Source organism: Lepisma saccharinum, chromosome 15 (assembly GCF_977018435.1).
Source record: "Lepisma saccharinum chromosome 15, izLepSacc3.1, whole genome shotgun sequence".
Taxonomy (NCBI): domain Eukaryota; kingdom Metazoa; phylum Arthropoda; class Insecta; order Zygentoma; family Lepismatidae; genus Lepisma; species Lepisma saccharinum.
In genome coordinates, this window is record NC_139243.1 from 42,348,937 (window position 1) to 42,493,115 (window position 144,179).

Genomic DNA, 144,179 nt, shown 5'->3' on the forward strand with positions numbered 1-144,179 from the left:
ACATGTTCACTTGCTGCAAGGGCTGGACCCTCTAATGTGTTGTCTGTAATGTCATTTTAAGTGTTCCACATATTCTTATTGAGCGTGCAGATTTTTCTTTCCTCAGGCAGACTTTTAATCTTCCCAGCTGTGTGCCATCCCTGTTGGGAGATTACAGTGTTTTAACAAATGTATTTAGTTATTTAAAAAAGAACTGGCCTCTTCCAATGTCTGTGAGAAAGTTTGTAGTTTATTCTAACTTTTAATGTGTGATGTTTGTCTTGTGCAGGTCCCTTTACAGCCTTGCGCTATTAACTTTTCTCAAGCGTCCCAAGTTTTAAACTTAAAAATAAAAGTATTACATATTTTCCAGTTTCCATTGAAGGAGCAAATTGACCATATGTGCTGATGCACCCACCAATTTTAAATTAATATCAATCAATCAAGGTACAGTTCCCCATGCATATACCACAATGCCATTAAGGTACATTTAGGGTATGGGGAAGTAGGGCCCCACATATTCTCGATTTCTGATATTTTGGAGGTGATGTCATCAGTACCATGCTCTGGCCACCTTCACCCAGGGTTGCCCCATGTACCCATTGATTTGAGACTGGGCAGGGACAAGGCCAGCACTTCTGACATTACATCACCGAGCCCGGGTCTCCTGCATGGCAGTTAGATGCCCTACTGACTAGACTACCGTGGGAAACAAGGCTCGGATTCTTCCAATAATTCTCTAAGTTACATTATTTACATTCCTCTAACTTGAGCCCCACGGCAGAACTGCTCAGTGGAAGCTGAGCATTGGCAGAACTGCCTCGGGATGCTTTTTCTCAAGGAGGCCACTGGACCCCGAAGATAGGTCTCCCTTCTGCTATCCAGTTCAAAAACACGCTCTCCCTGTCCTCTGTCAGAGGCCATATTTATACTTTCTCCCCCGTCGCATGGGGGAGGGCTGAAAGTTCAAACCTTATTGGCTCTTTTAAACTACACAGAACCATGGAAGAAACCCAAGCATACAAAATCATACACAATCACAAAAAAGAAACAAAAAAAAATATCATCTTCGAGAAATTCGTGATATTTATCATACAAAAAGACCAACTTACCTAACCTACCTAACTTTTGTACGTCAAATTTTAATTGTTTTCTTTCATCTGGACACTGATTGAATAACAGCCATTTATTGGCCACACCTGAAATGAGAAATGTCACCAATACACCTCAAATTTTCGGGGGAAAAAAAAATAGTATGTCATAATTTACCCTATAAATCGTCTGCAATGCATAAATTGATCAAAAATTGATCATTCTTTTCATTTCGATAAATACCCACAGACACCATCGATACACATCGAATATTCTTCCAAAGAACTTCATAGCTGTCCTTTATCGAAGTTTGTTTTTACCTCAAATCTTTTTTACACTGTAGTAACTTTCTCCCCACATTGAACACTCATGTAGATAATTATTTTCTCGTTTAATGTTTAAAAAATATCCACATAGACATAGTTAATATCCAGTGCAACATTCATGTCTCTCTCTTTTTGAACAAAAGTTACGTATGTTCCAAGTCTTGGCTGCAGGACTTCTCGGACACCCTGTATCATGTACAGGCCACAGGCCTTTTCACAATGCAGGATAAGGACTACTAAAAATTATGAATGGTAGGAAAATATACTAACTAACTAACTCCCTAGCCTTCTTAAACCCGAAGGTTCATGGCTGCAGCAACACAGGCTTTCCATCTTTCCCTATCTTGAGCAAGTTCTATATACTCTTTTCCATCCCTACCGATTTCCCTTAGGTCCATCTCAACGTTGTCCCTCCATCTTCGTCTTGGCCTTCCTACAGGTTCTTACCATCAGGTTTCCCAACAAGAATCCTGTAAACTCCTCTTTCCTCTCCCATTCGTGCCACATGGCCTGCCCACCTAAGTCTTCTTGATTTAATTATTCTAATATCATCTGGACATGAATACAAATTGTGTAATTCTAAATTATGTAACCTTCTAAACTCACCTGTCTCCTCATCCCTTTTAGGTCCAAAGATTAGGAAAATATACTGCAGAACTTTATTACTCCTGCAATGTCCTGATTTAATAAAACATGCTTGTAAATTCCTACCATTCTTTGGATGCACACACACACTATCTCAATATATAAAAATGTATGTATGGATGTGTGTGTTTGTTCAGCAATAACTCTTGAGCGCCTAGAGCAATTTTAACCAAACTTGCTACACATATCACTTGCAACCTGGAAATAAATACTGTGTGGGTAAGACACGCCGAGCACCCCTAGGGGTGGGGTGGGAAGGAGTGGCATGTAAAAAATAATCTAGAACCAGCAATATTAGATTTCGCACAGTCAGACTTCCGTGACTCTATGCAATCCGCACAATGATAGTGTTTCTTGGGTTGTCTAACATTCAGGCTGTGTTGCGAATCCATAGTTTTTGTGACACTCCCAATGCGGTTTAACTTCAAGTTCATCACCTATCAGCATGGAGGGTGAGAGGGGGTGAAAAATGCCACAAATGACCTAGATTACTGTCGAACCATAGCTTTCGGAGCCTCTAAGCTAATTGGTGACATTCACGATCATTTAAAAATACTTACATTTTACACTATAGTTAGAATTCATTATTTTCCTGTCTAATACAAGATTGGGATAAATAAATACCCAGGCAACGCCAGGTAATCAGCTAGTATAATATATAAAAATGTATGTATGTGTGTTTGTTCTGGCATAACTCTCGAACGCCTGGAGCGATTTCAACCAAACTTGGTATGTGTATCACTTACAATCACGAAAGAAATACTGTGGGGGGTGACACCCTTGACACCCCCTGGGGGTGGGGTTGGGGAGGGGGTGATATAAAAATAATCAAAAACGAGTGATATTAGTGAGGAATCCATAGTTTTCAGGTTTGCTAAGATGAATAGTGACACTCCCAATCCCGTTCAACTCCAAGGAACCTCTGGCACCCCCAGGAATGTGGGTGGGAAGGGGGTGACATGTAAAAATAATCGAAAACCACCGATATTAGTGTGGAATCCATAGTTTTTGGAGCCTCCAAGATGAACAGTGACACTCCCAATGCCGTTCAACTCCAAGTTCATTTTACACTATAGTTAGCAGTGGCGTAGCATGAGCATTTCGGATGGGAACGCCAAGTTAGAAGGAAGGGTAGGCCTTTTTTTTTTGCTTAAGAGTTTACTTATGGAATTAGCCGACATATGTATTGTCTATTTAAAATCACAATCTCATTGTGTTTATTACATTAAGTCAGCCGGGTTTCGATAAAACATGATCCATGCTTGTTTTATGTAGAAAATAAGATGCCTCAGTATGCAATAAATGCTTGGAGCACTGGTGTTTTATACCATTTTTAATTAGATTGCTCAAGTCAGAAACACCGCACACCATTCGGAGTATTTTGCTCCACACGTAACACATGTGTAGCAAAACAGTATTTCATAATCAAGGAAACCTTTCGGCATTACGCAAGTAATTAAAAAACCTACCTCAATCACAAGCACCTTTAGAACAACAGTAGACTTCATTGTTGTGGATGATACAACTATTGAATGATTTGGTTTATTTTACTTCGCTTTCTATCACTTTTGGCTAATCGCGAATATGAATATGAGTGATGATATTGATGAAGTTGATGAAGAGACACTCATAAAGAACAAACATGCTTAGGCTCGGGATTCGAACCGGAAACCTCTTGCGCTGTGCAAAACACACTGACACGAAGGGGGGTGGATGATCCAACAATCGTACACTCTACTGACGTAACAGTGCCTATTAGTAGTAATTCAGAGTTTCAGACCACTGTTTATTGTATCTTGAGAATGCTGATAAACATTTTAAAATAATTTTGTCAAGAGATCATACAATGTTAAGAGTTTTGAAACGAATACTAAACATTTCCACTGGCACAATATTAGGCAGTTAGATACTAACGAAAAAATATATTTTTAAATAAATAGTTTTGTGGGTTAGGTGGTAGAGCAGCCACAGGCTGAACTTCTACCACGAGGACTTTATCAACTTGTTTGACAAAAACTTTTTTGTTCTTTTAGTTTTTAATGCACTTCACTGTTCTTGCGATAAATTACACGATGCAGTGGTCATTAAAGAAAGATACGTCAGCCAATATTGCTTATTGTAGCATCACACAGCATGAGCAGAGGCACGAGCGCTAAAAACCGGGTAGGAATTCTACTTCTGTCGTCTGCATCGGAAGTACAGCGCCTTGAATCGGAAGGCAGGAAAGGTCACATGGCCCCTAGAACCAATCAGGTCTCCGTACGCCCGCGTATGGCGAGAGCATTTCGCCCGTGCTGTAGAGATCCAAGCCACAAGCTTTCCCTCCTTCTCTCTGCCTACAGGCAGGCATGGTCCTGTACGCCAAACCTAGCCGGCGTCCGGCAAGCAAAAACATTAGAGAAATGCTACAAGGAGAGCTGTTAGTGGAGCGTTGTAGACTGATCGCGAAAAATAGCTTTTATAATGCCATTATGCTCAAACATGTACATAATTAGTCACGTTTTACTTTATATTTACAGCATTTACGCATTTTTAAAATTTTAAATCAGGGAACGCCGGGCGTATGGGCGTATTAGGACGCTACGCTACTGATAGTTAGAATTCATTATTTTCCAGTCTAATATAAGATTGGGATAAATAAATACCTGGGCAATGCCAGGCAATCAGCTAGTCCAATATAAAAAGCAACATATTTTTATATATAATAATATAGTGTATTTTTTTACAGTGAGATTTGTACATTTAATGTTGATTCAGTTAAACACTATTCTTTAGTTGGAGTTCCTGTGATTGACTGTAACTGTTTCTTGTACTGTTCCGCTTCATATTCCTTCTGTCGTAATTGTTCCTTGTACTCCTCAGCTACTCTTCGAGCTTCTTCCAACTGCTGCGTAATAGCTGCCAAGTCAGTAGAACTCATGGTGGTCTGCAAAAGTTAAATATATTTAATGTTTAGTGTATTAGCACTTTAAACTAACTGTAAAACTATAGGATTCATTTGGTCATTTATCTTCTTAATTAAGTACAAGGTGTTCGCAAAAGACTGCACCTTTCAAAACATTTATTCTCAGCCTTATGATGTGGTATGAGCATTCTTTCCACAACAAAAGGAAGATAACATCTTCATGTTTTGTTCACATACATTATAAGTTTACATTCGGCCGACCTCCGTGATGAAGTGTTTATTTCAACATGTTCACACTGAAGTGAAGTACTTTGACTGGTTCAGTCAGTGTCTGTATAAGTTGCACTCATATAAAGTACATTCCATACCATAGAGTGGAGCATTTCCAATTCAAGAGTCACTTTTTGAACCAAGTTCCTGGGACTGTACTGAAAGAAATGCGGATTGATTGATTTGGCCACTTTTGGTTAATCGCAAGATGAGGATGAGTGACGGTATGATGAAATTGATGAGGGAACACAAACACAAAGAGCACTCATGCCCAGGGTGGGATTTGAACCTGGGACCCCTGACGTTGTAGCATGCTGTGCAGAAGGTATGCTGCACTCTCACCACTGCCTCCATGAAACATGATGGGCAACGAGTGCTTTTGCCTTTGCATGAGCAATCAAGGATGTCGTTTTCACATATTCTACAACACAAAACACTTTCTGTTGCTTGGTGAACACCATTTTGCACTAAAACAGCTAACATGCACACAGTGGGTATTGCAAGTGAAACTCCCGCAGTCTAGATGCAATCAGTGCTTATTACAAGACTCTCTGCACACTGCTTAAAAGGAGAAGAAATAGGTGCAATCTTTTCTGGACATGCTGTATTCTTTAAGGCATGTTTGTAATAGTGTTGGGCGATATATCGTTATGACGATATGTCGTGATATTGAAAAAAAAAAAAAACATTCAGGCGATATCAACTAAATGAGATATCGTCACAGAATTTTAGTGATATATAAATTGTGTTGGAGATATATCTTCATGATATTTTGGCAATATATCATCATGATATTTGCCAATATATATTGTGTCAGTGATATATCATCACGATATTTTGGCAATATACGAGGGTCGTTCAAGTCAATCGGGGACTTTTTTTTAAAACAAATAGAAGAACAAATTTGAAAGTGTGGTAACTGGATTTATTTTTCCACATAACCTCCTGCTACAGTTATACACTTATCCCAGCGTTTAACTAACGACTGGAATGCTTCGGCATAGAAAGATTTATCATTACGGCGGAACCATTGTAGGACAGCATTCTTCACTTCATCATCACTGGTGAAATGTTTTCCTCTAAGGAATTTCTTCAGGGGTCCAAACAGGTGAAAATCACTTGGTGCTAAGTCAGGACTATAGGGGGGTGTGGTAATATCTCCCAGCCGATTTCCTGGAATGTTTGGAATGTGCGTTGAGCGGTATGCTGTCGTGCATTGTCTTGCAAAAAGAGAACACCCTTTGTGATGAAACCCGGATGTTTCTTCCATAAACTCTTATGCACATCACGCAGAACACTGCAGTAATGCTCACGGTTGATAGTATAGTATTGATACTTGCAATTTCACGACAGGTTATGCGACGATTGGAAAGGATCAGCTGCTCCACGCGCTGAATGTTCCCAGGAATGACTGGCGTGGGCTGTGATCCACCACGACCGGGATCGTCAGTAATAAAGATACGGCCATCTTTGAATCGCTTACACCATTCAAATGTCTTACTGCGACAGAGTGTCTCATCACCGTACTGAGCCTGAAGTCTTCTGTAAATTTCAGCAGGTTTTCTATCCTCGTTCACTAAAAAACTTCATCACAACACGCTGTTCCATGTAGACGTCCACACTGTTGTCCGCCATCTTGAATAACGGTCTATGCAGAAGCGCGGGAAATAAGCGCCGCCTACCAGTAACAGCACACAGTTGCCAGTTCCTACTGCATACAAAACCTCCAGCCTAGGCGTCTATTTAAACCTGGAAAAAAAATAAGTCCCCGACTGACTTGAACGCCCCTCGTATATGAAGTTTGTGATATATAGTCATGATATTTGGTGATATATATTGTGTAAGCGATATATCATCATGATATTTGGCAATACATCGTGAAGACGATATATCGCCAACATCATGATACAGAAAAAATATTGTATCACATCGTCTGTGACGATATTTCCTTGATATATCTTGATATCGTCCATGTAATCTTTGAACATTATTTGGTGCTATGGGCACAGTACATAGTTTGCAACACATGTGCAGTTAATCTAAATAAATGGTTAAAAGGGAAAAAATGCTTTCTCCTGGTACGTCTTTCTGGTGGCAGAAAAACAAAGCAAAATACTTCATGCCATATTTTACCACACATGAAAATCTTGTTTCTTGTAATGATGTTGAAGGTTTGCTTCTTGCAGTTAGCATGAAGTACAACCCCCAGAGTGCCAGTTTTTGTGGATAGTTTAATGAGAAGTCCAAGGCAGTTTTGATAAACAATGGGAACAACATACGAGGGGGGGATGAATAAGTCTTGCCTGTTGAGGTATAATTGTTTAATAATACAAATATTGAAACAATGTCATGGCTTTCTGTGTGAATCTGGTCGATTGGAACATGTTACCACGCCACAGCAATACTGCTGCAGAAAAACATATATGCATCTTCTATGAAAGGGTTTCAACAATTGGTACTTGGACTTTCAGAGTAGAGAACTACTTACATGTGAGAGAGAAAATAAAATTTATTTTTTTCATTACTTGTCCTTAGGGTCACATATAAATAAAAGGTCGAGATTTTGTTACAAAAACTGGGCACATTTTGGAATAAAAAGCAGTATATAAAAGGGATTTCATTGTCAAAATGATTAATACAATCCCAAATTTAATTTAAAAACTACGTATATTACACAAAATAGAAATGTTTATTCTAAGAGCACATTTATGTAGTTATCAGTCTCTTAGGGAGAATTCACACCGAAGAAACACTCAACATGCAACACAAGTGTTTCACACCGAAGAGACAAGATGCACACGGCAAGCGACACTGGTTTCTTTGCTCAGTTTGCATGATGGTACCGATATAATTGCATTAATCAGTTTATTAGTCGCCCGAAAATAACGTAACAAGAGACATTGTTACATGTAAATCGCGTTGTAAATTTTTTTTCAAGTTATGACCTCAAAACTGTATACTCTAGACTTTTCAGCCTGAATAAAGCAAATACCTAGAGAAATGGTTCTCAACCTTCGTGAAATCATGTCACGGTATTTTTCTTAAGTCAATGCTCTTAGCCAAAGAATTTTCCTCATAAATCTACAGTATTTAAGATTTTATGCATGAATTAACATGTACCTATGAAATTAAAAATTGATAAATAAATTCTAGCATAATCATAAGAGTAATAATAGTTTGATTACGTGTGTAGGATTGTTGACAAATATAAAAATATGGAAGACAAAGTGGTAACGTCGTCTCCTTGTAATTAAGTGATCCCGGGTTCGATAACCGGGGAGGCACCGGGCAGATCCAGTTCTGATTAGTCTATTTGTGCATAAAATGGACTTAAAAAACGAAAACTCACAACTCAAATATGATATTGGGATTATGATAGTTGTCAACCAGTTTTAGCAGAATATTTCGGTGCTCAGTATAGTTGATACGAGGGCACAGTATCGGATCGCAGCCCGGCAGTTGAAAAACAATGCACTTAGAGTACTTTACAATGTTGACATATATTTTGGACTAAAGTGCCTTCATAAGCTGACTTTTTCAAATAAAAGCAGTCAGGTAAATGGCCAAAACATGGCCTCTTTTCACGTTGAAGGCAAAGTACAGTCGATAGATAACTGCATCAAAAAACTTGATAAAGCGAAATGAACGTTGTGTTTAAATCTTAAAACATTGTACATATCGATACTTTATTATATCAACAAATTAGAGGTTCAAACATAATGTCGGTTGTGCTCTCTTCTAGAGTCTAAATACAGCTCGTTGGAATGAAGCACGATGCACGGTATTGAGAAAATGGCACAGTCCAAGGCACGTAAGCAACACGCGACACGTGCATCTTACCGTCTCTCTTCGGTTCGAAAGGTTGCATTGATTATTGAGTGTTGGCTTCCAAGCGACATGTGTTTCGTGTCGCATGTCGCGAGTTGCGTGTTTCTTCGGTGTGAATTCTCCCTTAAGTTTATTCCTGTGTAAAGGAGTTTAGTTGTACTTCTCTTGCATAACCCACATGTTAAATTCAGACTTCAGAAAGTGTTGCATAGGTAAATAGACTCTAAATTTCATGTTTAACTACAGCTTGTACAGGTATTTCCGATTACAACAGCTTGTTCCAAAATTGAAACCAGGAGATTTGTCTCATAGTATGTGACTTTTAGGACATGATTCAGGACTCAGATGATGGTAGGGGAGTTTTCCATGAGTGTTGAGGTATGTAATTAGCAATTAGTAAAGATTAATTTCATTCTTCCTATATTTCAGGGTGGGGCAATGTCCTGAAAATTATGTGCATTTTCTTTCACCTATTTTTATGTCATTGATTTTCACATCACTCTTTTCTCAATTATGATGTTTGGAAACACACTTTTACTAAGGAAAAGCACACTGAAAGGACTGTTTTGTACCTTCATATCCCGGCGTTGTCTTCGTTGAGGGTCCGATGAATTTCAATTTTTTATATTTTTCTGTCTTCTTCTTCTTCTTCTTCTAACAGATTACACAAATTTTGTTTCTTCTACTGCAGGCTTATAGCCTGTATTGCATGTATTCAACAAAATGAGGTATAGTTTCTAACTAGCATTCTTAGTTCCAGAGATATAAAATTTTATTTAAAAGCATGCAGAAATTTAAATTTCCCGTTAGAAACACATTCGTAGTTTAAGGGTTAAGAGTTTATTTCAAATTTTTCAGTTCCTTTTGCATCATTTTGTGACAAAATATGGTAGGACAAAGTACATCACACCTTTCAAAAACATAAAAAAATTAACATTACAGCATGATATTTGAAATTCCATGTTCCCGTTAAAAATGACATATGCAGGTCTACTTATCCTCTTTTACATATTCTTTGTCCACAAACTCAGGAGATATGTTATCTTCTTTTTTTGAAGATGTATATCTGAAGGAATGGCCATGTCTCCTCTCAGTTTTGAGTGGAATTGATGCATGTATGAGTGCAAACGGTTTCCATCAAAGTGAGATAAATTACAAGGGCGAAAGGCTGAGGTGTCCAATAAATTGACAATTTCAAATTTGGTTCTTAATAGGGATGTGCCGAAGCCGATTACAGATGTATGAAAATCGGCCGAAATTGACACATCGGCATCGGTATCGGTATCGGAATCGGCAAAAATCCGATATTTAAACCGGAACAGATTATACTAGAGTTTTTACCTTCTAACAAGTTTTATATTCTAGTTTTGTAAGATTTATTGAAAATTTGGTTATGATTCGTCATTATTGTAGAGTTTTTGTAATAAAATTATTGCAAACTCATTCAGAGGATCAACCTAACTATAAATCGGAAATAAAACAGTACATTGCTGAACCAGGATCTGCTGTTGTATTGGAAATTCAAAAATGAATATTCAAACCTGAAGAAAGTCCTGAGATAATACTTGAGCATACCTGCTGCATCAGTATTCAGTGATTGAGTGTTCAGTGCTGCTGAACAGATTTGCGATAAGAGAAGAAGTAGGTTACTTCCTGAAGTGCTTCCAAATCTCATGTTTCTGAAGTTGAATCTGGCAGAACAGGAATTCATTTTGCATTTCAAAGAACTGCTTGTGTACTAATGTAATCTCTTGAGAATCCATGTTCTTCTTAAAGGTTCACATAACATTTTGTAGATGCAAATGTACATTCGCATCTCTTGAGAATCTATATGTATATACATATGATATGCAATAGAAATGTACATAGAAAATTTATTTTTGTCATGCTGAAAATAACATCCCATTTCTGTTTAATAATCTTATGTATCGGAATCGGTTAAATATCGGCATCGGTATCGGTTCCAAAAATTATCGGTGAGGGCATCGGTAAATTTTCAGCTTCGTCACATCCCTAGTTCTTAATATTTGGATTGTTCACCATCTTTTAAAAAATTCACGAATTATGTAAGACAATGTAAGTCCGACTTGGTATGAAACTTAAGTTTGTATATTGTTCTCTTATGATTTAAAAAAATATATGTTTCTTACATCATGATGATGTATTTTTCCTAGTGTTGAACTGTTTTTGCATTCTGATGTCATACTATTCACATGGTATTTTCCTACTCATCAAATGATATTATTAGGATCAAGTAATATATATATATATATATATATATATATATATATATATATATATATATATATATATATATATATTCTTCAATGGCTTGTAACTTTGCTTGTCCGCAGGGAAGATGTAAATATTTCACTTCCCACAAGATTGTGGCCTTTCCCCTAAAATTCAATCAACTTCATCTCTAAATGGTAAGTATAGTCATCACCTCTCACTCTCATTCTCTCTACAAGTGACTGCAAGTCACTACTTACATGTCGTTTAACAGGTTTTTTCAAAAACTGACATCTTAGACCTATTGCCAGATCCAAAACATCACATGAAAAGAATAAGATCAAAATAAAAAATTGTTAGAAGGATAAAATCATAGGATTACAAAGCTGGGTCAGTGTTGTATGGTAGATAGTGACATGCATCTTTTACACAAGGCAGCTGCAGGACAATACAGTTTTTTACCATGACTTTTGTCCTTTTAACCAAGAGTAGGAAAAACTTAAAGTAAGTTAGGCACTAGCCACTCTTCTTCAGGAGCTAAAGCTACACATTTTGAACTATGATGTTAAAAGATTTATTAATTAATAGAATATTGGATTAAAAGTAATTAATTACTGCACCAGTTGCATTCCTAAAGACAGCTCAAGTGTTAACGGTATGGAAAACTATGCAATGCATTTAATACATGGCTGACTCTACCATATCGCTGCAGATTTTAAAATTCCGCTAGCAGCAGTGAAAAAAGAAATATATAATGGCATGTTTATTATTTTGCTTTAATGATACACATGATACAGAAACACACACAAACAATAACACAGTGTATTGTACTTGTTATATAAAAAGGTAATAATAACCGAACTCGAAATATTTAAAAAATATGTATTTTTTAGCACTGAATTTGAAAATTCAGGTAGCACGTGAAATTTTTCAGTTGCCATGGTGACCAGGCACCCTGTATTTTTCTACCTCCTGCTTTTAACTATTTTTTATTCCACTTTTATTAATTTAATGTCAATTCTTTGAACAACCCTGAGGAAGGATCTGGCAAAGGGTCCCGAAATGTGTTTTTGGAAAGAACCTGTAAATCACAAGAAAATAGTTATCTTTAATAATTACACTGAACTTACCTGACTTGTTGAAGGTGGTGTTGATGATACAGCTGTTGTTGCTATGGCCTTCATAATTGTTGGTGAAAATTTACCTAGGTTCTTTATTTTGATAGGACTGCTGCCAGAAGCTGAAAATATAAATAAAGGTATTTTAGAATATTTAAAAAGAATATAATTTACACTATTTTATGCAAAATGTCTAAATTTTACATTATCTTTATATATGGAGATACATTTCGCTGATTTGGTCCCTTACCAAGTAGGTTCAATTCAGATTAGGTTAATCCACGCTTTAATTATTTAATCAATGGATTCGGTGATGGATCCATCTCTTTACACCACTTTCATCATATACACGTGGTGATGAATGAGGTAGATTTCAGGGATTGTGGATAATTGATTGATTGATTTAAAAGTTTTGAATGCATTGGTAAGCATGGCCATTTTTCACCCTGCAGTGAATGCAAGGAAGATCCTCTGATCTAAAACCCTTACCTCAAAAGTAAAACAAAAGGTGTAAAAAGAAGAAATTTGGATAATTGTAGTCTGACTTGAGAATACTTTAGGTCAGAGATCGCCAAACCGTTGATCACAAGCTACTGGGTCAATTCCAGTAGCTCGCGAGGGGCTTAGCTAGAATGGACTATAGATAAGAGCGGTACTATTTGAGTGGAAATTTGGCAGAAAAATCTGCTTTTGATGATAGGTGGACATCTGCAGTACTCGTTCCAATACCTGTGACCCAACTTAACAAATATTGTGGATGAAAATGATTGTCATCCTTCTCATCAACATGGTAAGAAGGAAGATAGTAATAATTACTATCCGTGACAAAAATATTGAGCCCTCGGTTTACGCTCTTGTAAAATTGTACTCCGTGTGAGCAAAAAAGTCAATTATACCTCATTGGAAAGCTTCAAGTATCTCATTGCCGCTTCGCTGCGAGAATCGCGCAAGTGCGTTCCGTCAAGCCGATCCAAAGTATTGTCGCACCATAAAATAATGAATGAAATATCATATTGCAAATGGTGTACTGCTGTACTGCAGGGTTTTCTTTCCTTGCTTTTATCTTCATATGAACATCGTCTCCTTCGGTACCCAGCGAAGGTAAACAGTGGTTCGGATCCCACTTTAAACTTAAGTCCAGTCCCGATTAGCCTACCTGTGCATAAAGTGGACTTAAAGAGAATATCATTTTCCCAGTATTATTTTATGTTGCACATTTAAACAGATATATTAAGTGCAACGATGTTCGATGAGGAAGATTTGAATGAAGTCTATGAGTCTTCTCTGTATACAATAATAACGTACCTGCTGTGTACAGCGATTTCATAAGAAAGGAGAAACAGTGCGAGGTACATACTAGCGATAGCGAGGCATAGAAATTATATATAAAAAAATTGCGCATTTCAAGCTTTCACGCCAACTAACATTTTAAAATATATTTAGAGCAAAAACATATGTAAAGGGTGTTTTTTTAAGAGTGATAGAACTTTCGATAGAGATAGCTGTCATTTGTTTTGTTTTGATGACATGTTGTTTTGTCATTTCAGATCAGTGAGCATTGGCAAATGATCATGGAAAGCCTGACGCCACAACAACGTTTACGAATTGTGGAAATATATTTCTAAAATCAATGTTCTGTTCGCCAAATGTATAGAGAACTTCGGAAATATCGGTGCTGTCAGTGAATTGGCCTCCAAGATCATGTGACCTAATGCCACTGGATTATTTTCTTTGAGGATATGTAAAGTCTCTGGTTTATGCTGATAAACCAGCAACAATCGATGCTTTGGAAGCAAATGTAACTCGTGTTATTAACGACATACGTCCCCAATTACTTGAAAAAGTGGTTCAAAATTGGACTGCTCGAATCCGGTTCATCACAGCTAGTCGTGGTGGACATATGCCGGAAAAAACAGTCTGTTTTTTCTAGCCACACCTTGTATGTATGTATACATATGCATACACACATACATATATGTAGGCCTATACGGTATATTAATATGTAAGCCCCGCGACAGGTTAAGTTTGCAGCAACATTTCACACATGTAAACTCAAACGTGTGTGCAGAATATAGTTCCGCTGCAATACTGCCGATTTTCTCGCTGACTGTGACATGAACAGCTCGACGGTCGAGGTGAGATTGGCACGGGAGATGCTGAGTGCCGTTCTCGTGTGGATTAATACATAAAACTTGCTGCAAACTTAACCTGTCGCGAGGTTTAGTTTGTTAGTCTTTAATGCTTTTATAGAAAATAATCTTATAACACCATTAAGCCTTGTTTCCATTATTATGAAAAAATATAAATATGCTGACCAAGGCAGTTTAGTTACGTTTAGTTTATGTTTTTAATAAAATAAATTACTGCCTTGGTCAGCATATTTATATTTTTTCAAAATAATCTTACGTTTTGGGTTCCCCCAAACTGATCAACCTAGCTACGTACCAGGTGACCAAGTGTCTACAATTGAAAGGTCTTTCACCTTAAGATGTCCACAATAATTGGTGCGGACATTGAAGGATAAAGCACCTTCATATTCCACAGTAAAGAAGTGGCATAGGGAAGACCATCAACAGCCATTACCCAGGAAACTATCAATTGCGCGCAACAACTAATCAACACTAATAGGATTGTTGTTGTTGTTGAATTGGTGTTTTAAGTCCACTTTATGCACAGTAAGGCTAAATGGGACTGGACCTACAGTTTAAAGCGGGATCTGAACCACTTTGTGCCTCCAACGGGTATTGAATCCAGGACCCCTGACACTGATAGGAGATTCACCACTGTGAATATTATGCCAAACTTATTCACCAACTTTGTGCTGTTATAATAAAAATAATAATAAAATAGTCTTTATTATAGCAGGTGTGTTTCGGTCTCAAGGGCAGCTCTTACAACAGACCCTTGTCTGGGTGATTAATACAAAGTAATGTAAAAGTAAAGTACAAATGAAAAAAAAATGTAATATATGAAGATATCCTGATTGCATGCATGATGGATGAACATTGAATACAAAAATACAAATTGAATAAAAATAAGAAAGAAAAAAGGATTATACGTGGGTTAAGTCATAAGTCATGGCGACTATTTTTTTTTCTCGCGAACAGGGGACAACACGAAAAATTTAAGGTATACGTTTGAAAGTGTATGGAATGTACTTTCAAAAGAAGCCACCAGACGGTCTATGTGAACAATGGTGGAGTAGTAAGCACGCACCCAAGTTCAGTCGGTGAGTGACAGCGTTCGAAAATAGAGGTCGTTAAGCAGGAGCAACGTTCATACGTTAAAATAACAGTTCTCTGCAGCAGAAATGCACAGGAATGCAGTACAGAGCTACGGGAGGTTCTGGGTGTGCATGCCATGCCCTATCGAACAGTGACAAGGTGGGTGGAGGCCTTCAAATGGGCCAGAGTGTCAACTGCCGATCTGCCTCATAATAAAACACTGTTGTTCAATATCCCCTGTTCTGCCTCTTCCCTACGACAGTCTCCTGCATCCAGATTTCATCTGGTGACTTCATTCCAAGGTACATTCCATACATTTTCAAACGTACATCTTAGATTTTTCGTGTTGTCCCCCATTTGCGAGAAAAAAAAATAGTTGCCATGACTTATGACTTTACCCTCGTATGTATAAACTAAAGTTCGTCGCTTTCATCTTTAGTACATATACATGTATTAAGTCAGCTGGAACAATAAATGAAATACCAATAGCAATAATAATAACAACAACAATCAATTGAAAAGACAAAACAAAAATTATGAAATTTAGAATAGTTATAACAAGTTATATGAACAGAGTTGCCAATTATTACAATGGATATACTGCATATATTTATAACAGAAAAGTTGCTCGTGATTATGTGCTTAGCTGCCTTGCTAGTTGATGATTTTTTAGTTTCTTTTTAAACGATGCAGAAAGCTCTCATGAGGCATTCTGCTCTTGCAGAACAATGCTTAGAGACACGCAGCAGGTTATCCAATCCTGGGGCTTCAAAAGCTTGTGACATGCACCTTATTTCCAAGATCTGGCCCCAAGCAAGTACTACCTGTTTCCTAAACTAAAGGAAGAGTTGCATGGTAAGACATTTCACAATGATTCTGATGTCATTGGTGCTGTGGAGGGGTGGTTACAGGAGTAAAACAGAACATTTTATTCTACTGGAATTGCAGCATTAGAAAAATTATGGCGTAAGTGTCTGCCTCAGAGGGACAATGTAGAAAAGTGATGGAAGAAATTTCCCGATACCACTTCCGGAAGTGGGTCAGGACATGAACTTATTGTATGCCCCTTGTACGATAGGAGTTTATTCTGTGCTCACACAGATGTGTGTATGAAGATGAATACATTTTTCCTCACCACTAACTGGTTCTCAGACAAATGCCACGTTACATCACCTGGGCATAATTAAAGTTCTCCTATTCAGAGCCCTCTGTAGGCCATTTGAAGCATCTGATTGTGGTGAATTTAGTATAGACGCTATTGAGACCAGGGGGAAGCAAATGTTGATGGAAAAAATGTTCACCACCACGTGTAAATGTGGTGCTAAAATCTGGTGCCCAGTGAGCAACACCCTGTGAAACAGTTCATGCAACTATTGATCATGCTGTGTTATGCTTCCAAAGGGTTTTTCACATTGACTGCATTCATATGCATATTGAACACTGCCGTACTGACAAATTCAAAATAAAGTTTTGTATGTCCGACTTCTGGTTGTTATTCCAGTGCCACATTTGCACCTGGTGGTGAAAATTTGAACAACAAGTACCATAAGATCTCTGGGACTTTAACAATATTTGGTCTAGGAATTAATTTGTGCGCCTGGACAAGAGATGGCGTAACGAGCGTATTGTCCCACAGTTCCGTGTAGCCACACATGCGTTGAAAACTCCTGTCAGCACGCATCGTTCGTAGTATAGGGCAGTTGATTGACGCGTCAACAACAGCATTTTGTAGTCAACTGAACATGGCGCAGTTCGTGCCAGATAAAGTGTTTTTGCGGGGTGTTCTGCTTCATTACTTTAACATGCAGAAAAGTGCTACCGAAAGTCATCGTATTTTGATGGAAGTGTATGGTGACCATGCGCTAGCTGAGCGAACGTGTCAGAAGTGGTGATTTCGGCCTGGAAGACCAAGAGCAACCTGGACAGCCAAAAAAATTTGAAGACGAAGAATTGAGAGCATTGCTCGATCAGGATTCGTGTCAAACGCAGGAAGAACTTGCAGAAGCATTAGGCGTTGATCAAACAACAGTTTCCAAACGCCTCAAAGCCATGGGAATGATTCAAAAGATGTCACATTGGGTTCCACATGAATTGAAAAACAGAGACGTTGAAAGACGAAAAACCATTTGCGAATTGCTGCTTCGAAGACAGAAAAGAAAGGGGTTTTTGCATCGCATTGTTACTGGCAATGAGAAGTGGATCCATTACGAGAACCCGAAACGAAAAAAGGCCTGGGTGAAGCCAGGTGAACCAGGTCCATCACAACCGAAACGAGATATTCACTGTGCAAAGGTTAAGCTGTGCATATGGTGGGATATGAAAGGTGTGGTGTACTATGAGCTGCTGCAACCTGGTGAAACTATTAATGGAGAACGTTATCGACGACAATTAATGCGTTTGAAGCCAGCACTGGCCAGGAAACGACCAGAATGGGAGAACAGACATGATAAACTTATTTTTCAACATGATAACGCTCGCCCACATGTCACAAAACCGGTCAAAACTTATTTAGAAAACGTCGGATGGGAAGTTTTACCCCATCTGACGTATTCACCAGACGTTGCTCCTTCGGACTACTACTTGTTCGATTGCATGAATAATGATTTGATTGGACAGCGGTTCACTTCTTCAGAAGATATCGAAAAATGGGTCTCTGACTGGATCGCTTCAAAGGATGAGGACTTCTTTCGCCACGGAATCCGTAACTTGCCTGACAGAAGGGGGGATTGTGGTGGCTCGCGATGGACAATATTTTTCTTAAGGTATTTATGTATTTCGTGTTTGAACTACAGCTTCAATGTGTGCGTAACAACCGCATGAATTAATTCCTAGACCAAATACAAATAGAAACAATTAGCATAGGAAAAATAGGAAGAAAACAGTACTTAGGAAAGAACCATTTCTAATTATATCTTTGAAATTTCCATTATTGGGGGGGGGGGGCATTTCTGTAATAGATTAACTTGGTTAAATATGTATTCACTGATTTAACTATTCATTCAAAATTTTCCAAAAGATCTTTCAACTCACCTGAAACTGGTATAAGTTGATCTGGCATTATTGTAATAACTTTCTTTCTATCCACAAGAGGGCTCTTATTGTTTATAACTACACCTGATGGTTGAACTTTGTTTCTTGTTAAATTGAGGGCCAATTTGCCTGCCTCTACAAAAATAATAATGAATGTATTAATTGTAGTGAAGATTATTTCAACACATCCTCAATACTCAGGGTGTTCATAAATTATTGGTTGATTTTGTAAAGCCATATTTTCACCAATTGTGAACAGAAATACATGATAGTACAATCAAAGATGAATATTTTTGCAATTTCATATAGACCTTAAATGCATTTGATGTGCACCCCATGTGCATCAGGACAAGATGTTCAAGCGGTACTTCCATTCTAGGCCATTATCGCCAAACCTTTACAAGCATGTCTTGTGTGATTTTTCCGATGGCGATGTTGATTTACCTTCACAATTCTGGCAGTATCTAAGAAAGTGGAGGAACGTAAGCATTGTCTTTGATGAAACACCACAGGCAGAAACTGCACCCGGAGTCCCATTGGAAACGTCACACAAGACAACCTTGAGAACATTTTGCGAGAATGGGCTAGAATGGAAGCACCGCTTGGACATGTGAAATGACAAATATTCCTCTTTCAAATGGTTGCGCTACAATGAATTTCTGTTCACTACTGGTGAAAACATGGCCTTATGAATTCGACCAATAGTTTCTGAAAACAGTGTACAAAGAATCATTTGAATCATTTCTTCAATACTTGAAGAAGGTAATTATTAAGCACTATCAAATATGGCTGACATAATTCAGTAATATCAAATCCCTGTTGTCATTTTTCAAAAAGTATCCATTAACTCAGATTCCAACAGTTGTAAAATAATGAAATTCAAGGCAGATCCAAAAGTGAAATATATTTTTAAGTTTTTCGAATTTACTGTGTAATTTAGATGCAAACTTGTTAGAGGTTGCAAATGGTCATTTATGAGGGATTAACACAAAACCACTTGTAAAAGCACTATTGAAAGTAGGATGTACACTAGGATAACACACTATAATTATGCATTTTTATTCCTTGAAAATTAATTCAGTATTAAAAAAGATCAGATTTCAAATCTTTATTGTGAAGACATGGTAAAAGATACAAACATGTGCTATGCAATCACCAGACAGAATAAGTATCAAAGTTTTAACAACCTACATAGAATTTTCATTGGACACCACACAGCAGAGCTGGGGGGGGGAGTGGTTAAAGGGGGGGGGAGCGGTTAAAACAATGTTTTTTACCCCAGATTTCTATGATTTTTCTTACGTGAGTTATCATAATTATTGCAACTGTCTGCATAGACCAAAAATGTTGCAAGTCATGAAACAAAAATGGCCGCCCTTTTCAAACAGTCTAGTTCTAGAAAAATAATGCCTGTTTTGACTACCTTTGTACAGGGGTTACGACAACAAACAAATGAAAAATTTTAAAAATGGTCGAGCGACCAGTGCTGGACCATTTGGTACAGATTCACCTTGAAATTTTAGGCAATTTCCAAAAAACGTAAAATTTTCGTTAGAAGGAATAAAAAAACCAAAAATTTTATTTTTTGTAGAGAAGGAGCATGTCTTTGCAATGATTTTCAACATCAAAAGTTTTTCGTTCCATCATACCCACATGATGAAAATTCAGATTTTCGTAACCTAGTTTTCCCACCACAAAAATTAGGCTACAAATCCAATATTAGTTGTTTTATAGGCATTTGTAAAATATTTTGAGTGCTGATGTATTTTTTTCTGAAATCCTCATTATTCATTCAACTTTGTGTAAACTTTCAAAGAGATCTGATGATTGGTTATGGAGAAAAGAAATAAAATGTAAGCAAGGGTATCTTTGTGCTGAGGGTCTCAAGAGTGACAGACAACACTGATTTGATGACATTTCAAAGTGCTGTAAAATGAAACCCGTTTGAGATACAGTGCAAACAATTTAGGGGGTTTCTTTCAAATATAAAGGAAGGGTGAATACCAAATCAAAATCTTAGTTTTTTGCGTTGATTTGATGTGGAATGACCCATAAATGAAAAAGGGGTTGTCCGATCATGATTAAATTTTGGTATGGTGCAGGCAGAAAGGTTTTTTAAAAAATCTCAATTTTCAGATTTTTAAAATTTGTTAAAAAACTGTTATCATCAATTGAAACAGCTTTTGGTTAGTACTGGGTAGTCCTACAAATACAATATTGGTCATGTTTGGAAGCTCTTTGAATCTGTTTTTAAAATCCATTATTGTTGTCAATTCACATTGATACAGATTTTTATTAGGTGGAGTAAAGATGAGCGTGGCACATGGCTACACCACTTGCAGTGACAGCCTGCAGTTTCCACGGTTTAAAGGATATCGCTGTGTGCCATGTTGGCACATTCTGCACTCATCTTTACTCTGCTGAATAAAAATCTGTATAAAATTGGTTTCTCAATGTAAATTGACAACGATAATGGATTTTAAAAACAGATTTCAAGAGCTTCCAAACAAGACCAATATTATATTTTTAGGACTACCCAATACTGACACAAAGATTACCAAAATTTCATCACGATCGGACAACCCGTTTTTGATTTATAGAATTTCAAAAAGAGCGATCGTTTGCAAAACTAAAGAAAAAAGGCCCTTTTTTTTTGTTCTCACAATGATAAAAAAAATTAAGGCCTACTCGAAAAAAAAATTATAGATTAAGGCAGAATTGAATAAGTTAAATTCTGATGTAACTCATATTTTGCTCATATTTTTGTAGGTCTACTGGTTAATTTTTAATTGGAGTACAAACTTGAGTACCTATATATTTAATCCGATAGTAAGTTTCATCTTGTAACTGCGCACATCTCTCCTTAGCTCACTTTCTGAGCCAAAAATAACCCATGGTTTCCCAAAGTTCTTCTCTACAATACGTTCTGTCTCAGGCTGGTCTTCTCCAGTTCCTAAGTGAAGAATGGAATCTGTATCCTTCTGAATACTGACCTCCCACCTGCTCTGTGGGTCCCGCACTGTGACCGTGCAGTCTAAGATATGTCATGTGATTTACAACAATCCGGACGAGCACCGTCAGAAAGCAATTCTCAGATTCAAACTAAGATTGCAAGAGTGTATGGACGTGAATGGTGCCCAGCTGAAGTTCTGGCGATGAACCACATCATACATTAATTTTAAAGTTTCCTCTGTGTAACAAACAATATTTCATTGTAACAAACCTATTACTTTAAAAGTTATAGGTTTTTAGAATTCTGCAGGACTTTTAGAACACACTGTACAGAGAACTGATGGTACACGAGTGAAATGATGGCAATTACACATGATGTGGCATAGAGAAAAAGAGACCTTGAATGTGTACTGGGGATAAGTCAGTCCATGTGTGCTTTGTGGTACGTGACTCATTGTGAGATCACGAACCAAACGTATTCAATAGATGACAGATGCGGCAAGCATGTGGGTCAAGGAAGAATATGTTACGATCAAGAAATTTTGGTAAATTTTCGTGACTTTCATTTTTATTTCTGACAGCCCTCGTATAAGTTCTTTAGGAGTTCTAATCTTTTTGTATGCATATTTTGTTTCTTGTTAAAATTGTAACGCAGTTTCTGCCAAGCGAAAAAGAAAGCAAACCAAGTTGAAGCTTGCATTCTTTTCTTTCTTATCAACAATGGGTTCTTTTTCGGTCAGTGCTGCGCGGTTTTGTAAGTAAATTTTTGCTGCATTGTTTCTTGATATGCCTTTTTGGAAGGGGTAATTGTTAAAGCTAAAAATAACTTTCCATATGTCCAAATCTTTTGTTCAGGGAATAGAATTGCAGAATCCCGCGAGTATAAATACCAGCTGTTTCACTGGCAAAATAGACAGTATATTCAGGTGATTAAATCGCTTGTCGAGATCCAGGGCTGGGAGAGTACGGGCTTTGTGTGGGGAGTGGCTGGTCATCTCTCCCTTCCACAATGTCCGGGGTTTTCCGAAAGCCACCTTTGAAGATTAGTGCTGGTCAGCATGGTCCTTAAAGGGGATTTAGCGGGCTTATAAATAATTAATTCATATATAAATATTTAATCTTAATAATTTAAAAATTGATATCATTCATAAATTTTAAATTCTGTCGGAGTTGTCACTGGTCAGTGTGACTCAGACGTAAATTCAAGATAAATAAATTAGGCTCATCAAAGATATACAACCTTCTCCTCAAGTTAATTTTTATTCTAAATCATTCGGAATTCTCCTGGTCAGAAGGTTCAATTAATTAAAAGTTTATTTCTTTATTTACTTTAATCCGAGATCATACCTCTGGTCAGAGGGTGTCTTTTAAATCTCATAGCTTATATAGTTTACATGTCCATTTTTAAAGTCTGAGTATCCACAACGTTAAGGAAAGTTTATGGTTTCTCTTATTTAGGTTTATATTAGATGTAATTTTTAAGCAGCTATAATAGGTGACCGGTCGAATATAAGTTTTTCTAGAAATCATTTATGTAAAAGTCTATTGTTTTGCTTTTGTAATGTGAGTAGCCAACAGCGTTGAAAAGGGTAGACATAAATTCCCCTATTATGTTAAGGAATTCTACGTGGACATTTCTAATTTGTGGCCGAGATATGGCATTGATAAAGGGTAGAAAAAGGCTCCCCATATATTTTAATTATGAATGTTTTTAGAGGTTGACCCTGAAGATGGGAGTTTACCTCTGAGTTCCATAGAACATAATGTAGATGTGAAAATATGACAAAAGCACGAATAGGAATTTACGGATAGATGTTATGCAAATTTTTCTTTTGTCTTGATTACAAGTAATATTAATTACTGAATAATTTGTCACCCGTTTATTGAAACAAAGTTACAGCTGTGTTAGTTCTATGATGGGATATGGACATGTAATATAAGAGGGTTTAATGTTTACTCAATAGAAAGTTTTGACTATATTATGAAGTCGTTATGATCTAAATTTTATTTTGGCATTGTTGTAGTTTTTCTTTTGATCAGAGGTTTGTATATTTTTCTTTTAATTTAACTATGTTCGGATTTGTGAATATGTTGATTAAGGTTTAAACGGAGAACCTTCTCTCAAGTTAATTTTTGGAATGTTTATTGGAAATTTGAGAATGTAAATAAATTTGTAATCACTAATGGGTATTTCCTTCAGAGTAAATTTAGTTTATAAGTACAAATTAACTGGCCTCCTTTTGGTTTGATGAGGTGTCCCGCCATCACTGGTCAGTGAGGCGGAGGCTTTATCAATCCATAAGATGTCAGTTTAGATTATTCTGATTTCGCTTGCAATTCGCATGCGTATCCTCACTGGTCAGTGGGATGCGGGTGTGATCACGATGGAAGTTTAAGCGTAAGGAAGGTTACCTACTTTAGAGTTAAGGTTCTTGGTTAAGTAAGCATAAATTTTTTTATTATTATTATTATTCAAAAGCAGACCCTTACCCGAACTTTGGGATGCAGACTCTCATGACCCGCAGGAACTGAGCGTCGTTGTGGCATATATATATATATATCTTATAACAGAAAGAGAAATGGTAGGTAGCGACGCCTATCTTGGTCTTTTGAGGGGACCGAGCCGGTGTGTCGTGTGCCTTGGCGACGGGAAGGCCTACATTGTTGCAAATTGGAAGATGGTGGTCAATCAGGAATTTTTAGATATTTCATGCTAAACATGGTCACACATGTCCTGTTGGTAAATGGCCCATAAATGCCTTGAAGATGAGGGACAACAAAAGGCTCTACCACATCAACAATGTAATGGTGGCTGTCCAAAAATACTAGGGGGAAGTAAGAGTAAACTCCAATAGCAGCCCATATCATAGAAGTATGCTGTGATGCCACAGGTCCTGGGTTGGAATCCCAGCCTGAGCATGAAAGTTCTTTGCGAGTGTCCTTTCATCAATTTCATACCATCATCACTCATCTTCGTGATTAGCCGAAAGTGGGAGAAATGAAAAGTAAAATAAACCATATCAATCAAACCCATACCATAACACCTTGTACCGGACTGGTATGGTGATGCGAAATTCAGGAGTCATCCAGTTTGTTGCCGCGGTACAGCCAGACATGGAGGAGACCATCATGTTGTTGCAGACAGAAGCGGGATTCAACAGAAAAGACAATGTTATGATGTGCAAAGGAAACTAAAGCAATGGGCATTTTGCAAAAATTCCCCGATGATGCAGACACCATCAATGGTTGCTGTGCAATACACCATAATGGGGTTTGTGATGTGACTGTATGATTTATAATCACCCTGTACAGGAGATGCCTGTCCTCTCATTCGACATAAGCACCAATTTGTAGGAATGACAATCCTGGATAATGCAGTCTAGATACGCAAATCTCCCATGATCAAAGTAGGATGCATTATATAGTATGGCTACTGAATTTTTCATACTGAAACTGTCTGTCACACAAATGGCGAGCTAACACATTTCCACTAAGTAACAGCAGACATCTGTCGCTCCCTTTTATACTAATTCCAGGTGGCATGACTGGTGCACGTAATGCACAAATGTGCTGAGCAGCTAATCATTTCATTGTCCTGCCATGATATATGCATTCTGCAAATGTTTAGTCGATTGAGAACGTACTTCCTGGTGTTACAATTTCACACCAGCAGTGTATAAAGCAGAAAAATGTAAAATCAAGGTTCCGCTGTAAATCCTGTACTAATTTTTATTTAGTCAAAGTCAATCACATGTATTGAAATCTCATTGTGTGTTACAAATTTTATTTTGATATTGTAGAAACTTTACTAAAGAAAAACTGTAGTTTTTTGGTGACTTTTCGAATGAGGAAAACAGGGTTGGGCCAAATTTGGGTGAACTCTATTTAATTGTACTATAGCTGTGCTTCACTGAAGAGATCCACATAAAATGTATTTACATTTGAAACCTGACTTTACATTCCTCGATTTTACATATTTCTGGAATATACATTCAATTTTGATGGTTCCATCATAACAAAATGTCATAAAATTTTCCCGCATTTTAAGTTTTTTCAGCTGAAAAATGTAAAAATCGAGGTTCCACTGCATATGTTTAAAATCTGTCCCATGGTCATCATTTGCTGACAGTATTTTTTTTAAAAATACACAAAAATTCTGACCTCATTGCACATATGTATCTTGAATATTTGTTAAGGTACAAGAGTTATGCACACTTGTAATGCAATGGACATTATACTATAGTTGTATGTCACTTAGTTGAATGTTGAGTTCATTTACTTTGTCGACTGTTTAAAGTATCTCAGACAACTAGTATTACAAGGACACGTAGACTAACCTGTAGATGTCAACCTGGCAACAAAATTTACAAAATGATCAATTTTATCCACAGTCTCATATCGGGATAACAAGGGTGTGAAAAAATCGAGAATAATACTGACGTGTGCCTTCAAATTTGTAATTTGTTGTAAGTACGTACACAAAGAATAAACCTTTCATTAAGGTTAAACAGAGTTTTGATTACCACGAGTGGCCATTGTCAGAATCTTTTGCTCACGACATGAGGAGTGTAGGGTAAATTCCTAGCCAGGCTCACAGGTACGTAACACACCTGGAGGATGTGGACAAGAAAGAACTGCCAGTCAGCATCAGTAAAAAAAAGCTCCCTGATAAAATCATAAATATGGACGGCACTGGGACACGGGATTTCGCAGGCGCCAATAATGATATTTATTTGCGATATTGTTCAAGGTGGTGGACCTTTGAAATTAATATAATAAAATCGAAACAAACAACGCAAGTACTGTGGTTCTTATGAAATTAAACTACCTTGTTACAAAGTATAAATAATTCACAACACATCCTAAAATAGTTTGCACAATGTTTGAAATAATGTTAAAATATTACCTGTAAGAACAATTGTCTGTCCACTCTGCATCGCAGATGCAACTAGCGTCGAGTTATCCGATGGAATCATTGTAATTCCGTGGGCCTGCAACAGCCTCATTGTGGGTAAACTTGGATTTCCAGCTTAAATAAACAAAAAAATATATTTTAATTTACAAATGGTACTTGAAGAAACACAATTATTGGCACGTAGTATATAATGCAAGAAGGTAATATATAATGCATACTATGTGCCAATAATTACGTACAGAGCAGAGATTTGGACAATGACAGAGACAAAAGAAAGATTCAGGCAGTGGAGATGAAATTTTTAAGGAGTACTATATTGAGGAAGACTAGAAGGGATTGAATAAGGAATGAGAAGATCCGACAGACAGTGGGGGTGGCGAAGCTTCAGGACAGGATACATTAGGCACAGATGAGATGGTTCGGACACATGAAGAGGATGGATGCAGAAAAACTACCAGCAAGAGCTTACAATGCACAAGAAATGGGAGTAAAGCCAAGGGGGAGACCAAGATGTCTGTGGAAAGAGCAGATGTTGAAGAGTGTTAGGAGAAGAGGACAAGATTGGAGCAATGTGGAAAGAGAGAAGTGGTGGAAGACCAGGAAAAAATGGAGAGGAAGACTTCTATGAGAACCCAGCCAGAGACAGAAAACGGCAAAGGATGATGCTGATCACTTGAAGAAACACAATGTTTGTTTATACATATAATGAATAATTTGCACTAGAACTACATGAACTACATTTATAAACAGTGTCATGCTCAAAAGAATCAATGGTGGCAATTCATTGTATTCTCAGATATGTTGTTAAAAAATGGAAACATGGCATCAGCAGGGTGAGAGGTCAAACCAGTCCTGCAAGTCCCACCAAGGAGAAAGTCCATGGCCAACTCACAGACTAAAGTGGACAGGCATTAGTTTACTCCTCTTTTAGGTAAAAATACTATTATTATTACAGAGCAACTCCAATTTTACATTTTTGCACATTATACATTCAATCCTGATGGTCCCAACATGGCAAAACATTATAAAATATTCATCGATTTAACATTTTCACCCATTTGGTCGCCTGAAGAATGTAAAATGAAGGTTCCACTGTATTATTATTATTATTATTATTGCTTTGGATGTCTGCTAAACTCAGTAGGAGTACTGACCATATGGCTACAATATAATCTGTGAAATCTTTTTCATATATTAATGCATAATTTTAACTTTAGCACATAAAAACATATTTCTAGGGAAAGGTCATAAAATGTACATATTTTAGGCATTCTAAAAACAAGAAAAAAAATTCCGAATTCTTTGTGTAAATGCATATTCTTGACTTAATGCACAAAATACGTGGTAAATTACTATCCTTTTCGGGACTCCATAAGACACCAGCCAGTATTGCTATAAAGTCTAGCGCACAGTTTAAAGTGAGATCCGAACCACTGTGTGTCTCAGCTAGTATCAAACCTGGGATACCTTGATTACAAGGCCCCAAACATGTAAGTGAAATTGATATATATGTACAAATCAATCAATAAGTCTGCGAGATAAAATGCAAATCCGACTTGTTATAAGTTCAAATATATTTATTAATGAAGTTCCACTATTGACATGTTTATTTCTGTTTATGTCATGAACATTAAGACATAGGTATGTAGACTCAAAGAATAAAGCTTTTATTTTCCATATTTGTGCATACATATTTGGTTTTGGTTCACATTTTAAATATTTTTTTTATTTTTTATATATTACGAGGAGTCAAATGAAAACCTTAAAAGTGTCATAAAATGTTTAATATTTATGCTATAGTGATGAGTAGACCTCGGATTTTAGGTTTTTAACCTATTTTTTCCTTTACAAGTATGTAAGAAATTATAAGTGAAATCAGCGTTTCGTTAAAAAATGCAACAAACAACTGATGAAGTTTTATAGTGCTTAAAAACCTATTTTGCTTGTTAGAACCTATTTTAGGCTGATGCACGTAAATCACCTTTTTTAGGAATTTTATATATTTTTTAAGGTTTTACAGGATTTTTACATCACACAGAGGAATTTGCTTTGTTTGGTCACGAAAAAAGTCAATGACGAACATGTTTGAGAAGTAGTCTCTGTCGATTTCCCTTCCTCCAAGTCCATTGTGATTTTTCAAAGCTCTAAACAAAGCAAAAGGTCTGGTGCCACTGTTGCCTGTACAGTCCAAAGTGCAAACTTCTGATATGTGTGGTCTTGCTCACTTTCACGTCACTTCGGTGCTTTCTGGCATTCACGCCTTGCAAACTAACATTTCAACATTGAAGTGTGCACCACTGACTATGTTTTTGTTGAAAGATTATTTTCAGCCAATAAGATGATCCTCACAGACAAAATTACATAATTTGGCTGTGGATAACATGAAAAAAGATTGTTGCCTAACTATAAGGCGAAGAGGGGATTTTAATAGCAAATTTCCAATGGTAAGTTCTGCCATCACCGTAGGGTTAGGCAATACGCAACGTTATGCAAGATAGTGCATATTTCAGGATATAGGTGTCCCATTTTCATTTGCGGTGACTACCAAATCTGCATTTTTCAGAAATTTTGAATTATTTTAAATTCTTTTGAACCTACTTCAGGATATTTCGAGCCTAACTTAAGATTATTAGGATCTATTTTAGGATTTCTAGAAAAAACACTTGAAATTCTTGTTTATTTACAATAGAGAACGAGGGCTCAAGCATTGGCTCCTGATTTTTACAAACGTTATTTTGGCAACGTTGGAAGAGACATAAGTCGAGCAGCCCATTGCTAAACCCACCCTCGCTACTAGTTGCGTGCCCGACAGCAGCACCAGACGGAACGATTTTGTGGCCCACGTGCAGGATTTGTTTCTGGTTTCTCTTGAAGACAGTCACAGTAATAGTTACAATGTCTAGATTATATTTTATGTAGCTCCTGTAGTGTCATATATTATAAAAAAGGTAAATTTTTACAATTCTAAGTCCATATTTTGGGGAAAATAACTAAATTTACATATTTACTATCACATGTATTTACTACATATCAATCTGTTCCCCGCTCATTAATTTCACTCCACAGTCTAAATTGCTGAACTCTCACATCCTCCCTTCTTGAAAAAAATGCATACATTTTTTTAAAATTTATGATTGATGAAATTTCATTAGAGGGCTATTTTAACATAAAATTCTAGTATAATTCCAGAGTTTAGAAAGCAAGTTTTCAGAAAAATGCAAGGTCAAAAATTAGGTCATATCAGTAAATGCATTCACGTGCATGTTATTTGCAAGCATTTACCTTCAGACTTTCCAGGTGGCTCTTCATCTTTCTGCAGGTCATCTGTGACTTCTTCATAGAAAATTTCTTGTACTTCAGGTTCTGGAGACTTTTCAGCACCTAAAATGAAACGTGATAAATGTTTATAGAAATAAATACATTAAATGTCAATATTTTACAGTCATAGTGACCCATACAACAAGTCCCATGCATGATGTACAACTCCGAGAGCCACATGTTTATGGTGAATGAAAGATCAAAATTTATGTTCAAAAACTAGACATATTTCAAGATCAAACACAGTATATAGAATGGGATTGATTTCTTGTTTTAAGTCCACTTTATGCACAGAAAGGCTAATCGGGACTGGACATACAGTTTAAAGTGGGATCCGAACCACTGCGCCATGTGCCTATCGAACAGGGGACCCCTTGATTACAAGGTAAATACGTTATGACTATGCCACATCGGGGAGGCAAAATAATAGGACAATTATGTAGTTTTCAATGTATTAAAGTTTATTCCTCTGTAAAGTGATTCCATTTGTGCTTCTCAAATATTTACAGGGAAATAAATCAATTTTCAGTTAATTGGATAACTCACAGGAGAATTCACACTTCAGAAAGTGCTGCATTAGTAAATACGTAAACTCTAAATTTCATGTTTAAGAGTTTATTTCATATTTTATGCTTCAATTGGCATCATTTTGTGACAAAACGTGGCAGGAAAATGCACCTCACACATTTCAAAAACAAGAAAAATTAACATTAAAATATGGTATCTCACATTTTGTGTTTCCGTGAAGAACGAAATATGCTTGCCAATAACTATTACATACAAACCGCCTCCCAGTATTGGGAAAATTATTAACGTTAACATTCTGAGAAAGAGGAAGTGGTTGATCTTCCAGGCATATATGAAATTAAATGTGGAAACTGAAAAAATAAGTTACATTGGAGAAACAAGGAGGAGTTTCAAGGGAAGATTTCATGAAGATTCTGATGTGATGAAACAATAACGGAGCATCACATTTCTAACACTGCAAGCCTAGCACAATGATTTATCTGCACACCCCCAAATTTTTCAAAAAGGACCAATTTATGGTCAGTTTGACTCCAAAATTATCCTTACACCCCTTAACGTCCATGAACAACACTTTTTCTAATCATGAGGTTTGCAACACTGCTGTAAACATCCGAGCGTGGGGCTAACACATTCTCATCTTTTGGTCCACTCTTCCCCACCCAGATAGTCTTCCTTTAGTGTAGGCACTACTTATGCACGGCCATCAATTAGTAAGCCAATATTCAAAAGGCTACCACATTGCCTTCTTACTCAATCCTGTCCCATGTACAGAAGCGGAAGTTCCCATGTGCTGCCTGGTGCTAAGTGTTGCAACCTAACGAACATGATCTCTAACGATGGTATCGAACAGAGTTGAACATTCAAACTATTTACGAATTTTGCCACATAATTAGGTATGTACACTTTACTAGAACTATTAAAGCATAAGCCTGGCTTACATGGATGCTCTGCAACTCTGATGAAACATAATTGAAGGATGAGCTTTAGTGAACATATAACACTGAACTGACACTTAAAAGAGGAATTTATGACTGATTGATTGATTGATTTGCTGTTTTAAGTACCCTTTATGTACAGTAAGGCTAATTAGGACTGGACCTACAGTTTAATTTGGGATTCAAACCACTATGTGCCTCCACTAGGTATCGAACCCAGGACACCTTGATTACAAAGCGATGATGCTACCACTGCGCCATCGGGGAAGCCTGAAAGAGGAATTTATGGTCATGGATGTGAAGTGAAATACTACATTGAAAGTAAAGTGTTACAATCTATATGACTAAAGATGTTTGAAAATGAATCTTAATTGACATGAAATGTTTATTGGACACTATCCAAAAACTGTGATGGAGAATGTAGTTGCATGAAAGCAGGCTTAAGATGTTTCAGATCATGTGCCCCTTGGCAAGGTGCTTCCTGTATGAATTCCACTCTTGTTTTCAGTGTTTCCAGAGAAGACAGTGGTGAAGACATCGATGAGCAACATGACAACAATGAAAGCGACAAACTCTCTGATTCAGATATGTCTATGTGGTGTGTTACAGGTCTACATTACGATAGTAGCAATCTGATTTAGTTTGTGAACAGAAAAAGACACGTGAAAACAATAGCCTGTCTGATGAGACGGCAAACATTACAGAATGTTGTTGTACCTTACATATCAAACACATTTGCCAAATTCCATTCTGTTATAAGTCAATTCCATTCTCATGTGAAATATTGTTACCAGCAGTGTTGCCAATATGGTGCCATTACCTACCGTGTCAATGATCTGCATAACACTTAATATGTTGTAATTGATGTTGCTGGTGTTGTAAGACAGATATGCAGTGTATCCGGCTTAAACGTCCAATAAAAGAAAAATTCATAACTTGAGATGTATTTGAGATATTTCTAGAGTTTAGTTCTATAAATAGAGTAACTCAAAATGTTTTTTTTTCTGTGTGGTTGCTCTGCACATACACAAGCGCATGACTTCATTGTTTGCAAAATCACGCCAATGCATTGTTTGCGGCGAGCAGAAATGTGTGAGTAGCAATGTGGACTCCACAACAGAAGGTTTTCTGTGTGCTTGCTTTCACCGAGCTGAAGTCTGCAACACTTGTACAACGTCGTTTTCGGCATGAGTATCAATTACGATCAACTGACAATGTTCCCACGTTTAAAGCCATCAAGAAATGGGACAAACGCCTTCGGGAAACTGGCAGTGTGCAGTCAATGTCGGGCCACCACACAAAGCATGCAGTTTCAGAGGCTACTGTTGAAGAAATCCACACGTCCTTCCAACGAAGCCCTAGGAAGTCCGACCGACAAGCAAGTAGGGAATTACAGGTACCTAAGTCGACAGTACATGATTTTCTCCATAAACGGTTGTGCCTACAGGCATACAAATTGCAGCTTTGTCAGAAAATCAAACCTCAGGACAAGCCACTCAGAAAGCAATCGAGGAAGAAATACTTGCTAAAATTGATGAAAATGAGGCATACCTCGATTCACTTTGTTTTCAGATGAGTGTACGTTCCACACTTCCGGGAAGGTGAATAAACACAACTGTCACATCTGGGGAACGGAACCACCGCATGTAGTGAGAGAGCACGAACGTGACTCTCCAAAAGTGAATGTCTGGTGTGCATTGTTGAAGAACAGGGTTATAGGGCCATACTTCTCTGTGGAGTGTACCGTTAATGGAGCAAATTACTTGGATACGTTGGAGTTGTACGTTGTGCCACAACTTCCTTGTGACGTGATATTCCAGCAAGATGGTGCACTGTGTCATTACGCAGGACTTGTCAGAGATTTTTTTGGACCGTGAATTTCCTGGGAGTTGGATTGGTAGGGATAGCCATCCAATTTCTTGGTCCCCTAGAAGCCGCTTGATTTTTCCTTTGGGGATTTGGAAAAAATCAGGTATCAAACACCAGTTTGTGATCTATGTGACCTGTGCCATCGCATTCGTGCAGCTAGCAACAATGTTACGCCTGCAATGCTGAACAACACATGGAGAGAGATAGAATACAGATTAGACATCTGTCGCGCCACAAACAGTGCACATATTGAAACATACTAGGTATGTAAAAAAAAAACATTTTGAGTTATTTATTTGTAGAACTAAACTCTATAGAAATATCGTAAATACATCAAGTTATGACTTTTTCTTTTATTGGACGTTTTAGCCGAACACACTGTATATCAAACATCAAGCTATTGTCAATTAGTTTCTTTATTTCCTGAAAACTTGAATTTATCAGCCATTTTTCAATGTGGCATACTTAGATTCAGGGTGATCACCGAGAACATTTAATATGATATTAATGTTATAAATAAGCTATTTACCAAATTTCAGCTTCTTGTGAATTAGTTCCTTTATTTCGTGGAAATTTGAATTTTTCTGCCATTTTTTGAACATGGCGGATTTAGCTGCAGCGTGATTGCCAGGGAATTTTCATATGTTGCCATTGATGTTATAAAGAAGCTATGTACCAAATTTAGCTTGTTGTGAATTATAGTTTCCTTATTTCGTGAAAACTTTCATTTGTCCACCATTTTTAAATATGGTGGACTTAGCTTATGGGTGATCGCCGAGGATTTTTGGTATGTTATTATACAAAGATGTTATATACCAAATTTCAGCTTGACATGAATTAGTTAATTTATTTTAAAAAAATCGTCTTAGGTGACTGCACTATATATTGTGTTCAAAGCGTAGACAAAGCAGCACTTTGTACACACGCAATTTCTGGAACAATTGGTTTGGTAAGAGTGCACTTGCTCCATTATTTCTGTCTTGTTCAAAGTAGATGTGATGAATGAAATTTGTGCCCCTCCTAATGCCCAACCACATCTCTTCTCCCCCTCATCTTGCATGAACACCCAACCTGATGGAACTTCAGGGTAACTTAATATACGAAACTGTTGCAAAAGCAAGGAACAGGGAATAAGAGGGAAAAGTGATGTGGCAAATTTTATGACCGACAGAGCTTAAGAGCAATGTATAAAGTAGGAAATGGGAATTAAGGCAAACGTTAATGTTTCTTTTTTCTTTCTCAGGGATCTGGATGGTGTGAAAGGTGGCCATAAGTAAAGTTCCCATACTCAGAGTCTTCTAGAACCTACTGAAAGAAACTGGTTGTGGTGAAACTTGATATACAGGCTATGGAGACCACGAGGAAGGAAAAACTAGCGAAAAATGTTCAAATTTTCACCACCAGGTGGAAATGCGGTGCTGAAATCTGGTGTATAGTCAACAACATTCCAGGAAACACTTCATGCCACCACCAATCACACTGTGTTACACTTCCAAAGGGTCATTCACATTGACAGCATGCATATTGAACACTGCTGTAAGGTAAGGTAAAAAAGCTCCCCGTGCATATAGCAGCATGTCATGAAGGCACATTTAGGAGATGTGGGGGTAGGGCCACACACATTCTTAATATTGGCCATATTGGAGGTGATGTAATCAGCACCACACACTGGCTGTCTTTACTCCCCAGGGTTGACCCCAGGTACCCACAGATTTGAGGTTGGGTGAGCTCAGAGCTGCTTCATCCGAGGACAAGGCCGGAAAAATATCGACCTTATCTCACCCATCCCAGGAATCAAACCTAGGTCTCTCGCATAGCAGTTGAACACCCTACCGACTAGACCACCGTGGCTCGCAGATACTTATTGTACAAAGCAACTTTCTTTTCTTCATAAACACCAAAGTTTGATACACCTGTCTGTAGTACTCGTTCATGAACACTGCTGTACTGACATCAGCTAAAAATGAAATTTTGCATTCCAAATTATGGTGGTTGTTATTTCAGTGCCACATTTCCACCTAGTGGTGAAAATTTGATTATTTTTTTTTCCCAATCAGGGCTCCACTGTACACAGTTACCTACCCGAGTTCTCTCCTCCTGATGTTTCAACCTCTTCCTGGTGAGTTACAACTGGTACTTGTGCTAGTTCACCTGCCAAACTCTCGGTAGCTGCTAGTGTTGCCAATTCCATATCCCTCTTCGATGTTTGGTTAACCAATGGATTTATTTTACTGTCCTGAAACACCAAAATTGTATTTATCACGTAAGTTAGGCCAGAGAAAGAGATAGCTGCCTGTAATAGTTGTGCAATACACTAACATACATATATAACTTAAAACGTTCAAATTAATAAACACTATGCAACTGGAAGCATTTTGATTTCTTAGAATACTGTTTCAGTATTCAGGGTGTTCACAATTTTGTAAAATCAAATTTCCTTGACTTCAGCAGGTTTTCCAGTCCAAGAACCCAAATTTTCCAGACCAGATCATTATAGCATATGCAAAACTCTGTAGGCTTCTTGCCAATAAGTCACATGGATGGCACTGCCAATGCTCTCAACATTGTCTGCTGTTGTGGCAGCAAGGAAACACAGTTAAGCTTATGCTGTACAGGGGATAAGCATGTGCATAAGAAGGTCACTATAGCTAACACATCACAATTACAATCCCACATAATCAAATTTTACAGAAGTATCAGGGCTGAGCTTTAATGTGAAACTTGCCATATATTGACTAATAACACTGATAAACAAGCTGTAGATATCTGACATGATGTTGACATTTTTTAATGCAGTTTTTCTTGCTGATTTCAAATCTGAAAACCGTTTTGCTCTATCACGTCAGGTTTTGAAGATATCGACAAAATTTTATTTTTCATGGAATACCGTTCCTCAAAAAAAAAAAATTCGTCGTTTCTCGTTATTTTTCGTGCAACACCGATTTTTTTTCGTCATTTGTGAAAGCAGTTATACTTAATGTAATACGTCGAAATATTTTCGAGATCGCATTAGCTACTATACTTTCATGTGTTTCTTTTTTATTTTGAGTGACAGTGCATTATGGCGTCCAAAGGTTGCATAAATTCACCAGATCTGTTTTGCTACGTGTGCGGCTATCTAACAGAAATTCCATCGGAAGACTTTTACACCGTTTCTGAAGAAAGCATATGAACTATACTTTGATTCGAAGGTAGATAGTGGTAAGTCGTGGGCACGACAGTTCATATGTTTGACATGTGCACGCCACTTGCCCTGTTGGATAAGGAAGGTGAAGAAGTACTGCTGCTTCATCTGCGAGTGGGATAGCAGAGATAGGAAGCACCACTACATAAAGAAGTATTCAGAGATAGAATGCAGTCATGAAGTAAAAACGTCCTTCGTGTGCCGTTGGTTGATCGTGAAAAAGTTATCATGCCTCCACTTCATTTGAAGCTGGGACTCATGAAGAATTTTGTGAAGGCACCAGACAACGACTCAGATGCTTTTCGGTACCTGTGCAACAAGTTTCCGGAGTTGAGTTATGTCCACAAATAAGGAAGATCATTGCTGACAGCCACTTCCAAGACTTACTGGGTGGCACTGAAAGAGATACATGGTTGGCATTCAAGTCAGTTGTAGCCAATTTCCTTGGAAATTATAAATCTGCTGACTATGTGAATGTTGTGCAGAAGTGCATTAGTGCGTACAGAAGACAGCTGGGTTGCAACATGTCTCTCAAAATACATCTCCTCGACTCACATCTTGACTTCTTCCCCGAGAAGCTAGGTTCAGTCAGCGACGAACATGGTGAACATTTTCATCAGGACATCTCGGTGATAGAATCACGCTATCAATGTCGATGGAGTGCAGCAATGTTGGCTGACTACTGTTGGGTGCTTCAGCGCGACATGCCAAATGCTCAGCACAAACGCAACTCTACAGCCAAGAAATTCAAACCAAACACACCTTAAATTAAGGAAGTATTTTCTATATGTATGTATTTTATATGTGTATTATACCTTCAACTAGATGTTACTATATAGTATATGTGTCATGTGATGCATTTGCATTATTTTCTTAGCTAAAGCCATGTTCAATACTACTCCATGTAGCAAAAAGTACTCTAGTTTTGAATTTGAATTTAAAATTTTGGGTGCGTCAGCCCTTAAGGCTATTTTGCACCCATCACATTATACGGGGGCCAGCCCCTTATCATTACAAATAACAACTCTAACGTTGCATAACTAAAAATCTTAAAATCTTCTGACTTCTGTTAAAAGCTGAGGCTGTAAACGGGCACTCAGCACACACAAGGACAAGAAACAGGACAACGCAAAAGATTATACTGGCCATAGTGCCAGTCGCCAGAGCCTCGTTAGTCTTCAGTCCAGGGTGTACTACGTGGAAGTGAGGTTGACTTTTGGGAGCCTATGTGGAAGGTACCGTTTACACCCCAAAAAGTGCTATAGTGAAACCTATGTCTGTGAGTTGTTTGCCTTGATACAATGTTAAACATTTATAAATGGTTGATGTCGTATATCTCAAGAATGGTGGGTGTTACAGACAAATGGTTTGCATATTTTGAATCAGCATGTTTCAATTGTCTTAGAACGCATGTTGGATACCAAGATATCCGCCGAATTTTTTTTTTGTTAATCAGTGTAATTAAAAACAAATATGTTTTCTAAAAAAATAATAACAATAACACAATTTTCACTTTGAAGTCAAAGTAAAATTTATTACAGTGGACTCTTTTCAATTTGAATTTTGATAATTCAATTTTTTCTGGAATTTGAACAGAAGTTTAATGAAATTCCTACTAAAATCAATGATAAAAATGCACATTTCATTTGAACCATTTATATGTATAATTCAAAGGCAGCTTATCCAGAGACAATTTCTGTTCTGGTATGCAGCCTCCATCCTCTCCTTAACACTGTATTTCTTTTGTGTGCAGGTGTTTATCCTTGAATCCCCACTAGCCAGCGATTTGTGAGTGTTCTTATCTGCCCTCAGTTGTCAGTTGTGATTATTGAGGGTACATTGTTCACAATATCAAAGCATGACACATGTACTACATTAAAGGTAAAAATTAGTTTAAGAGAAGTGGAAAGATGTGTGAGGAAGAAAAGTCACATCGTTAAAGAGTATGTGAAACTTCCAAACATATTCTCAACCTACAATAAAAACAAAGAAAAAATGATGGAGAGCTGGGGTCAACGAGATGGAGGAAACAGGAAACATACGTATAAGAGGTGGTGACCATGCAAAAAATATGGCAAGGTCTACTGCATGTTCATTATTTTTGTTTATACTGTAGTACAAGGTTACCAAAAAAGCTCTTGCAGTTTATCGTCATAAACAAAAAGGTATATAGCAAATGTCACATACAGTTAGTCCTCAAAGTAATCATAATCGGCATCCAGCACCTTTTGCCAATGTGTCTCCAGTAGTGCAATGCCCTGGTGGTAAAACTTGCGGGTTTTGGATGCAAAGAAGTCTGTGAGTGCTTGCCGCAAGCCTGTCTCATTTGAAAAGGATTTCCCACAAAGGTGGTTGTCCAGGGAATGGACGAGGTAATAATCTGTTGGCAGAAGGTCCAGGTAGTATGGTGGATGGCACAGTATCTTCCAGCCAAGTCGCTGTATGGTACCCCTGGCCACCCACACTACATGTAGCCTGGCATAGTCGTGAAGGAACAGTACACCAACCAATGCTGGCTCCTTCTGCTTCAGTGCCTGTGTTCCACTGCGAGTAGAAGTTTCCAGTGACAGTTTGGCCCATTGGTAGCAACCAGTAGTGCACCACTTGGTGGATAGAGCATGATCTTGAGTAGGTGTAGAGATGATCTTGCAGTGTGAGGCACAGGGTCCCGTGTTGAAAACCAATGTCTGCATGCTTGGAAGTGTCATACAGGAGCCACGTTTCGTCACTGGTGAGCACTTGATCAAATATGGGTGTGTTGCGGTGCTGAGAAACCACGAGAACAGGGTGTTGCTTGTTGGCTTCCGACAGTGTATGGGGTACCCACTTGCTCAACTTCAACGTCTTCCCTATGCGGTGTAAGTGCAACCTGGAAGTGGTTGGCATGCTCACCATGCGTTAGGCTGCTTTCCTCCTCTATGGCAGCCTTCAGGGTCTCGTCATCCAGGGCCTGTGGTCAGCCACTGCGTGGTTCATCACGAACTGACAGATCTCCTGACCTAAACGTCTGGAACAAATGCATGGTGGTTCATTCATTCACAGCATTTTCACCAAAGGTTTGACGTGTTCAGCGACTTGATTTGGCTGTGGACAGGCCCACCTTAAAGTCATAAAGCAGACAACTCCAAACGAGTTGCTTTGACACCTCCGATAAGTGCTTCAATGGGTATGGCGAATATATGGAAGAGTTGAGTAAGGTATGTAGGTTATGTACCATAAATGTATTGCACACATCTTCGTTTGTGTCTTATACCAAAACATTCCTTTTATTCTGGATGACCCTCGTATCATGTTACAATGATTTCCAGATATTATACAGTATTATCTGTATTATAAGATATTTTTATTTATTTAGCTGCAAAATAAAAAAATTAAAAAGTACCTAAATTCAAGGTTTCATTGTACAAACTACATTAGTAAATTTAAGTGAATACTCATGAAAATAATGCTACTCCATAATTATTACCTGCAGAATTTGCATTATGTCCACCCTATTGTTATCAATTGCTATGCTGAAAGCAGTCTTCTCAAATTTACTCATGATGTAAGGATTTGCTCCATGTTGTAAAAGGATTTGTACAGTATCTACATGTTCTCTTTCAACGGCCCAATGCAGTGGCGTCATTTTCAGCTGTAAAATGAAAAAGATAATACTAATACTTTGTTGTCACATTGGAGTAACACCGCTGTCATTGTAGACAACATACACTGATCGTAATCTGAAAAAGAACCTGCATTTGCTTTCCTCTATTAGGGGGGAGGAGTCTTTACAATTATTAGTGGCTGTTGTCTTTCTTCCACTATTATTATTATTATTATTATTATTTTTTGTTAAAAAACAGTATATGGTCATTGGTCTGCATAAACAAGCTTGTAGTGGCCAAAACAAACAAAATTGAAACAAATCACTAGTAGTCTTCAGTTTCATTGGCATATTTTCATAAAAACCTATTAAATGTTCATTGGTATTTGATGTAATGGCCAAAGAATGCATGTTTTCTTTATTTTCAACAGCACACCCCCAAAATTTCATTCCACGCCCCCTTGGCACACCTACATGATTAAAACTGGCTCTGCCACTGCTCTTGTATGATACGTACAAAAAAATATTCAGATTATACAAGGTATGGCTATTAATTTCCAGGACTGCTCTAATAACACCAGAACAGATGATGTGAAAAACTTACCCTTTTAATATGTTTCGAAGTAATCCCCACCTGCCGTAATACACTTCTGTGCTCGGCTGTATAAGTTGCGGAAACAACTTTTAAAGTCCTCTTTCGGAAGGCTCTTCAATGTCTGCATTTCCACAACACCACTTTACCACTTCGACAACAACACTTCACCAGATACGTTTCGACGCGTCTTTCCCAGCCAAGCTCTTGTCTCCAACTGGCGCACACTTCAGGGTGCATGTGCAGATGTACTACCAGCAGCACCCCTCTCGGGTGAGTGATCGGTTTCGTGCTGTGATGTCAGTCCTGGATATTAATAGCCACACCTTGTATCTGATTGTTGCGGAATTGATCTCATGTACTAACTTTTTGTTAACTCGAACCAATTATTTTATGGTCAAAAATGAAAAATAAAGTAGTGCAATCATTTCATAAAAGAAGGATCCTACTACTATATTACTAAGGTCAGTCGGCTTCTTTCATGCATGGCACCAGAAAATTTTGACCGGATGGGCAGGATCCAAATACTGATAAATTAGGGATGACAGATATAAAGTTGGACTTTCACACACAGATATTCCCTTGCCCTCACCTGAATTACTTTGTATTTCTTTCAACTTTTCTCATTGCTACTGTACGTCTTATTTTTCCCTTCCACCATTTTTCTCTGCTTGTATTCCCCCATCCCCCCTCTCTCTGTGTTTTAAAAGGCACATCTGCGTGTATGGGTAATCCATTCACCAAATCTTCTGATTAAAATTCTCTCTAATCAACTCTAGTCTAGGAAAAAGTAGAGAGAGTAACTGATGTCATCAACCGTTGTAAAGCCTCTTGGCTATCATTCCTAACTTTCCTGTCAGATCCCACTTTAAACTGTAGGTCCAGTCCCGATTAGCCTTACTGTGCATAAATTGGACTTAAAACACCAACTCAATCAATCTATCTTTCCTGTGTGAATCTTGATATGGCCTCCCTACTTCCCTCATTTATGTGTCCCTTCCCTGATGCCCTTCAATTGCTCACTATGTACTTCACTTCGTACAGTCATGGACACTTCTGGGTTGAAACGATTCCATTGAAAGTTAATGGAATTGTTATAACCCAGAAGTGTCCGAGACTGTATATGGGATACTTTATCTTATCCCTGTAAGAAATTTATCACAGCCCATACTTTATTAGTTGAACAACATATTACATTTATTGATATGATTCATTTGTGTTTAATCATGAAGATGAGGATGAATTGTGATAAGATGAAGCCGACAAAGGGACAATCACAAACACACATGTGCAGATCACAAAACCACAAAAAAACCTCAACGTAGGATTGTACTGGCCGTGAGTCCAGATGCCATAGTCTCCTTACTCTGTTAAATGCAGTCCAGGGTGTACTACGTGGAAGACATTCTGACATTGGGTTGGTAGATTCGAGTATATTGTTAAATTCATGAGACAATTATTGAAAATATGGATAAAAAAAATCTGTTTTCCTTCCAAAATTCGCTTTCCCTCTGTAATCCATTATCCTTCCAGAACCTGTCTTGCCTCCGTAATTGTTCTTGCTCCAAAATCCGAAATCCCTCTGAAATCCAGATTTTATCACAAATCCGGATTCCCTCCAAAATCTGGATTATATCTGAAATCTGGATTTTATCAAAAATCCAGATTCCCTCCGAAATCTGGATAGTATATTTTCCGAATCCAGATTTCAAATTTTCCGAAATCCGGATTCTGGATTTATTTGGCCATCCCTAATACCTACTAATATTTCTTACGGTTCTTGTGATTTTTTCTAACGATTGAACCTAATCGGTACTTATTAGGAATTTTGTACCATTTAAGTTATTTGGAACCATATCAGGATTTTTCGACCCTAATTTAATATTTTTGGAACTTATTTCAGAATTTTGAGAACCCATTTTAGGATTTTTTGAACCTGTTTTAGGATTTTTAGAACGTATTTTCAGAACATATTTTGGATTCTTAGAAGCTATTTTAGGATTTTTAGAACCTATTTTAGGATTCTTAGAACTTCTTTTAGGATTTTTAGAACCTATTTAGGATTTTTAGAGCCTATTTTAGGAACCTAAAAGCACACTTTTTAGAACCTATTTTGGTAAAGTATATTTTCATTGTTACAATTTGGGGGTGGGGAGGCGATGTCCGAAATATTGTGATTTTTTTCTTTTGGCAATTTATTTTCATTGGTTTCGAAAACATCGCTTCTTTCACAATTTTGGTGTTTCAAAACACACTTTGGCAATAGAAGTACGACCTTCCGACATTCCGGCGGCAGGAGTGGGAAGGAGGAGGCAGCAGGGAAAGAAAGTCAATGATGATGATGAGCAATAGCTCTGTGTTAAAATGCAACAAACTTGAGGGAGGCCCTCTTTTTATTTTTATTAGTGGTAACATCATCACCTTGTAATCAATAGGTCTCGGGGTTCAATCACCAACAAAGGATTGGAAACCAGCCGACAAAACTGCACTGTAGGATTATTTTTAGCCACTTGCATCACACGTTTACTTAGGTAAGTTCACATGGAGGGTATGACTAACAAAGCGAGTTGGACGAATTGAAATTATTAGAGTTTGAACTTTCGTTCAGTGTGTGTCCCCAGCTTGTGGTGTGTGACCCACGGCAAGCTCTGGCATTGAAGCTTTTTTCTCCTCCAACAAGAGTAAAGGGCATATAAGATGGCAAGAAGACCCGGTTTGTCACGGAGTGAAATTGACAATGAGTTATTAGGTACGGATTCGAAAGGGGGAGACAAAGCCATCGCCAACATGATGACTTTAGGGAGTGACTCCAGTGACGGAGGGGAATCAGGGTGGATCTTTGAACGACCAAAGCGACACTGCTCCTGATGACTTGACCTCTCTTAAGACATATATCATTTACATACAGTGACCCAAAAGCATAACATTCCATAGCCTCTCCAATGGTGCAGTGGTTGTTGCGTCATCGCCTTGTAATCAAGGGGTCCCAGGTTTGATACCCGGTGGAGGCTCATAGTGGTTCGGATCCAACTTTAAACTGTAGGTCCAGTCCCGATTAGTCTTCCTGTGCATAAAGTGGACTTAAAACACCAAATCAATCAATCAATAAAAATAAAAATAAAATTTCAGTTTTGAAAGAATAAACAAAATAAATTCTCACCATATCTTTGGCATCAACATCTGCTCCATGGGATATGAGAAGCTCAACAATGGCAGTATGGCCTTCTTGTGCGGCAATGTGAAGAGGTGTGCGATCAACTTTAGTCCGAGCATCTCTGGATATTCCTGCACGTAAAAGAACTTCTGCTGTTTGTAGGTGACCATACTGTGCAGCTAAATGCAAGGGACTTGTTCCTAACTAGAAAAATGAAAAATATACTTCATTATTTAACAAAATATTGTTGAGGTAGCCAGAATGAAAAGAGAAATGTTTCTCACTAATACATTTCTCTAAAAACAAAAGAAGAAAGTCAAACACAGTCAAAATTGTGGATTCAATATGGCAGTGTGACACGTTTTACTGGATATCTACAGCCAGTGGGGTGCCAAGAAATATTGTAAGAGATGGGTAGCTTCTTTATTTATGCAATATTTAAGCTATATATTTGTTATTTGTGCAAGAAATTACTTGTATGTCATTTGAGGATGGCACTTGTTCTCTTACTACTACCTGAGACAGGAGCTGTATTTCTTTGATTTCCAAAATGTACGTTTAAGAAGTGAATGACAAAATGGTAAATTGTCCATTAATTCCTCTGCACAAATTATTGTACTTTATTCTTCTTGCTCCTTATCAAATAGAAAACTATGATTACATTAAATAGCTTCAAACACATCAACAGTGTAATCGTGAAATGTCACATCATATAACCATATAGAATATGAATAGAAGTATATCGTGCAAGAGGAAAGGTACGTTTTCTACTTACACTATTTCAAATTTCATGAATTATGTTCCTAATCATGTTTTCAAGAAGGAAACAGAAGGTAAAATCACAAGTTTTGAAATTCTCTACTTACCCAATCTGTTGTAAAAGGAGCTCCCTTGGTCATGAGATTCCTTACTTGTTCTGTGTCACCAATCTTGGCACAAGCGAGCAACTTCTTTCCAAGTTCTACCAGCGACATGGTAGTGACTGCCCTTGCAGTTGTCAAGGTGCCTGTCACCTGGATCTAAATAAAATGAACTTCATAAACTGAGAGAAACAAAACAACACCAAATATATATATATATATATATATATATATATATGATTATAACTACGCTGCTTGGGAAAAAGCACCTAAGTCAAAATATGCAATTGTACAGCAGACAGCTTTGTATGTTTACTGTTAATAGCAAACATTATAGACATGTTGGATAACCACTATTTACAATCTTTACACATGCCCAATATAAAATTATACTGATAATATATTATTTAATGGATTCAGTGTGACTTGGATATAGTGTGTGAAGTAATAAGGAGGAGGGTTCTGGGGATTTCCCCCACAAAAAATTTTACCCTGGCAAAAGAAAATTATTTTTATCCCTGCATGGGGTGTTTTAATCCCCTGCCCCAAAAAAATGGAATTGAAAGTTTAAAAGGGTACTCTTGCAATTGCTATTATGATAATGTAGCTCTGCTGTAGATACACGTATCTCATGCTTATGCAGATACGATATTTCAGAGGAAATACGAGGTGCATTCAAGTTCTAAGGTCCCCTAATTTATTCTGAAAAATTTACTCACCTCAGAAAGCTGAAACTGTTGTCAATTCTCAACATAACCTCCCTCTAGATGTACACATTTTGCACAATGCTGGCACCACGATAGCATGTCCATTGCAAATGCTTCTTTAGGAGTCTGTTTTGTATACTTGAAAATCGCTGATTTTAACAGCGGAATGGTTTGGAAATGTGCGACCTTGCATGCAGGAAAGAGCCATAAAATGCTAGGTGCAAGGTCAGGTGAGTATGGACGGAGCATGTGGAATGACTTCAAATGTGAAAAACATGTGAACAATGACTGCCCGATGAGTTGGTGCGTTGTCCTGATGAAAGAACACAGTTGCAGCCTTTTCCGGCCATTTCTCTCGAAATGCTGCAAGCAACTTGGTCCTCAAAAATGCTTCATATTTTGTACCCATCACTGTGCTACCCTTAGCATATCAATGTGTGAGTATAAAACCTTTTCTGTCCTCAAACATCATTTTCTCAGCAATGGCGGTAACTGGTTGCTGGTTTGTGGCCTAGGCTCTTTTGGTTTGTTTTCACATGGTGTTCGGCCTTCCTTGAATGTCGGACCTACGAACACACATTTTTCACGTCCATGACAGCACCACAGAATGTCTCAGTCAATTGAAGATGAATATCGATGGGTGTATCTTCATGCAGGCGAAGAAAATGGATAATAACATGCTGTTCTTCCAATGAAATGGTTCCATTTCAAGTATCAAAACACACCTGTCGCTAGACAGCACCATTAGCTTCCTACGAGGCAGACCATGCTGCCATCTGGCCTCATCAACTTTCAAGAAGACCTTAGAACTTGAATGCAACTCGTATTACACACAATGGAGCCAGACTCAATACGAACTTAGTAATCATTCATTACCTTAAAAACAAATTAAGAGCTCACTGTTCATGACATCATTGATGTTCAATCAAAACTTTTGCATTTTAAGTCATTCAGGAATGATTATGCAAACTGTTTTCATCTAGTCCAAAAAACCAAAAATCCCCCCCCAAAATGAAATCACAAATATGCCACTGAGTATCATGTTTAAGATATTCTCCACCCCTTTCAGTGAAGATGTCGAAGATGCTCCAGGTAACACGCAAATGAAATTTATCAAAATTACATTGTAATACTGACTTAATAATGTGGATGTGATGAAGTATTACTCCAAATATGTGAGAGCATCAGAATTCCCTTTTCTGTATAATCATGCCCTGTTCATTGGATCTCTATTCAGTGCTTCCTATGTCTGCCAAGAGATCTTTTCTAAAATGAAAAATGTGGAATTGAAGTTGGGGAATCGACTGTCCAAGACACATCTTGAGAACTGTCTGCATGTAGTGCCATCCAACTTCAAGGCAAATATTGACATGCTAGTGAAGAAAAAAACTAATCACACTCCTCTTATTGAAGGGGTTTATTACAATGCTTGTGTATGAATGGTTAATTATTATTTTTTATTGGCAAAATAACAATTTTGTTTGATTATGCTTATTTGTTGTGTTGAAATGCCTACCCTCAATTCAGAACTTGTCAGTGTTCTTTGCATACTGGTGTGCTGTTTAATAAGTAAAGAGTACAGTGGGTGAATGAATTCTCAACAACAGAAACCATTAATTATTTGTAAAGAAGCTACCATTGCCTCAGTGAATGTGCCTGGAACAGTGTGGCCCGTCAGTCCCTTACAAAATGTGAAAATAACCGACTACATGAAAAACGTTCAAGAGCACTGGGCTAATTGAAACTGGAGCTACAGTTTAAAGTGGGATTCAAACCACTATGCAATGTACCTCCACCGGGCAATTTTTCAAAAACAAAGGGGAAAAAATTGAAAGACATTTTGTTCTTTAGTGGCTATATTATGCCATTTCTTGCTAATAGTATCAAGTAGGATGAGTGATGACAATGATGAAAAGTCATTCACAAAGAATACCGATGCCCAGGATGGGATTCAAACCCGGGACTCCTGGCATTGTAGCATGCTGTGGAAAAAAAAATTGCCACTGTCAGCAGAAAGGAAGCAAGTATGAATTCTGAGAAATGATTCTTGGAGAGACATTAATAAATAAAAATTACAGACCTGATCAAACATCTAAAACTTCCTACGCAGGGTCCTAACTTTGCCAATTTTTTAAAATGTTTTCAAAATTGTATGACTCAATATCTCTACTGGGATACCAGATAAAATTATGTACACGGTGGGATAAAAGTCACACTCCCCAAATATATACATTGCTAATTTCTTTGGGGATTGAAGGGTGGAAAATGCCCACACGTGCCGACGCATCCACCTTAGGATGCTTCAAAAAAATAAAGTTTTGAATTTCTTTCTTCTCACCCTCCCATTTATTGACAATATAAACATGATATATTCAATATTTCAGCTCAATCCAATAATATTTAGGGATCGCACAACACCATCGAATTTCTATTGCAAATTAGCATAATGGGCATATTGTCCAAATATTAATATTTGTCAAAAGGGTATAATGTCAAAAGCTTAACATCTCTACAAGTTGAACAGTGTCTTGTCAGTTAAGGAAATAAGATTATCCCACTTGTCCTGGCTTTCACAATACCTGAGTATGGTGAGTGCAATCGCGATTGTGCTTCCCGTGTATTTGAGCTTGTCATGCACTGCAAGGCAGGTTTTTCCAATCTTTCCTGCATAGAACGGGCAGTAAAGCAACCTTCACTTGATTTGATGTTCTTTTTTAATTTAGTCACTTTTCTGCCATTTCTGGCTAAACGTGACAATGGTTGATTGATTTTGTGTTTTAAGTCCGCTTTATGCACAGTAAGGCTAATCGGGACTGGGCCTACAGTTTAAAGTGGGATCCGAACCACTATGTGCCTCCACCGGGTATCGAACCCAGGACAACTTGCTTACAAGGCAACGATGCTACCACTGCGCCATCGATGGGAATGAGTGATGATAATGACACTGATTAACGGACACTCACGAAGAGCACACATGCCCATACTGGGATTCCAACCTGAACCCCTGGCATTGTAGTGTGCTGTGCTAACCACTCTGCCATGGAGGATGACAAAAAAAAATGCAAGAGAAATTGCTAAATAGCAAAATGTGGAAAATTTTACACTTAAAGCCACTTGTCCATAAGAAGGTAAAGGCAAACTATTTGCTCCGAGCTAGTAACTAACATACAAAAAGCCTTTAAATCTAAGGGGTGGAATAACATGTAAGACTGATGCAAGATGTATCTGAAAAAGAAAAGAAAAATCGCCTGCCTGTGATAGTATCAGGCCCAAATAATGATGATCAACTATTGACAGGAGAGCAGAAACAGTGTTTTTTTCTTCAAATGGTTCAGGAGCATCGAAAAGAAATACCAAGATTGTAATAAAAATTTTCTGAGGAAATAATTTCAGAACAGGAGTGAGGTGTTATGTATTCTATATACTTCATTTCTCTTTCATAATTTCACTGTAATAAGTATGAATATTTTGTTTTTATAGATATAAAAATTATGTAAATTAGCTCTATTATTAATTACGCATCCTTGCTCATTTTCATACATTATGAAATTTCAATATGTCTGCGTAACCTCTAAATATAAATCTACTTTACTGAAAATTTACTCAAATTATATTTTATATATATATATATATAAGGCACGAAATGAGAGGGTGAGATTAACAAAAAAATACAAAGTTTATTTCTTCCATATATTTTTTAAGTGCCCTAACCCACCTATATTAAATCAATTAATGTTTGGGGTAAGTGACTTTTATCCCACCTTGTATTTTGGTATATTTTTACTATTATATACAGTGGAACTCCAATCTTAAGTTCCCAGATTTTACATTTTCCCGCATTTTAAGAATGCAAGTGTAATAACAGGGTGGCCACTCTAGGACCATGATAAAATTCAAGAAAAATTCCCATTCTAAAAAATTCAAGGGTACTAACAGATGATTTTTCTATTTTAACATTACGAATTACCGCCTTTCACAACCCACACAAATATATTAATTACAATGCATCCAAAAATTCTAATTCAATTCAATTCAATTAAACAGTGTGTGTGTGTGTGTGTATATATATATATATATATATATATATATATATATATATATATATATATATATATATATAATGTGCGGAGTTTGCATTTGCCATTTAACATACTCAGATTCGAAATGAACCTACAAACACAAGTCACAAATTCCTGGATAGACTAATCTATCAAAAATTGTTAATTGTAAAAGAATTTCACACTCTAATTTACCTAATCAACTTCAAGATATCTTGCAATAATCTTCCATCCGTAAGATAGATCGTTCTGCAAAGGACACTAACAAAGTAAACGGATTGAGATAATTCTGTTTTATTTCTACGCAGCTTTCTCTTCCTTTCTTGATAAAAATAAATGCTAAACTGTGAAAATCTTGCCTCAGAGCATTTATAAATATGAATAAATTCAATAGGATTTGCATTAATAAAAATTGCAGTTTTTCACGTCTACGGAGAAAAATTCACGCAGAATTCCTGGAGCCAATAATTCAAGCATAATTCCTGGAATTCAAGAAATTAGTGAGTAGTCACCCTGAATAAGTATTATACTGTAAGTGTAATAAGCATTAAAGTTCTGAGTTGCATACTTAATGGAAGAATGAATATATGGGAGGTAGAAAACTGGGAGGAGGGGAATATTAGCAGAATTTCAAAAACAAACATAAATGAAATATTGTTTCAAAAAACATTGTTCCAAGTACTGAAAACACAAATACAATATGTTATCGTAAATACAGGTAACAGAAGCCAATATAATTCAATTGTCAAAGATCTGAAATAGCAAAAAAGAGCCACCATACACAAACAAAAAAAATAGAAAGGAAATAGATCTAGTAACATATCAAGGTAACAACCTATACAAAATCATTATTTTTTAAAAAATAAGACTACCCAGTGTTGCACCATTTTAGATGGAATGGCAATTTAGAAAGTGATGTTGTTATCTTCTGTGATATGCGATATGCATGTTTTGTTTTTGATGGACACACAATGTTTACTTTATGTAACTTCAAAATGATGGAATGTATTTATCTACAACTTTTGGCACGATATGATGACAAATTAAAACATAAAATGTGTAATAAATTCCCAAATGCAAAATTTGTAACTTATTTGCCAAAACAACACATTCACGGATGAAATTCATGCTCCCTTGAAATCCACTCAATTTCAAAGACCCATCAACCCATTATTTGATTCATCTGCAGAAGTGACGATTTTGAGGAATCAAGCAGGAGCAAAGAATGCAGGGTGTAATGTAAAAAAATAATATTTCCCTTTATTAAGTATCGATGAAAAATAAGTAAGTACATGAAATACTTTTTTATTTTCTATGAGACTCCATCATAGATTGTGATGTAACTTGTGGTTCATTACACTGTTCTGTTGTCACACTGTGTACGTTTGAACTTTGAACTTTTCACGGGTGAGCAGGTTTTTCCGTATCTAAAATATGGTAGCGAAAACAACATAAAACTAATGAAGGGATACATGAAAAAACAACTTTGCTACATGTTTACTTACCAACGATGGTTGCTGATCGGCTGTACATGTTAGGGCCTGCATATTTCATCTGCAGCGAATAACTTTAATGTTCAAATTTTTTCCTGCAAAAAAGGAAAACATAAATATATGCAATCTACTGTTAAATGATAATGTCAGTGGTGGTGCCAGAAAAAAAGGTGAGTGGGGAGGCAGAGAAAAGGGCATTTAGTATACATCAGCGATTCTCAACCTTTGTGAGACCACAACCAGTAAATTTTTTCTAAAAGTCTATTTACGATCCCAGCACGTAAAGGTCTTTCTCACTTTTTAACTTTACCCATTAATTAACATATATAAATAAATTATGGCATGATCATAAACAGTAATAGTTTGATTAAGACTAGGCTTGTTGACAAATATATAGTTAGGGTTAAATAAGTTGACAACCACTGGATCTAATGAAATCTTGCAGTTTCCTCAGCCCAACGTCATTGAGCTAATTTGGTAAGTGCTGATTTTCAATGGCATGTTGCATTTTGAACACTGCAATATTCCAATTTATCACAATATTTCTAGTACAGCCAACCTCTGTGACAGACTGGATAGCACAGTGTACTATGATGCCAGAGGTGCCAGGTTCGAATCCAGCTGAGCATAGGTGCTCTTCATCAATGTAATCATATCATCAATAATTCTCATCCCTGCAATTCGTCAACAGTGGCAGAGAGCAATGCTAAATAACAAAAATTAAATATTTTAATATTTCATATAAAATATGAAGTCGTGGTAGCTCAGTGGTTAGGGCATCTGACTATTATGCGAGAGACCTGGGTTTGATCCCCGACAGGGGAGAACCGGGACTTTTTCAATCTGTTCAAGGGGCTTCGGCAACCACCCAGCATCGTATAAAGTGGGTACCTGGAGGGTAAAGGTGGTCAGGGCATGGTGCTGATCACATCAACCCCACCTTGGCCGAGATCAAGAAAGTGTGGGAACCTCACCCCACACCCCCTATACGCCTTTATGGTGTTGTGCAAAGCACAGGGGAGCATTTTACTTCTTTTTTTCCAAATATTTCCACTTCAAGCTGTGCAAACAAATGACAAATTTCAGGAGAACCTCTTGTGGCCTTGTATAATTGATGCAAGGGCCCGGTACTGGGCCATGGGCCATCGGTTGAGAAACACTGGTACACATTAGTATGTACCAAAATATGAACAATATAAAATGCATGAATGTACCTAGTTTTTGTTGGGTTGGGGAGATGGGGTATGGGTAAGGTTAGACATTTGAATTTAATCAAGACAATCCTTTCTTTTTTAACAGTAGAATTAGGAAACTTGTCAATTACACCACTCAGAATTTATTTTCATTATTATATGTGATGAAATGTTACCCAGACACATCAAGTTCAGCGACAGTTTCTACAGTTTAATGTAGATATGGACATAAAATGTGTAAAGTAATTCCAAGTGTTTTAGGAGGTGGCATTTTACCCATTCTACCTAGAATTACTGTGACCTGACATTTGACTGTCATTATTTATTTAAAGTTTGGGGAAGGTTTTCTACATATTTACCTACATAAATTAAATATAACATGACTATATCATTTATTATCTTCAATTTGCTGTTGTGCACTGTTAATTTAAAGACCTAGCTTAACATCTATCATTACTTGAGTGAACTGCCTTTTCTAGGATTGGGAAGACTTACCCCAGTTTTCCAAATGAACTGAAAAATGTACGGTAACAATTCTCATGCAATATTTTTAGTTAATTCATAATATTTTGTAAACATATATACAGGGTGTCCGGCACCAACACTACCAATAAGAAAGTTGTATAACTAAGCAACAAACACATTTATTGACATGCAGTTTTTTTTAAAAGACAGAGACACACACAAAGTTTTTATGGTAGTCAATAGATCTCCATTTGTTGCACGACAGATCTCCTGCCATGTGTTTCCCAGCATCTGCGGGGTGACTGTGTCACAAGCAATGACAATCCTCCGATGCAAATCATCCACATCAATTACTGGGGTTCTGTACACATTGTCCATTATGGAGCCCCAAAGGAAGAAGTCCAGAGGGGTAAGGTCAGAGGATCTAGGAGGCCATGCGATGGACCATCACATTAGACCCAACGACCTTCGAGGACTTCATTTAAACGATCCCTAACGTGAGTGGCATAATGCATGGGGGTCCCATCTTGTTGGAACATGTATCCTTCCGGTATCTGAGGTAAGGCAAAATTATGAATATGAAGGCCGCGGTGGCTCAGTCGGTAACGCGCCTGACTACCATGCTAAAGGTCCCGGGTTCGATCCCCGGCCGGTTCAAATCCGGGAACTTTTCTAACGGTGAAAGCGGCCCCGGCGCCCACCCAGCGTCGAATAACATGGTTACCTGGGGGAAACCCTGGGGGGTAAAGGCGGTCAGGGGTGTGATGCTGATCACATCACCCCCACTCACGACCGGATCAAGAAAGTGTGGGGCGTTACCCCCACACCCCCTATACGCCTTCATGGCGTGGTGCTAAGCACAGGGGAACACTTTACCTTTTTTTTTTTTTTTTTTTTTTATGAAGCATGTCCAAATAAACATTTCCATTGATTGTTTGTTCAATAAAAAAGAATGGACCGATGACTTCTTGCACTGTGAGACCGTACCAGACATTGATTTTCTGACTGACTCGTTCAACTTCTCTCACAACATGTGGATTCTCGGAGCCCCATACGCGACAGTTATGTCGGTTTACTCCACCAGATACGTGAAATGTGCACTCATCAGAGAACACCATACAACGAAGAAATGCATTGTCACTGTCAATCTTGGTTAGGATACTGGCAGCGAAAGTGTATCTGGTAGGTAAGTCATTAGACTTCAACTTCTGAACCAACTGTATCTTATAGGCATGAAGACACAGTCTTTTGTGGACAACATCATGAACAGTTGATCTAGGCATAACGAGTTCCCTACTTGCATGGCGAATGGACTTGGTGGGGCTTCACTGGAATGTTTCATCAATTCTATCGACATCAATCAGGGACACCTTCTTGCTACACGATTTTTTTCTTCAACAGTGAATCAGTTACACGAAGAGTTCTATGCCAGGTTGTTATTGAATGTCTTTCTGGTGGTTCCTGCTGGTACTTTTGCCGAAAATTCCTCTGGGCAGTTTTTGGAATTTTAAATTCTGCTAACCAATAGCAGTATTAGACTTTTTGCTGCACTGTAAACACCATTTCCACACGAAGCGAACGCACGAGAAAATTCAGACTGAGCGAATACGCAACAGGCTACGAAATGAACAGGCACGTTCAACGGACTTGCTTTGATTTGCTTTATTTTACTTCGCTTTTTGTGCCACTTTTGGCTAATTTGCGAAGATGGAGATGAGTGACGATATGATGAAATTGATGAATGGACACTCACAAATATCCATGCCCAGGTCAGGATTCGAACCCGGGACCCCTGACGTCGTAGCGCGATGTGCTCAACGGACTTGCAATGGGGCCACTGCCACTATAATAAAACTTGTTGAGTCTCTCTATCTTTTAAAAAAATCCGCATGTCAATAAACCTGTTTGTTGCTTAGTTAACTTTCTTATTGGTAGTGTTCGTGCTAGACACACTGTATATCTCAGACAGAAACAAAGTATTTCAACATTTGCCTTATGTATCAACCATCGCATTCTTCCTAGCATTTTAATTTCAAAATCTCACACTTTAGATTATAGGTATAGATTTTTAGTATTAGAGGTGGTCATTTTCTTTCAACCTACCTCACCCACACGGATTGACTTTGCCCTCACCCTCACCTTCATGACTCACCTTTCACTGTCACGATTCAACTTTCACCCTCACAAGTATTCAGAGGATAAGGGTGAGGTCTGCCTTCATGAGGGCCACCCTTAAGAGGATGACCACCTCTGAAGAGAATGCTAATTTTTAAAGTCAACTTTGTTCATCAATGTACAAGGGCAAATCTAAAAGTTTTTGTGCCTAATATTTTCCTAACTTCTTATAAGTGTTTTTACAAAAGTGAGATATACGAGCAATACAGTAGGCTTTTCTTGGAACAGCCCTGTCGTAACTTCTGATTTCTTCAACAGCATGGTGCTGTTATCAGTTGGCAAAAATGGCCAGAGTGCTAAGGAAGTCCACACCATATGAGCAGCGAAGTGTTATTCGTCTTTTATGGTGCAAAGAAGGAACAGCCACAAACAGGACATTGCCAGTGAACTTGGCATTTCCTATGGCAGTGTTTACGACATTGTTCATGATTCGTTTGGATACCACAAGGTGTCGTGTTGGTGGGTTCCTAAGCTTCTTGATGATGTCCACAAGGGCAAGCGAATGGTCATGTCACTGAACCATTTGCTGTGTTGAGTCGATGAGGGTGACAGTTTCCTGGACCTGATTGTCACTGGCGATGAAACGTGGGTAATGCATTCCACTCCCAAGTCAAAACAGCAGAGAATGGTGTGGTGTGTCCTTCAGATGAACACGTCGATCAGCTTTCACCATTTCATCAACATGGGTAATGTTGTCCGGTGTCGAAGAGGTCGACCCGATTGCTCATTGTCCTCCACAATTTCCCATCCATTTTCGAACTCCTTGCACCACCTCTGAACACTTCGCATTGATAAACACTTGTCCCCATACACTGGCTCCATTTCCCTGTGGATATCTGTTTGTCCTTTGCACCATAAAAAACGAATAACACTTCGCGGCTCATATGGCGTGGATTTCCTGAGAACTCCGGTCATCATTGCCAACTGTTAACAGCCTACTGCATCACTCATATATCTCTCTTTTGTAATAATACTTATAACAAACTAGAAAAAAAATTAAGCACAGAGACTTTTCAATTTGCCACAAATACAGACTGGCAACACTGACAACCAAGAGAAACTAAAGGAAGCTGAGAGTTGTAGGTGAACTTTTCTGCTTGCATGCAACTTTGATATTGTTATGGTGCATTGAAGGTTCATGGTTTATGGAATCAAAACAATGTATCACAGACAAGGAAATACTTATTTATTTCCAGAATGTTCCACGTGAAATGTAGAGTTGTAGTGATAAATAATTTGAGGATACTGACATTTATAACATATCCAAATTTTGGAACTGTAGCAGCACTATATTTATAAAATTGTAGTTGTAGCTTCATTATAAAATACTTGTAGATTCTAGCAAAAAAAAATTGCCACAGGTACATTCTTCTCAGTGTTTTGAGATACACTTTGTACGTAGAAACTAGGGATAGATCACCTGATGGCACGTGACAGCTACCCTGCCACGGTATCCTGCCTGGAGCCCCATTCACGTGCCTGTGAACATGAACATGTTTGCAAAATACACGGACATGATCCTTGTGCATGGAGCAGCAGAGTGAAATGGAAGAGCAGCTCGTCGGCTGTATCAAGAGCGTTGTCCACAATATGCGACTCCATCGCATACTCTTCTTGCCAGCATTACGCAACGGCTCAAAGAATGAGGTACCTTCACCACCGATAGGAAGGACTGTGCTTCTCCAAAGAGATGCCGCATGCCCGAATTGAAAGAGACTGTAGTGCACCACGTTGAACAGGACCCGTCAACAAGTACGTGAACAATTGTGCATGCAATGGGTGTTTTTCGCAGCATCATGTGGGAGGTTCTGCATGAGCAAGAACTACATCCTTACCACCACCAAAGGATACAGGCTATGACACCAGCCGATTTTGTACCACGTGCTAACTCCTACACGTGGTTTCTGCGCCGCTGCATTGATGAGCCCCAGTTTCCATGTCAAGTTCTGTTCACAGATGAATATAAATTCACTATGGAGTGTGATCTCAATTCTCGAAAGAGCCATGTCTGAGCAGACGAAAACTCACATGCGATGCATATCCGGGGATTCCAGCACAGATTTGCTATCAATGTGCAGGCAGGTATTCTGTACAATCTTTCAGCCAGGTTAATGGGTGCCACATACTTGATCTTCCTACAGGAAGAATTGGCCCTGTTCATGGATGCTGTACCATTGAACGTCCATCAGGAACTGTAGTTTCAGCACGATGGCGCACCGCCTCACTTTACACGTGACGTTTGAAGACATCTTAACCAAAGGTTCGGGCAAAGATGGATAGGCCGAGGTGGTCCAACCACGTGGCCCCATGATCGCCGGATTTAACGCCATTGGACTATTTCTTGTGGGGTCGTATGAAGAGTACGTTGTACGAGACTCCTGTAGAGATAAGAGGAAGAACTGTTGGCTTGAGTTACAGTTGCTGGACAAGAGATTGACGGGACACCAGAGGTGATGGAGCAAGTGTACCGGAACATGATTCATCGGTACAATGTGTGCAATGACGTTGGTGGTCGTCACATTGAGCCACAGTTTTAATTGAGCCACTGCTTAACATATGACACATCCAGTGCAGAAGACAGAAACAAATTATTGCATTCCACTGTCGACACAAGTGTTATTGTGATCAATGAATAGTAAGTTTCTTTTTTGTTTCCTTGGCATTGTTACCAAATAAATTTGTTTGTATTATGTACTGAGTCACACGTCATTCAATTCTGTGCTTTACGTAACATCTCATTTGAGATGGTTGTAATAAATGATTACACTTTAGTTCATCAGGTGATCTTCTGATGTCATGTACTGCCTACCCGGTTGCATACCAACACAGGCACATCCGACACATTGTCATGGCTGTAGCACGGAAATTGTATGTTTCCGGACATGGGTTCCTAATCCAAATATTGTCTACAAAGTCCCCTCTACTAGCCCTAGGAGTTTGTAAGGAGAATTTCCGAGCACCTTGTATATGCTAGGGATGGCACATATTAATCAGTATTATAACGGTATTGGCCGATATTGGTTTACCGGTAAAATTACCGATTATTTTACCAATCCACTATATCTTTTCATCTTATAATTTGGTGCAAAATTCTGCCATTTTGTTATAATTTTTATGGCTAATATCTACTTTTTAAAAAGTAAATATCTAAATATACAACTTCTTTAGCACTGCAGTCACATGGAAACAAACATTTATTAAGGAGGTCAATGAACTACTGAGGATCTTCAAGGACCATTTGTAAATTTATATCAGATCCGTAGAATATCAGTACTTTATCGTTATTGGCCATAATTTCATATCAGACAATCCCCAATAAAATTCCAAATGGTACTTAAAGAACATGAATGGTTCCTCGATCTACTTAATAAATGTGTTACCAGATTACTACTATAATGCAAAACTTCCTTACTTCCTGTAAATACCTGCATGACCCATTACTGACAATAATATGTCTGATTATTGTATTTTACATTCCTCAAACTCTTTGTGCTTTAGCATCAATTGGTGCATTTGAGGTCAACATGACAGCTGTCAGTGCAAGGGATTGCAACCTGCTTATCAGTTGTTGAAATGTTTCATGTGCTCGAACATTCACAAAGGAGAGTTATCAACAGTAGTATTATTACAATTGCTTTCATTTGATCAGTGTCATTGTTGTCACCACTTGTTGCTTTTATTGTTCTTCTGTATTTTTTGTTACTTCCCTTTTGGCAATTTGAAAATGAACAACACATTAGCCCCGTCTAGTTCGCTGCACTTTTTGACACTCGGTGCAGTGCAGGTGTATCCAGTGTCAGGGTGGTGAAAGAAAATGACATTCAACTAACTAGATGGAAAGCGGTGTTCAAGTTCAGAAGATTCAACAAATGCCTGTCTGCTTCTTTAAACGGTCATTTGATTAGTTAGTACTCACCACGTGACCATACACAACACAAACACCAGTCCGGAAGGTAGTGCAAACTGTGCAGACACCAAATATGCTACTTGATTCCAAATCAACGAACAAAACAACTTGGTGTTGCACCATGTAACCAACTAGATGCTTCAGTGCAAAGAGAGTCAAAAAGTGCAGAGTTAGATTCAGAAACAGAACGAAACCTATCAAAATACCATGTTATTTTTTTCTGTCATTTTATTTACAATATTGTATTGGTAAATATAAATATATACATAAAAATGTATTAACATACAGTAATGTATTACTATTTGAAGCATTTCATTGCACAATTCATATTAATTGTGATAAAAAGTGGAAGAAAAATGTTTAGTGTGTAATAAGTTTATTCTGTAATGTACATTGCAGTGTATACTAAATAAATGAGAATATTATTTTGTAAATATGTGACAAATAAAAGAAATGTAAATATTCAAACAAATATAAGAAAAAATTGGTAAGGTAAAAAGATAAAATTCCCCATGCATACAGCACATTTAGAGGATGTGTAGGTTGATTGATTGAATTGCTTTATTTTACTTCGCTTCTTGTGCTAATTTTGGCAAATCTGCCAAGATGAGGATGAGTGATGATATGATGAAATTGATGAATGGACACTCAAACATCCATGCCCAGGCCAGGATTCAAACCCGGGACACCTGGCATCGAAGTGTGATGTGCTAACCACTCTGCCACGGGGGCCGGCGAGGATGTGTAGGGTCCCACATACTCTCGATCTCTGCCATTTTGGAGGCGATGCAATCAGGTACATGCTTTGGCTACCTTTAACCCCTCCCCCCAGGTTGCCTTTACGTACCCATTGATTTGAGGCTCGGTGAACCCGGGAGCCACTTTATGCGGGGACAAGGCCTGAAAAATTCAGACCTCAGATCACCCACTTTGTGAATCGAACACACGTCTCCCGCATGGAAGCCAGACCCCCCCTACCAACTTTATTTGTGTAAAAAGAATACCCCTAAGTGGTAGTATCTCCTGTTTTCAAACTTTTCTTAAGTTTCATACATCAATTCTCTCAAAATTCTCTGGATTCTCATCGGGACAAACAGAGGCAATAATTTACAATACCAGACCCTTCTGTAATTTCTATGCTACTGCTTATACTCACAAAATAATTAGTCGTGATGATTGATCTGAGGTTAACATGTTGGGGCGAGGTGTAGAAATTGTTCATTAACATGTAGAAGTTGTAAAATAAGCTTTTCTATTCTCGCAATGATTCACCGTATACAAGTATGGGAACCATATTTGGTGATATGAACAATTGACATTCGCAATTAGTTACCCTGTCTACAGCACTGCCACACTGATTTCAAAGTTGGAGAGCATAAATCGTGTAAGAATAGCGGAAGAGAACAGTAAAAAAAGTTGTTAATGTTGTACAGATTGTTAGGTGGAATGTGCAGGAGGATGGCCGTGGGGTAATCAACAAACTTATGGATTTCGGTATTTTGCCCAAAGAAGGTGCTTACATGTGTCCACGGTAGAACGTTCTAAACTTGAGCAAGGACAGTGCGTGTATTGATAAGGACAATCACGATGTAGAAGAGCATGTGGAATGTGGACTGATTTGATTACAGGTAAGTTTGGCAACAATGCATCGATTGTAAATTGCAGGATACGAAAATGGCATCTTCGATGAAGAACGTTTGCCGTTAAAGTGGTACGAAAATAAGATTTTTTATCATTTCGTTATCACAATTATCGCAAAACCATTCACGGATAGCCCCACAGACCATTCTCGGTAAGGTTAGGTTAAGCAAACAGTTAAAATTTGAGGTCGTAAAGCCATGCAGGGGTAGCCCCACAAACCATTGACGGATAGCCCTACGAACATTCCACGGTAAGGTTAGGTTAGGCAAGCATAGTTAAAATTCAGGGTCGTAGTAATGAGTCATAAATAATGAGCAATCGTGCATTGTCGGTTGCGATCATGGATCCCCTTATTTTGCAATTTCAATGCGTGACCCCCAAATTTTAACTTCAAATTTGTGATTAGGAGGCCTCAATTAGTGAGTATGCGAAATATTACAAAAATTGGGGAGGGGTCCGGTATTGTAAATTCTCTTCCAAAGAGAAATATCCATGCCGGCCCACCTGGCAGAGAGGTTAGCACATTGTGCTACGATGCCAGGGGTCCCGGGTTCAAATCCCGGCCAGTGTATGGATGTTTGTGAGTGTCCATTCATCAATTTCATCATATTATCACTCATCCCCAAATTCGCAAATAAGCCAAAAGTGGCACAAAATGCAAAATAAAATAAAGCACATCAATCAATCAAAACAAATATCCATGTCTGAACTGGGATTCGAACCCCGACCTCTGGCATTATAGTGTGCTGTGCTAACCACTCTGCCACAAAGATGGCAACAAATAGACCACCTCCATTCTCTTGCAAGAAAAAAAAATTATGGAAATAATTCATTTACTCAAAAAAAAAGCTAGTACTAAAATAAACAATAATCGTATAAATAAAATAAACAAAATGAGTAAATATAATAAAAACATAAATATTGCATATGTAGAACTAAAATACTATTCCCAGCAAGCCGCATTGAATTTACAATTATTTGCCCAGAGAACCTTACAAGACATGATAAGTTCAAATTTAACAGCCACTTGTCATCTTGGGAATACACACACTTGAACCGTAGGTAGTACAACTGTGTGTGCTATAGACAATTTGCTAAAATGTCCATGGCAACTAAATTTTACTAAACAAATTATGGCATAATCATAAAGAGTAATAGTTTAATTATGTCTTGGACTTGCTGACAAACATAAAATTACCTTTGAATGAGTTGTCAACCACTGGCTGTAACAAACATCTCATGGGAAAACAGTGACACTGGCCCAGTGGTCAGTGGCCCTAAAACTGAGGCAGAAGCAAGGAAGACAGACCACAAATGGATAAAATGTCTAAAGAAAAATGTGTCATTTTTTTTTAGAAAAAAATTATTTAAGTGCAAATTATGCTCAGATTGTGTAATTGTGAAATGGGATCCAAATCACTGTCCTCCACTGGGAATTGAAATTTGGACCATCTCATAATTACAAGGCAAGAGCATTACTTTATTCCTTTCTGGAGGCCCATTAGTATTTATAAAAGAAAAGTTCAATAAAAAGAAAACCTTTATCCAACAACATTAACTTACTTGCAATTTGTTATCTGAGCTCAACAGGCTAAATTAATTCTAAATATCCCACGAAAAAGCAACCAAATCGTGTTAAATCTTAAGAGCATTCAGACTGAAATAACAAGTGACATGGACCACTTCATCCTGAAACATCTAATAATTTGATATTTACATTTGTTTCAAATTTTATGATAACATTTAAATTTGTCATGAGAGGCACCAATGTGTAAAAGCATGTTTTAAGTCCATTTAATGCTACAATAGGCTAATTACGACAAAACGTACATTTTAGGATGAAATCTGAACCACTATGAAACATGTCTCCACTGGGATCGAACTCATTACCCCTTGATTGCAAGTCAACAGCATTACCACTATGCAATTGGGTAAACATACACATGAAGGCAAAAACAAATTACTAACAAGAAGCAATGGTCAATATCTATCTCTTAGCTGCTACACCGGTAAAAATGTACTATGTATCGTGCACCTGTAACTCCTCAGTTTCGTTAATTTTTGACATTCGTACTTACCTATCTGCTTTGCGGAACATTCTTTAAGGTGTATTCACGTTCTTTTCATGAAAGTAATGTCAATTTTTTACATTACGAGTGCTTCTTTATTTGTGTTGTCTCGCTTGCGTATCACACAGTATGGCACGTAAACCTACCTACCTAGATAATTGCATGTCGTGCTTGTCTTTTGTTCGTTGAAACTGCCACATCGTACGATTAACCAGTACGCTATTGCCATATTGCATGTTCAGTGTTAGAGAACCGAGAAAACGAAGAAAGAAATAGACATTACATGAATTTCCGCTATCATACATTCCCACATCACACAAAACACCTTTCAGATATTAGACAATGCTACAGGAACTTATTACCGTAAGTAGTTTCTTCTGTAAAAATGAAAAAACCTGTCAAATGGATAGTAAACTAGTACCACTACACCTTGTAGAATTATTTAACTAGTTGCAAAATATGGCATTACAAAACCTCTAAACTCATAACAAAAACTGCAAGTGAAATATGTTAGCAGCAATTGTAAAAAAAAAAAGCCCAAGTTCCTTTTGTTTTATTGCGATTTCATCATGCTACGAATGCAATTTCGGTAAAAATTTACTATCCTTCGGACACCTCTAATTTTTTCGTTTCGTCAATTTTTGACATTCGTACTTACGTATCTGCTTCGTGGAACATTCCTGAAGGTGTATCAACGTTGTTTTGATGAAATTAATTGCAATTTTTCACATTACCAAGTACGTCTTTCTCATAGGCCTTGTCACTTGCCTGAGACGAACTAACCTAACCACGCGCCAATGGTTCGCAATTATTTCCAATTACTAGATCTTGATACTAACGCGACACCAAATTTTAACTATGTTTCCTAACCTAACAGAACTAACCTATCCACGCGCCAATGGTTCGTGGGGCTAGTTATTCTCCGTCGGAGAATTAATTTTCAATGAACAACATGAATTTCAGCTATGAAACATTCCCACATCACACGAAACACCTTCCCGATGTTCGACAATGCTACAGGAACTTATTACGGTAAGTAGTTTCTTCTGTAAAAATAAATAAATGTGTCCGAAGGATAGTAAACAAGTACCTTAATTTCTACATGGTTCAATTTCTATTAACTTCAATATATGCTTTCGTAGTTAGGTTAGGCGGTTCAGGTTTGGTACTTTTAGCATTAAAATAAAGTCCTTAAATGCATTCTACTAAGGTTCCGATTTGCTTTTACATTAATTCCCACTAGTCTACGATACAGTCGCATGTACATTGTACATGGGAAGCGTGCATGCTTGCGTAATCTAATTTTTAAGTTGTTCTTTTCAACATAAATAACTTTTTCCCGAAATCCCAATAGGGTAAATTTATCGTATGAGGGAAACGGATTCCTTCAAATTTACAGTAGAAAGTACTTACGGAAATCATTTTCATTAGCGTTGTGGAAGTTCCTGATTGTAGATTTGATTCATTTTAATGTGAATGCGTGTTGTTTTCTGCGAAAATCTCTGTCCGACATGCTGCTTCTGCTTCCGCCATTTGCTTTCTGCACGAGAATGCAATGTTCCGTGTTTTAAGGTGATGCAACCCCGTAGCCAGTGTTTCAGCCTCGCTGTGTTTTCACTAGAACATGACGTGTCGAGTATTTTTAATTATTTTTTTAACTATGCTTGCCTAACCTAACCTTATGGAAAATGGTTTTTGGGGCTAACGTCAATGGTTTGCGACGTATTAGCATAATTTCAAATCCGGGCACGGAAGTAGATATTTTCTGGTGAACGAGGTTGCAACACTGCATAAATCGACAAAACGCTCTCAGAACGTCCCCTAAACCAGTACGCTATCATGGCCATAATGTGTTACAGATTCGAAACAACAAGTAACAGTAAGTACTCGTAAGTCTAAGAAATAGACATTGATATGCATTATTTCACTTTAGGAAATGTTCCACATTCAAAAATAACACGTTAGCAATGTAAAGAAGTCCGAAATATATGATTCGTAGGTGTTTCCCTCATACGATAATAGTACCACTGCTCATTGCTTTAAAGAAGGTTCAAATTTTATGTGACAATGATTGAAAAAATTGTATGAAAATCAGTCTTCCTGCTAGGAGCATTTGAAACAAATCATAAAACAATCGGAACAGTTACCCAAGATTTTTTGCAAGTATTGTAAGAGTATAATTGTGGGAGCAAGTTCGAAGGTTAGAGAAACTAATTAGCACAGACCACGAGCAGGTGTCCTTGGTTTCTGGGTGACTCGGGCATGAGTATTTGCAGATTTTCATGCAAAGCTTGATGGGAGGTTTATGCTCGAGATGGGATATTATGTGATCACAGGTTTTAAAAGGATTAAGGGTTGTTACTTTCATGTTAAGAGCCCTAAACCTGGCTCACCGAAACTAACAATGAAAGGATTTAGGGATATTTTATAAATGCTAAGAGCCCTAAACCTGACCCACCTAACCTAAGAACGAAAAGATTTAGGGACAGAATAACTGTTTGCACCCATACACGTGAAATAGATGGCAGCAGCAGTCCGTATCCAAAACAAGAGTAAACAAATGGCTGCTCACAAAAACAATGAAACATTTAGAGGTATATGGAAGGGAGAAGTCGTTCTCCAGAAAACATGCAGTAAGTAATCACTAACACCCTGAAGTATGTGTTAAAAAAAAAAGTGGGTGCACCATGTGATAAATTCGGAATTAAACAATCTGAACTTGGGCCGAATCTAATGCTGTATATAGGTTAGACATTGTTTTCATCTCTCATATTTTAACAACCAAGATTCTTACCTAATGAGATATTAAAATTCACACCAGTAACGATAGAAAAACTATGTGTGAAATTCATCCTTAGCATATTCCTATGATCTCCAAAATATATGCACTATTGTGAACTATTCTGCTTCAAAATTCAAAATATTCACAAGGCAAACTTCCATTCCTTAATAGCTAGTACAGTTTTCTCCAGCGTATTGTAGCACGATGCAAGAACGAATTGAGAGATATTCAAAGTTATAAAATCTTGTACTGTTAACTTGAGTCATTCTTCGTTGAAATTAAGTAGGTTAGATGTGTATTCGGAAATAGCAATCGAGAAATATATCTTTGCACACATGTTGGCAGTTCTGCGACTTTTTTCATTCTTCCAAAAGTCATCAGCAATGACAGTGCTTTTTAAATGAAGTCAATTAATTGTAATGAACTTTGCTAAAAAAAAATACGAACGATTGGGAGAAAAAACATTTTTCTTCTGTATACATGAAGTTCTGTTACACAATAACAAAAACTTCTAATATTTAACAGGATGTTTTCATCAACGCCATCTTGAATTGTGACTTCCTGTTCCTGTTACAAAACGGAAGTAGTACATAATGACTATTTACAATGAAAAATGAAAGATGTCAATAGCCCCGTTATATGTTATCATTTCTACTTACATCATTCTTTTGCAAATTCTAATTTCTTGTCTGGTTTACAAAGCTCCTCAAATGTACACTTCCCACCGACAGCTTACACTATAAAGTAAACTACTTATCTCTAAAGTGGAAGCTCAACATTATCGATTATCGAAACATTGTCGAACAATCGAACTTGTGTAAGGCTCGATCCATGGTCACATTACATCCGATTTCGGCCGAAGTTTTACACTGGCATACACGACAGAAAATTGCAGATTAAACAACACTTATATATAAATGTAGACGGTCATATTGAAAACGGTGTACTTGGATGTGCACGGCAGTATTTCACCGCTCAACGAGTGGAATCGAACATTTTTTTTGGCCGAAATCACCAGAAATCTACGAAACTGCAGAACCATTTATTATTTTAGTTTAAATAGTAAAATATGAAAACATAACATGGTTACTGTATTTTACACAAATTGTTTCGATCTAACGCTCTTCTTAATCTGGGGTTGTGTCTGCGGGTGCCAATAGTGGAGAGTTACAATTAAAGGGGAGGAGGTGATCAAGTACAGTTTACTTTTTGGCAGTGTCTGCTGCCACGTTCTCTTTCTGCTGGAACCTCAAAAGAGATGCACGTGGCAGCAGGCTCGGTCTTTGTTTTATCGTGATTTCAGCATGCTATGTATGCAATTACGTCGGTAACACACACTGTGAAGTTGTAGCGATTATTTTCACAAAAATGTTTTAAGATTAGGTCCCTTAGCATTTTTCTAATAATAAACCTAAATGCTCTCGTAGTTAGGTTAGGTTCTGTTAGCATTAAAATGATATCTCTAAATGCTTTCTAAAGAAAAAAGTTCTAAATTACATGTACGTACATTCATTCCCACTAATCACGAACTTGCATCTTTATCGTCTTCATCTGTTCTTAAGACTTGTAACATCCTCTTAGCAGACGAATTACGTGGCAGGAGCAAATTTGACGCTTATTCTTACTGCTGACAAGTGCGTGGCAGCAGACTCGGCCTTACTTTTTCTTGCTAAACAAAACTTAGGCTGTGTCCGAAAGGTGCAAGACCGCACTTGAAGCAATCATCCTCAGAGTATAGTCTCGGAGTGCGATCTTGATGTCTTGGACTGGAAGTGAAAGTCTTTCAAATTGCACTTCGACTGCAGCGCCAAATAAGATCAGTAGATATAACCGAAAATACGTTGGTTTTTTCAACGTTTTAAACACTTGTTTTTCACCACAGAAATCACATAGCATTTGCAAATGTTCTTATACATACATATCCGCACATTAGAAGAACTGCAACAAACAACTTGTGACAGTCAGATTTACCGTCGTCATTATTATTATTACTCTAACAAGTAGCCGTAAAAAATGTGTTGAATCAAAGTGTTGAATGTCTTAATTTGTAAGAATATATATTTGATTTGCCAAGCCGACGGGAGGAAGGAGACGTTCGCGTGTCTTAAGGGTGAGCGCCTGAAAGGCCACGTTATGCGTCTAAAGCTTAGGAAATTCGACCGTAATGACAACCATTTATATATATATATCTCGGTTTCCAGCGGTCAGATTTATGTGAAACTTTTACCAGCGCAGCAGCATGTGTGCAAGGACGGATGTGTGGAGTTTCGTCGCGATCAAGCAACAATTACGGATGCCAGATCAAATTGGTTGTAATCGATCAGTTTATGGGCACTGATTGCAGTTGAGCTATGGGCGACAGCGATGCGGAAGCTTAATCCGCAGAAACCAAACTTCGAGCACGACCCGTCCAGGTTGGGAGACAATAGAGCGAAGTGGAATGGCCTCTCCGGAAGCGTCCCTTCAACGAGCGCCGAGCGTCATTTTTTAAAATCCAAATAAAACGAAGGACATGGTTTTTCGACACACAGTCTTACCGCGATCCTTGTAGCGAGAGCACCTCCGTGCTACCTCTCCGTATACAGTTTTGCCGCGATTCTTGTAGCGAGAGCACCTCCGTGTTACCTCTCCGTATACAGTGGACTTTGTTGTGCTTCGCGAACAGCAGTGTGGATAGGCAGTAAGTCTACACGAGTGCGCTTACCTCAACCGCTGGAGGAAGTTGAAGCGAGACTGTGTTTCCGTGATAATCTTACGCCGTTTATAGTTTTTGTCAAACGAGGAACATCGAAAATTATGGCGGGCTAGAGGAAGAAGAGAGATGAGGGCGTTACCCTCGATTCGCCCGATGTCAGACGAGACTACGACCCATGCCTACAACATGCCAAGAAACGACGAGCTACGCCGCCTGATGCCTACCAGCCACCACGGAGAGAGAGAGAGAGATATGTCGAACGATGCCCTGTTGACGTCCCGACGCGCCGACGATGTCTACCAGCCGCCACAGAGAGAGAGAGAGATGTCGAACGCTGCCATGTTGACGTCCCGACGCGTGAGATCGTCCGACGGTGATGGAGAAGACGCCGACGAGCTAAGAACGACCGCACAGATGCGACGTCCGAACCGCGCCAGACCACGGAGATGTTCACCTATCCCGAGAGGGAGAGAAGCCGAGAAACCAGATGTATGAACGCTCTTCGTATCTTCATCGTCGCGACCAAGGAAACCTTTCGTGTGAATACTATGTGTTTTCAATCCCCCATAAAGACGCCAGGATGCACCTCGGAAGCTGAGAGATGGTAATGTATTCATCTGTGTGAATGTCAACACGTGACGGCCCGATTGATTTAGAGAACGCCCTTGAAATTCGTCAACATTTTGAAAACGCCCACACAACTCGAAACTTCATACCAAACTCCCGTCGCGCTTGTCATTTGTAATTTATTCGTCTCAGGTCAATTTTTCTTATTTCTTGTGATATTTTTTTTAATGATCTTAAATTCGTTGTTGTTTGTGCTCCTTTGTATTTGTTTAAAGTGCGTACTATTAGATTAAAGCGCCGCCCGCTTAATTGTTTAATCTACTTGAGGTTTGTTCATTTTTATGTGTCAGCGCTGTGTCGCTGCTAGCTACGTCAGGTCGCGTATGTGATTGTTTGTTAAAGTATTTGCCTGGTAATATAAATTGCTCGTCGCGGCGAAGTGTTGAAGTCCCACCTGCTTGAGAGTATATGTTTGCGTCACTCAACGAACAAAAATAACACACTAATTGCATTATACCAGATATTCTGAAAAACATCAAATGATAACACTGACGAACGGTAAAAATATGAATATATTGTATCAACAAAAAAATATTGGAATCCACAAACTGTTTTCATCGCCTCCTCACTCACTCTCTCTCATTCTCTCTCTCATTCATTACTTCTGAGGAATTTTACATGTGAATATACATACAAATCATGTATCTAATCAATGTATCTAATCTAATCTAATCAATACCATTTCCTTTTGTTTGAACCTTTACGTGAATTTAGGTCATTAGTCTGCCAGCTCCCGTGCTCTTTTAAATTAATTATGCGCCAGCCTTTGGAAAGCAGTTATCTAGAACGATTGGGTCGGCGTAGTTAAACCATTCGTTCGAATGATCGTACGCATCAAGTCGTAAGCACGACATTTACCAACTTTCTCGGACGGGGGTAATACACACAAGCCTCTCTCGTCCATTGAGAACAATTACACCATACATAGTGATGCAAAACTTAATCGGCTCCAGCTGCCGGAATACACAAATCAATCGTCGGCGCGAGCAAAAATTACAACAAAAACCACTATGCAATAAAGAATACTACACTCGCACGACCTTGTAATATATAATACGCTTTCCACAAATTAAAAAGACTAATCGGTCAACTATTGACAAGCTAATTGACGCGACGGGGCGGTCGGTTACACAAAAATGGAGCTCACTTTGACAATTTACACGAAAGATTAACGTAATGGAATGGAGCTTCTAACTCTGAATGCAGCCAATCAAATTATTACATATAAACATGAAATGACCTTTTTTATATATAACATTACTCAAAAATTGAAGACACGGAAGTTAGGTTCGGTGTTCCTGAGTCACTTTGCAAATCAGTGAGACTTCGGCGTTTACGGTACTGCGTTGATACAAACAATACATACTTACATGGACATAGACCATCTGAAGAATACTCTACCGGACTCTTCTACATCGTGTGATCGTTCATCTTTCCTGGATGCGGGGATTTACACAAGGGTTCCTTTGCGGCGAAAATGTTCTTCGTGGTCGAACGGGGCGAAGGATGATTGCGGCGATATTGGGCACTTTCACTTTCATGGAACGTCGCGTGTCTCTCTTCTCACGAGCGTAGGCTGTACCGCACGCGTCGGTCCGGAATCTCTCTTGTGTGTCGGACATCAATCAAACGTGGTCCTGGAATCATCTCTCTCTCTCTCTCTCTCTCTCTCTCTCTCTCTCTTTGGGCTTCTGTCGGGCGTTGATCAGGAGGCATCCTTCTCTCTCTCTCTCTCTCTCTCTGGTAACGGGCTTCTGTTGGACGTCGAACTGGAAACGTCCTTCTGGGCGTCGGGCAATGTTTGGCTTCGCGGCGTTGCGCGTCGGTCGTTGGTCGTGGCGCCGGGTGGCTTCACCGGATTGTGGTGGTGCATAGTTGCAGGCGTCGGGGAAGTCGACGGCCTCCCTTCTTTATCTTTTTAGCCCGCCATCTTTATGGTAGTTCACGCTTGGTAAAAAACAAACCACCGCGAAATGCTTCACAGAATAAAGCGCATACTGGTAAACTCACTATCGATAACTCGCTTACGGTACGCAAGAAAAACAAAGTCCACGGAGACAAAACAGTAGTCATGCGAGAGTGTAGCGCGGATATGCTCTCTCTACAAAATCCGGGTAAAAACTGTGTGGTGAACTCAAAGTCCTGCAGATTTATACCAGATTCAAAATTGTCCGTTGAAAACACGTTAAAGTGGCTTGGCTTGGGTTTCTGAAGAGATGGAAATGACCTCTGGTCCATTGTCTCGAAATGAAGGCACAAGGCGTGTCTTCGGTTCTTGCTAGCTTGGGCTCCAGCTGATTATCCTGGCCATTAGTGAAAAGCAGTTTTGGCTTTCCGCGGCGAATTATCCGTTGGTCCAGACGAAAATAAGTCCATCCTTTTTCCGTGACGACCAGCTTTGGTGCAAATATGCCATGTACTTTGCCGTATTGACAGTTCGGCTGTCACTCAGAAAATTCCGTCTCCCAACTCCCGGTGCATGGCTCGGATTCCAATTTTGCCACATAATAAACCAAACCTCACACTTTACATTTAAACATAATATGAATCAATGAACCAAAATGATTAATATCGAACGGTGTTTTTTCACATGTCACTGGATACCGTGACATCGTGATACGGAAAAGAAAATGTACTTCGGAGTTCTTAAATTGCCTGTAGTAAACGACAGTTTTCTTCGTTAATATACATATCCCGGGCGGTTATAATTAAACTGGCGGTGTTCAGAGTAGTACAGAAATTGCTTACTGAACATAGGCATCTGAAATTCGTATATATGCTAATGAATATAGAATAGAATATTTTATTTTCCTTTTGTGCGAGCCATACGCTGCACGCAATACATTGTTTTGATTTTTTTGGAACGAGTTTACAATACCGCACCACTCTTCAATTTCTATGAAATTTCGCCTACTCACTAACTGTGAACTCCTAATCACGAATCTGCATGTAATAATTGGCGGTCGAGTATGGAAATCGAGATAGAAATGCAGCGTTGCTATTGCTCCCATTCTGGTAAAACAACTTCACTAGCAGTGCATGGTGTCTCTTCGCAATAGCCATTGTGTTTTACACGAACGAATTCAACCTTTTTATTTTTCAACGAACATTCACATCACAAAAGGAATCATCAACAAGCGTCACCAACAACCAGGGAGCTTACACAACTGTTAGGCAATGCCACCGACGTCGGAATAACATACTGACGTCCGAGTTACGGAAATTTCCACGTTTTGACTCGCCATATTTTAACCTGGTGGCGAGAATTGAAACTAGTTTTTAATATATATGTACATATACAGGGTGTCATTTTAATGGCGACCACGGACCACAGATTCATATAGAGGACATCAAAATAATCAACTTTTCTCCGTAACATTTCTTTCGTTGGTGAGTCGATTCGACGCTACAGCCGTTCCAAAAAAAGTCCGTTTTGCCGCCTGGATGCTGGCAACCCAACACAAGATTTGATCGTATCTGTGACATCATTTCCTGCGGCGAAACAGCGCACGGAAGGGTTCCAAGGAACACAAATTTTGTGAAAAATGACAAACTACTAACCACATTATTAGCTGTAAAACGAAATGAGAAACGCTTCCAGTAGACCGAACATCATAGCCTACCAGCCATAAGATCAGCAGTCATCTAAGGGGAAGGGGGAAGTGAACCAACAATATGAAAAATGGTAAAAGTATATTAAAAATGAAGTGTCAATATCGGATTTTGTCTCAGCCTACATGTCAAAATATCAACAACAATAAATTTTATTGGACTTCAGCTTACATGTGGCTGTTTACGCTCAGCTACATGCCAAATATTTGCAAATCTCGTTGCAAGTTTGATATCTACAGGTTTGTGTCCAGATGCATTGTGATACTTTTGTGCTGATAACGGAAGTATCCGAGCTTCACGTTGTTACATTTTGGCTAAAACGCGTACAACCACAGTAACAATCTAATGATGAATCAGTAGCGAATATACTGCTCTGTTCACAGTTGTAAACTACGGTACATGTGTATTCGGTGCATAGATAAACACGGTCGTAGGAGAGTTTGTTTTACTACTACTTATATCCCTGTATTTTCAACCATTTCGTCATTTGCCTCACAATGTCCTGAATATATTATGTGTTGCCTAACTTTGGAATTTTGAGTTGCTTCATTTCTATTTTGTCATCTGTTCAGTGTGTCACAAACAACGTGTATCAGAAGGATGAAGTGGATAGACTAAATTGTAGATGGCAACTTGGCCATGAGATTTACAAATATTTGACATGTAAGCTGAGACAAAATTCGATATAACCACTTCCACTTGAATTCTATTTTATTTCTACCATTTTTCGTATCGTTTGTTTACTTCCTGTTAGGTTCCAGAACGTATTTTCTCGTTTTGTTTTACGGTACATAATGTGGCTGATTATAGCTATGTCATTTTTCACAGAATATGTGTGTTCCTGGCAACCCTGGAACTCATCGCGTCACGACCGGATATGACGTCACAAATGCAATAAAATGTTGTGTGTGGTTGCCAGTATTCAGGCGGCAAACGGTCATTTTTGAACGACTGTAGCGCCGAAATGATGCACCAACGAGAAAAATGTTACTGAGAAAAATTGTTTGTTTTGATATCCTCTATACGTTTCCGTGGTCCTTGGGCTCCATTAAAATGACACCCTGTGTATATATATAATTCGCGAGCGAATTGCTGCATTAGCATATCTATGAAGTCTCAGACCGTCAGTTTAATTATAACCACCATGTATTTTACAAATGTATGTATCTAATATACTTTCATATCGCTTTTCTGTCACTTTGTCTAATCGCAACGATTAGTATTTTTTTTAGTCTTACGAAATTTTCTTGGAACTGTTGGTTATTAGCGACAATGAGGATGAGTGTTCGAAGACGGGAGTGCAGGAGGATACTGCCCTACCCCCTGAAACCAGCAAAACGTAAGTAAAACATCACCGAACCTCTCATTTCATTTCCACCATGTTAACCATAGAAGCATCCTCGCAGCTATATCCAAAGCCTGGAGCAAACACCCCTCCTCCCTAACAATTTACATCTCAATGAAAGGGCATGCGCAAAGATCAGTCATGCCCAGGTCGGAGATCAGACCAAGAATATTTGGTGGTAGGTAGAGAAGGGCTTTTACAAGCTTGTAAAGATCGAAATGAGACCAGCATGGGTTTGTAATATCAGAGACAAGAACGAAAACAGACCTTTCGAGACTCTAGATCTCGTTTGAGACTTTTCTGCGACATTGAAAACATTATGTAAACTGAATTTACATTACTATGAGGCTTCCAGATATAAGTCATGAATTTTATGTGTAACAGCAAAGATAGTCTATTCGTGGTCATGGTGAAACTGAGCATGGATAACATCGTTTTCGATGGCTTAGCGTGGAAACGAGGTGCCAAAATACAATACAAAACAATATATATATATATATATATATATTAGGGCATTCCAGTGTGACATTTTACACACAAAATGTAATGTCCTAGACATGAGATTGAATTAAAAAAATCATAATAAACTTATTTCATAGAATTATAAAATACTTAGTAGTGTCTGCTAACAAAGGAAAGCATGAAAAGTATTAACGAAATGTGTTAAAAATGCTTTAAAATGTAGCAAAATTTGACTTTATTTGTCTGTGAAGGATGTGGGCTACATGTGCGAATAACTTTTCCTAGTGAAATATGCAAATTATATTCATTTGGGATTTATTCGGAATTCATTACTACATATAAACCATATACATTGGTATTTGGAGGGTTCAGTACAGTTCATACATGTATAAAAAATATAATTACAACATTTCTATAATGTACAATCTAGATATTCACTAACGCTATAATATTCCTTATTAACTAACAGTTTTTTTATTTGTTTTTGAAACTTGTCATACTTTCTGATTTTATATCATTTGGTAAATGGTTGAATATTTTAATTGCCATCTGCTCGGGTCCTTCTTGAACTAATGTAAGCCTGGTGAAGTATGGCTTTAGAAGCTGTTTGTTTCGGGTGTTATATGTATGTTCTATTGAACTTCGTAGCGCAATATTTTTTTCTCGCGTATAATGCCATTTCATATATGTACAGTGAAGGGAGGTTTAATACGTTGTATTTCTTAAACAAAGTTTTCCCTAGTCTTTATTCCTGCTATAATCCTAATGGCTTGCTTTTGTTTTCTAAATTCTTCTAACCTTGCCGGTGAGTTCCCCCAGAATTCTATTGCATAATTTATTAGTGAATGAAACATTGCATAATATACCTGAATTAGTGAATTTGTATTAAGTGTTTGTTTTAATATCCTCAGTGCAAATATTTTGGAATTTAGTTTTTTAACGAGTATTTTTACATGGTTGGACCAATCTAGATTTTCATTTATAGTTACTCCTAAAACTTTTGTTACGCTAACTAATATTACTGAAAGATGTCAATTCTTTACTACATCCTTAATTTTATTGTTTTGTTTAGTGTGAAAAAGCAAGTAATTTGTTTTCTGTTCGTTCAATAGTAATTTGTTGCTGTTAAACCAAGATTTCATTTCTTCCATTGTTTTTTCAATGTTGGCTTCTAACTCGTTCACATCATTTCCCTTTACATTTTCGCTAGTATAGTCTGCATACAACAAAATCTTTGTATTTTGTATATTTAATGGTAAATCATTTATGTAGAACAGAAAAAGTAGCGGGCCTAATATTGATCCTTTAACGTCATTAGAGTGGATTTGTATTTTCTTATGTTTCTTTCTCTTTCGTGGCTAATTTCAACACATTGAAATCTGTTTGATAAGTATGATTTCATAATTTCAAGCGCGTTACCCCTTATCCCATAGTATTCCATTTTAGAAATAAATATTTTGTGGTTTACCAAATCAAAGGCTTTTGTCAAGTCGTAAAATATTCCCAGTACTAATTTTTTTATCATTTATTCCTTGCAAGATGGATTCGATTAATGTATGTGCTTTTTTTTAATAAATGCGTGTTGTTATTTTGATAATATGTTGTGTTTATTAAGGAACTGTAGAAGACAACGTTTTATTAACTTTTCTAGAATCTTGCTTAGCACAGGTAATAATGAAATTGGTCTGTAATTTTGAACCAGGTTTTTACTTCCATTTTAAAATATTGGATTGAGTTTTGCTATTTTTAAGTTAGTAGGAAAGATAACATTCGCAATACAGTCATTAAAGAGATATTCTAAAATAGGTGCTAACAACTCCTTGATTTCTTTTATTACTCTGACTGGAAATTCGTCTCCTACAGCCTTTGAGTCTTTTAAATTCCCTATTTCTTTCGATATTTAATTTGTTGTGGTTGGCGTTAGAAAAATGCTTTGTAGAGTAGGCGGTTTAAAGTTACGCAAAAGTTGCAATGGTTTTTTTTACGTTAGTTATATTTGTTACTAAGTTATTTCCTAATAAGGTGAAGTATTTGTTAAATGTTTCACACACTGCAAATGGATCGTCTATTTCAACGTCATTTGTACATAATTTTATATTGTTATTTGTGTTGTTTTCTTTCATCACTACATTTTCATTTACAACGTCCCACATTGCTTTGCTTTTGTTATTTGAAGACGCAATTTTGTTCGCATAATATTTTTGTTTGGCATCTCCTATTTGTTTTTATAGTAATTTATGTAAAATTTATTTACTGATTTATTTTAAAACCTTAATGCAATTATAAACAATAATAATTTCTGATTAATTCATTTTGTTATTAACATCGAGTAGGACCACTTTTCGTGGAATGACCCTAATAAGTAATGTTGTTTGTCTTATAATAATAACCCCCCCCTCTCTCTCTCTCTATATATATATATATATATATATACACGTATATATGTATGTATGTATGTATATCCTGACTTGAGACGAGACCTAGACGAGAACAATATGGATGTTTATAAATAGAGACGAGGGCCACAACGTGACTTTCACAATCCACACGAGACTGAGAACGAGACTGGCATTTACAACTCGAAACGAGACCGATAATTCCATGCCTCGTCTCGTCTCGACCATCCAGAGTGGTGAAGTTGTGAGCCGACCAATCAATGCGAAAATGCGGCTATTTCGCAGTACAAATTGAAAATAGCTATATCGTACCATTTCAGTATGTAAGATGTTTTACACAATATCCTCTTGCAATAATTATACGTACTAAGTATTTAAATTTACTGTGCAACGAACGCAATCTTCTACATTGTATTTTTACTTATCTGCACAAACAATATATTTTATCAGAATTTATAGCCTAATGACTGCACACACAGAAGGAAACACATGAGTATGAATGATGAGAAGATGAAATTGATGTAGAACCTGAGGCTCGAACCGGGGATCTTTGGCTAAACGGAAATTCCATCACTTAATGCACTCTTCCACCGAATCGACACATTGTCATGTGTGACACTATACTATTTCCAGCAAAATTTTCTGCCCTATCAAAAGCTGAGACTGTAAAAGGGCTCTCAGCAAAACACAGGACAACATTACTACTCAACAGAGGATCCTGGTCGTGGACCCAGACGGCAGAGCCTCGTTGGTCTACAAGAAGTATTTATCAGGATGTATTACGGGAAGTGAGGCTGACTTTTGGGAGCCTTACCATGTAACCCCTTACACCAGTCTTTTATTAATATGAATGAATTACAAAGTGCATTGGTGGAACAATGACATGCAATTGATTTTCAAGCTCTTAGCTTTGTGTTTAATTTCATTTTCTCTACAATTCCTTCTTAAATTTCTTTTAATAGAAAGCGAAAGAATGTTTATAACTTCGTTACTGTAAATTTAAAGCAATGAACTGCAACTATAGATAGAAGCTCTCTCTTAATACCTAACACAATTATGTCAAACATAATTTACTCTAAGAGACATCTTATTTTGGCTGAAAGTCTTCAAGTCAATTTGTACCTCATCCTACGTTTTAAAATGTTGTAACTTGGTTAGTCCCCTTTTCGTCACTGTGCAAATAACATTTTCTCCCTACGTTTTGCGTTCGACTTCCTTCTTCCTGGGCCGAATGTCATCTCAACCAGGATTATTAAAACTAATGTAACAAGAATATGTTCTCTTGATGTAACTGTGAAGCATATGATCCTACATTCTCCGAATATTTCCACCGTATTATACAGGGTGGCAATAAAGTTTTTCCAACATTACAATGGCTTATTAAAAAAAAAACTATTATAGTTACAGCTGCTTGGCTTGTGGCAAAATGAATTTCTAACTTTGTACCGAATTTTTAACGTACAATGCTACTTTAATTGTTCCCAGTAATACAAACTCCATCACTTCGAAACATACTAAACTTTACCCAAGTTAAATTTAAACCCAGAGTTTACAATCATTGCCTATAATAATAAGCACTCTAATATCCCTAATAATAGCACACAGGTGTGCCCACAGAGGGGAATTTTTGGGGGAGACAAAATTTTATACGAATTCTATATATCTTCAAACAAAAATGGGGGGGGGGGGGGATCGCATCGTTTGATTGACTTGTTACTAATTTTTAGTCTTGGTTATTATGTTTAGTATTTCTACCTACCTGTCCTGTAGGTGATCGCGGCGATAGGGTTGAATGAAACACCACCTCTTATGCTTTTAGAATCGGTTTGGATTGAGGGGGGCGTGGTATTGGCATTAATACAAGGTTAGTGGAGCAGACAAACTGTGCAGAATAAAGTTGACGAACAATTGCAGTGAGCCTAAAGTATCTAAAGTAAACATATATTGCTTAAATATGTCTGTATTATACAGTGACGCAACCACAGGTGGGCAGGGGGGGTCATTGCTCCCACAACCTTCGACAGAAGTCAATTCTAGGGTAGCAAGGGGGCCACAGAAGAGCAATTACCCCTTCCATTTCAAATTTTATGCAAATAAAAATTCATTTTGTAAAATTTTCTATCTTTCTTCGCTCGCATTATCTGCTTTTCTCGTTTTCGTCAAGTTCAGAGCTGTAGCTAGAGGCGGCGGGAGTCGGCCATGGACGCCGAATGATCTAAAAAAGTTATAAAAGAGAGAATGCCATGGCGTCCAGTGAAATTATTTGCGCTCTATTATATCATTATTGTTTTTAATTGCAAAAATTTGATATAAAAATGTTTTTGCTCGCTTCGCTCGCATTCTGCTTCTTTTCTGTGGTGTAATGTAGGGTGATCCAAAAGTGTGGAAACACCTGAATAAAAATTGAATAGCATTATATTTCCAAAAACTAACACTGCAGGTTTGTAATAGGGGTGGGGAGAAATGTTATAGGGCATATGACGATGACGGCTGCCATCTTGAATGCAACTTTAAAAGTTCAAATGGAAACCATGTCGTGTAATACCTCATTTCAATAGGAAATTTTCTCACGAGTTGAATGGTGTGCATAATTTTGCTCCAGCACCAACAGGGACGAAGTTATTAACGTTTTTATGCTTGCTTTATCGTTGCAGGTGACGTAACACAGCATGGTTCTCACGCAGGCAGAACGCATTGAGATCGTGTTGATCTCAGGCGAACGAAGCACGAGGGTGATTGCAGACGATTTTAACCACCGTCACCCATCCATTATGGTACCGGCAATAAAGTGCTTGCAAAATTTCGTGAAACCGGGACTGTGGCAGATAAACCAAAACCAGGCCGGCCACGCACGGCGACGGATGAAGCAACGCCCACAGCTGTGTTGGCTGCATTCTGCAAGAGTCCCCAACGAAGTACTCGTCGTGTAGCCCAGGAAAGTGGTGTTAGCCGCACGTTCATTATGCAGATTTTAGGCCTGAATAAGTGGCACCCGTATAAACTGCAACTGCAGCATCACCTATCAGAAGACAGAAGACGATCCCGATCACCGTGTGGAATTTGCGGAATGAGCCATGGAGCAAATGCGGCGTAACCCTCAATTCGCCTTCGAAGTGCTATTTACTGATGAGGCAAACTTTTACCTGTCGGGCGAACGTCCGATATTGGTATGACATCTTGCCAGCTCTGTTGTCTGACGATGAGTCAGTCATTCCCTGTGTTTTACCAACACGATGGCGCCCCTACTTATTACGGAAATTGTGTTCGTCAATACTTGGATGTGCAGTTTCCCAACACTTGGATTGGACGACGAGGTGCTGTAGATCCTCACTCCGCTGGATTTCTACCTGTGGGGACATGTCAAGGCCATCGTTTACTCCGAGAAAATTCGAGATATTGTTCACCTTAAGCAACGCATCATTGACGCATGTGTCAGCATTACTGCAGACACTTTACGCAGGGTTTTGCATGAATGGGTATCAAGACTGGCTTTAACTGTGGATCACGATGGTCATCACATTGAACATGTCATTTAACTCTGAGTGGTTATGGGTTCATTACGAGCCTTGTTTGAGGTGACAGACACACAAAAACGTTCATAACTTCGTCCCTGTTGGTGCTAGAGCAAAATTATGCACACCGTTGAACTCGTCAGAAAATTTCCTATTGAAATGAGGTATTACACGACATGGTTTCCATTTGAACTTTTAAAGTTGCATTCAAGATGGCGGCCGTCATCGTCATATGCCCTATAACATTTTTCTCCACCCCTATTACAAACCTGCGATGTTAGTTTTTGGAAATATAAGGCCATTAAATTTTTATTCAGGTGTTTCCACACTTTTGGACCACCCTGTATTTAAATAATATGTGTTGTATATTTGTATTGAATAAGCTTTCAATACGTACACAATTTAGTGTTAACTTGTTGCATATGTATTTTCTATTTTATGTCGCTCCATGTTGCATATGTGTAAAACATATGTTGTACATGAAAGTTACATGTATCTTCGGAATACATTTATCATTCATTTTCTGCCATTCAAAATTACAGTTTGTGTGCTTGATTTTTCCATTAATGTGAAACTGACGGTGTTGAAAAAATATTTCAAATCGTTTGTTCCAAACAAATGCTTTAGCACCGATTTCTACCCTCTTTTGAGTAATTTATGAGTAGAGCCCGTAAGTTTGGCAACATGCCTCTTTTTATCTACTGCATATATTGATAAAATTTTTCCGGATATACGTTTCTTATGTTGTTTCGAATGTTTTAGAAGCCTTTTCATTTTGCCTATTTTGCCTATTTGGGACCCCACTGCCTATTTTTAATTATAATTCCCTTTTTTTGCTTTTTTCAATGAAATTTGACAATTTTTTTTAAAAAAAAGTGTGTATATAAATTATTTTTCTCCCAAAAGACGTTGTTGGCATTTATTTTTCTTCCGTTTATTATGTGAATAATTTTCGCCTTATTTAAGTAATATTGAACTCATGCATGTTTCAACATTGCTGAAGGAGAAAAGTGTGAGAAAAATGTATTTCATGCTCAGTTAGGATATTGCCTTTCGGTTAACATTTCCTTGTGCATGATTGACTGCTGAAGTGGACAGGTTGATTTCGAACACAAAGAAGATATTTCTGAAATCTCCCTCTCGAACCCGAAAATTTAAGGAAGTTGCATCTGAGCTTAGTTTACCTCCGCAACCAGTCTTGACCAGATGGGGAACCTGGATATCAGAAGCTATATATTATGCTAACAACCTTGAAAAAATCAGTGAGGTGATAAATGCTCTTCCAGAAAATGAAGCGGCTTCAATTCGTGAACTGAAAAAACTCCTGTGCTATTCAAGTTTATTTTTGCACATTATGGTGCATTGCCAGAGACAATTACAATTATTGCATCCATGAAAATCTACGACTAATCTATGCAGCAGATGATGGAAGTGCCAGGAAAAAAGGGGTCAGCTGTTGCGGAAAAGTGCAAACGGGTAGTGAGTGCAAATGAGGACTTGAAACAATTGAAAACAATTTGTGATATTCTAAAAGGTGAAAATGCTGTTACCAAAATGAGTCCAGCTACATTAGCTTGTTTTATGTATGCTCCAATAACTTCTGTCGAAGTAGAAAGATCATTTTCTATTATGAAAAACATTCTCTCTGACAGACGACTATCAATGAATGTTGAGAACTTAAAAAAACACCTTGTAGTTATTTGCAATCAAGACGGAGAAAATTGAAATGCTCTTCCCAATGTAGATCTTAACATTTTGCTAGAAATTATAGATAAAAGTAAGCGACTTCCAAATGTGCCTTTTTTCGGTTTATTTTGCCTTTTTTTCATTTTTTGTGCCTATTTTCCACATTATAAATGCCTTTTTGCCTGCCTATTTTAACGAAAATAAATGCCTGAACTTCCGGGCTCTATTTATGAGGATAATAACGTCTTTGATAGTAGTAGTAGTAGTAGTAGTAGTAGTAGTAGTAAAGCCATTATTAATGTTATTGGGGGATGTTCTGCCTCTTGGGGGGATTGCGTCATGGGCCTTGGGGGATGGGCACCCCTGATAGCACACACACGATAAATATATATATTCATGCAATATTAACACTATTAAGCCTTGTTTCCATGTTAATAAAAATATACACATTGTGTTCAAAGACTTAGCCTAAATATTAACTTGCACTTATAAAATAGTAATTAATTTAACTTCTCAATTACAATAAATGTTTGTTCTGGATACCAGTACATGTCAAACGTCTAAATTTTGATCTTATGATCTGTTCTGAATGGCAGAACAAATAGTAATTATATTTAAATCTCACACTATACAGATTATATTATGTTTTCGTATTACGGTATATTTTTGTATTAGATTGTATTACATTGTATTATTGTATTATATTGTAATTAATATTTAAATAAACTGAGCACACAAGAAACGGGGGAACAAAAATTCAGAGAAAACTGATGTCCTCTTACGTATTTATAGGCACCAGGGCATCAAGCGCATACCCCTGAATATATGCAGTTGGACGTGGGCTCTTTCAGGGGTTCCCTGTTGAGCGGACTGAATATCATCCGTGATTTCCGGAGAAAATTCCAGATGGCTATTGTCAAATGTATTTTATACTATTTAATGTTTATAATCATCATAAATGATATTTATAAACATAAATGAAAATCTTTTAATATTTACATTGAAATCCAGCGCTCCTCATCGCTCTAGTACATCATATTAAGGAAAACGAGCGTTCCTTTTCGTGAAAATGTCCCTTCATAAGGCCAATGTAATGTATACAGGCACGTGAAATGGTTAGGGTTACCAGATCGCTGTAAGGGAAATGTAGAACATTCTGTCCCAAAATGTAGGACATTAAGTCAAAATGTAGGACACAAAACATTCTCAATAAATAATACTTATTTCTATAGAACACGTTAGAAAGTAGTTGTAAAATGACACTTTTGAGTTTAAAAAAAATGAATTCTTAATGAATTTTTAAATGCAAAATTTCAAAACTTGCAATCATACTAATCAATGCACCACTTACTACATGATTTAAGTGATACTTCTCAGAGAAGACATTTTTTATCAAAATTTCATGTTTAGTCGAACTCTTTGAAATTATAGGGACCAGTACGAAAATTTTACAGACTTTATGAAAAAAATAATTTCTCTCGTGAGCCTGTTTTGTTGATTGTAATGAAAGAACTCTCTCAACATTTGAATTATGACCTGTAATGGCAAACAAATATTCAGCAATTACCGTAACTTAAAATGGTTCCAGAAGTTTCATCTTTGGTAGTTTTTAGTTCAATAACAGGGTGTCTACCAAAATAACACATCCAGAATTCTTGACTTTTCTGGAGTTTTGTAGACCTTTTTTCCCGTTTTTCTTATCTTTTATTTATTCGACCCCTACTTAGGTAAAGTTGGAAATTAGTAATTAAGAAAATAAATATTTATAGTTAAGATAAAAACTGAAGCTGAATTTAAGAAGAGAATTAGATATGCTTTCTCGTATTAATGTATCCTGAACTGTGTTTGGTAGCAAGCGAGACTTTGGCGTCTGGACTCACAGCCAGTATAACTTATGTGAGGCTTGTATCGGTTGTCCCTATTGATTGATTGATTGATTGATTTATTAGCATCCATTCAACTTTACAAAAGTTTGGAATTGTCACATTGTACATGTACATTTAGAATACATCTATAAAATTATAGGCATAATATAATATAAAATACAATAGATAGTATGAGATACAAGATATCATATAAAGAGAATAAATGCATGCTCAATGTTATTTTCTTGAGACAAATTGGCTAAAAATATGTTTTCTATATTCAATGTTCGCTTCATTTGCTATGACATTATATATATATATATATATACACAAACATAAATTGAGCATTAAATAGTCACCTATACTTACATCTAGATAAATTAAATCGAACAGCAAAGGAAAAATAAAAAGATAATGATGATAGGGCAGTTCTACTTTGTTATATTATTGTTGTTATTCCTGTCACTTACGGTGTCAATGTACTCTTGCACTGTGTAAAAACAATGTGCCTTTAGGAATCTTTTTAGATGTAACTTGTATACTGGCAATGACTTTATATTTTTAAATGCATTTGGTAGCATGTTAAATAAGCGTATACCATTATATGTTACCCCTTTTTGGTAGAATGTGGTATTGTGTAATTCCATATGTAAGTCATTCTTTCCCCTGGTGTTGTAGGTGTGGTAGTCCTTATTTGCTGTGTGTGTATTTTGACAAATTTTCATGCTTGTTAGGATTTCATATAGGTATATGCATGGAACTGGCAATATCTGTAATTCTTGAAATAATGGTTTGCATGGTGCATCTGTTGGAGCATTTGCCAGAATTCTAACAGCTCTCTTTTGTAGTCTGAATAATGTAATGCTTTTGTTCATGTTCCCCCAGAAAATGATGCCGTACCGTAATACAGAGTGAATGATGCCATAGTATAGTGTTTTTTCTGATTCTAGATTTACTACATTTCTTATTGTTCTTATCGCATAACAAAACCCACTAACCTTGTTTGCTGTAGCTTCAATGTGTAGATCCCACTTTAAATTTTCAGACAGTTGTACGCCAAGAAATTTTATGTTAAATACATATTCTATGTCCTGATCTTGAAAGTTAATTACTGGAGTTTCACTGCTACAGCTGTTGATTTGAAATCTAATTGCATTTGTTTTTTTAGTGTTTACCACAAGACCATTTTTTTCTATCCACTCCGAGATGTGCGTGATTGTATTCATTACGTTGTGTTTTAACCGTTCTGTGTTTGTTCCTGCTATAAGAACAGTTGTATCATCAGCAAAGAGAGTTGTGTTTGCATCTTTACAGTTTTGTGGAAGGTCATTGATGTAAATTAAAAAAGTAAGGGTCCTAAAATGGATCCTTGGGGTACACCATATGTAATACGTTGTTTCTTTGATCGATAATTTTCCTTGTTATTATCCTCATCGATGTGAGTTATTTCTACTATCTGATTCCTGTCCGTTAAATATGATTTAAACCATTCTTTTGCTACTCCCCTGATCCCATACTGGTCCATTTTTTTTACCAAGAGTTTGTGGTTGACAGTGTCAAATGCTTTTGTTAGATTAAGAAAGAGCCCTACACAGTGTTCTTTTTCATCCAAAATTTCTCTAATTGCTTCTGTGAATGTGTGTATAACAGATTGTGTAGATTTTCCTTTGCAAAAACCATGTTGTTGTTCTGAAATGATGGAAAATTTGTTAAAAAATGTTATTAATCTATTGTACATAACCCTTTCGAGTATTTTTGAGATGACTGGGAGAAGAGAGATTGGTCTGTAATTACTCATTTCATTTTTTGACCCTTTCTTGTGCAGAGGTTTTATTATGGCAGTCTTTAGCAGTTCTGGATATTTAGCGGTAAGGAGACTTAGATTAACTACATGACGTATTGGGCCACATATGTGTGCGGCACATTTTTTTATTACAATGTCAGGTATCTCATCTCTGCCGGCAGAATAATTGTTTTTCAAGCGACTTATTAAGCTAAATATTTCCTTCTCGTCTGATGGGAGTAAGTATATACTAGAATCTACTTTAGTTATATTACTAGTTTTATGATTTTGTTTTTGGATGTTTTTTGTTATTTTTTCTACTATCCCAGTAAAGTATTTATTGAAAGTTGATGCTACATCTTGGGGATTGACCACGCTTTTGCCTTCGTGTTTTAGTGATATGTTGTCTGTATTTTTCTTTCCCTACCATACCTAATTCGGTTTTTGCAATATGCCACAAGGTTTTTGGTTTGTTATTTGAGTCTAGGATCATATTGCTATTGTAGTCTTCTTTTGCTTCCTTGACTGAGTTTTCAAACTCCTTTCTTTTTCCCTTTAGATATGAATTGAATGTTTCACTTTTGAGTTGGTGTCTGCATTTATTCATTATGATGAAATCTTTACAGTTTTTTTTTATGTCGGGTGTTATACAATTTGATTTTGTTTCAATGCATATTTTTTTTTGTTATTTTGGGAAATGCTAAATTAAATGAGTATGAAATGGCAGACAGCAATCTCTCGTATGCTTAATTCACATCAGTTTGGTCGTATAGGCTATCCCATGATTCTCTACTTATTAAGTAGTTAAAGTAACTAAAATTAGCTTCATTAAATTCTCTTTTTGTGGTATTTATGTGTCTATAAGGTGTGTGTGTTTGGTTTGTGTTTTGTGCTGCAGTAATTTTTATGCATTGTGCCTCATGGTCTGAAAAGCCAGTACTAATTTTATTGACACTGTATAAAAATAAGTTGGTGTTTAAGAAAACCTGATCAATTTCTGTTTTTGAAGTTGATGTGATTCGTGTGGGTACTCTCACAACTGCTGTCAGATTGTGAGCTTTCATGAATATTTCTACCTCATGTTCTGTTTTTTGACTCAGGAAATCTGTTAAAATCTCCTATTAGTATGGATTTGATTTTTCTTTTGGAATGAGCATCTAATATTACATCTAGTTTCCTAGTAAAGTTGTTGATATTACTGTCGGGTGTTCTGTATACACAAATTAATACTAGCCTAAGTGGTGGAAATTCAACTATGGAACTTTCAAATTGTTTTTTCCTCATTCAGGTAGTTGAATTGTTTGGTCCCTTTTGCCTTAATGTTATATTTTATGAATATGCATGACCCACCCCTGATTTTATGTTCTCTGGAGAAACTGGTTGCTAGGGTAAAATTTGGAAAGTTTATGTAGTTAAGATCATCTTTTTCGCAGCCAGTGTTCTGTCAGATAAATTACATCAATGTTACATAATTCATTTTGCATAAATATTTCTAAATTAAGCGTTTTTGCTGTGGTAAGGCCTTGTACGTTTTGATGAAATATATTTAATGTGTTTTCTTTTGCATTTACTTTTTTAACATGAGTACCTTTCCCTTCTTTTGTTTTTTTATCATCACTCTTGACACTTGGTTCTAAAATAAAAAATCTTCATGAATTTTTTGTGGTACACTTTTTTCCCTTCTTGACAGTCTTAGAGCTCCATCACTTCTGCTAGGAGAGCGTTCGACATGCCGCCCTTTCTCTTCAATGAAACCAATATCACTCACAGTTTTCATAGCAAAGTCGCTAGCTTCTACACCCACCCTATGTTTGTGATTATCCCTTTATCCATCCTATTGTAAAACCATTCATCCTCATCTTTGAGATTAGCCAAAGAGACAGAAAAAGTGAAGTAAAATAAACTAAATCAACCAATCAGTCATTATGATAGCAAGAATTCTTGACCACAAAATAATTTATTGCCTTTTTATTAACTTTCTTGACCTACTTGTTGATTTCTTTACTTTTTCTTGACTTTCATAACTTTCATGACTGGCAGACACCCTGAATAACTTTGTTCTCTATACCCCTGCTTTACAATCAAATTATATTGAATATTGAATAAGAATGGGCAACACCTTGTTCCATCAGTATAAACCTTAATGCAAGAAATTCTGCTCAGGCATTGAGCAGTGACGTTATCAGAAAGTGATCCCAAAACTTTGTTCACTAATTGCTTCCGTTTTCCCGTTTGTTTAATAGCAGGACAAACTTTTTCTATCGTTTTGAGCAATGACTGAATCAAAATAAATTTTACTATTGAGTTTGGAAGCGAAGTCCATAGATTTGTAAATTACATGATTTTTTCTGTTACGTATTTTCCTAATTAATATTATGTGACGCTCAAAATGTAGGACATTTATGATATTTTTCAAATTCCTCCCGGACGCCGGACATAAGGCTAAAATATAGGACATGTCCGGAAAAAACCGGAAGTCTGGTAACCCTAGAAACAAATACATCTACGATACAATAGATTATATTAAACAACAATTTGAATTTTACTTCTTATACAATAACTTGTTGCTATGACAAATTTGAAGTCAAATCAAAATTCTAGTGTCTAATTTACGAATCCGTAATTTGTAGTGAATCGAAACCATCTTGTTTTTAAAAACTCACATCCCAGAATCACAGTAAGTAACATGTTTATAATTGTCTCATATTTAGAAGTAATAATAAAACATGAAAATTATGAAAGCTATGTAAAAATGTCGACAAATTACATTCATCATACATAGACAGTCAGTAGCACTACTGGGAGAAAAATGTCATTGTTATGGAATAATATTAATATAATAATAATAAAGAAACACCCTAAACTAACGAGTATTTATGTTCCTCTCTCGCTGGCAAGTCAACAAGGGCGTGTTGAGAGGTGGTTCTGGGGATTCATCTTTCGAAATATTAGTGGAAATAGTAGTACCAAAAACATCTCATCAGGTCAGTCTCTCATGGGCATTTCCGGTGAGAAAAATTCACAATAAAGCCCTCCAAGGTAAGAATCCTGAAGTATGTGCGGTATTCTGAAATTGTCCTATTTCCAGACTTTATCTGACTCGTTTTGTATCCATCCAGCCCCCGTGGTGCTCTACGATGCCTGGGATTCAGTGTTCGAATCCCGGAGAATCCGGAACTGGGCATGGATGTTCTACGTGAGCGTCGCTACATCAATTTCGTCATATCATCTGCCAAAAGTGCAGAAAAACGAAGTAAAATAAACTAAATAAAACAAATCAAATCGCTTCGTTTACAAGCGTAACATTTTTACAGCTCTTTGGTGAGGAACAGATTATTTATAGATTGGTTGATAGAGATTGAAAGTAACCACCGAAAGATTACTACAAGTAGAAATCGTTGGCCTTAAAGTGTGCCAGTTAACCAGAAACACAAACGATAAGATGAGTAGTTGTTTTCTTAAATCCACTTTATGCACAGATAGGCTAATTCGGACTGGACCGGACCTACTTTTTATAGTGAGACCCGAACGACAATGTGCCTCTACCTGATATAGAACCAGAGACCCTCATATGGTAGTGCAGTGCTTCAACATGTAATGAAGATTTTGAATTGGACAAATTGTAACTTTTTTATAACCAAAGAGTAGGATTGATTGCCCTGAAAATAGTGCTCTTGCAAATTGCATTTAAAACTAGTTTTTCATAAAATTATTAATAATTAATACAGCTATTAATTTATTGTAAGCGCCTAAATGTCCTAAAATAGAGTTCATAAAGACCTAAATCTCCCTTTCTTAGAACCTAATACTCCGTTCATTAGGCTATTTTATTGTGAAACGCCCTCCCTTGCCCGGGAAAACAAATGCTACCACTACCTAGATAGAGGAGGCAAAATCTCCCTCGGACAAGCGAAATAGCGTTACGGTCCAGGTTACGTTCGTGTGTAGGAACCGGTGACCGACAGTGCATAGTGATAAGCCATATCGAATAAAAACAAAGACATATGTACTTTCAAATAACCACCTCTTTACCTGTAGCCGGGAAGCGGCTAGCTGCATACCTGAAAATCACGGGTAGCGACATGCGTACGAAATGATATAGCCCAAAATTAACATGAAAATAAAAAGTATATAACTAACTAACTAACTAACTCTCTAGCCTTCTTAAACCCGAAGGTTCATGGCTGCAGCAACACAGACCTTCCATCTGTCCCTATCTTGTGCAAGATCTATATACTCTTTTCCATCCCTACCGATTTCCCTTAGGTCCATCTCGACGTTGTCCCTCCATCTTCGTCTTGGCCTTCCTACTGGTCTCTTACCATCAGGTTTCCCAACAAGAATCCTGTAAACTCCCCTTTCCTCTCCCATTCGTGCCACATGGACTGCCCACCTAAGTCTTCTTGATTTAATTATTCTAATAATGTCTGGACATGAATACAAATTATGTAGTTCTAAATTATGTAACCTTCTCCACTCACCTGTCTCCTCATCCCTTTTAGGTCCAAATATTTTCCTAAGGATCCTATTTTCAAATACTCTCAATTTATGTTCCTCTTTCAATGTAAGGGACCAAGTTTCACACCCATATAATACTACAGGCAAAATTACTGTTTTGTATATTTTAACTTTTAGTTTCTTAGATATTAAACGAGATGACAAAAGTTTATGAAGAGAGAAGTAACATGAATTTCCTGAATTAAGCCTACTTTTTATTTCCTCTTTAATATAATTTTCATTTGTTAATATTACTCCTAAGTATTTGAATTTGGAAACTGTTTCAAACGAGTTGTTATCAATAATTAGATTTTGATTATTACCTAACACTTGGTTTCGGCCTGTAAGCATATATTTAGTTTTCTCTTTGTTAACTTCCAAACCTATCTCTTTAGCAGTTTCGAAAAATATTTTAGCATTATTCTTAATTGTATTCACATCATCCCCCAGTAAGTCTACATCATCTGCATATGCTAACAACTGAGTCACACCATTTAATTTTAGTCCTTCTTTAGTTTCGTTTACCTTCCTAACAGCATATTCTAAGGCAAAATTAAAGAGCAATGGAGATAATGCATCTCCTTGTTTTAACCCATCATGAATTGTAAATTTGTCAGACATATTAATACCCACACGAATTTTACTTTCTGTTTCACTGGTGCATATTTTTATCATACTAACAAGCTTCTTAGGTATTCCAAACTCTACTAATATATTATATAATTTCTCTCTTTTGACCGAATCATATGCTTTTTTGAAATCAATGAATAGCTGATGGACATTTTGATTATATTCCCACTTTTTTCAAGTGTCTGTCTGATGTGAAAAATTTGATCTGTAGTTGATCTGTTGCGTTTAAATCCACATTGATAATCACCTATAATTTCATTAGCATATGGGGTTAGTCTTGTTAAAAGAATGTTAGATAATATTTTATATGTTGTTGAGAGTAGAGAAATTCCACGGTAATTATTGCAGTTCATTTTATCACCTTTTTTAAACACAGGAACAATTATGGATTCTTTCCACTGTTGAGGGATTTCTTCTTTATTCCATATTAAACAATTTAATTTATGAATTGGACATATTAATGAATTTCCACCATATTTAATTAACTCAGCTGGTATTAAATCAATGCCAGGTGCTTTGTTATTCTTTAGCCTTTTAATAGCATCTTTAACTTCAGTCAAGTTAGGTTCTGGAACTAAAGGTTCTGCTGTGTGGACTTCATTTACTTCTGATTTATCTCCTACATGGACATTTAAAAGGTCATTAAAGTAGTTCTTCCATCTATTTAGAATATCACTTGGGTCAGCTAGAAAATCACCGTCTTTATCTTTTATCAAGTTTACTTTAGGTTGCCACCCCTTTCTAAACTCATTTACACCTTTATATAAATCTCTGATATTTTTATTTTTGCTGTTTGTTTCAATTTCGTTAATTTTGCTTTTCAAGTAATCTCTTTTTTTACTTCTAAATGTGCGGTTAACTTCTCGCTTTATTCTATTATAATTGTTTAGATTTGTATCATCCGAGTTATTTAACCACCTAAGTCTAGCCTGATTTCTTATTTCTATTAGATTATGACATTCATTATCAAACCATGGCTTACTTTTTCTCGGTTTATGGTATCCTATACTTTCTTTAGCTGCTGATTCTATTGCATTACGTATGTGCTCCCAATTCTTATTTACGTCTGTTTCATTTATATTTTCATCATCATTTAAATCCTGCAAAACATCAAATCTATTTGACAGTTTAATTTGGTAATCTTTCTTAATTCTTTCATTAGTAAACTTTCCTGTATCAAATTTTAGAACTTTTAGATTTTGTTGCTTATGATTTATCACTGAGAGTCTTTCTCTTAATTTAGCAATTACTAAATAATGGTCACTGGCACAGTCAGCACCTCTATGTGTACGAACGTCAATTATACTAGTATGCCTTCTCTTATCAATGAGAATATGATCTATCTGATTATGAGTTTTACCATCTGGAGAAGATCAGGTATATTTATGGATATCTTTATGTTTAAAAGTGGTACTTTTCACAATTAAATTCTTTGAGGTTGCAAAAGTAATCAATCTTATACCATTATCATTACTTAATTCATGAAGACTTTCTTTACCAATCGTGGGTTTAAATGTCTCTTCTTTGCCAATCTGTGCATTACAGTCACCTAACAGAATTTTCATATCATACTGAGAAAATTTATCAAAGACCTGTTCTAACTCTGTATAAAAATCATCTTTAGTATTATCATCTTTATCTTCCGTTGGTGCATGTATGTTTATTAAAATAATTTTACACCACCTACCCTGTAAAACTGCATATGATATCCTATCATTAATAAATTCTACTGTTTTAAGAGCAGAGATAATTCTATTATTTATGAAAAAGCCTGTTCCAAAATTATGATTTTCAGTACCACCATAGAAAAAAGTATAATTTTTAGTTTTACAATTCCCTTCTCCTGGCCACCTAACTTCCTGGACAGCTACTACATCTAATTTATACTTAACTATCTCATTAACTGTACACTGAAATGCCCCAGGCCGGTAAAGACTCAGAACATTCCAGGTGCCTAATTTAATATCCTTATTCCTAACGTAGATCTTATCCTTAGTCCAGGGACCTCCCAAAGTAGTCCCCACCCGGAGATCCGAACGGGGGACTATTTTACCTCCGGAATATTTTACCTTGGGAACATCCATGGCCTTATATTGCTGATTCTTGACATGGCTTTTTACAGTGCAGAGTTGTCAGCTCTACGCCTAACCCCCAATATGAATGGAGGAACTACTACAGAAGACAAACACAAACACATTAGAGAGCACAACTACTACACAAGACATACACAAACACATCACAACTATAACAATATAAACACAAACACACCACAACTACTACACAAGACAAACACGAACAAATTACTACTACGCAAAACAAACATACTAGACAGCACACTTCAACACAAGACACATACATACCCACCACCGATACTACAGAAGACAAATAGAAAGAAATAAACAAATATGCATATGAATCAAAACATGCATCTTAACACAAATTCATGATGAAAGTTGTGCGAATTACTCACAAGTTTAATATATATATATTATCAACTCAAAGTATAAATCAAATAAAAAGTATATTCTATTCATAATCAACAAAGATCAATTTACTACATCTCCCCCTCTTTCACTCTCACTTTCACTCACAGAATCAATCCTCACGGGGTCATCGACACAAAGAATGATACATGACATGTACAGGTGTTATGACGATAAGCCCTAATTATTGCATTCTCAATTAATTTTACCTTACTTTTTGTCTAATCAGGTCATTTGTGATTTTGCTCCAGTGCTACTCAAATCCTAGCCAGCCCTTAACGTCTCAACGGCAATTACATTCACGTGGACGGACGTTTTCCTTTTACAAGACCTCACGTGGTTCAAACATAACAAATAACCTCCGTTGCGTGACGCAAACATATACTCTCTAGCAGGTGGGACTTAAACACTTCGCCGCGACGAGCAATTCATATTACCAGGCAAATACTTTTAACAAATAATCACACATGCGGCCTGACATAGCTAGCAGCGACACAGCACTGACACATAAAAAATGAACAAACCTCAAGTAGATTAAACAATTAAGTGGGCGGCGCTTTACTCTAATGGTACGCACTTTAAACAAATACAAAGGAGCACAAACAACAATGAATTTAAGATCATTAAAAAAATATCACAAGGAATAAGAAAAATTGACCTGAGACGAATAGATTACAAGTGACAAGCGCGACGGGAGTTTGATATGAAGTTTCGAGTTGAGTGGGCGTTTTCAAAAATGTTGACGAATTTCAAGGGCGTTCTCTAAATCAATCGGGCCGTCACGTGCTGACAATCACACAGATGAATACATTACCATCTCTCAGCTTCCGAGGTGCATCCTGGCGTCTTTATGGGGGATTGAAAAACACATAGTATTCACGCGAAAGGTTTCCTTGGTCGCGACGATGAAGATGCGAAAAGTGTTCATACTTCTGGTTCCTCGGTTTCTCTTCCCCTCGGGATCGGTGAACATCTCCGTGGTCTGGGCGTCGGGACGTCAACATGGCGGCGGATAGGCATCATCGGCGTATCAATAGGGCAGCGTTCGACGTCTCTCTCTCTCCCCGTGGCGGCGGATAGGCATCATCGGCGTATCAATAGGGCGGCGTTCGACGTGTCTCTCTCTCTCTCTCCATGGCGGCGGATAGGCATCATCGGCGCGGCTCGTCTTTCCTCTCTCTCTCCGTGGCGGCTGGTAGGCATCATCGGCGTAGTCTCCTCTGACATCAGGCGAATCGACGGTAACGCCCTCACCTCTCTTCTCCCTCTAGCCCGCCATAGTTTCCGGTGTTCCTCGTTTCTCAAAAATTATAAACGGCGTAAGGTAATCACGGAAACACGGTCTCGCTTCAACTTCTCCCAGCGGTTGAGGTAAGCGCACTCGTGTAGATTTACTGTCTATCACACACACTGGTGTTCGCAAAACACAACAAAGTCCACTGTACACGCAGAGGTAGCACGAAGGTGCTCTCGTTACAAGAATCGCGGCAAAACTGTACACGGAGAGGTAGCACGGAGCTGCTCTCGCTACAAGGATCGCGGTAAGACTGTATGTCGAAAAACCATGTCCTTCGTTTTATTTGGATTTTGAAAAAAGACGCTAGGCGTTAGTTGAAGGGACGCTTCCGAAGAGGTCATTCCACTTTGCTCTATTGGCTCCCAACTTGGACGGGCCGTGCTCGAAGTTCAGTTTCTGCGGATTAAGCCTCAGCCTCGCTGTCTCCCATAGCTCAATTGCAACCGGTGTCCACAAACTGATCAATTACAACCGATTTGATCTGGCGTTCGTAATTGTTGCTTGATCGCAACGAAACTCCACACATCCGTCCTTGCACACATGCTGCTGCGCTGGTATACGTTTCACATGCATCTGACCGCTGGAAACCGAGATATTTAAATGTTTGTCACTACGGTCGAATTTCCTAAGCTTTAGACGCATAACGTGACCCTTCAGGTAATCACCCTTAAGACACGCGAACGTCTCGTTCCTCCCGTCGGCTTGGCAAAAATCAAATATGTATTCTTACAAATTAAAACACTCAACACTTTGAATCAACACATCTTTTTACCGCTACATACATGAATAATAATAATAATAATAATAATAATAATAATAATAATAATAATAATGACGGTAAATCTGACTGTCACATTATCTAATTCCAATAGTTCCCACCGTCCACGCGGATTAAGGCGTAAGGTTTTGAGCTCGGTCTCCTGGGGGAAGCATAACAACTTTTCCTAAGTGTGGGACCGGTGACCACGTACCATCGTGAGCTATGGCACCTATGCTCAGGCCTACGGGAATGAAATGGCCAGTCGGTAGCTAGGTCTAGGTAGACGCCACAGATTATTAATAATCGTTCCAATAGATCAAAGGCTTCATGATTAATTTTTTCAATTTTAAGATTCAGTTCAGAAATTTTAATTTTGCATAACGTATTAGTATTTCTAGCGATTGTGTATTACGTGGACTATCTCTATAAGCGTGAAGGTACGCAAACTTGTAGTATCTCTGTGGATTCTGACCAAAAAAAACCCTCTCAGAAAAGGAGAGAGTTTGCTGATTGGTTGACCAGAAATGCTGGGACTCATGTAAACTTCCTGAAGAAGGATTTCAGTTAATGGCGTGGAGGACTGATACAGCGCTCCCAGTTGATGAGTTAGCTGATTGGTTGAGCAGAGAAGCTGGGACTCTCGAAGAGACTGAGAGAATATTTCAGTGCGTAGCGTGGATGTCTGATGCAGCGTTCCTAGTTGATGAGTTGACTGATTGGCCGAGCAGAGCAGCTGGGACACTCGTGAAAACTACGAGGGAGGATTTCAGTGCGTGGCGTGTAGGACTGATGCATCGCTCCTAGTTGATGAGTTGGCTGATTGGCTGAGCAGAGCAGAGCAGCTGGGACTCTCGTGAACACTCTGAGGGAGGATTTCAGTGCATGGTGTGGAGGATTGATGCATCGCTCCTAGTTGATGTGTTGGCTAATTGGCTGGGCAGAGCAGCTGGGACTCTCGTGAACACTCTGAGGGAGGATTTCAGTGCGTGGCGTGTAGGAATGATGCATCGCTCCTAGTTGATGTGTTGGCTAATTGACTGGGCAGAGCATCTGGGACTCTCGTGAAGACTCTGAGGGAGGATTTCAGTGCGTGGCGTGTAGGAATGATGCATCGCTCCTAGTTTATGAGTTGGCTGATTGGCTGAGGAGAGTAGATGGGACTTTCGAAAAGACTCTGAGAGAATATTTCAGCACGTGGCGTGGAGGACTGGTGCAGCGCTCCTAGTTGACGAATTGGCTGATTGGCTAAGCAGAGCAGCTGGGTCATTCGTGAAGACTATGAAGGAGGATTTTAGTGCGTGGCGTGGAGGATTGATGCATCGCTCCTAGTTGATGTGTTGGCTGATTGACAGAGCAGAGCAGCTGAAACTCTCCTGAAGACTCTGAGGGAGGATTTCGGTCCGTGGCGCAGAGGACTGATGCAGCGTTCCTAGTTGATGAGTTGGCTGATTGGTTGAACAGAGCAGCTGGGACACTCGTGACGACTATGAAGGAGGATTTCAGGGCGTGGCGTGGAGGACTGATGGAGCGCTCATAGTTGATGAGTTCACTGAACAGAGCAGTTAGGACTCTCGTGAAGGCTCTGAGGGAGGATATCAGTGCGTGGTGTGGAGGACTGGTACAGCGCTCCTAGTTGATGGGTTGGCTGATTGGCTGAGCAGAGCAACAAATCTGCAATAACGTAACCTTGTTGAGAAATGTGGGAATCGTCTAGTTCGCCCCTCCCGACAAAATTAGGTACGGCCATTAAGAACCCAGATATAACGCTCTCATTCACACAAGATTTCATACATCGATGCCTTATCTATAGAAAAGTGATGAGTTTACTATTTGCTTCATTGAAAGATGTACTCAATATTAACAGCCTTTTATTCATAAATAATTTCTATGTGGAATAATATCAATGATTCGATCAGTATAATAAACTTCGAATTCTCAAATACTCAGGTTATAACAAATCGACGAATGCATTTTATGTAGTCAATAAAAATCACATGTTAACAATAACTGGACCTCGAATATAACTTAAATTCCTCCGTTCCCTTATTTTTGTAGTTTTCTTATTTTTTGTTTTGCTGCCAATAATTCATAGAAATCTATTCTCCTCAAATTTGTAATCCACAGATTCACGCACTCATTCATGCACTCAATTCTTCATTAAAAAAACATAGTTATTAAAACATACTATATACACTCACTTGGAACATATCCCATCAATCATACTTACAGTGCAAAAAAGTATCGCCGAAAGAAGTCACTAATAGATTTTGTACAATTTGTTACATGTTATTCAGCCAGGTCGGAGAGGGAGACAAAATAAATCAATCGTCACTGATTCATTTTAGTTTTGTAGCAAAGAGCCTAATTAAACTTACTCGTGAGTTTAGAACAGATTTTTAGATTGTTAACAGCAAATATCACATTTTGGCGAGTTACAAAAAAAACTTGATTAAAAAAAACGCTTATTGACCCCTATCCTTCCCCGTTGCGTAACTTTCCAGAATCCAGATCGAGTTGGAAGATAGGCAGCTGAAACGTATTACTGCAGCTATATAGCCTTTCCGATCGTGCAACAAAGGGGATGTAAAAGGTCGGGCTGTTATTCCACGAACTGGTTGATAAAGCTGACATCTCTCTGCTCCATCAGGTGTCAATACCTGGTCTCTATTGTTCACTGTGTTCCCAACGCTGCCAGACCGGGAAGAATATTTACGCATGCGCAAGGTCTGCTCTTGGGGGAAGCAAACGCCCTCTGTCGAGAAGGCTTCGCAAATTGACAATGTTACGTAATAATTAGTGACGTATTTTGGCGAGTCGAATACTTCACTCACATAGATCAAAGGAGAGTGAAGCTTTGGCGGGGTGATATTTATGTATATATACATATATCAACCGTCACAGAGTCTTGTGAACACACTGAGGGAGGATTTCAGTGCGTGGCGTGGAGGATTGATGCAGCGCTCATAGTTGATGAGTTGACTGATTGGCTGAGCAGAGCATCTGGGACTCTCGTGAAGACTCTGAGGGAGGATTTCAGTGCGTGGCGTGGAGGACTGGCGCAGCGCTCCTAGTTTATGAATTGGCTGATTGGCTGAGCAGAGCAGCTGGGTTTCTTGTAAAGACTCTGAGGGAGGATTTCAGTGCATGGCGTGTAAGACTAATGCAGCGCTCCTAGTTCATGAGTTGGCTGGGACTCTCGTGAAGACTCCGAGAGAGTATTTCAGTGCGTGGAGGGGAGGATTCATGCAGTGCTCATAATTGATGAGTTGGCTGAGCAGAGCAACTGAAACTCTCGTGAAGACTCTGAAAGAGGATTTTGAGTGCTTGTCGTGGAGGAATGATGCAGCACTCCTACTTGAAGAGTTGGCTGATTGGTTGAGCAGAACAGCTGGGACAATTGCAAAGACTTTGAGGGAGAATTTCCGTTCGTGTCGTGGATAATTTATAAAGCGATTCTAGTAGATGAGTTCGCTGATTGTCCGAGCAGAGCAGCTAGGACTCTTGTGAAGACTCTGAGGGAGGATTTGAGTGCGTGGCGTGGAGGACTAATATAGCGCTCCTAGTTGATGAGTTGGCTGGGACCCTCGTGAAGACTCTGAGAGAGTATTTCAATTCCTGGCGTGGAGGACGATGAATCGCTCCATGTTGATAAGTTAGCTGAGCGAAGCAGCTGGGACTCTCACGAATACTCTGAGGGAGGATTTCAGTGCGTAGCGCGGAGGACTGATGCAGCGCTCTTTGTTGATGAGTTGGCTGAGCAGAACAGCTGGGATTCTGATGAAGACTCTGAAGGAGGATTTCAGTGCGCGGAGTGGAGGATTGGTTCTACGCTCCTAATTCATGAGTTTGCTGATTGACTGAGCACAGCAGCTGGGTCTCTCGTGAAGACTCCGAGGGAGGATTTCAGAGCGTCGCGTGGAGGTCTAATGCAGCGCTCATAGTTGTTGAGTTGGTTGAGGAGAGCAACTGAGACTCTCGTGAAGACTCTGAGAGAGTATTTCAGTGCATCACGTGGAGGACTGATGCAGCGTTCCTAGTTGATCAGTTGGCTGATTGGCTGAGCAGAGCAGCTAGGACTCTCGTTAAGACTATGAGGGAGGATTTCAGTGCGTGATGTGGAGGACTGATGCAGCGTTCCTAGTTGATCAGTTGGCTGATTGGTTGAGCAGAACAGCTTGGATTCTTGAGTGACTCTGAGGGAGGATTTCAGTGCGTGGCTCTGAGGACTGACGCAGAGGTACTAGTTAATGAGTTAGCTGATAGGCTGAGCATAGCAGCTGGGACTCTCGTGAAGACTCTGAGGGAGGATTTCAGTTTTTGGCGTGGAGGACTGGTGCAGCGATCCTGATCAATGAGTTGGCTTATTGGCTGAGCAGAGCAGCTTGGACTCTCGTGAGGACTCTGAGAGAAGATTTCATTTCTTGATTGTTTGCTGAGATCTGAGTGATCGAAGAGTTTCTGGATTTTCGTGCAAACTCACGTTATGCTGAATTTTTTATCTGTTTTCTTTCTTGCAAGAAAATACCGACTTTGATTCGCTGTTTTTTAAAAATGTCTAAGAAATTCGCGTTATTTTTCACCATATCGTCAGTTTCCCAAATTCGTAGTTAAAAAACCATAAATTGTCAAATATCTCGAAAAAGTTTCAAATGGGACTATGCACAAAAAGAACAAAATTCATTCTATAAATTGAAAAAGGGTTGCATAAACAATTACCAATGTTATATACGTTGGTGTATATACAGAATATATACTTAGGGACCAAACGATGATGTGAATGAGGTAGATGTCTTCTTGTGCAAGCATTGAAACTTTGAAATGCAGCACCGAATGGAGAATTACATGAAAGTAGCAGCTAGAAATGAGAAGCGAAACCAAAGAAACGTCTAGAAGCGTCACTCTCACTCAGTAATGTGCCGTAGACTATGAGTTTATGTCTACATTCGTTGTGTACGCGTAATCTGCAGGAAAATTACATTGGCTTGTAGTTTATCAAGTCTACTGTAAACAATGTATATCAGCGGCGTATACTCTGGGTCATCTAGGTAATCGCAGATGACCCGGCTATATTTCTTTTTTTTAAAAAATATATAAATTTCTTGGCAATATTCTTCCAAACCAATTTCCATGCATACATTTCTTTACTTATAGCGCGCGAATGCTTCCAACCGTTTGCCGCTGAATGTCCGGGAACCTTTCTCCAGCCGGTGGAATGACGTTAGGGAATCTCACCCTGACGTCATTCCACCCGCTTTCTTTATAAAACTTGACGAGGAGAGAGGAAAGAGGGGGGAGGAAACACTGCTTCTCAGGCGCGGTGATTCCTTGGCCAGGGTAACCTCCTTCTGGTGAGAGTCCACCGGTCTCAACCCCCAGAGCCTTTGCCTTTCCCTCCGCTGACGACCATTGAGACCTCCTACAACCCTCCTCCACCATTCCCTCCCGAAGGCTATTTTGTCGTCGCTAAGAAGCTGTGTTTTTTATGGCAGGGACATTTCTCAGGAACGGGAATTTTGGGTTCACAAATTGCCTTCTGTAAGGGAAATAGGGAAAACTTACCCGGTAGGGTGCGAAGAGCAGAAAAATATGAATAACATGGGCAGACCAATTCTACGCCAATTTTCACCTTACATTTGCTTCTGTCTTGCTGATTTCTGTTACTTGAACATAAATTTATCAAAAGGAAAAAGCTTAAATATTGAAGATGAAGCAAACTAAATTCAAATTCAAAGCTTAAGCAATTAATGCACCTATATGCTTCATGTATTTACAAAACTAGCGATTGTTTCTTCTCTCTAATCTTCAAAAGCAGCGAGAGTACTTCTTTCACGGAACTGAATATTTTTTAAAGGGAAATATATCAGAAATAAATTATATATATATTAGTTAATTTAAGTTGCTATTCCGCCTCTTCAGATTAATGGTGATGAAGATTAACGAATTAAACATATAAGGAACAAAACACATGAGGCACGTAGCCAGGTGGAGAACTCGGGGGCTGAAACCCTCTCCTCCATGAAATCCTACATACATCTAATTTAAAAAGTGTATAGTGATAATAATATGAGCCTGCCCGATGGCGCAGTGGTAGCGTCTTCGCCTTGTAATCAAGGGGTCCTGGGTTCGATACCCGGTGGAGGCTCATAGTGGTTCGGATTCCACTTTAAACTGTAGGTCCAGTCCCGATTAGCCCTACTGTGCATAAAGTGGACATAAAACAACAATTCAAGTATAGTGGTAATTAATTTTACTTCATTGGCAGGATTAAACACATTTCATACTACGTTGTAATAATCTGAGATTCATCTTCAGGACTTCTACCCCCACTTTTTCAACTTTATGTGGCGGCTACTAATAAGGGATGAATACCCTCTATCTCCACCCCCACCCCCGAAATAAAATTCTGGCTCGGGCCTGCAACGATTCGAACTTTTAAAACCTGTCATTGCAGGGAATTTCGAGCTCGGAAAGGGAATTGTTTTATCATTCATAGGGAATTTCATTCTGAGCCAGGAACACAACAGAAGTTTGGTGCGTGAAACTGAATGCGTGTGGTCGTTGGCTTTGTGCTGTGCTTGGTTTTTATTATTTATTTAGGTGTTAGTGTTTGTCGAGATAGTGCTGTGTTAAAGGATAATGGATGTGATAGAAGATTTGCTGGTGAAACCTTTTGAAACAAGATATTTTTATGAGAAGTTGCAAATTGTTAATACAGGTAGGCAAGCCAGTGCCATCGCTTCAACTTACTTCAATATACAAAGACAAAAATCGGGAATATGTGAGGCATTTTTCGCAAGCAAATTATGACAAAACACCATGGTTGACAGGAAGTACAAGTGTTAATAAGCTTTTGTTGGGCGTGCTTACTGTTCGGGGTTGAAAAGAATGTATGGACACGTGGCGGATACTGTAATCTAAACAATCTTTGCAACGCTTGTGACAAACATGAAAAATCAAAAAGTCACATAACTTCCATTGTTAAGCTGCAATCTTTCGCACGGTCCTGGAGTAAGTTGAATTTTGCACATAAATGAATATTGAGGGCTTTCATTTCACTAGTGCACGTCTTTCATTTTATATTTCACAGCTTGTTTTTTATAGCTTTATAATACTGTCTTGTTTTATTATTTGAAATTCTACACGTATATTAAACTGCAATAACGAGAATTAATTGATGGTGGTCGCAGCAATAAGACAAACATTCCCACACAATATTCATAACTCCGATATGATTCCTGACATAAATTGCACGGAAACGTTTGGAGTTTGAAGATCAAGGGTCGGAGATTACCCACTCGTTAGAACCAGCATACGCCATTGATGTATATAACGGGGAAGAAATAAATCTTAGTGATGTTTTAAATATAAAGTTCTTTCACTGACAAAATGTAAGGCTTAAAAACATCGTTCACCTAGTTACTGCATAGGACAGTGTGTGTTTTTAAAGCAGATCTTTCCACGCATGTATGCAATGGTGGAACTGGAAGTTTATCAAATCATATCCATTCTACAGACATGGCAGTGTTTTAGGTGTGTCACGAAAACTTTATTCTTTTTGAATATTTGAACGTAAGTATATAATTAAGCCACTTATTTCTGGATCGTGGCATACGTGACGCTTTCTATTTTCACCAACTGATGCTGCTTGGTGCTTCTAGCACAATGCGTGTGCCTTGTACGAACAACGCCGAGCGCCATGTTGTCTACATTGATTACGTAATCAACGTAGATTACATAGTTTACATATGTAAACATATGTACTACATTGTCTACCCGTAGAGTGTAAACAATTAGTCTATATTGTCTACACGTAGAATGTAGATAATCAGTCTAAATTGTCTACACGTAGAATGTAGACAATCGTTGTTTACGCGTAGACGCACATCTTTGCTGTCACTGTTTCTAACGCATCAACTTGTCCCTTATACTAGGATTTCGACCTGCGCAATCCCTCCTACTTTACTCTACGGGGGCTTTCACTCCAACGCAGTGACACTTCACCACAAACTTCAACGCCTGCTTAGCCACATCACCTCCAGTGTGGAAAACGCATTCGCTGCCCACGAGCATCAAATGGATCCAAGTGACACGAAGCTTCCTGCAGGAGAAAGCCTGTGGAATAACCAGCGGCATTTATGGGTGGTTATACTTACCACTAGAAACTAGCTGTGAAAAAGCTACTGCTGGTTGGCTCGTTTCCAAGAGGCATGTGTTGCTTGTCTGAAGTCCCCTGAAGAGTGCAGCGTCAGCTTTCCTGCTGGATTTCCTGCTTGGACTTGGACTCTTGTCGTAGTACTTTCGAACCTACAAGTTTTTGTCTCACACGTTCCTCGTTACCGTACTTGGTAGACTTATTGTTCCCATAAGGCATTGCGTAGAGCAGACAAGCTAAAAAGATGATCGAGGAAGAACGTCATAGGTGAATAGAAACTGCTACAATTTTCCTTACAATAGCTATCTAAAAATAAAGTTTTAATAAGAAAAATGGAGATATGGGCTATAAATTCATTCGAGAGAAGAAATGGTAATTTATGTGTACTTAGATATTCTTAGTGAACTCGTATAAGATGTACAGGATTCATTCAAAAAAGAAGATTATTGTTTAAATCGTCCACTGAGAATGAAAATGTCCTACCGCTAATTGTATTACAATTATGAAAACCTTCATTATAACCCTTGTATTACAATGAGAAATAGAACATTTGCATTCTTAGTGGACGAAATACAGGTAATGGACGAAATAATATGAACACCAATGCAATTGCAGAAAACTTGTATTAGTAGGGGGTTGGGCCCCTCCTTGCCTGAATGACAGCTTGTATCCTACGTGGGATAGACAAATAAATGTCCTGTACAGTGGGATCCATGAGTATTACCTTGCAAATTGTCCATCACCATGTTCGTGCACTTTATTTGACCCAATAACAGCTTCAAGAATTAAAAGAAAACTCAAAACAAGCTGTTCACAACTTCTTCACCAGCATACATAAAAATCAATCGCTTAAAAACACATAGGATGTAAGAGAAAAATTAATGAAAATAGTCATGGACAATTTGCACGGTAATACTCACGGATCCCACCGTACAGTGTGAACTGGAATACGTAGCCACTCCTCGCACAAAACAGTCTCAAGTTCCGAAAGTGCCATTGGAGGTGGAAACCGATTACGCACTTTGGCCTCCAAAATACCCCACAAAGGCTCAATGATGTTAAGATCGGGAGACTGTGGACACCAGATGAGATGTTCTACCTCATCACTGTGTACATCAAACCATGCATCAACGCACCTAGCAGTGTGAATAAGGGCGTTATCATCTTGGAAAATGGGGCATGCATCGGGAAACAAAGTCTGAACCATGGGATGGAGGTGGTCACCCAGGATGGTGCAGTACTTCTCTGCGTTGATTCTCCCACGCAGGACGACAAGTGGGCCAACACCATTCCAAGATATAGCCCCCCAATATCAAATGCTTCAGCAGGAGTTCTCCACACATAAACACGTCCTGTGGTCTGAAATAATGTGAAAGACGATTCGTCTGACCATATCACATGTTCCCATTGCTGATGTGTCCAATTCTTGTGCTCTTGGCATCACCTTCTTCGTGTCACTGCATTACGTGGAGTCACCAACGGTTTGGGGATGGCAACTCTGCCATGAATGTTCACAGAATGCAGCTCCCTTTGAATGGTTTTCGTTGATACAGGGTCCTGGAGGTGACTGTTCATCTCTGCGGTTATCTAGGACAGTGTTGTCTTGTGCTTTCGAGTCACTATTCGCTTCAACACACGTCGATCCCTGTTGGATAACTATGTTTTTCGCCCACTATTCTCCTTTGCAGACGTTGTCTTTCAATGTTGTCTGTAAGCTGTCAGAACAGTTGACACTTTGCTCCGTGCTACACCAACAAGTGTAGCTGTTTTTGTCACAGATGCTCCAGCCAGGCGGGCTCCTATGATCATGCCTCTTTTGAAGTCTGGAAGGTCGGACATACCTGCATTTGACGGATAGCTGACTGCTCGCATGCAACTCTCACACCAGGTTCTGAGAGACTGATATGTTTGCTTTCATCGCCACTAGATGGTTGATATCTCTGCTGAGTGTTGTTCCTTTTCCACGACGGCGTATATAGGCCATTGCAAACCAAGGTGTTCATATTATTTTGTGCATTACCTGTATGTCGAACATTTAATGCAAGGATTAAAATGAAGGCTTTTATTATCGGCTAATCACAACTGTCGTATACAAATCCCATCGGTATGGATAAATTCCAAAATATTAATAATCACGCAGAAAAAAAGTAACCGAACAATATATATATATCACACTGAAAACTCAAAACCACAAACAAAAGCTAATTTTCTTTTCCAAACTCCGAGATTTCTTTCACATATCTTATTACCACAGAATCGAGCATAGAATAAGTTACACATTGTAGTCACCAAAAACCAGTAACCAAAGCCAGCCAGACAGCCATCATTTCTGGCCTAGCTAGTAGGAAATCCAGCTTTATATGATTCGGTGTAAATGCAATAGATAATTCTAGGCTTCTCGGGAAAAAAAGCAGTTGTGTGTATATAAAAAAATGCAATTTAACAGCGTACTTTTATGATTATTCTTTTAATAGCAAACACTACAGATATCATCAGATGCTTAATATAAAATTATACTTATAGAATATTCCTTAACTGATTCAGTATGACTTAGATGAAAGCAATAGATAAATAGCAGTTTGTGACCAATGTGACTTTACCCGAAAACCTTTCAGTTCCCACTGCTGGTATTTCTGCGATGGTTACGGGTAGCGTCACAAGATGGCAGGAGCTGTTTTTGCAGGGGTGTGACATGATTTCAACCAGTGGCGTAACTTGCGGCCCCGAGGGAGAAGAAGGATGAACATAACGAAAATAAAATATTAAATGGAAAGAAAATAATAATCGAATGTTGTCAACGTACTTTAACTCTGTCGAGTACCTAACATTAAACTTTCTTAAAGCTTGAGCTGGAAAAAATTGTGAAAACATTGATGTCAAGTAATCAATGACGTACCAGTAAACTGGAAAAAAGTTGGATTTGCTGCAAAAGTGAAAAAAAGTATCATATCAATGTGGAGAGTTATGATTCAGTTTTCTTCTAAGTTAATATAATATTGGTGTGCTTGTTTTCATCACCGTTCGATACATATTTATTTATTAAGAACACACGAGGCAGATACCCAATTACAGCATTTTATAATCTGAAGTGTGATATTAGAATTAACACAGGCTGAGTAGAGTTGAAATCTCAAGCAAGAGATCTTACCACAATTAAAAAGGCTTTTTTCTAATCACAACTTGGCTTACACATACATAAATGCTATTATTCACTCTGGCAAGGTACTAATTCATTACACTTCTAAAAAAGAACGGGACCTGCCCGGTGAGGGACAAACATAACAAAATTTCAGTTGCATAAATTCAAGAGCGAATGTCAAGGCAATTAGACAGTTATTTGGTGTACTGGCACTCTGTTTTAGATACGAGTCTACTCCTTTTAATTCGAACTTCCATAATTCGAAATATTATTAATACGGAGTGTAGTTATGCAAAACAAAACGTGTTTATCGCTTCCTGATAACTTAAGTAGTATTGTGAAAGGGATTGTGCTTGTCTTCACTATAGGACCAAGCACAAAACACGGATGTTTACGTAAAGTCCGTAGTATGATCATTATTTTTCTTCACACTACTGTCCAGTAGTTCTGTCATATTGACTTTCTTTAAGAATGCATGTTTTCGTTAATTCGATTTTTTTCGCTTTCTTTGAGTTCGAATTAAAAAGAGTCCACTGTATATCCATGAATTAGTCACCCACTTGGTATCCCTTGTTGAAGAGGACGTCACTGAATTCTGGTCCCAGCAAGACTGTAAAAATTTCTACATCCTCTGAACACTATAGGTATGTTTCAAAACATTTTTGAGGAGCCAGCGAGGAGCAATCAAAATATCTTGTAAAAAAGTTAAACATATAACACGTTCAGGATTTTGAAAGCTAACTCAAGAAGCTTCATAATTTACTGAACACACTCGACATATGTACATCAAAGTTCCTGAAACTCTGATGCAATCCAATAGGGGATTCTCAGTCGTAGCCGAGATAGGATTCGTGCAATTTCAAATCTCATGCTGACTCTAATAGAAGTGCATATTTCTTCTTCATACTTTAATTTTCCTCAAATGTAGTATCTTTCAGTTTCCACAGTTTGAACAGTTTGTGATTAATAAGAAAAATGTTAGAATTGCCAATATTCCGAGATTTTGCATGGGCTGTTTTCCGTGGATGAAATTCGACTTATTCATCTGCGAATATTGAATGTATAGTGTTTTGGTTGCTATCAATTCCTCCGTGTTTCGCATTCAATACTAGTAATCGTAAATTTAACAGAGAAAAATAACCAAAGAAAGGGAGGAGAAAAAGACCGCTAAGGTTTCCGATGGATACGAAGTGTGATCATAAATGACTTTTCTTAACGGCCCCCGTGGCGGAGTAGTTAGCACATCGCGCTACTATGTCAGGGGTCCCGGGTTCGAATCCTGGCTTGGATGTTTGTGAGTGTACTTTCATCAATTTCATCATATCATAACTCATCCCCATCTTTGCAAATTAGCCAAAAGTGGCACAAAAAGCAAAGTAAAATATAGCAAATCAATCAATTTTCTTAACTTCTCTATTATCTTCTATAATATGGAACAAGATTCAACTTTCTGTTCCTTGTGTTAGTTACACATACTCCGCTAGAAAGTGGTACACTTAGTTATTTTCTTGATCTGGTGCTTTAATGATATAGCCCTATATTTAAAGTTGCAACTTCGAATATTTTACCAGCTATATCTGCTAACGTATTGAGCAACCAAGTAAAAGGCTATGCCAATTAGCTTGTCCTAATTGGGAGCTTCCAAGATCGGCAAATGAACGATTGGGAAATTCTTGCTTAGCCAAGATAATAAGAGCGGAAAAGCAGCCAAAACAGCATTTTCAGCACTCTTTGATTCAGCACAACAATTGAATGCAACAATGTCCCATAAAACATGTTAATGTAAATAAACAAGCAGTGATACTACAACATATGAAACCAGAATTAATGCATGTAGTTGCTCCGAAAGGTAAATTTTCTACATGTATGGCGACGTTTTTATTAAAATTCTAAAAAATGAACAGTATTTATTTATTACTCATAATTAATTTCAACATATACAAATCAGGTCAAACAAATGTAGAAATATTGCTTCTAATATCAAAATAATGGTCCTCAATCAATGGAAAAATCTGGTGTAACAGAAGTATAAAATATCATTGTATATCAATAAAAATGTATAAGAAAATCACACGCATATGATTGTATGTTTCTAAAAGGTACTTTTTAATCTATAAATCTACAATACTGAAGAAGAAATCATAATTTCTGAAAGATATGATAAGAATGTAAACATATTACAATAAAATATGAAACAATGTACGTACACTTTTAAATTAAAACAGTAAATTTCTTAATGAAGGGATATTTCTATGGAATTTTCAGCATCTGCATAAGAACAGAATACCAAGAAATTGAGAGCGTTGTCTGCACTTACAAGCAGAAGACACACTACAATAACTTGAATATATCTAAAAAAATAAATACACATAAAACTTCGATAGATGGAGCATCAAACCAGCAGTATACATGGACAGGTGGAGTGAAGCATGATGGAAGAAGCCAATTGAAAGCATATGCAGGATCCAAAAGAGTTGATTTTGGGAAACTGGAATTAAACTAGCTACTGCTAACCATCTCATGTTCTGGACTGAACGAATAGCTATAGTTTGGATGTCTGTTTTATAAGAAACTTTCGAATAATTTACGAATGGGAGACACATTAAGGAAAACCAATATTGTATATTGAGGCCGTTGTTGAGAAATTGATATTGCAGACAAGGAGAAGTTGATTGCGTCTTGAAGGCAGGAAACGTGTAAAGCAGATGCTGGATCTGGAAAAGTCGCTTGCAGGAAACTGTAAATAAACTGGCTACTGCTAACCCTCTCGTGTTCTGGACTAAACGAATAGCTGCAGTGTGGATGTCTGATTTATAAGAAAATTTCAAATAATTTACGAATGGGAAACAAATTAAGGAAAACCAATCTCGTTTATTGAGACTGTTTAGAAATTTTTGCTGAAAAACAAAACTAAGTTAATTGCGTCTTGAAGGTAGAAAACGAGTAAAGCAGATGCTGGATCTGAAAAAGTCCCTACCAGGAAAACTGTAAATAAATTGGCTACTGCTAACTCTCTCGTGTTCTGGACTGAACGAATTGCTACAGTGTGGATGTCTCTTTCATAAAACACTTTCAAATATCTACAAATGGGAGACAAATTAAGGAAAAGCAATCTCACTTATTGAGGCCGTTAATGAGAAATCGTTACTGCAGGCAAGGAAAAGTTGATTTCGTCTTGAAGGTATAAAACTAGTTAAGCAGATTGCAACGTTCAGCCAAGCACACAACAACACCGCGCAGGAGTACAGGTAATGTCTGCATTCAACACACTAAACTTTGCAATTAGGAGGGTGGCAAAAGTCAACCCATAAGTGCTAACTTTTTAAATACAGTCGCTGAACACAGACTAAAAATATTTTCAGGGCTTGCTGGGATAAGGAAAGGCTACACCAGTTTAATTTATGTTTTTTATTATAAACTATATATGAATGTATGATAGCACACTTCGACACGTGTCTTTTACCTTTGACTCTTACGTGCATTTACCTGCACTACTTCTGTTCTCGTAGAGAAAAGCGGGGACAGTGAACATTCAATTTATTCCTCGCAGTGAGGCGCCAGGGGGAGTATAGGGACCTAATTTTATTTAGGGCTTTGATCCCTGATGACGTCACAGGTTCCCCTGTAAAGGAAAGTAGGAGCACGCGGTACCTCCAACCTCAGATGGGAACTGGCCGTAGCCAATCGGCACCTCCGATGTGCGGGACGTAGAAGAAGCGGCACCCCAGGTCACTAACCGGTTTGATGCTTCCGACAAGCCAACCGATGTCTCCTATACAGGGACGGAAGGACTTGTTACTCACAGACAAGCCGGGCAGGAGGAACCTGAGCGCCATCACCCGAAGCGATTGGAAGGTTGCGGCCAAAGAGAATAATAGGATGAGAGCTGGCACTCAGCCCCTAATGTGGAAATCGTGCGTCGTCTGCTAGGAGGGGAAATGAGGGGAGGTAGGGGACTTGTGCTACACTAGCGGCATCTCGTCCTGGTCCCCCGAAACTCACGAACTAACGCAGCGCTCTACTGTTAACAAGTGAAGGAAGCGTTGCACGTAAGTTTGAATTTGAAGTAACCGTCGATGTTGCTCGCGTCGGTAGAACGCCGAAATTTGTTCGTGCTCCATGTTTGGCGTGGAGTTTGGATGTTTTTTTTGGCTGTATTGTTTTAGGCGATTAGCAACAACTGAAGTGCAATTCAAAGCCCACCATGCCTCGTAGATGTAAGTTACGAGTTCGACTGATTTACGGGAAAAATCTACGAGATCTGGAGCTTGGATAAATTCGCGTTTCAGAATTCCGAAGGATCCAGACAGGTATGTACAATAAATCTTACGAGACATAAGGAAAATGTAGTTAGAAAATTCTTAGTTTGTTAATAAATAATGCGATCACCAAAGGTAAACATATTGGTATGTATATATATATATATATATATATATATATATATAGGTTGTAAACAATCATAACACACATGCATGATACTTTGGTCCACCCTCTATTTTCACGAAATTTCACACTTTTGTCCTACAAGACGTGTTGGCTGGAGCTCAAGGGAGCCAAAAGGAACGGATATCCGGTGATTCGGAGTCCACCATCGAATTTGTGATTTTTTTTTCCCCTATCTAAAGGAGGCCTTTAAGAATACTTTTAACATACCAAGCCCCTTTGGAGGCAAAATTGTCAGTTCGACACGCAAGAAGCCTGTGAAGCATGTTTTTCTGCAAATAATAAATGCTTCTATAATACAGATTTTCTGAAAAATTGAAGAGAAAAATATAAACAAAGAGAAATGTGTGTGTGTGTGTATATATAAAACTTCCAGGGAAGAAGGAAATCAAGTACATCTCTGTATAACACACAGTATTTAAATTAAATGATATAATAAAATATAAAAATAAACATTGTGTGAAAACCTTAAAATTTTACAAATTCTAATTTCTTCGGATCTTAAATACCATTTGCACACGTATGTGTTTAGATCTACTTGTTAGAATGCATGTGATTGTATTTGTAAATGGAACTGTAAATTATTAATCTAATCAAGGCAATTTTAACTTATGTTTTTATATTACAGATGTTCCCATGGTTGACCAGTCCTGGAAGCACAAAATGTGGAGAAATACTGTGCAGTGTCCATACATAAGATGAAAGTGATTTCTGCTACGATTTAGTGACAAGTGTGAAATGTGATAAAAATTTATTTTTACTGCCTCACTGTGGACTAACAGCTCATGGTGCATAGTTTACCTCAAGAAAAAAGTAATTGGTGAGAGCTTTGATTCTTAAAAAGTTTAATTGTTCTTGTTGCCATTTCTTCATTTGTGTGCGGATGTATATAAGTGAGAGAAACTTGTGATACACTGTGAGAAATTCCAAATGTAGTGCCTTTTGCCCTTTGTCTTTATGAGATGTAATGCATCTTTATTCAAAAAAGAAAGATGAGAAGACTATATTCGGATCGGTACATGAAAAACAAGGGAGTATGTATTTTGTGATTAATAGTGTCAGTGTTATGAAGAAAATTGCATGGATTCAAACGAAGTGCTTGTTTTGACAACCATATTCTCATACTTTCATGCAGCTTGGGGTATGGATTACCTCACTTATGGTAAGAAACCACATTCAAATTTTAACTCCGCTATATCACTCTTCTGGTTCCACAAGTTTTAAGGCAATTCTTGCTTCTTTCTAATTTACTAACCAAACATATTGACTGTAATTGAGTCATTGGCCCAAGTTCCTTTTGTTTTGTTGTGATTTCAACATGCTACAAATGCAATTTTTACATGGTTCAATTTCGGTGTATGTCTGTTAACACATACTGCGGAGTTTTAGCGATTACTTAAGGTTTTGTTCAATATATGCTTTCGTGGTTAGGTTAGGCAGGTTAGGTTTGGTTCCCTTACCATTAAAATAAAGTCCCTAAAAGCATTCTACTAAGGTTCCGATTTACTTCTACATTCATTCCCACGCTTCTACGATATTTACTGTCGCTTGTCGACTGAGAATATCTTGTCCATGAAAAGTGCGTAAGGTAATTTTAAAGTTTTTTTTTTCAACATAAATTACTTTTTTCGAGTCCAAACAGTGCTCATTACTTTAAGGAAGGTTCAAATTTCGTGTGACAATAATTTCCAAAATTCTACGATAATTAGTCTTTGTGTCATTTTAGAAATCTAGATTGTGAATTAAAGCCAGTGTATTTTAGGAAGAAAAATATAGTGACAATGCTCTGCATTTGTGTTAGTTCACTAGTAAACTTATTAAAAGTATATCGAGTTCTCAATGGCACATTTGCTTGTGTGCAGGACCCAGTACTGATTGCATTTGGGCAGCTAGTAAAAATAATGCTCCAACACAGTGTAGGTACAACACATGTTAGTCACTAAAATAGGTATTTTAGTATTATACAGACTGCCTCATTTCAAACCGTGCATTTAGGGACTTTTTTTTAATGCTAAGAGAACCAAATCTGGCCTGCCTAACCTAACCACAAAAGCATAGATTGAACAAAATGTGGTTAGGTTAGGCAGGCCAGGTTTGGTTCTCTTAGCATTAAAAAAAGTCCCTAAATGCACGGTCTGAAATGAGGTAGTCCGTATAATACTAAAGTACCCTAAAATATAAGTGTTTTATGCAACCTCAACATTATTTTTTTGGAATATTTTTAGTGCTACCTCAGTGTGTCTGAACACATGAGATAATCTCATAACCAAAGGTTCCAGTTCAAGTCTGGGCCAGGACTTGAATATTTCTTTGTGAGAGTCCCTTTATGTCAGAGAAGTGACCCATAATTAGAAAGCTTTTAGTACAGAAGGGACGGATTAACTGATACTTTACTGGTTTCGGCTAATATAGGAATAAGTAATGAATCATGAGAATTTTTTTCATCCACCCCCCCCCCCCTTCGGCCGTGATCAAGAAAGTGTGGAATCCACACCCCTATAAGCCTTCATGGGAGCACTTTACTTTTTTTTTAAACTTTAATATATAGGCTCAATTGTCATACCAATCCCATGTTAGAGGTTAAAATGTCATCTTAGTCTTCATTATAAAATTGAGTGAAGTTTTATTCCTGGAACTTTTGTTATGTGTACAAAGAGGAACAGTTTCACCTACGGTATGTAAAAATAATAATTTAGATAGTTTTTCATTACATGTTTGTACTGTTATAATGATTTGGAGACAATAATGAAATAATTTTGAGTATCTGTCTTTGTTTATATTATCCTTTCTTTACTTGCCTATTGTTACTGCATTTCTCCACAAAAGACCTACAGTCGAGAGTCGTCAGCTATTAGAGGTTGAGTGTTCTGCACTGCAGAAGTGTGTCACATGAAAAGTGCTACTGTTCCATGTAGAAATGGCTGTGCGCTCAATTTATCATAATATAATATATATATTTACCTGAGTTCAGTTTCATTTAAATATTGATGAAAATACTTTCTTCTACATGCAGAACACTCAACATACATCCACATGATAATAAAAACGTAATTAGTACATTTACTTCTTACTGGGAAAATATCGTAAGGAGGATCTGATGAAATTTTGTGATACATATATTTGTCCTGGTCAACATTACTAGGATTGCGACTCAATTAAATTCCTTTTTTTTTTTCTTTCTTTGTTCAGTAAAGATGTGAACATGCGAGTCGTGATGAATGGGATTTATTTTTAATTGAATTCAGTTTACATTTTGGGTACTTGTTTACTAACCTTCGGACACATTTATTTATTTTTACAGAAGAAACTACTTACCGTAATAAGTTCCTGTAGCATTGTCGAACATCGGGAAGGTGTTTTGTGTGATGTGGGAATGTTTCATAGCTGAAATTCATGTTGTTCGTTGAAAATTAATTCTCCGACGGAGGATAGCTAGCCCCACGATCCATTGGCGCGTGGATAGATTAGTTCTGTTAGGTTAGAAAACATAGTTAAAATTTGGTGTCGCGTTAGTATCAAGATCTAGAAATTGGAAATAATTGCAAACCATTGGCACGTGGTTAGGTTAGTTCTGTTAGGTTAGGAAACATAGTTCAAGTTTCATCATAACAACGTTGATACACCTTCAGGAATGTTCCGCGAAGCAGATACGTAAGTACGAATGTCAAAAATTGACGAAACGAAAAAATTAGAGGTGTCCGAAGGATAGTAAATTTTTACCACATTTTTTTCATGGATGATGATGAATGATGCTTTTTGCCCTATCATTGAGTTTAGAACAGTGGTGTATTCATCCATATTATCTGGTCTACCATTGTTAAACAAGCTTTTTGCATACATGTGGAAATTGCCTCAAAATTTGAAGTTGTAATTCAATACTTGTTTTACTTGCATGCCTGCATTGGTGTTTTATTTCTTTTATATCTAATATATAATAAACATATACAATAAGTAAGAATTGTTCCGGTAAACCAGGTAAAATATTACGAATACACCACTGGTTTAGGTTTGCCTCCGGCTATGTGCCACAGGAAAAAGCATGTTACAATTACCTGATGATTGGAATATTTAGATCGTATGTGGGTCAAGGTGGTAATGTAATGCAAAGCTAAATCCTAGGCAGTGCTTTTTTTCTGGTGATATGCAAACTGTATGCCATACCGGTATCTTTTTACATGTGAAAATAAAAAATAACATCATTTTATTTTAATGTTAGAAGTTTGTGTTTGTGTGTAACTGTATGAATGCAGGATCACATGTGAACATACCTTACTATTCTGGGTAGTTCTTATGATGAACACAAGAACAATTTTTTTGGAGAGTACTGGAACCTATCTTCCCATAAAAAAAGTACTGGTCCTAAGTAAGACCAGATGATTCTGTGCCAAAGTTTGAGGTTTAAGCCAACTTTATGCTCAGATAGGCTAATTTTGAATTTAAAATTGAATCAACCACTGCATTAAGCCTCCACCCACGACTTCTCCTCATTACAAGTCAACATCATCAGAGAATCCGAGATTATCCTTCAGATCACTAATGTAACTGCCCAGGGTGCGAAATCATTGAAAACTGGTGGGGGGAGAAAGTTGTTCATCTACAAACCCCCTCCCCCACAAACATATGTGTAAATTATGTGATACATATTTGTAATGTTATTAAAAGTAAAAATAGTAGTAGATTTGTTAATGATCTCTTGAGAGAGAATGCATTCAATACTCACAACTACACTAATTTGTGTGTGTTTTCGATATTATTCTTAGTAAAGTATATTTGAAATTAAAAGTAATTGCTTATGTTTTGTTTTATAACAAAAACTCTCCCTGCCTGGAAATTTTTGGTTGGGGGGGATTTTTGAGGCCAATATTGTTGGTGGGGGAAATTCCCCGCAGGATTTCGTACCCTGTAATTGCCACACTTTATTCGAAAGAGAGATGAAATTATTCATTTATGGAATTATTTACACATTTTCAGAAAGTAATGTGTCAGGTAAGGGTTTAAATTTTCTTAATGTTTAGTTTTGAATACATTCTTGCTTTAACTGTACAAGGTGTTTAGGAATAAGCAAATCATCTTGAGGTGAAATGTGTGCATGGTCATCAGGAAGGTGGCCCCCCCCCCCTGCAAATGATTATCAACTTAAATTTATATTTCACACATGTTCTTTCATTTAAGTAACAGCAATATATGATAATTATTATAAGAGCATTACAGGAACATGATAACTTCAAAACGAAGGACTGGTTTTATGGGATTTGCTGGTTTTTTTTGCCCGCTCCTGGAAAAATCAAAGCTGCGGCTGCATTATTACTGATGTAGTATGGTGTTTGTTTTTTGAAACCTCTATGATGTGCATATGTTATTCGTAAAATATTGCTCCCACATGAAGATACATATACAGAAAGTTCGTGAATGATTGTAAGAATCGCCTTTAGATGGTGTATGCTGAAATAAGTAAGTTCCCGTCCCTTTTTTTTACGTGTAATTTTCAGGAAAAATTCTAATGTACGTTTAAATTTCTACACTTAGAAAATTACAATACTCTGTAAAGAAAAAAAAAACTAGCAGAAACCTGAATTCCTAAATACATTTGTTTAAATTGTAAATGTTTTTCTCTTCGAAAGTTTACTACGTTGGTAATAATTTTCAGCAGTCAGGCAGCTTATTTAGAGAGTCCATATTTCGCCATGGATTTCCAAATATAGACGTCTGTTGCGATGTAAAAATGGAAAAGCGTCTACGCAAAGCGCGTTGCTTCCGGCGTTGCTATGGTAACCGCAGTAGTTCGGGGGTAGCATAATCTCTGCTTGTTCCTGATTGGCCGGTCTCGTTTAAATTCTTCATTCCGGATTGGCTGTCTTGTAAGCCGGCTGCTGAAAAGTTTCTATTGTGGGTATAGGAACTTTCTTCTCTCTTTACATCCCCTTTCTCTTTGGTTGCGGCTAGGCTCTTCTTTTTTCTTCTTTCTCCTTCCATCTGGGATGGCTGCTAGGCTTCTGGCAGGGAGGCCGGTTTACCCTGGACGTTCGCCAGTTGACATCAGGGAGCCAACTGAGCTCCCGGCCTCGCAGCGCTGGCTTTATACTCGTGGTTGCGCATGGGCGGAGAAAATTCTAAGAGTACGCGTTGTAAACTCACTTTTTGTTTACATGTTGCAAACTCCGTACTGCGACTTATCATGGTTTTATATTGAAAAATCACTAGCTGCATGTTTTACCATAAACAAAATATGTGTGCATTAAGACAAATACAATTAATAACGAGTCGCGCAGGATTCTGCATCACTAAAAAATGGGTGTAACAATGCCAATGACAATTATTAACGTTTAGAAGAAGAAGTTGGATTTAAAACTGAGAGCGTATGTCTCGCAGGAACATTCAGCTCAACCGAAATGTTAAAAAAAAAAAAAATAGTGACCATGCAGGGTCTAATAATATGTTAGTGGCGACCACGCAGGGACGTTACAAGATGCTGGATCTGAAAAAGTCGCTTTCAGGAAAGTTGTAAATAAACTGGCTACTGCTAACACTGTCGTGTTCTGAATTGAATGAATGGTCATGGTGTGGATGTCTGCTTTATAAAACAATGTCAAAATTGTTCTCGAGAGGAACAACTTCAATGCAGGGCTCTCCTTAGCTAATGAAGTTTGTGTGCTGCGTCATTGGTAAATATGGTTACCTCTGTCCTTCCTTCAGTAACACCTAGCTTAAATTTAGTCATACACTGACCTGCCACACTTCAAAATACAAAGAAAACTTTGAATGCACAACAGACGTCACAACTTGAATAACTTAAGAATGTGACAAGGATGCATATGCCACCCGTCCGACCCTGTGGCCGAGTGGTTAGCAGATCGCGCTGCGACGCCAAGGGTCCCGGGTTCGAATCCCGGTCGGGCTTGGTTGTTTGTGAATGTCCATTCATCAATTTCATCACTCATCCCCATCTTTGCAAATTAGCCAAAAGGCACAAAACGCGAAGTAAAATAAACTAAATCAAATCAAATCAAATCAAATGCATATGCCACCCTTCATAGCAGGTGCCTGTGATTTCCAGTTTGAGGAATCTCAGATAGGTCTGGAAATTATGCATAAAAAATCAGTTCTTTAGTTCCTTTTGCTCAGTATTTTGCTAAAATCGAAAGCCTACATAAGAACAGGAATTAGGTAACGGTATACTAAATAGCCCATGGGATATACAGGGTGTTCATAATGTCCCGGCACCATTTAAAAAATATATATTTCCTGGCCACAGCTCTCTCCTGATATCACACCATTGGATTTCTTCATATGGGAGTAACTTTTGTTATCCCCATTTACAGCCTCGGAGTTTTTCAGTGGCGTAATGTCTTTGGTTCGTCATTGTGTTCCACAGATTTCATAGTTTCTTTCGCCGGACTCTGTGGCCGAGTGGTAGTCTCCAGACGCCGGTGGTGTTGGACGTGCTGATATCGTTCTCTGGCAGTGCGTTCCCCGAGTGCAGCTAGTGAGTCAACTACGTCTGAAAATTGGACTTGTAAAAGAAGCGACAAATCGGTAAACCAGTAAGTACTATAGTGGAAAGTGAGAATAACGAAATGAATAGACTAAACACGATAAAGATAAGCTTTCCAGTGAATGCTTCTAAACGGAGGGCAACGGATATACATGAATTTATTCACGGATAATTTCGTCTACATGTTGACGAATTGATGGGAATACAACTCCCGACAATTTTGCGTTGGGTGTATATTAAATTTGTGAGAGATGCGACAATGAGAAAACTGTTAGAACAACATGGGCCTGACATGGAGTTTCGTTACGCTGATGGTAATAGTGTGAAAGTGTCATTAGAAGATGCGGGAAGGGAAGTGAAATTTGTGCGTGTCTTTAATCTTCCTTTGGAAATGGACGATGATAGCGTGAGAGAAAACTGCGAGAATTTGGAACTGTCGGTAGTGTAGACAAAGAACAATGGCAGGGAAATTTCGATACCCAGTGTATAATGGAGTGCGAGTGGCTAAAATGGAAGTCACAAAACCAATACCTTCATTTCTAGTAATCCGCTCGTTTCAGTGTCACGTTATCTATGATGGGCAGCAACCGACGTGCCAGATATGTCACCAGCCTGGTCATGAACGTAGGATGTGCGACCTTCGTGAACCCACTGTCCTGACAGTTCCGCTCAGGCACGGACGAAACTACAGTCAAGTGGCGAAAGAACGAGAAGGATACGTAGTAACCTCGGGACCATACCAAGACGTTACATCCAGTGAAACACCTTCTACTAGCCTTGAGAATCAGCTGGAATCAACTGAAATACATACAGAAAGTCACCCTAACTCCCAGAAGGACGGAACACCTACCAACCCCGTAGAAGACAACACGAAGGAAGTGGCAGTTGCGGCTTCGAAGATCACAGAGGAAGATGGTACACCATGTTTGGTAATTGAAGAAGAAAACTGCAACCCGGAATCAGTGAGAGAAGTAGTCCTAGAGGATGGCGTGGTACGTACCAATGCCATTAAGGATCAGAAGACAGCGGAAAGACAGGAAGAACAACAAGACGCAACGGGGGAAGACATGGATAGTGAGTTGATTACCGATGAAGATAGTGAGAGTAGTAGTGTAAATATGAAACTTGTAGTGGAAAATCTAACTGGAACAAAAAAAGGACTAAGAATGAAGGGGACAGTGAGCGGCATGAACTTACCGAAAAGAAGATCTAGGCGCAGGGTAGGTGAGTAAAGTAAATCAAAACAATTAATTTAACAAATAGTTTGGCCTTGATAATTGGTGTGAAATATTATATACATAGCAAGAGTATAACATATAGCTATTTCTTCCTTTGAAGAATCCTTGTGTGTAAGGTAGACCAAAAACAGTAAAACAATGTATACATTTAACAGTATTGTAAAACCAAGTGTTTACATATCCATAGTGATGCTTACCACCAGTAGATTTGCCAGTAAAAACATAAACAAACTACAAAACAAAACAAAACAAAACAAAGTGCATTGGGGGTCTTTCTAATTCAGTCCGCTATAGATATTGCTCTCATTCAAGAAGTAGCAATAACTAATTATGAGTTACCCTCTAGTTATATTGTCTATAATAATTCCACATATTCAGCGCAAGGTACAGCTGTATTAGTTCGAGGCAATATACCTAGTATATAAAATGTAGAATACCATCCAAGTGGTAGAATTACAACTGTACAAGTGGAAAACCTGTGGATATGTAATCTGTATGCCCCTTCTGGTAGTAATCAAAGGCAGCAACGCAATGAATTTTTCGCAATTGAAGTAGCGACGGAACTTCAAGGTAATAAGCAACATATTATTTGTGGAGGCGATTTTAATTGTGTTTTGTTGCCAGAAGACCAGCGCCCTGGATTTAATACATCCAATGTGTTGCAACAGTTGGTAAATGGGTTTCAGTGGAAAAATGCATGGGACATATTGCACCCAACAAGTGGAGGCTTCACATACGTAAAGGATGGGGGGCTTCACGGTTAGATCGATTTTATGTTTCACAATCAACTTGCTTCTCATATCATAGTGCAATTATAATGGCGGTAAAAATGCAAATGCCAAATATACAATATGGGTATGGATACTGGAAAATGAATATTTCTTTATTTGATGATCCACTTTTTGCTGACAAATTCCAAGAGAAATGGAAGTATTGGAAACGATTAAGGGCGAAACAAATAAACATAATTAAATGGTGGGATGAATATTTAAGCTATCACACGATTTTGTAGACAATATAGTCGGGAACGGAACCAGGATTGGAATAATAAATAAACTTTTTACTATAAAATGGTAACGGACCTGAGAGTTTAAGGTTTTATATTTGTAAGAAGTTAAGATTTTTAAAATGTTTGTTACTTCAAATAATGTTCAAGTTGTCACAGATAATTATAGTTAGATTGATCCAGTTGTGTTTGGAACTTGTGTAGATGTTTATAAATACGTCATAATCTGTTCGTGTTGACGTCACTTTCTCATCTCAGCAGAGGAAGTGAACACACCTGAATGTTTCTCACCTGACGACAGACTGAGTTTAAAAAACAGGTGAAGGTGAAGAATCAACAAGAACGTGGTAACAGTTAATGCCGGAAAAATGTAATGGTAACTATTTTCGTTTCATTCTGGCTATACTCGAAATAATAATTAAGTACATAAACTTTCGTGTATTTATGTTTGTCTTGTCCAACGTTAATTCTATATGCAAGTGTCTGTAGTGATTGTGATGTGATTTAATATGATATAGAATTGTTCCTCTTCAGGCAGAAACGTAAGCAAATCTGTGCCTTGCTTGTAAGTACACATACGATAGGAAATATAAGTGCTTATAAAAACTACGTTTAACTTTGAATACTGTGTTGTGTTTCTTTTCTGCCCAGCAAGCCCTGATGATTTGCAAAGATTCTCATGTTCCCGACTAAAGGAGTAGCGGAGTAACTTATCGACGACTGGTGTCCAGCTGGAGTAAGTTGCATAGTTATTTTGTCGCCCAACGCGGGGCCCGAGTGCATAGTTATTTTGGCATACCAACGCGGGGCCCGAGTGCATAGTTATTTTGGCATACCAACGCGGGGCCCGAGTGCATAGTTATTTTGGTACAATCGTGGTGGCTTGAGTGCAAAGTTATTTTAGCAATTAAGACGTGATACCCGGTTTAGTGCATACTTAAAGTGTTCGTCCATAGAATTCACGAAGGTGATATTGAAAGTCCTTGGAATTCACGAAGGTAAAAGTGTGATAGTGAAGTGAACGTATTAACTGGTAAGAGCCATAGACGGTGTTGTAGAATGGAGAAAGACGCGACAGGAATGAATCTGCGAAGCAGAGGAAGAACGACAATGGATGCTGAATCAAAGTTTGGATGCTGTGATGATCTTAACAATGACAGGGAATTCTTCCAGTGTTGCCAAGGTTTGCAGAGGTTTCATAGTAGTTGTGATGGGCAGGAAGTAACGTTGGCATCAAATAAAGAGATGCGATGCACATCATGCTTGTCAGCACCAGAACCAGAACCGAGCGTTCCTACCAAACCCTCATCAGATCACTGGCTACTTGATTGGTTGATGAAAGATAAAGCAGAGCGAGAACAGAAAGAAAAGGAAGATGAAGACCGTAGACAGAAGGATGAGGAGCGTAGACAGAAGGATGAGGAGCGTAGACAGAAGGAAAGAATAGAGGAGGAGAAACAGCGTAAGAAAGAGATGGCTCAGATAGAGAAAGTTCGAAAGAAGGAGATGATGGATTTTAAACTCATAGTTGAGTCTATAGAAGAAAAGAGAAGGAAAGAGAAAGAAGAGGAAGAGGAAAGGAGAAAGAAGGAAAAAAAGAAGAGGAAGAAGAAAAGAGAAGGAAAGAGAAAGAGGAGGAAGACGAAAGGAGAAAGAAGGAAAAAGAAGAGGAAGAAGAAAACAGAAGGAAAGAGGAAGAGAGAAAGAGAAAAGAAGACTTAGATATTTTCCGTTCATTGATTGAAAACCAGGAAGCAAGGAGGATACAGGAAGATTATAAAACTAAGGTCAGAGTTACAGGCTCTATTCTCTCAACATACACTTGAACAGGTAGAGAGCATCAGAGGGGAGATAGAAAAGCTTAGTATTAAAGTCACTGAAAAGGTGGACGAAAGGGTAAAGGAAATTGTGGAAGAGCAGCTAGAGTTCTTAACAGTTCGGCAAGGACGGATAGAGAAGGAACAGGATCAATTGAAGAATAATATGGAAACCTGCCTTGAAATTGTCCAGTCTGGAAGAGAATCTGAATGTGACCCTCCAGAGAGAGTTCAAGAATTAAAGAGTTCTGTAGAGTCATTTAATGTAGCACTAAAAACCTTTGGTGAACGAACAGAACTCATAGAAAATATAGTGCAAGAACAAAAGTTGAAATAAAGGCAGCTGGAGAAAAGGTTAATTTTCTCCATGAGAAGGCTAAAAACATGGAAGTATCTCTTCGCAAAGAAATTCAGGAACAGACCGTTACAATTATAAGTAGGGTCAGTGAACTGCAGGAAAAGATCCATAATTTACAGATTCGACCAGAAACCTCTTCCGATATAATGCCTGATCCAACATTCTTCCCCGGTAATACCACAACTTCTGATAGATGCAAGAGGCCTAGACAAAAGGAAAGTAATGACGGTTTTTCTCCTCGACGCAGAACAGAGTTTAAGAAACCCAGAATGGCTGATATCGCGAACATTCCGAAGTTTAAAGGCGATATCGAAGCTCAATCTGCCGAAAGATATCTGCGGGAATTAAATGTCAGTTTCGACTTAATGCAAGTGCCCGAGCACCATAGATTGGAATTATTACCTCGGTTTTTCACCGGCAAGGCTGAGGATTGGTTAGCTGGTAATATGGACAACTTTGTGAATTATGCTGATTTCTGTGCACGCTTTAAGGATGAATTTGCATCAGAAAAGGCAAAACAAAGACAACTAGCGGCTGTGAGGAACCGAAGGTATTCTCGCCTGGTCCACGACAACTTAGAAAGTTTTGCCTGGAGTGTCTACGCAGCGTATAGAAACCTGGCTGACAATTTTAATGAGAGTGAAGTACTTAATTTGATCATTGGACAGTTGCCGTATCGCATTCGGAATCTTTGTCTGGCGCATGCTCCACGAAGTGTGGATGAATTGACACACTTCTTAAAGGACTTCGATATTTATGATGACCCTGATTCCTGGAAGAATAAAGAAGACTCCAAGAATAAAGATGCTGCAGGCAATAAAAGTTTCAAGATCCGGAATATCCAGACGGATTCAGAGAGTCGAGGAGGAAATTTCTCACGACCTCGAAGATTCAACAGAGGATTAGGCAGGAGAGGCTTCAACCGAGATCAGAACGAAAGACAGAGAAACTCCTACAGGCCTCGTCCAGAACAAAGGCAAATTTCTCCAGACAGATGGCGTTACCAAGAACGAAGTAATCCTACTTCGCCAAGAAGGTACTCTCCACGACGTAGAGGTGACAAGTGTGTTTTTTTCTCCCCAAGACATGACGTTGCCTCAGAGCAGGAAGAAGCAGTGGAGACTACCAGAGAGGTCTGCACAACCAGCGATCCCAATCATGTCAAACAAACGTCGACCTTTTCTAAGTGTCTCCTCTTCGTTTAGGCAAGTGAACTCGAAGGGACGTAAAATACAAGAATAACATGTAAATTCTTTTTGCTGACCGAAAATGTATCTTCAAGCAGTCAAGTGCAAACAAATTCCGAATGTAAAACTGGTGTATTTTCCGGAATACTCAAGAAGAGAGTGTTAGATGGTAGACAAGTAGAACTGGAAATCGGTGGTCTGAATTTTAGCACCAAAGTATTAATTTAAGAAGGTTTTGGTTCTGACTTCCTCTGGCGAATGCTTTTTCTAAAAACTGCACCAGGCAGAAATAAGTATTAAGAAAAATGCAGTTGATGTGTTGTTTGTTACCACTCCTGATCAAATGAAGGAGGATTTTCCAGATATATATTTAGTGCGGTACATCCGAAAGGTCCAAGATGAGGATAGAATCGTGATGTATAAATCCGTAGACCTCTCAGAGAAGGTCAATATAGTAAATATTTGGATTGATTCCTATAAGCAGGAGTTATTATATTGCTGGTGTGGAATTTAAAGGAATTATTCTAGAAGCCCAGAAGCAAGAAGAGTGTTGAGTTTGAGGTGCTATGGAAAAGTACTGATTCAGTTCATTGCTTATCGAATCTTATATCGTTTTCTACAAAGTCTTTCTGGAGAATAAACTAGATATATGGAAGCCTGCTGTTCTATTAAATCATCATGGAATAAATCATCGCCTGAATTCACTGTTTATTGGCTGATTCACTATCCTGGATTGTATTCTGTTTTAGATACTACAAACTACGTTCCTTCTGAGTTGTTGTCGAATGAAGAGAAGCATTGGTTGGAGAAGTTGACTTAGTGTCAAGATAATTTCTGTATTTAAAGTTTCATTGTGTATTGAAAATTTTTTCAGAACTTGTAAATTACAATTTCTTCAAAAATGTTCCCCGGACGAGGGGCAATTGTAACGGACCTGAGAGTTTAAGGTTTTATATTTGTAAGACGTTAAGATTTTTAAAATGTTTGTTACTTCAAATAATGTTCAAGTTGTCACAGATAATTATAGTTAGATTGATCCAGTTGTGTTTGGAACTTGTGTAGATGTTTATAAATACGTCATAATCTGTTCGTGTTGACGTCACTTTCTCATCTCAGCAGAGGAAGTGAACACACCTGAATGTTTCTCACCTGACGACAGACTGAGTTTAAAAAACAGGTGAAGGTGAAGAATCAACAAGAACGTGGTAACAGTTAATGCCGGAAAAATGTAATGGTAACTATTTTCGTTTCATTCTGGCTATACTCGAAATAATAATTAAGTACATAAACTTTCGTGTATTTATGTTTGTCTTGTCCAACGTTAATTCTATATGCAAGTGTCTGTAGTGATTGTGATGTGATTTAATATGATATAGAATTGTTCCTCTTCAGGCAGAAACGTAAGCAAATCTGTGCCTTGCTTGTAAGTACACATACGATAGGAAATATAAGTGCTTATAAAAACTACGTTTAACTTTGAATACTGTGTTGTGTTTCTTTTCTGCCCAGCAAGCCCTGATGATTTGCAAAGATTCTCATGTTCCCGACCAAAGGAGTAGCGGAGTAACTTATCGACGACTGGTGTCCAACTGGAGTTCGTTGCAAAGTGTTGCGAGAGCTAACTGATGAAGGGGTAAGACGGGGAAAAGTGCTTGAGAACATTAAACAAGTACAGGCAATATTGTTGCAATTACATGCGCAAAAAAGAAGTGGGTGCAAAATACGTAGTAAACTTTTACCTCTTGATCATCTTGAAATGGCCAACATAAGTCATGTTCTTCATGAACGTAATCGTGGAAAACGCCAAACGATTCATAAGATAATAGACGCAGATAATTCTGAACATAGTAATGCGACTGAAATAAAGGAAATCTTTTACCGCTCTTATTACTCTAGATTTCAAGGAACAAGTTATGATCCAACTCAGGCACTAATATTTTGACAAGTTCCGGAATTTTTTTCTGTTAATGATAACTTGCGTATTGAAAAGACCTTGGCAGCTGCTGAGGTGTACGAAGCGATTCTAGGAATGAAGAATAACTCATCGCCAGGAATAGATGGTATTCCCATAGATTTCTATAAAAGATTTTTGTCACTTGTAGGTAATATTGTGGCAGACTGGATAAATGCAGTATATAATCAACACTGCTTGGGAAGGACGAGCAATACAGGTGTAATCGTCTTGGTTCCCAAAGTTCCTAACCCTACGGTAGTAAAACACTATAGACCTATATCTTTCTTGTGCACGGATTATAAAATTTTTGCACGATGTTTACTTTGTCGTCTTTTACCTTATATGGAACTAATGATAGGTGTCCATCAATACTGTTATGGTAATAATAGATCGATCTTTACTGTTTTACAAACAATTCGTGATGTCATAACTAGTTATAGACATACGACCATTCAAGGTCACCATGGTATAGTGGCATTGGATTTTCAAAATTCTTTTGATACTATACAGCACGAATTTTTATATGCTGTATTCTTAAGGATGGGTTGTATTCCAAAATTTGTTGCGAGTGAGTCACGAGCATGTATGTCTACCGGTACTGTGCGGGGGAATTAACCTGACTCACGCAGAGTTAAAGAGCCAAGCTCTCCGCGTACAAGCAGATGTGTCAATGATAGTAAACTTCCCGGACAGTTTAACGGACACCATACCAGTTTTGGACACCATACCACTGCAGTCTCCAATCGCTATAGCCACGGTGCCACCGCATTATAAATATTTACAAAAATCAGTGTTCGAAATTTGTTATATACTACTTTCAGCGAAAACTCTTGAAATACCAAAAGTATTTCAATTATACAAGTCACGTTGCTTGGCAACACTGCCTAGCTGCAAGATAATGATTAAACAACCTACCCATCACTGGCACAAGATATGGAACAATGTTCAAGCACCACATTTATCGCCCTTGGTAAAATCTGCTTGGTACTGTGTGGTACAGGACATAGTGGTGACGGAACAGAAATTACATAAATTAAAAGTTTTACAAGACCCACTATGTTGTAGGTGTAAACAAAATGGTTCGATTTCACACTGGCTAAGTGAATGCATACGGACACGTGAAACATGGAAATATCTGTGTGTGTTATTAGGAAAAAATTGTCGCACCCATCCCAATGCGTTTACTGTGCATAACATTATGTTACCTACGTTTTCGTATTTTCCATGTACCAAATTATATATTGTTTGTCTCCATATATAAAGGAATATAATTTTCATGATCAATTTTTAATACATGTTAAACAGGAATATCATAAAGTGTCTCAAGATATAATAAAAATATTATTCACACATTTTTTAAAGGTGCTGATTGAATGTTAAAGTAGAAAGAATTATTGTTATTCAAAAACTGTAAAATTACTGTATGAAAAAAAAAGTGGTTATCATATCGCGGTGCGACGCCAAGGGTCCCGGGTTGGAATCCCGCTCGGGCCTGGACGTTTGGGCACGTCCATTCATCAATTTCATCATTTCAGCCCTCATCCCCATCTTCGCAAATTAGCCAAGAGGCACAAATCCCTAGTAAAATAAACTAAATCAATCAGTCAATCATAGTTTCCTTCAAGGTAGTACTCATTTTCTATTCACCGTGTTTCATGGTGTTGTTCATAACGAGTTCACCCCCAAAATATTTGGTCATTTTTTAAATACTATGTTTTTGCTAAGGTATTGAAGTATCTGCATTCAAAGAAGGGTGAGAATATCCTGAGTGCAATATTGCCTCTTCATCAAGTCTTATTAATTTAATTAAAACAAAAATAAATATTATGAGTATGCATTATTCAACTCAATATTGCATGATGTTCTCAACTTATCTGCTTCTTCGTCAATTTTACCTTCAGGTATTTTGCAAATATTTTATTTTCGATAATTTGTTTTTAAAACCTTTCCACTTTCGTAGTAAGCCAACGCAATTTCACATTCAAATAACACCAGCAGCAGAAAATATTTTTCAAATTTAGACCTTGAATTACACGAGGCGATAACAATTTACGATACAAAAGTGAGATGAATTAGCAGAAGTAATTAATCAAATTAGCAGATTCATTGCTGACATTCTTCTCAGAAAAGATTAAGAGTTGGAAAGAAAAAAATGTTATGTTAAAGGTTGAATGTACCACAAGAAATTTAGCGTCAGTACTCTTTGAAAACAATTAAATAAACATTTACATTTACAACGAGTTTTTGATATCCGATTATTTAGATCTAGTATACATTCACTTTCATCGTCAATGAAAATGTATGAGTTTTTTTGACTTGGTTGAAATATATTTTTCCTGTTTAGTTCCTGAAATTTCCCAGCAGAGGAAAAATTCCCTCGGCTCAGAATAATCGGCGAAAGGGGATTCGGCAAGACGGGACATGCCATTTCTCCGAAAACTTTGCTTAGGTGAGATATTTTTTTGTTTTAATTAAATGAAGAAGACCTGATAAGGAGGCAATATTGAACGTATGGTAGTGGGAAAGAATGTTTGAAGGGTCCTTGATTAGAAACTAAATGGTTGCTACTGTTTGTTTTTGTGGAACATTACAATGAATGCAACAGCACTGAGCATATTTTCACCCTTCTTTCAATGCAGAGACTTCAATCCCTTAGCAAAAACATAGTATTTAAAAAATGACCAAATATTTTGTGAGTGAACTCGTTATGAACAACACCATGAAACACGGTGAAAAGAAAATGAGTACTACCTTGAAAGAAACTATGAAACCTGTGGAAAACAATAAGGAACCAAAGACACTACGCCACTGAAAAAATCCGATGCTCTAAATGGGGATTACAAAAGTTAAAACATATCTCTGGGGAATTCTGCGAAAGGGGTGGTAATCGCTGCAACAGCGGGTCACTGCCAGAAAGGCCGGTACAGCGCCGGAAGACCGCTTGACTATTTTGTATCGTACATCAAGCGGCGATTGAATATCTGGTACATTGAAGTAAACGATGATAGCCGAACGCAATTGAATCCCCCGCCAGTTCAATTATTTCTGATATAGTGGGATGCATACGTAGCACCAAGCAATATGTCCATCACCATCTCTGTTTTACATTCAAAAATTGAAACAAAACACCAAACAAAATGTTAACAACCTCCTTAAATAAGCTTAGGATACAATAAAAGAACAAAAAGAAACAATGAAAATGGAATAGGACATTTCTTAATGCAATAATTACGCATCCAACTGTACATAGAGACATCGTTCTTTCAGGCCCCCATTTGCATAAAAGAGCGAAGATATTTCAACCGGTCACTTTTTACACCTACTGCGACATTTAGGAAAAACTTCTCCCAATAACGTGGCCCCCTTCCATTCATTCATGCTGAATGAACGTTTTCTCCCTTTTTATTGTATTTCTGGATACTTTCTCCCAGTTTCAGATGATCCACGTATATCCTTCTGTACGCGACGAGAATATACCTTCTCCTACACCTTGTCTCAGGAATCTGTGGCCAATTCCACGCATAACAGTAAAGAAGGAGAAAAAGCGAGGGACGTGGCCAAGCTGTACGAGATGCTGCAAATGACTGATAGTTGTAGCCACGATTTCCCCCCATGCAGTCACTTCCATCTCACCATTCATTGGTGGAACCCTCACAGACTCCTACTTCAACAGTGAACAGGTTTTTCTTTGCTTGCTCCAGAGTTTCTCGAGGCAAAGTGCAGACATCTATTTCCTGAGTCCTCCTTTAAAGTTGTGGCCCTACCGAATATCTTGTAAACAAGCTGGTAATCCCGTAACTGGACTATCTACATACAACTTGGAATGAAGACAAATGTTGTTGTAGTAGTGCAAAGTTTAAAAAAATGTAAAAAGTACAGGCACACTTATTATTTTTTTGAGCTTTACTTAAGTGATAACAACATTAATTTAAAAATCGAATGAATTTTTAATTTTTCATATAGATTGCCTTTTAACGTAAGAAATAATTCCTTATTTAAATCAACAGGTTTCTTCATTTCATTTCTACTCTGAAAATTACACTCACGAAATCGAGAAGGACTCGGACTAGGGCTCTCGCACAAAATATGCATTTCCTTGATTGCAGTACGTTCTAGCTTACTTTGAGCTCAGAACTTCAGTGCAAGTACTTTACAAACCAGGCAGGCCTCAGACTGTAAGGCACAGAGACTCCACAATCTCCTCTTCCCTCTTCAGTGTTTAAGCTCGAGAGGGAGGTGTATGTCTCTTTGATCTTTCAGTTTCTACTCTACTCTTTGAGAAGAATGCCATCGAGTACAAAGCCAGCATATTTTCCAATTGCTTACCAGCCCCGTAGCCCTGGAATATTTTGGTGCCCTAGGTACGATTGTGGTTTGCCCCCTCTCCCTCAGTAGAAAGCACCGACATTTTATTTGCGTCCATCCATATTTATTTCTTGCACAATGGCTTGCTATATTTTACAAATTATTAGGGCTGAGCCGATACCACTTTGAACCGATACCGATACCGATACTTTCACCGATACCCACCGATACCGATGCTGATACAGATACTTGTATAATTATAATTTAAAATAACAAAGGATATTATATATATACAGGGTGACCTGTAATTTGATATGTGGGTTAAAGTAGAGGCAATTTGCAATAAATTTGACTATATGATACCCCGTCCGAAAGTTAGTAGTTTTCGAGATAATCGAATTTCTATTGTTTTTTTTTTTAAAAAATGACAATTTTCCACATAAAAAGATGAATTGAGAAAAAATTACTCATTGTATGTCACATATTTCAGCGTTTTCTGATAGCTAACAAATAAGTGGTTCGTTGAAAAAAAAAGTTTTTTCCCAAATAACAATCACATGTAAGCAACAGGTGGGTCTAAATTTACAAGGGGTGATATAAAATACACTCTTAGTTTACTAGGCAACGTATTATTAACAAAAATGGTATGACATGAAGGGTAAAAATTACTTAAATTACTTCCTTGAGTCATCAGCTATCCAACAAGGTACAAATGTTGCTAACATTCACATTTGTGTATAAGAAATAACACTTGATTCATTTTCATGTGAATGGAATCAATGAACATTACAATTAAAGAACAGTACACGTATTGCTCAAAGTGGGCACCTTCGTTACGAATGCAGGCATGGACGTTTTCACGGACATTTGGTCTCGTAACTCGTGATGTGGTGGTATCCTTGATGTGTTGACCAGCTGTTAAGTTCCTCTCCGTGAGCTAATCTTGCGAGTTTACCGGTGTGTTGTAAACTAAGTCTTTCATGTGGCCCCAAATTAAGAAGTCGCAAGGCGACAAATCGGAGGATCGAGCCCCAGGGAATAGGGCCGCCTCGGCCAATCCATTTCTCTGGGTAATTTTTATCCAGCCACTGTCGTACGCCCAGGTAGAAGTATGGATTTGCGTCATGTACAATCATTTGATCGAGCCATTTTTCCTGCCCCGAATCTTAAATGGCATCACTTATGAACATTTTTTGAGGAACGGGATGGCAATGTTGTTGTGCCTCTAGCTACAAGACGTGACATAATTTACCAGCATGATGACTGCCCAGCTCGATCCCCCGATCGATTTGACGCCTTGCTACTTTTACATTTGGAGCCACATGAAAGACTTAGTTTACAACACACCGGTAAACTCGCAAGAAGAGCTCAGGGAGAGGATCTTAACAGCTGGTCAACACATCAAGGACACCATCACATCACGAGTTACAAGACCAAATGTCCGTAAAAACGTCCGTGCCTGCATTCGTAACGAAGGTGCCCACTTTGAGCAATACGTGTACTGTTCTTTAATTGTAATGTTCATTGATTCCATTCACATGAAAATGAATCAAGTGTTATTTCTTATACACAAATGTGAATGTTAGCAACATTTGTACCTTGTTGGATAGCTGATGACTCAAGGAAGTAATTTAAGTAATTTTTACCCTTCATGTCATACCATTTTTGTTAATAATACGTTGCCTAGTAAACTAAGAGTGTATTTTATATCACCCCTTGTAAATTTAGACCCACCCGTTGCTTACATGTGATTGTTATTTGGGAAAAACCTTTTTTTTTCAACGAACCACTTATTTGTTAGGTATCAGAAAACGCTGAAATATGTGCCATACAATGAGCAGTTTCTTCTTATGAAGAAATTCATCTTCTTATGTGGAAAATTGTCATTTTTTTAAAAAAAAAAAAAACAATAGAAATTTGATTATCTCGAAAACTACTAATTTTCGGACGGGGTATCATATAGTCAAATTTATTGCAAATTCCCTCTACTTTAACTCCTTTTAGGGAATACATCTAATTACAAGTCACCCTGTATATATATGTGTGGGTGGGGGGGTGCCTTGTTGCAACGATGCATCTCAAATTTACAGTCTTTTTAGGTCAGTAACAATCGATCATATGTTTCAAATATGAGAGAAATATTATAAGAAGCTAAGAGCGAGATAATCTTGTCGTCGTCCCCCACCCCCAATGTTGAAAAATAAGATCATGCCTCTTCAACTTCCTCTAAAACTAAGGGATGAATCTAACTTCTCAAACTAACATTAAATCATCCGTGAACACAAGAATGATTGGCGATTTAACAGCCCTTGGCCGGACACGACGTCTAAATCTAACAGCAAAGCTGTAATGTATAACCAATGTCGTCTCTTTTTTGTTCTTTAACAAAGAGAAAAAAATTGTAAACGAAATGTAAGGAGAGAATTATAACTAACCAGTCTCTTGCTTCTATATTTGTCCAAAAGGAAGACTAAAAACATATTGAGAAATATCTTCATATCGTATATAATGTGGAGACAATGCTTCAACCTCCCAATGAAAAGGGAGAGCGTGAGCATGTGGTCAACAAGGTCATAGCGATGCAAAGGTGTCATGTTTGTAAGGATTCCGAGGACATTACAGTCGGTTCAGAATGCAAGCAACGTATCCATGAATTTAACACTATGGAGGGATTTATTGAATATGTTTTACAACCGAGAGAAAAGTTTCAGAAAATAGTTGTTTTCTCTCATAACGGGTCGAAATTCGACAATATATTTGCGGCTAGAGCTTTGCTCGAGAAACAGAAAATAATTCCCTGAGTTATAACACAGGGACATCAGATTGTCGAGATGAAAGCTACACCAAAAATTACTTTCAGAGATACTTACTTATTTTTAGGGGTCAAATTATCGAAAACCCCCAAAACACTTGGCTTGAAAACAAGCATTAAAAAGGGCGAGTTTCCATATCTCTTTAACACGCCTGACCACAAAGACTATGTAGGTGCGTTCCCGGATCTTGAATATTTTGATCCTGACAGTCGAAACCCCGATGATCGGGAAGAGCTTATCAAATGGCACCAAGAGAGTGTCTCCCAAAACAAAGAGTTCGATTTTCAAAAAGAACTGAGGGAACACAGAAAAAACTGGTTTGTTTGGAATTACCAAAAAAGTTTGGTTGAGTTGTTTGGTTATGCTTTTTGTTTCCGATAACCAAATGTTACTTGTAATTACTAAAGCATTTTGTTTAAGAATACAAAAAAATTTGGTTAGACGAAATATGGTACTCGTAAACAAAATTATACACATTTAAGTGAAGAGAAACAAAACGTTTGGTTAAATTTACAATAACTAGATAACATTTACCATTACGCACACGCTAAAAGTATACGTCTGTTATGGCGTACGCACGTTCAAAAACACAAACCGCTGTATCTGAACGATCGCACGGTGAATTTCAGCAAGAATTTCAGTGAATTTTGTGCGTCAGGACTGTTCTCAGCGCATGCGCAAAACACGAGTGCGAGTGACCACAAGGCAAAGACAGTCTTTGTCTAGGCTAGGTCATTTCTTTAGGATTTTGGTGGTCGAGCTCGTCGGACTGAAAATACGGACCACGGAACAGAAGAAATATTTTTCCCCCTCATAATGGATGATGTTGTGAAGTCGAGATTAGAAAGTTGGGGCTTGGCTCCACTTATCGAGATTTTCCGAGGTAAGTGAATAATTATATTAATAATTTAAGGTAAAATTCAAGTTTCAGGCTAATTATATTTCTTTTCTTTTTTCTTTTCTTCGTTGCCACGTGGTGGTAGTGGTTGGCCAAAAAGGAACTTCTGAGTATTAACTACGTTCATTATAGTAGAGCGAGTTGAATATATATTTATGTATATATGCACAGTTATTTGTAATTTTCATCCACCTAACGAAAGTAGCACTTTTTCGTATTCACATAACCTTATTTAGGCAAGTTCATAGCCATTATGTGCTGTACACCTATACCAGGAAATGTACTCCATCTAGTGTGAAAGCATTTACATATTTGGCTTTATGTGATCAAAATTAATGTTATCATCATCCACGAGTTCACAATGTATCTAATATTTATGAAGATGGCGTCTTTTTCAAACAAGGCTATGTTGTAAGAACGGCCCTAGAGGCCGAAACACGCCCGCTCCAATAAAGGCGATTTTATTATTATTATTATTATTTAGTATTCTCAAGCATTTACACCAATATGCATCTGGCATAAAATTATTATGATAGAGAGCAAATTTCGAGATAGATTATTTTGTTTGTGTGCAGCATGCGTGTTTGTACTATTGCAAGATAGTTGCCACATGGTTTAAAGTGCCCCTAGGTCTAGACTTCTATCTTTGCAATTTAAGTTTTCTGCAACTTCCATCCAAATGCAAATTACAGAAAATTAGAACAGTTTATTTGAAGAAAATGTGTTACTTTCATGAGATTTTATTTCACCACGAGGGGATACTGCATGTAGCACGTGCCTTAAATCTTTTTTTTTTTTGTAGTCTTTAATATTATCAAAAATGATGATTACACAGCAAGTTTCAATTAATAAATTTTTAGTTGAAACTGTATGTGTTGTGTGATAATTTACCATTCAAAATTAGTATTGGTGAAAATTGAAATTCTTGGACATGTTACGGTGCTGCAGCCTGTAAATGAAAAAAGCATTTCTGCAGAATATTATGTAAAGTAAGGAACTTTTACTAAATTATGGCTAATATTTCACTCAATCAATTGATTTCAAAGTTAAGTAACTAGCTGGAAAATGTAAAAATCAAGATTAATATGAGAGAGCTATTGAAACCTGACTAACATACTCAACTACAGAAATTTCCCACTCATTATTTTTTTAGAAAGGTGCTAATGGATTATTTTTTTGGTAGAGGTACCAAAAGAGAAATTTCATACAAGGTAGACATGAAAAATAATGTGACTTTCTGAAAATAGAACAAAATGTAGTTTTACCACCTGATGAAGCCTGTTACTCTGTGTTAATAATTCTGAGTGACTATTTTCACCAGGTGGTGAAGCTACCTTTTGAGTTATTTTCACAAGATTTTAAACTATGTGCATGATCTACAACCTGGCGTGGCCTGCTACATCGATGTGTGTATTCTTTGGTTGCTGATGTGTACAAAGCTTACGTCTGTGTGCAATTATTTTCGTGCAGGAAACAAAGTACTTTTTTTTCTGCATGCCATGGAGTTGGGAAAATACCACACAATGGACTGGTGCTGCCAATATGTCACATGAGTATGAGGGGCTATTATGTTCCCAATTGCTTTCATTGTTAGGTTAGGCAGGTCAGGTTTAGTGCTATTAGCATTAAAATTACTTGGGTATGACTTGAGATGACCGGACCCCTCTCCGATTTTCTTCATATTTGACATACTCATTAATTGAGGCATCCTAATCATGAATCTAAAGTTAAAATTTGTCGGAAACGTCTAGAAATTGCAAAATAAGCAAATCAATTTTCGCAACCGGACCGCTCTCCGATTTTTATAGTACTGCTCATACTTACTGAACCATTGGCGCGTGGTTAGGTTAGTTTCGGTTAGGTTAGGCAAACATAGTTAAAATTTGGTGTTGTGATAGTATCAGGAATTTGGTTGTGAAACAAATAAAATCACGAAAATCGACAGTTTCCATTCCGAAAACTAACTCCTTATTTTAGCTTATTTTGCAATTTCTAGATGTTTCCGACAAATTTTAACTTCAGATTCGTGATTAGGAAGCCTCAATTAGTGAGTATCCCAAATATGAAGAAAATCGGAGAGGGGTCCGGTCATCTCAAGTCGTTCCAATACTTGTGTACGAAGCTTACGTATGTGTGCAATTATTTTCGTGCAGTAGATAAGTATTTTTTTTCTGTATGCCATGGAGTTGGGAAAATACCGCACAATGGACTGGTGCTGCCAATGTGTCACATGAGGGTGAGGGGGTATTACGTTTTAAATGCTTTCATTGTTAGGTTAGGCAGGTAAGGAATAGTGCTATTAGCATTAGAATTACTTAGATAAATACTTGTGTACGAAGCTTACGTCTGTGTGCAATTATTTTCATGCAGGAGACAAATATTTTCTTTTGTTTGACATGGAGTTGGGAAAATACCACATGATGGACTGGTGCTGCCAATATGTCACATGAGTATGAAGGATATTACATTCCTAAATGCTTTCATTGTTAGGTTAGGCAGGTCAGGTTTAGTGATATTAGCATTCAAATTACTTCTGTAAATACTTCCCATCATGTGATCATGTAATTCCCGGTCTTCAGCACTTTCTGCTATTCTCACTACGTGGTCACAGTAGTAGCAACACCCATTTTTAATTTAAAATACCTTTTTAGCAGTAAGTTATCAACACTGCAAATGAATATAGTAAAATGAGATAGGACAATATTGTGGTATGATTCAGGTAATTATTTTCCTGGTTAATATAGCCACATACGCTGTTCTCATTCCCTTGTGAAAATAGACCCACATGCTATTTTCACCACCTAGTGAAGATAGTCATAATGCTATTCTCACCATCTGGTGAAAATAGTCAAGGCCTAAATAATTACATTGACATTTTATTTTAATAATATTTTACTGTCTCTTTTGAGTGATTTAATGAAAGTTTTTGAGAATGTGTGAAATTTTTATTTAAGAACCTGAGTACATACATTGATGCAAGCACTGATTTCTGTTCTTCTCACCACCTGGTGAATGAAAACGTTCATTTTTAAATGAGATACAGATTGCCTTGTATGAGATTTTTTGTTAATATTGACCACAACTACCTTCATCAGGTGATGAGAAGAGCAGATAGTGCTGAAACCAGGAATTGCATTGTCACATGTTGGAAGTATTTACAGAAGTAATTTTAATGCTAACAGCCCTAAACCAGAATTATTAACGTACCCCTTCAATCGTATGTCATGTGACACTTGCAGTAGCAGTACAAATTGTCGTTTGTTTTTTTAACAAAAATGCATCTCAAGCAAAGAGTATTGTGCAGAACCCAGTATTCTTTAACATGAATCATAATATAGTTCCAAAAGAGCATGGTTTGAAATTCTGAAAATAAAAGCATCTAGATTTAAACCTTTTGCACATATGATTGTGGAATTTCTGGTGAAAAATACAACCACAAATCAACTGTGATTGCATATTCAAAGTTGACTTACGCATTAATTTTCTAAATCACTTTAAGTGTAAAATTCTGGAGTCTCTCACTGGATTAGTAATTATGTTTTCTCCATTTGTCTGTGAGTGGGGATTTATTTTTGTACAAAGGTTAATGCAAGTCTCACAAGGCACTTAGGTCTGTCCTCACTTCCTTCCTTCTAGCTTCCTTACTTAAGGATCGTTGAATTGTTAAACCACACACTTAAGGTTCTGTGTAAATAATTTAACTTATAGATCCATGGTAGTGAGAGAAATAGCATGTAACTACATGATGAAAATAATTTTCCTGCAAAAACAGTTTCTGCTATTCTAACAATCTGATGAGGTACTTACTTGTGTTCATTTCTGAGATATACATTTTCGTAACAGAATGAGTTTCTGCATTTTGAATATTGTTGTGAAGTTCATGTAATTAATTTGACTAGTCCATATTGGGGAATATATTTCAAAACTGTATGGAGAAGGAATTCATTAGAATATGCAGCCTCTGTTGTAATGTAAGAGTACTGAAACTTTATACTAGTGTGTCCGTTAACTGCTATCAGTGGTACATCAACTTGAAATATTATGCACTCATTGACTGCTACGAACTACATGTGCAGCATTTTTCAACAGAGCCAACATTATTCTCTTATTAGTTTTGGAGAAAACATTACTTTTCACTTTATTCAACAGTTATTAGCATCTAAACTTGTGCAGTGGTATATAGTTTGTTCAGTTGCCATTGTTTTAAGGATCATGTGAGGACCCCCTCCCCTTCCCCCCTCTTGCTGCCTTTGCGAACTGAGGGCGTAAAAATATTTTATGATAGTTTCCAGTCTGAGGTGGATCGGCAAGTGAGCAAGTGAGACTGGCTAAACTCTCAGATTATATTTCATCTTAATTTGCACTGGTTGTTAGATTAAGCAGTCAAATTCTATGCATCTCTTAAAAAATAATTTCAGGCAAAAATAAATATGGTATGTAGGTTAGGCAGGTTCAAGAATCTCTCAACCTAATTGAAATAATTATTACTTAAGGTTCTGTGTAGATCCATGGCAGTGAATGAAGTAACTATGTGATGAAAATAATTTTCCTGCGGAAACTCTTTCTGCTATTCTAACCATCTGGTAAAGTACTTGCCTTTCTGAAATGAAATTTTATTTTCTAAAAGTAGACAAAATTCCTCCCTGCATCAGAAAATATGTTGAGAACAGAGCTGAGTACATGCACATTTTTAATTAAGAAATTTGAAAAGCAATAATATGTAAATTGCAATGTTCTACACATATTTAACTTGTTCATAGCTCTATACTTGTCCAAATCACAATAGGAATGTTATATATAGGTGTGCATAGCCATCACGCAGCAATCATTCCTTAATTTGCATAATATATACAGAAGTGATTATTTGCACTGTAGAGCGATTCCATGTGGTGTCACATGGAACTAATAACAAAATAAATTTACAGGGAATGAATTATTCCTTAAAGGAAAAGATAGGACTTAAGATACCCTTTTCTTGTAGCAACTATATTTACCCTCTAAATAAGTTTTCCTGTAATTTAAGATATTCCATAATATTTGCGTTGAAATTTATAATTTGCTGTTACGCATAATCAGAGAACTTGCATGTTTGTACAGTAATATATTTCTGTGAATTAATTAACTTTCCAAATAAGACTTTGTTCAAAATATTGCAATATTCATGTCCTGCACCATATTCGTGAGGTCTAAGGTGTCATGCTTTGGGCTCCAGCTATGAGATGCATGCAGGTTCGAATCCTGGTTTAAAGCATAACTTTTCTCTTGAGGTTTCTGTCTGTGTGTCATTAGGAAACTGGGGAATTACAAATGAATAATGTAACCTGGTGAAAGAAACTTTACCTCGACAGGTGGGAGTAAAGCCAACAGTATGTATGTAGGCATAGGTCCTTATGGTCTGTTGTGCCATGGGTTAATTTTATTAAAATTTTCATACTATTCACCGAGTGCAAGAACCAAAACTAATAATGGATAGTTTTGTCTCAGTAAAATGTGAGGGTCGAAAGTAAAATTCCTGGAAAAAATAGTTTCCGACATAAAATTAACTAACTGCAAGAGACAATTTACTTAAAATAGCTAAAATATTTTTGCACATTTGAACTTACACTTCAAACCTGTTGGTAAATGATACTTCAATAGTTATTAACACACCAGTGTAATGTAGACCTATTTTTGAATTTTTTTTTTTAATTTCAGAAGAAGAAATTGATGATGAGGCATTTAATGTCCTCACAGAAGAGTTGATTGGCAAGTTAATCCCCAAAATTGGAACAAGAGCAAAGTTTCTTACAAAGTGGAGAGAATTCAGAGGAATAGATAATTATGTAACATGCAGTGTGATGGATGATGGCTCAGTGTCCTTTACAGACTCAAACATAAATCTCGAGCATGATCCACTAGAAATTACTTCAGATAATGATAATTCCTTACAGAAGGAAGAAGTATCTGAACCATGCAGAAAAAGGCAACCTACTGTTTTGAACATTAATGATGATGCACAACAGCCGCTCTGTAAAATAATGAAGTTATCAGACTTTGTAAGTTTTATGCCCAAAATTTAATTATGTAATCTTCGTATGTGAATATTGGGGAAACTTCTTAGGTTACATGCATGTGCAGACTAAAGTTTCACATTCAGGAAAATCTCAATCTGTCTATCTCTCTCACTCTCTCTCTCTCTCTCTCTCTCTCTCTCTCTCTCTCTCTCTCTCTCTCTCTCTCTCTCTCTCTCTCTCTGTGTGTGTGTGTGTTACTGTGAATAGTTCAAGATCTTGAAGATGACAATGCTTGCATGCTCTCCTCCCACAAACAAACCTACAAATGACTCACTAATATGGTGCTTTTCCATGTTGCAGATATTGGAAGAATTTCTGAATGAGAAACTGCATGGGAAAAAAATTCTTATCGATTACCAGAAGAATGGTCGCCTGAGTGCACAAAATAGGCGACAACTAGTGTCACTGATTGTCGACCATTTCCTACAAATAAATACCCATTTATCGAACGAGGTATTCCTGGATTTGAGTATCAAAATTACAGAGGTTTTTCCAACAGAGCAAAAGGTAAGACACAGGATGAAGTTAAATCTTTACGTTGCTAGATTAAATGAGATTACTTTTTTGTATATGAAATGCTACTGAATTGTAAGTAAAGGCTGATTTTGAGTGACTAAGGTACAAATATGTTTTGTTTGTTTATTCAAGTATAATTCCAATCTGACTGAACCATTCTAGTGCTGTTAAAAGTATTTTTATTTTTTTAAATAAAAAATAACATGTTGTACTTAGTCACTATGTACATATGTCTAATTGAACTAGCATAGTGAGGTTTCTTTGAACTTAAGCCAAACTAATGTCTATTAGATATGTATAGATGTATAAGACATTATACATCTTAATATATTTTCACAAAATTGTTTTAGACATTCAATGTTCATATTTATTGATTCTAGTTAACTTGTGTGTTTGACAGAACTTAAATGTTTTGCAGGAAATTTATTACATAGAACCAAAGGCTCAAGGACCAGATCAGAAAATTTCGAAAGGAAAACTTGTGGATCGATACCGAAATACCAGGAGAACATTACGTAGAAGTGGTGTAATAGGTGCTGTGAGACAGCGTAACCAACATATACCGGACACCAGTTCTGTGGAAGATGGTTTGACAGGTAAGCTGGATAATTGAATATACTGTAAATGCCACTGTAGAAGTTCTTAAATTATGTGAATGTCAGTATTACAGTTTTTTTATGGTAGGCTTATTCTTGTGCACTATTGTACCGGGTTCGGTACCCGGTGGAGGCTCATGGTGGTTCGGATCCCACTTTAAACTGTAGGTTCAGTCCCAGTTATCCTTACTGTGCATAAAGTGGACTTAAAACACCAAATCAATCAATCTTGTGTACTATTCTAGTAACTTCTAGAGTTTGTTGTTAACCTCAATATTGTGTATATTTCCATTACCTTCCAGATTATGATGAAAACACTGACAGCAAAGCATGGCTTCAATACAATGTTGAGCCATGGAATGATGTGATTGAACACTGGAAGAAGACATTCAAATTTCGTTCCAGGCAAGAGAGTAAAACTGTACAGGAAGTGTTATCATTGTGGCCAGCATTGAAACAACCTCTAGGCTACACACTGGTAAGCATATCTCAGACATCATTGTTCTTTCATTAGTTGAATTGTTGGTGGCTGCTGATTCAAAGTGAACTTCTAGCACCATGGCTACGCTGTAGAGATCATATTCCTTGCCTTTTTAAGGGATGGGAAGGGGTGACATTTGTCTCAATCACATTTATGAAGTGCACTTATGTCATTCATTTCATGGGGCATTTCGAGAAAGCATATGCAGTCAATGGTATGTAAACGACTAACGTAAGAATGTGAAAACTCCAAAAAAAAAATTGGTCACATAAAAACACTTCCTTTCAGAGGATACCTAACTTAAATTTACACCATGTCAAACCCTGTACATTTAGATTACACTTTGCTGTGACTCTTTTACGCAAATGTTTTGCCACTTCAACGCCCTTTTCACAACACAATGTTTATACTCGGAGATCCTCTCTATCAAACTACAGCAGCCATTAAAGAGGGGGGGGGGGACAAACTATATTGTCACATGTTAATGAACTCTGCTACAGTGTGTTTGGGTAGTTCAGATTCTGCATTAAACTGTAGGTCCAGCTCTGATTAGCCTACCTGTGCATAAAGAGAGCACAAATAGTGACTTTAGATAGGTAGATAAGACTTTGTATGAAGATGAGACATTGTATTAATGTTTTTTAATTTTCACAGATTGATCTAGACTTCAAGAGAATTTTTCCCAATCACAGACCATTATTTGCAGAATGGGAGTCTATATCTAAGAAGCTGACAAACTTAATGGTTGACAGGCTCAAAGATGATGCATCAGTAGAACTTTTAAGTGTCTTAGACGATGAATCTGCTACAAGAGGTAATAACTTCATGATTTATTTTCCTTGCTATTATGCAATGTAGATTTTTAAAATTTATTTTAGGCTTAAATATTAACTTTCATCAAATACTTAGTTCCCCTTCATTCATGGAGATTATATCATATGAAAGTTATAGCAACCAGTGTGTAATATGTGGACATATTTTGATAATGTAGCCTCTTGTAACTTTCCTTCAATGTACATATTAATTGTTGATTGTCACTTGAAAACACCAAGAATCAAATAATTTGCACTCAACTTGCACTGCAGATTTTTTCTTTCAAACTCGAAAATTATTTTCTTTTTTTAAAAGAAGTATTTGCCACGTACAGCAATGGATGAGAAAAATAACCTCTGTCAATAGGATAAATTGTAATGCCAACAATATTTTTTCAGATACTAAAGCAGCTATAATACTGATTTTGCTGAGTCAGTTGTGCCGTTCAACTACCCAGATAAGGCATAAGAAAACTTGGAAACCAACTGTGAAGGAGTCTCAGGATAGCTTTGTCTGTCACATAAAGGTAACTATTAAGGCTTAATAACTTATAAACTAATTATTTCAGGCCATGTTTGAATTGCAGATATATTAAGTAAATATGACATCAAGAATAAATACATGTAGATTTTGTTATTGTAAATATTTCAAATTTCAGCATTTGGATTTTTTAATAATATATGGTAAATTGGAGATATTGAGGCATGTTAAAAAGTTTTAGGATAGTTAATGTACCAAGCTGTTTAATGCAAATGTCTCATATTAAGCCTGCTTTACAAGTTTATATATGTTTATGTATGTATTTATAACTTTATCTCTGATATTTCAAAATATACTTACCAAGCTTATGCTATGCTTATGGAAACAGATGCAGGTAGTATTTTAGGTGGATCATTAGGTATGCAGAGTGTATTTGTTGTTAACTTGCATAATTAATATTTTCAATAATTCATTTCATAACTTGAAAGCCAAGGGAATTATGTTTAAGCAATAATTTTGTTTTCTTTTACTTGTGTTGATCCTCCCAGCTGTATTAATTTGCCAAAAAAAAATTTAATTTGTAGGGAATTGGAGATGTTGAGCAATTCATTGAAGACAAGAATAGGAAATTGGCCTCATATGGTCTCACAAGACAACCGCTTGTGATTTTGGTGGGACCTTCTTTGAGAAGCATTACTGCTTCATATGCAATAATCAATAGTACTTGGTACTTGTTTGATAGCGTGCTGAAGGCAGTAGACATCTGCTTCAAGAGTTTCTTCACTCTGAATGCCGAATACCCAAGAGAGGGAGAACACTTGTGGCTTCTGCTTCAAAAATGTGTGTACAACATTTCTACAAAATCTGACAAGCACATTATGTCGGTGAACACTTTACTGATTGACCTCATTGGATTGTGATTTCTTGTTATGAATGCTCTTTTTTAATGAGAACTTACTTGCAATGTTAGTAATATAGTGAAATATATTAAGCCTAAACCTAGATGTAAGGGTAGACTGTTGTCATATGTAACAAATTCAGATTTGTGTGTTTTACCATATAGTACGAAATGGTGTTGTGTTATATTTGTAACAACCATTATCCAAATTTTTCAGCACTAATATTGCACTTAAAATTTCAGCACATGATATCTTCAAATGGTGTATTCAAATGTCGTGATGATGGTTGTTTACGAGACTTCATTGGCATAAAATCATTTAGGAAACACCACAGGAGAACACATCATGCAGGTTGTGATATTGAAATTACTGCAAGTTCTGATATTGAAAATACTGCAAGTTCTGATGTGCCTGTTGAATTTGAAAGCAGTGAACCAACTAATGATCAGGGTATAGATACACACCTTCAATTAATTGATGATAACTTATTTGGGGAAAACATTCAGTTGGAATGTGTAACATTCATTTCACAGTTGTATGCAAGAGCAGATTTAACTAGGTCACAGATCCAACACATTATATCAATGGTAACAAACTTCTATGGACCTCTATTGTCATCCCTACAAACAGAAGTTAAGGCAGCATTTCAGTCACCAAACCCAATAAATCAAGAATCAGTTGTAAGAAAACTTGGTTTGCTAGAGAATGCTTTCGATGGCTTGTCATCGGAATATTTAAGAATAAAGTATTTAGAGAGCAATAAATATTTGGTTAGGCCTATTGAATATGTGATAGGAACAAGGTTAGAAAACAGAGTCATTTCTGGCAAACGTGTCCTTACTCCAGTGCAATCCAAAGGA

At 37.6% G+C, this 144,179-nt stretch overlaps 2 protein-coding genes across 4 annotated transcripts; one reads left to right on the forward strand and one right to left on the reverse strand.

Moving 5' to 3' along the window:
- Window positions 1-4,734: 4,734 nt before the first annotated feature.
- Window positions 4,735-65,805, reverse strand: LOC145999466 (uncharacterized). Of its 3 annotated transcripts, none has more exons than XM_083136431.1 (11): window positions 65,689-65,805; window positions 50,810-50,892; window positions 44,546-44,698; window positions 43,686-43,883; window positions 39,817-39,981; window positions 35,249-35,402; window positions 29,799-29,897; window positions 26,508-26,630; window positions 18,650-18,784; window positions 12,408-12,517; window positions 4,735-4,968 (listed from the first exon to the last, which is right to left on the reverse strand). In XM_083136431.1, exons 2-11 carry the CDS (start codon window positions 50,849-50,851, stop codon window positions 4,807-4,809), a joined length of 1,341 nt encoding a protein of 446 aa, XP_082992557.1. In that variant the 5' UTR covers window positions 50,852-50,892; window positions 65,689-65,805; the 3' UTR covers window positions 4,735-4,806. The 3 variants fall into 3 exon arrangements, with proteins under 3 accessions (XP_082992557.1, XP_082992556.1, XP_082992558.1); XM_083136430.1 differs by lacking the exon at window positions 65,689-65,805 and adding an exon at window positions 65,042-65,585; XM_083136432.1 differs by lacking the exons at window positions 18,650-18,784; window positions 65,689-65,805 and adding an exon at window positions 65,042-65,585.
- A 67,143-nt stretch (window positions 65,806-132,948) lies between these two features.
- LOC145999691 (uncharacterized) lies at window positions 132,949-143,467 on the forward strand. The gene is made up of 8 exons (XM_083136908.1): window positions 132,949-133,466; window positions 139,176-139,516; window positions 139,835-140,041; window positions 140,469-140,646; window positions 140,949-141,124; window positions 141,782-141,941; window positions 142,339-142,466; window positions 143,005-143,467. Exons 1-8 carry the CDS (start codon window positions 133,400-133,402, stop codon window positions 143,338-143,340), a joined length of 1,593 nt encoding a protein of 530 aa, XP_082993034.1. The 5' UTR covers window positions 132,949-133,399; the 3' UTR covers window positions 143,341-143,467.
- Window positions 143,468-144,179: the final 712 nt, after the last annotated feature.

What these genes read in the sequence shown, in the direction of transcription:
- LOC145999691 (XM_083136908.1), top strand. Translation starts at nt 133,400, where the DNA reads ATGGATGATGTTGTGAAGTCGAGATTAGAAAGTTGGGGCTTGGCTCCA. An exon ending in TTTTTCCAACAGAGCAAAAG is followed by an intron (nt 140,042 to 140,468) that starts GTAAGACACAGG and finishes AATGTTTTGCAG; the next exon opens with GAAATTTATTACATAGAACC. An exon ending in AACCTCTAGGCTACACACTG is followed by an intron (nt 141,125 to 141,781) that starts GTAAGCATATCT and finishes TAATTTTCACAG; the next exon opens with ATTGATCTAGACTTCAAGAG.
- LOC145999466 (XM_083136431.1), bottom strand. Translation starts at nt 50,851, where the DNA reads ATGCAGGCCCTAACATGTACAGCCGATCAGCAACCATCGTTG. An exon ending in ATGTTGATGCCAAAGATATG is followed by an intron (nt 39,982 to 43,685) that starts GTGAGAATTTAT and finishes TTCATTTTACAG; the next exon opens with CTGAAAATGACGCCACTGCA. An exon ending in ACATAATGCAAATTCTGCAG is followed by an intron (nt 35,403 to 39,816) that starts GTAATAATTATG and finishes TTGGTGTTTCAG; the next exon opens with GACAGTAAAATAAATCCATT.